Source organism: Hippoglossus hippoglossus, chromosome 13 (genome assembly GCF_009819705.1).
Source record: "Hippoglossus hippoglossus isolate fHipHip1 chromosome 13, fHipHip1.pri, whole genome shotgun sequence".
Lineage (NCBI taxonomy): Eukaryota > Metazoa > Chordata > Actinopteri > Pleuronectiformes > Pleuronectidae > Hippoglossus > Hippoglossus hippoglossus.
Genome location: NC_047163.1, coordinates 14,751,935 through 14,896,113, shown reverse-complemented (window position 1 = coordinate 14,896,113; position 144,179 = coordinate 14,751,935). Strand labels below are relative to the sequence as shown.

At 41.7% G+C, this 144,179-nt stretch overlaps 2 protein-coding genes across 3 annotated transcripts; both read left to right on the top strand.

The window, feature by feature from the left end:
• The first annotated feature begins 32,638 nt into the window (after positions 1-32,638).
• On the top strand, positions 32,639-41,921 carry slitrk3a (SLIT and NTRK-like family, member 3a). 2 transcript variants are annotated; one of them, XM_034604529.1, is made up of 3 exons: positions 32,639-33,808; positions 34,477-34,564; positions 36,026-41,921. In XM_034604529.1, exon 3 carries the CDS (start codon positions 36,084-36,086, stop codon positions 38,793-38,795), a length of 2,712 nt encoding a protein of 903 aa, XP_034460420.1. In that variant the 5' UTR covers positions 32,639-33,808; positions 34,477-34,564; positions 36,026-36,083; the 3' UTR covers positions 38,796-41,921. The 2 variants fall into 2 exon arrangements, with proteins under 2 accessions (XP_034460420.1, XP_034460421.1); XM_034604530.1 differs by lacking the exon at positions 32,639-33,808 and adding an exon at positions 33,827-34,279.
• A 23,538-nt stretch (positions 41,922-65,459) lies between these two features.
• On the top strand, positions 65,460-138,135 carry si (sucrase-isomaltase (alpha-glucosidase)). The gene is made up of 47 exons (XM_034604547.1): positions 65,460-65,584; positions 66,473-66,572; positions 66,696-66,816; positions 68,136-68,245; positions 68,478-68,629; positions 71,888-72,059; positions 72,436-72,535; positions 73,225-73,337; positions 73,448-73,573; positions 76,070-76,201; positions 77,025-77,144; positions 80,076-80,189; positions 80,980-81,064; positions 81,729-81,846; positions 84,148-84,319; positions 85,659-85,775; positions 87,974-88,128; positions 92,387-92,471; positions 96,524-96,580; positions 99,094-99,218; positions 99,828-99,916; positions 100,285-100,334; positions 100,908-101,099; positions 103,774-103,923; positions 104,023-104,229; positions 104,403-104,557; positions 107,518-107,683; positions 110,462-110,558; positions 111,785-111,897; positions 112,257-112,382; positions 114,517-114,645; positions 114,851-114,967; positions 115,099-115,161; positions 115,799-115,915; positions 116,003-116,093; positions 116,199-116,337; positions 117,573-117,706; positions 118,478-118,512; positions 119,144-119,260; positions 124,943-125,091; positions 125,992-126,076; positions 126,265-126,321; positions 127,402-127,526; positions 127,869-127,957; positions 129,652-129,701; positions 134,813-134,983; positions 137,759-138,135. The coding sequence occupies exons 1-47, from the start codon at positions 65,475-65,477 to the stop codon at positions 137,834-137,836; spliced, it is 5,475 nt and encodes a 1,824-aa protein (XP_034460438.1). The 5' UTR covers positions 65,460-65,474; the 3' UTR covers positions 137,837-138,135.
• The last annotated feature ends 6,044 nt before the right edge of the window (positions 138,136-144,179 follow it).

Here is a 144,179-nt window from a genome sequence, read left to right as displayed (position 1 = left end):
CTACGCCCCTTTGGTCTCCTGCATCCGCTCCCACTGCCGCACTGTCCATGGTCTGACATGTCACAGGTCTACCCCCCTCTGAAGGGAACACTGGTTTCTAAGATGGTGCACTTCATTCCCATGCATAACTTACCCTCCGCCAAGGAAATGGCGGAGATGATCCTGTCAAATGTGTTTCATCTCCATGTTTTCCCCAGTGACGTGGTGTCGGATGGTGGTCCCCAGTTTGTATCCAAGTTCTGGAAACCACTGTAAGCCTGTCTTCAGGATATCACCCTCAATCCACACAAACCTTCCTCTACATGTGGAGTCTCATAAGTTGGCCCCTTGTTTTGTGGATCCCTTCCCTATATCTGAAATTATTAGCCCTGTTGCTCTGAGACTCAAGCTCCCCAGGACCATGAGGATCCATCCCACATTTCATGGAGCCGCGTTCAACCGTTCAAGGAGAGTCCTTTGGTCCCTGCCTCCAGACCCCCCCCCAAGAACGTAACCAACTTTGTTCCTACTTTCCTAGTGTTATCCTCTAGTGTACCGTACCTTTTCTGATTCCTGTTCAAGCCTTTGTTCAACCCTTTTTGGAAACTGTTTCCTGTTTTGACTGTTTCTTGTAGTAAACGGCCTTGCCTCTGAACATACCTTTGTCTTAGTCTTGCATATGAGTCCTATACTGCAGAGCCACTCGTAATGAAAAGAAAACAAGGCTGTGGGAGCTGTCCATTCAGCACCACAACCAGATCTGCAATGATAGAGCAGCATTTCATTTCTCACCATTTTGCTGTTCCTCCATTGCCTTTCTGGTATTTGATAGTTCTCCATTGAATCAACACAATTGATAAACTAATTTGTCTTTTGTTTATTTGGTCAAGCTAGTGACACAAAGTCAACAGGATTGGTGTTAATATCTCATTGCCTTCTCTGTTGTGGGGAAAAGTGTGTTTGTTCTGAAGTGGGTTTCTTGGTTTCACCAGCCAAAACCTAAAGCAAAATAGACAGGGAAACAGTCTTTGATGCACCATTTCAGCTGTGGCACTGGTCATTTGCATCTCCTTGGTTATGATGACACACTGCTGCTCTTGAATACACTTAATCTTTATTTGTGTTATGGAAAAATGAAGTTGGAATTTGCATCACTGTCTTGGACTTAGCATTATTTGTGGAGATATATAAAATATTTTTTTTAAAATTAGTAATCTATCAAAAAAAAACATTTGGGAAAGTGTACGAATGTATCATTACATGAGCACTTTTGTGAAGACTTTCTTTATAAAAAAACATTATTATGTGTACTCATGTTACTCCTTTAATCTTTGTATGAGGATACAGTAAGCTACAAAACACCCATAGTGACTCGCATCTCACTTTCTCCTGCAAAAATGTTTGATCAAGGAGTATGTCTCACTTCCCTGTTGAGATGGAACAAATTCACAGTTCAAAAATAAAAAGTCATACTCAATCTCCAGCATGACCGCAGGTTGTTCAGTGCAATGACAGGAGCCAAATAAAATACAAAGAAAGTTATCCCGACTTGTAATGCACAGATACCTGGACAGAAATGCACAAGAAGGGCCACTCCATTACCCAAAATGAAAGTCTAATTAAATCAGATAATGAGATAATCTGGGGAAAACAGGATGAGATGCCTGGTTGAACAAAAGCTGTGGGGAAGCGTGGGGACATTAAAGAGTAATGAAACACCTCATTTTGTGTTGATCTTAATAGTATTGATGGAAAAACAGTAAAAACGTTACTCAGGTGACTTCATAAGATCATCCACACTGTCACAAAAATGTACAACAGTCTAAAAGGTTTTTAAAAATAGTAATCAGACTGAAAAACAGCGGCACAGCGTTGGCAGCTGCTGACCTGATCACAGGAGCCATGAAATACTTGGTCAAGGCCGAAGGCATTTTAGGAAATTTAGATTTACTGGAGTCAGGGATTAAACAACAAATCAGCAACAAAGTTAGTTCTAAATTCAACCAGTCATTAAATCAAACTGAATCAAAGTACTGTTGAGTGACGGTAAAACTAAATCAGCCTCTATCTCCCTCCTGTCCTGTTTCTTTCTGTAATAAAACATTGTCACTTATTTGCGTTTGTGCCTTTGTTTGTGGATATGTTTAAAGAAAACACAATGATACGAGATGAAAGTAACTTTGCAAACTGTCACAAAAACAGGAAATAAAATACAAAAAAAGGAAATTCAAGAAAAGAATTGAATTCAGTTTTCAGCTCTTTTGGATTACATTATAATATCGTAAAACTGCATATATATTCCAAAGAATAACCAGCATATATGTTGACTATCATTTGCATGGGAAGCTTTAACAGTCATCTAAATATACAATAAAGCCATGTGACAGACTTTGCCCCCTAATCAAAGACTTTACACATTTTTGTTGTGGTGATGTATTTACAGAAATAATGGATCCCCCTTCACCCACAGTCACTGGGTGGCAATGGCATTTATAGCAGTGCTGCTGTGAAGGGTCACACTTCGGCTTCCCATCGCCGCTTACGTCAAGAGACTGAGCCGAGTGCGATGGAGAGCGTTACTCCAACAGAGAAATCTAACTGTAGGATTTCCCTGTAAAGCCAGTATGTCCTTGAACCCTCTCATGTGTTGCCGTCTACAGCCCTCCCCCCCCCCCGAGGGAAACATATGGTTCTTTTGAAAAACATGACAGATGCTGATTATCATGTGACACAGCAACCTCCTTCTCTCCCTGTCTCACTTTGTCCTTGTGTCCTTGTACCTGTGTCCGTGCGTGTTTGTGCACTGTGCACAGAGGCGTAGCACGAGATACTCCACAGACACTTGTATATAAATTGTAGTTTATACTAACAGTGTATCAATTTATTAATTTGACATATTTTCAGGGGCATTTTCTCACAAACATTATTGTATTCTGAAGGTTTTTATAGATAGACTTCAGATTTGTTCATTGATTATTCATACACAGTTGTTTTTTTACATTTTATTCATCAAACATGGCAAAAATCTAAATATTTTGTTTTCTAGAAATTCATGCATAATAGTACATGATAATGACAACAGCAAAATATTAATGAAAGTAATCAACTGGGGAGTAATTATTATTACTATAATAATTATTATTATAAGTAGTAGCAGTAGTTCTTGTTGTTGTTCTAGTAGTAGTAGTAGTAGTAGTAGTAGTAGTAGTAGTGCATTGGTTTATCTATTTGACCTTATTCACCTTTAGTTGTTCCTTCATTACATGTCCACTGAGACAGCCTGGTAGAGTCCTTGCACAAAATAATTCTATCAGTGCCTGTCTGTGGTGGGTGGATTTGAATGTGTGTATGTGTGCAATTAATTTGTAAAATTATAGACAAATGTTATGAGGTTGATGTTCCTTCGCACACACAAGCACTTGGACACACAGACACACACCCTAAGATGCACAAACAGTCAGAGTCACACTGCCGCCCAACACTTATAATAAATCCACTTTCAGTGGAACCACAAATGGAAATTTTTAGAGGCGATCAGCATTTTGCTGCCTGGCTGAAATAAATAAGGAAGTCCATAAATAGTCATGCAGTTCCATCTGAAAGGGTAATTGTTAAGTAATGGTATGCGTTGCGAGCACCACTTTGCTTCTTACCAGAAGAAAGGGGCTGAAGATGGGTTGTGTGTGTGTGCAGGGAGGGTGTAATGTGTTACAGAGTACAGACAGAGCAGCACTTTTAATGGTAACTACAGGAAAATGGAGGACAGGCAGACAGATGCAGTACATTCATGGCTGCATTAATAAATACTTATGAAGAGGACTGAGGGACAGAGAGCATAAAAGCCTCCAACTATTGACTTGCTCTGTACAACATAGTAATAAAAGGACAGATGGGTTTGGTCGGAGGGGAAAGAGGAAGGTTTACAGAACCAAGGACGATGGCCGTTGTGGAGTGAGGAGTGGAAGTGGGCTTCAGGACTGACACACTTTTTTCGTCCGTAGAGAGTCATACAGAGACAGTCCAGGATTGGACACTGTAAATATGATGACGCTCCAAAGGGAAAGTCATTTCCTGTTGTGTTTGTGAAGCAATATAAATGTCAAATTAATTTATTAGCCCAACCTCCTATTCTGCTGCTCTCAGCTCTTTTCAAACTGGCTGAACTTTGCTATTAAGGTCCGGTCCCACCAGCCGAAATTGGCACACCGAAACTGACCCCGGTGACTTTGCAGAATAGGGAGGTGCAAGAAGCTTGCTTGGGACTAATCACAAGGCCAGTTGGTGAACTGCTTACATACTAGCAAGCCAGGAAAATACTACCTTCAATAAAGGTTAATTTATGCTGCCTTTATGTACAAAACGAGATATGTCCTTTTCGAATGATGTAACCTTCACTGACAACATTCTTCCTTGCATCCGTCATGCTGTCAGGGTTGTTAAGCAATACATCAACTAGAGGGCAGCGCAGAGTCGAGTGTCTGACAATAACGAACAAGGCGACAGTGGAAGAAGTTGTAATAATGTACCTCTGAAGAAAGAGAAGGGTCTGACGTGGGGAGAGGCCCAACACAACTATCGATGCCTTATGCCCCTTAAGGGACAATGAGGATGGACGGACCATAACCCCCCAACCAACCAACCAACCAACTAACTAACTACTGAGGAAAACGTAGCTATTTCCTTCCTGAAAGTAACATCATGCCTGTAGTTTCTTACCAACTTTTGAAATTTCACTTGAGATATAGGCTACTACTCTGTTTGGTCTATGTTGTCCGTATCCCTAAGCTTTAAAAAAACACTCACAGGTAGGGACAAAATGAACGCAGAGTACAGATAGAAAGCAGCTTCCCTTTTCCATATACGTATCTAACGTTGAGCATAAATGGGCCTTTTGTCTCTGCGCCGCGTTTCTGTTTTCTCTCTACTGTGTGTGTGTGTGTGTGTACTTCCTCCTGGCATTTTGTATGCAAGACAAGTAACAGGAAGCAAATACACGTTAATCTCCTGTCTGTCTTAAGGCCCAATGTGAATATAAGAGAGTTTTAATGTCGAGAAAAGGAAGCGCAAAGGCCCATTTCACAGATAATCAGATCTCAAATCATTGACACACTCAGAGGACATGAAAATACGGCAGTAGGATAATCCTAGGAGACTAGATCTTTTCATCAGCAGTTATAGTCTCCCCCCCCCCGTCTCTTTTTCCTTCTCATACACATTTAAGAAAAATAATTTCACCCTTCTCCTACAATTGTTGCTCAAACTAATTATCATGATCTTAGAACATTCAGTCTCTTGTTATCGATAAAGCCATTGAAGACCAGCCAATCTCTGTTTCCTTTATTATTTCAAAATAAAACCATCCTCCCTTTTCTTTAAATGTGTTCATCCTGACTCATTTAAGACTTCACCAGACTTTGTCCATCCTGCCCTCCCTTTATATTCCTTTGCCTCTTTTCCTGCATTGTCATTTCTATTTTTTTCTTTATGTCCCTCTCCCCTTTGATTTCTGTGCATGTGACTCATTCACGGACACGTACGTCCTGCTGTCAGCAGTTCTCTGGGTACATAAAGAAGCACACGTGGATACCAAAACAAATACTCCTGCGTAAGCACTGACATCCATATGATGAGTTCTGACTCTTAACATCCCCCATGAGCCTCTATGCACAATGCTTACATACACACTGTATCCACCCACAGATGATTAAGGGAATGCTAGCTGAAACACAGCTTTGGCATAAATGTATAACCCTGTGTACAATAAATGGACAACAGCAAACACACTGTTTGAAAGGCCTCAGGCAAATGATTTGTTGTTTTCTATACAAATCAAATCTTTATTCATGTTTCAGAATTGTTATGTTGAACCGTAGCTCCCTACTTTTTTATCTACAAACTGAGTCTGCCTTTCATTTGTTTTGTGCTGTTGTAAGTACTGTCATTAGGGCCCGAGCACCGAACGGTGGGAGGCCCTATTGAAATTTTAAGGATTATTATTATTATTATTATTCTCTGCCAAATGAATTGGCTTTTTGAGGGCTTTAATTTAATTTTGTATTTGTATCTGTCACTTGAGTACACCAAGTACCTTTGTAATATTTGGTGCCAATAAGTCTTGCAATTCAAATTCCTCTGACAACCGAGCGTATACTGCAGGTCAGTTTCTCCGCTGCCCATACCTAAAAAGTAAAACCGCCATAGCACTAAAATGTGCAAATTGAAACTTGACAATAAAATAGTTCACAACTTGAAGACATCTTTCATTCATAAAATAAGGTAAACACTTGAAAGTTCAGTGTGTAAGATTTAAGTAAAAAGGATCTATTGACATAAATTTAATGTAAAATAATCCTAGAGATGTTTTCACTAGTGTGTCTCATCTAAATTGTACAAATTGTTGTTTTATTTACCCCAAAATGGGCTTTTTAAAATGTATATTTTATATATAATATAATTTACATCAGGAGCGGGTCCTCTCTACGGAGGCCACCATTTTTGTTACAGTAGCCCAGACTGGACAAACTAAACACCTTTTGAGTTTTTATGACAACTGGAGGTTTACCACAGGTTCTGTTTCAGGTGAGGGGTATCCTTTGAGGTGAGGGGTATTCAGCTGCAACATACAACTTCACCACTAGAAGTCACTAAATTATACACACTGAACCTTTAATGTAATACTTTGTGACCACTTCGCTCAATCAGTTGCTGTCAAGATTTTGCAGAATTTCAACAATTGTTGAGCAACAGAACAAACCCTCAGAGCACTCTGAATGCAATTTTTTTTTTAGCAGCACATATAAAGTGACAGAATAATATCGCTCTGACAAATAAGGAATATGCAGCAAAAAATATCTGCTTGTGACATAAGTGATCAACATGAGAAACAATGCATAAACATCTTTAGGTCGGAGAACAGAAGTGGGGGTCTTAAAACCTAAGAGGAGTAAATCTTTGGCTGCATCATGTGATTGAGCAGGTAGAGACATCAACATGTTGATCACGCGTGGGTTTGACATGTCATGTCACGGTCTGTTAGCCAAACATGACAAACAAACAGAAAGAGATAGTTGGTTGCTTTGATGCTTTGGAGGAAAATTACAATTTGATTATCTGCCGTCAGTGTGATGACATACAGACGTGTGTGAGATGCCTTTGCCATTTTTCACAACAAAGACAATTCATGTTGACAACAAGAAACCTTTCATCTGCAAACATGCTTCCTTGTAGGTCTAAAAGTCCTTCAGCCTTGAGATGCTGAAACCTATTTGGTCCTCGCTCAACAGAAAATCTCTATCTGGAATTCTTAAAAGTTAAAACAGAATTAGGGCTCATTTGTGGCATTGCATTTCTCCCTGCATGTTTGTACAAGTTTTCCTTTATGATTAATCCATACCAAAAGATATGAGTTTTATTCTGTTCATGTAATACGAATTTCATGAGTATAATTAAAAGAACATCAGCATGCTAGTGCTACTCCTCTATTATTTATGTATGGCAGGGGTGTCAAACTCAATCACAGAGAGGGCCAAAATTAAAAACTGGGACTACATCGCGGGCCAAACAGGGTCAACATTTATTAAACAGGATGGACAGGATATTGGATAAAGTGCAAAAATAAAACATATTTAGGTAGGCTACATTCTTCTTTTATGTACATGTGCCAGAGCCAGATGTTTGGCATCTTTTCTTGGCTGCCAGTTCATTAATGTTTGGGGTTAGGTTCTGTGCTGTGGAAACACTCAAGATGGAGTGAAGGTGTGCATCAGTGAGACGACTCCTGTGTGGGGTTTTTGTTCATCTTCATCGCAGAGGAAAGCGGCTCACACAGTGTTGTGCCAGTTCACACTTCAAATGAACTAGTTCACATTCATTTGTTCCATTTTGTACTGGGATGATTTAGGTGACCAACTTTACGATCATGTGTTTAGTTATTAATCAAGTGTGTTGGATCATGTCTGCGTGTCGCTCCTCTCATTTTAACTCGGAGTCTGTGCAGCCTCTGTGCAAACTCAGGAGCGAATCAAACAAACTTCATGTGCTGATCAGGTCCTGATAACTAGTGATGAGTGTGTATTAGTTCAAGTGAGAGCAGGTCAGAGTGGAGGAGGACACCGAAACTCCAGCTCGGTACAAACCAAATGCAGCTTCTGCTCTGATCACTGAGTTAAGATTAGTCATTTAACGTACAATTCCTCAAGGTCACTGACAAAAGCCTATTGCTATGTATATACAGACACATACAGTACATATATCCACACAGATGTGGATGCACACACTCACCTGCGTGCAAACACTCACACAGTGTTGTTGAATAAAACTGATCCAGCTTGAAACACAATCACATGGAGCAAATCTTCTCCTGAAATGCCCTTTAAAGCAGCGATAAAGCACCAGAAAAGGGATTAAAGTCCATCAGTGACATAAGCTTAAAACCCCATTCCAACAGGTTTCACATTTTAGTAGCCCACTGAATGTAATGTGTCATAAATTATTACATAAATCAATACACTTTTAGAATTTTTTTTACAGAGACAAAAAAAAAAAAATCAATAACAACACCTCTAGATTCAGTAACAGCCCTGGAATAAATCAGGAGGGAAAAAAATTTAAAAAACATGATGCACATTGTGATACAACAGGTGATGATCTCATTTACCAACCAAACAGGTCATTGTTACCAGAGATTATATTTGGCAGATATATTGAGCCTCAAAATAACTGACAAGGTCGTTGTAGTTTCAATAAAATGTCTGAAAGTTAATAAAAACTGCCCTGGGAGAAATTTTGTTAAAGTTTGCTCGGCTTAAACACACACACACACACACACACACACACACACACAGAAAACTTTTGCACGTTTCATTTTATTGTTGGCACATCATTTGCAAGGATATCTCGTCAGCTTGACCTTACATGCCTCTGCAATCTCAAACAAACGCACACATCCTGAGCTCTGTGCTACACGAACACAGCTTCATGACGGCAGACTCGTATGTTCCCATCATCTCGGCAAAGTGACGTCAACACCCACGACAGGATTAAGAGGTGCTGTAGCAAAGCAGCAAAGACATGGCCTATATTCATTCATCTGTAAACACAGATATGGCATATTTACGGTAGTAGTATCTATTCTGTGTCTGTGAATACATCCGTTTGTATGAACAGAAGCATGCAGTGCTGAAACGGTATTGATGTGATCATGAACGTGTGCATTCATTTGGATCAACGGATATTTGTTTGTGTGCCCACACATTGATTCATATGCGTGTCCTGTGACTGAACCAGTAAAATGACTTTACTAGGCTGTTGGAAATATATTGTGACCTTCTTTCCTGTAATGAAATATTTCAGAAATGTATAAACCAACAAGCTTTTTCGAAAAAAACAAAAAAACATCTCTCCTTCTGTCGGTGCGAGTTGACCATAAGATCAGTGATGTGTAACTGTGACTGTAAGCCCTTATCTTTGTTTACTTCACCCTGTGAGATTGATCCATATCAATCCCTCCCACACCCAATGATCCCGGCATCCTGCAACAGATATCGACTGAAGGATTGCGAGCCGTTGTGCTATTACAGTGAGATGCTGCAGAGGCTGTGCGGCTCCAGACGCAGCGCTGAATCGGGGAAGCTGGATTTACCTAGGAAATCTGATTTGAACCTCGCTTGACCTCGATTTTGATGGTGTTTTTTGCCATGTTGAGCTGATGATGTGGAAACTACATCTGTGTCACGGTGGGTGTTAAGTCAGATTTGTGTGGTTGCTCATGTCTAAATCCAGCCTAGAGCTGTTATGGGCTTCTTACTCTGGTCACCACAGTGTCCAATTATCCTGCCAGCACTAATACTGCCACAGTGAGGAGTACAGTGCGGGCAAAGCATGGGTTAGTGACACAATATTAGGCACAAATAGTCAGAACTAAGACATTGTAATAAAACAGCCATGCCATAAATCCTACGTTCATAAAGGTTACAATGTTCAGAAAGGATGTAGTGTTAAACTCTGTCTCCGAATGATTTTAAGAGATTCAGGTTTATTCAGGCTTTTCCTAACGTTTTCCTACTGTATTTAGACATGCATAAAAAAAGTCAGAGGTGATACACAAAGTGATAAACACCGTCAACATTTGGTTCACAGTTCAGTTTGGGCGAGGACTGGCAGAATGAGGTGACGCAGGTTCAAGAAAAGAAATAACTATGAGGGAAGGTGAAAATCCTGCCATGACTCAAGACCAGGACGGACACTGCTGACTCAAGGGAGGCCAAGGAGAAGGACTCTCTGGAACAACTTTACCTACTTGTAATGTGCACGAGGACGGAAATAGTCTGAAAGGTCAAAACTGCAGCAGAACTTATAATATACAGAGCAGCTTCATTGTGAGACACCAATGCGTCACTGTGTTGCTGAAAGGAATGTTGACCTCTTCCCTCTCAAAGGAGACCAGCAGAGGAATCCTGGACCGTTATGTGGCTGAGGATTTAGTCAGAAATGTTCCAGATAAACTGTCAAAGATCATTATTAAATAACAGCACACTCCCTGTATGGTGGAGCAATGCTGTGGTAGAGGTGTGGTTAGGTTTAACCACAAAATGACTTGGTCAAACAATTTAGGTCAAACTTATAAAACGATTATGGTCAAAAGAAACAACATCGACTTCTGGTTTGAAAAGTGAAACAAAGAGCAGCCCTCCATGCTTACGTCCAATGTTTTCTTGACCCCTCCATCCACCCGATCCATTCTCTCTATAGCAACAACACCTGACCTCCTCTACTCCTGTCATGTCACTCGAACATGTCTTTCTGGGACATTTGCTGAAAAGACCATGACACATTGCTTGAAACGAGGGGTGGTGCTTGAACAAACGACTTATGGGGTCAGGACAGCCTCAGCATCAGACTCATTCAAGTCACAAGGAGTCAGAACAAATTCAATCAACGTTGAACTGATAACATTAGCTGTGTGTTAACAGAAAAACAAAACTGACCGCAGCTTTAACTTGGAAGGGGCCGAAGTAGATGGCGTGATTAAGATCAAGAAGGTTATTCCTACCTTGCAGACAGCAAGATGCTTATAAAGGAGACATATTATACTTTTTCAGGTTTTCTCTTTCCTCTAGTGTTTTGTTTGTTTGTTTTTGTGTGTGTATGTAAAAGGTCTGTAGAGTAAAAAAAAAAGTCCTGAGCTCCTCTCTACCACAGGAAACACTGCTCCTGACGCTCCTCAAACGCCTCGTCAGTAGTCCACTGAACATTTGCATTATGTAAATGAGGGCAATTGTGATGTGTCAAAAAATTACATTTTTAAGGAGACATATTTTGCTCTTTTCTCTTTTACCGTGTGCTATATATATGTTTTTATAGAAAAAGTCTGGAACCAAGCCAGGTAGAGCAAGATTAAAGGCACATATCTACTCTTATTGGAAGCAACTGCCCAATCACAATCAAGTGGGCCAGCTGGCCAATCAGATAACACTGGGCTTTTTACGGGACTTAAAGAGACAGGAGCTAAATCCAAGCTTTCAGACAGAGGTTGTAAAGAGGAGCTGCAGCAATGGGCAGGACGAGGAAAGTGATGAGTTATCTGATCATTAGAGCATGTTAACCTTTTCAAGTTACAACCTCGATTAAAGTTATGCACCTGAATATGAGCACAATGTGTGACCTTTAAACATTTTACAGAAATGTAGTCAGGATATTTTGTCTGCAATTTTGCCACCATGTGTGCAATACCTCAACCTGCTGTTTCACACGGGTCTAAAGAGAGAATCAATGTACCACTGGGCCAGAAAACCGAGGATGCCCTACTTGGTTGGCAGAGAGAGGCCGGCCTGTGAATGAACACCAGATCTGTTTCGATCAGTCACCGCGGAGCCTTGTTGATGCAACATCAGCACCAGAACTGTGCAGCTTTCTATCGATTAAGTGTAATTCAATATGGCGCCAACTATTTTCATTTTCATCCTACTGTCATTTTAGGTATTGTAGAGAGATGATGTGGGTGTGGTAAGAGGGTTTTAGAGGCAGTGATTAATCAGGCTGACACTGTGAACAAATACAGGGGGAAGAAGTGTGTGGGAACAGTTGCTATGTTCAGGTGTTTTTTCTCCAGTATCCTCACAAACACACATTTAAGCTCTTAGCGACCCGGATTATTGCTGTCCCACCTTAGTCACAAAGACCCACACACACACACACACCCGCACTCACCCCGCTAAAGTTAAACACTCACAGGTTTAATCTCCTGCAGGATGATTTCACACACTGATTGTTTGCTTTTGTTCCGTCTTTCATTCGCTTGCATCACTTCCTCACTCTACATCTGGTCACTCTGTCACTCGCTCACTGAAAAACATCAACTGTGTTTCTTCAAGTTCCAACCAGGCAAAGACCAATTCTTCGGACATACACACGTTTGTACTTCTATCTTAGTGAGGACACCCATTGACATAATGCATTCCCTAGCCCCTGAGCCATCCAAACTAAACACCAGACCTTTACCCTAACTCTAACCCTAACTTTAACCTTATTCTAACCCTAACCCTAAAACCAAGCCCAAACCCTCAAAAAGCCCATTGAAAAAGTGCTGACAGGTCAAAATGTCCTCCCATTCCAAAAATGTCCTCCCTCTGAAGGGTCTATGCTTTAAGTGGGCATCACAATGATATAAGTACAGGAACACACACACAAACACACACATTTGCTTCTCCCATTCCATCCAATGGTTGTCTCTCTGCAGTCACAGCCTCCACACAAGGCTCACACACACACACACATATGAGGTGTTGTTTTCTTAGTGACAAGGCCAAGAAGTAATAAAAGCATTACTTGTAGACTCAAATGACTCAACGCTCAAATGACTCGACATGGATCTTTGTACAGTGGTAGTAGGGGAGACGAGCTGTAGATGAGTTATATTTCAGTTGTTTCCTTTGAATTAAGAGCAGCAAGGTCCCTTCAGGAAATGGTGGAGCCCAACTGATGAGGATTTTGCCGGGTTGGACAACGTCAGTGCTGATATTACATAGTAAAATAATTCTATTACCGTTACATAGGCCAATAGGTATTTTTCTTACAAAAAATTGCAATGATTCCTTAATGTCATTCTTAAACCTTTATGACCTCTGATGCTTGATAGTTTACACTTTAATAATAAACACAAATACAACAAAATAAGTAGAACTTATAGAATAAAAAATCTAAGCAATCTATATTTTTATATAAACTTATTATATAATAAAAAAACATAATACAATGATGGATACATATATTTCTTTACAGAAAATGTAAACATAAATGCAAATCCTTTATGCAGTGTAAATGTAATTGGTAATATTGTATTGATCATTGTTAACATCTAAACAAATAAATAGTCATAATAATTACAAAATAAAATGTGTGTTGGACAAACAATGCAGATGACATTTCCATTTCAGGGTCTAAAAGAGGTTTAAAGCAACCCATCTCTCAATATGAAGTTTTCACTCAGCTTTATATCATAGTTTCTTTCAATGTATGTCCTAAATGTATGGGGTAGTACAATAAATAATTAAATGTACATGGCTTTACCCAATGATATTGGTTTAACAGTTGCCATCTGATACTACTACTACTACTTCTACTATTACTTTTGCTTCATTTTGGGTTTTGCAGGGGGTGCTATGTACGGTCATGTACTGGTTCTTTTTTTACCTTTTGAAAACAGTTCTCCAGCTAAGATTGTTTTTTTGCTGCAGGCAGAGCCCAGCAGTATGAGTCAGGCTGTTGATTTATTTGTACAACCTCTTTTTTCATCTCTCTAACAATAGCAACCATTTCACGTGACCTCAGTTGTTCTTCTGCCTCCCTCTTGTCTCTTTCTTGTTTTTGACTGTTCACTGAAGGATAATCATGTAAATGACTCTTAGCTTTCATCTGGAGTCACTTCCCCCCCGGGGGAGGATCACAGGAACCACGATGACTCAACTCTATACCAGCTCAGGTGTAAGTGAGGCTAACCCGCTGTTGTTTTAGCTTTAGTTGAAGTGTGTACACTGTGCATTCATTCATGTCTCAAGCTAGCACCCAGTGTCGTCAGGCACATGCATTGAATGCATTCATGCAGAAACAGTTTCTTTCACATGGTCTCACATGTAGTAAATCCTTTTCTTTCTACTTTTCTTTTTCCTTGTATATGAATACATTTTCTTGCCGAAAAACTGCTTTGTCATTTATGTCATGACCCACGCTGAATATAACTCCACTGTGTTGTTAAATGAGTTGTGACCTGCCTCACAATCATTTTCTTTATCTCTCATTATTTCTCTCACCGGCTCATCCCACCCTGCTGTGAGTCCGTATGCTCAGGTTGGCTGGTCGACTATAAAGACTTTTTCAAAAGGTTTGTCATGATATATCAGTGATTGTATACTCACGCACACTCACGCACACGCACACACACACACACACACACACACACAGTCAAACTGTCCCGACAGAAATAATGAGATCGAATTGAATAGCAAATGGGCGCAGACAGAGAGATGCAGTCGAGCGTAGAGAAACACTGGATAGATTTTTGGTTGATAGATATTCAACCTGCAGAAGTGGACTTACTCTGCTCCAGCCTCCAATTCTCATCAAACACCACACGTCCTTGAACTCGTCATTCACTCCAACTCACTTAAATCTTTTTTTCCTATCTTCTGTGAACTGTGAATGCGTCAACATGGGCACAACTGAAAACTCAAGTTGACCCCATCCGCAGGAATCTGAATTACTGCTAACTAGCCAAATACAGAGCTAACCACTGTAACTAAGGCAACTACTGATAACTAGTAAATATTATTTAGAATGTGTGTTTTAAGCCTGCTCTACATGATGAAAGATATCGAAAAGCTGTGTAGTATGAAAAAGCTTCTCCTGGAAATGTACTTTTGACAGTGGAGCCGGCTGCCCAGATGTGGGAGAGAATCAAACAATGTTGTCTTTCAAAAGAAACCGAAAGCCGGGCATGCATCAGGTAAACAAAAAAAATCAATTACTTGCAGGATTAAATGTAGTAATTTCTTAAAATGTCAATACACACTGCAACATTTAGGGTGGATATAAAAAAGAGAAGTTACAGCAATGATTTCATGGAATGGTAACTATACACAAACCCGGTCTGAGCTGATGGTCTGTTCATACTCTAACCACTTTTGGTGTCAGTCACACTGACGGACAAATTGGCATTCTCCTCAACAGAGAACCCGTCCCAGCGCCTGTATGAATCAGTATGCACAGGGTAGGAGGCTGTCGACAGGGAACACTCAGACCAGCCCTGCTTTGGGAGTGGGTGTGTATATGTGACTATTAGGCAAAGCTGCTTATTTTAGAGAAACAATGGGAAGAGCCAGAAATCACAGCCGGTGTTGTTGACTGTATCTGAATAGAATTTGCATTACCTGTGCCCGATGATGGATGACTGGTTGGATGGTTGGTTGGTCGGGATGATTTTTGGTTGGTTTGTGTGTGTGTGTCAGCAGGATTATGTAAAAACTGATACGCACAAAACTCAGTGGATTGATGGCACATGGGCCAAGAAAGAACTCATTAAAAACCTATTAAATTTTGACATGGATTCAGTCAAAGGTGGGAGCAGAGGTGGATTCCAGGATTTTTCGCACTTTCTTTAGCACTGTGAGATAGTTCTCTTTGTGACATTTCTCAGGGATTCACTCATTGGACCGATGCCTATATGTGTGCAACTTGGTGCAGCTTGATTGAATTTAAGGGGACTTCTGGGGCCTTGGCGGTCTGTTTGAACTACCTTTTTTATTCAGGGTAATCTATGTTTCCCCAATTTAGTGATGGGAGAACATTTTGAGGTGCACAATAATGGTGAAGAGGATAGTCCTATAATCAGAGGCTCAGCAGATCAATCCCCGGCTCCTCCTGTCTGCATTTCAAAGGAGCAAGATGCTGGACCCCAAATGGTGGATCTGATGATGGATGTACCGAAAGTGTATAAACGATAGACAAAGCGCCTCTTAAGAAGTGTTGTGTGAATGTGTTCATGAAGAGATGAATGTGATTTGTACAGAAAAGCACTTTGAGAGGTGGTAAGACTAGAAAGGTGCTTTATATAAATATATACATATAAAAGAACACACTCCATTTACCAATTTTAGAATTAAGAATCTCCTCAGTAAAGCCATAAACATCTGCTATATCAAATTGACAATAAAAACTAATTGAAGACTTCACAAATACATATTATCATCCACACCTCATCCATCCAGTATCCAAGATTAGTTCCTATCAAATCCTCACATTAATTGTGTTCACTTATGAATCCTCACACCTATGATGTTCATCAATGTTGCTGTTTTGTTCCGACGCACTATGTTAATCAATAAAAAAAAGCAACAAAAGCCAGCTGAAGAGCAGCAGACAGTTTATTAAACACCGCGCACATAATCAGTAATGTACTGTAATGCATTAAACACTGTTCTCTGGCGTCAGCACTAAACCTGGATAGTTATGTTCATTAGTGTGTTCTGTGCAATTGTGTCCAGGGAGATTATGCTGGCTGGGTCTGCTAATATAAGATGACACCCACACTCCCAAGATTCACACATTACTGCATGAGTCATATTGTCCTCACTATTTCAGGCTCAGCAGTGTATGTGTGTGTGTGTGTGTGGCAGAGGTTGCATGTTGCGATATTTTTCTCCTACTCATTCTTAGACAGCACTTATATTCTGGTGTTTAGGACTGTGCACAGTAGATTCCACCAGCATAATACGATTTTGAGAAAAATAAAATTCTAACGCCTGGCTGCGTCTGTACTGATGATGCTTTCAGATGCCAGTATACAGTATAATGCAGTACAGCATTATCCAGCAGCAGCAGTGGTAACACTGCTTGTATAGCATCTCAACAATCATACCCAGAGGATGTAGCAATAATCCACAGAATCGAAAGTCTTGGATTTTACAGATTCCCACAGCACTTGAACAAACCACAGCCCAACAATCAGCATGTCAGATAAGCACAGGCAGCAGTTTGTAGCTGGTGTTTTAACTCAAGTGGGATATTGCATGTAAAAACACTGTTATAAAAGATAGATACAAGAAGAGGAAACAGTGAATTCACCATTCTTAACACGCAGAGCAGGGGAAGGCAAAGTGCTAAATATTTTAAGAGCCATATTTTCACTTATGCTTTAATGAAAATGCCTCTGCAGCCGGCTGCACTAACTGCTGTGTAAATGTTGGCACTTAGTATTTGCACATATCTGAAACAAAGATGAAATAAGTACCTGTATCCTTGATTTTTTTTAACTGCTTTCCCCAGTCACTTTGTTTTGTCACTGTGTGTATGCTATCCACACATTGAATGCTAACATGCACACACACACACACACACACACACACACACACACGCACACACACGCACACGCAAACACGCGCACAAACACAAATTAATTTCAGTCATTCGTTCTTTTAAGCTCTTTTTAAACTGTGCAAGTGAAAGCTTATATGTACACTGTTTGAGCTCAAGATTGGTTCTTGACATTTTGAGTTGATTGACATAAAGTAAAACCATGAAAGAGAGTAAGAATATATAATAAAGAGACATTCACTCAAACTTTAAAGGTAAAGAGCAGAGGGAGGCAAAATGTGGAAGAGGTAAGGCACTAAGTTGTTCAGTTGTACAGGTGCAATGTAAAGTGTTTACGGGAAAAGAAAAACAGATTGACTCAATGGGGGCAATTACTCTAAAAGTGCTGATGTTTTCTGCTTTTCCTCCCAAAACGATGCTTAATTTTCATATTCATCTATGAGAATCTGTGTCTTTTGTGTGAGTGTGCGTCTGCGAGTGAGAAGCAGCGAGTTAGAGCCGGCAGGTGACACCGTGACGAGAGGAGCATGAAGAAGCTGCTCGGCCAATCACCGCCGGAAACAGGAAAAGGTTTGTGAGCTAACTTCCTCTCTCATGTTTTCCTGCCATCTCGCTTAAACTTTATCAGCCCATTATAGTGAGTGTCAGTCATGTGACTCAAAAGAAAACTATCATTTTAAAACACGTTCTACTGCTACTGAGCAAACTACCCACCCCTGTACTTGCACTAATGAATCTCGCTGTGCATGCGCTCCCTTCCTTTGACGAGTCAGCCAAGCTATCGCCCTCTTTACTTAGCTAGCCAGAGTTGCATCCATCTGCCAGTTGGTCGGTAGGTATGTGATTCAGTCATCTACTCTGTAGTCAATCTGCCTGTCTGTCTCTTTGGCCCGTACAGAACTGCAACAAAGCAGATAGAACACTATAATCCACACTATCTACTGGCAAAGTGGTGGGGCTCAAATTGCCATTTACTTTCGTAGTCCCTAGAGATTGGGTTCTAAGTCTTGTGTTCAAGAGTGCAAAAGCTGGAGGAGTGCTTGGAATGGAAAACCAATTACTGGCTCTCATGACTGTAGAATGTAGGGACACAAATGTTGCCACGGATTCCTCAGGCCAAATGATTCAAGGCACTGATTAGTGTTTCTGTATCATCTTCTGTCTGTCTCAGGTGCTTGGCTTGCTTCACCCTACCTGGTCAACACCACCACTGCAGAGATTCGTGATGCAACTCCTTTAAAATTTCAGGAGAAATTCAGTTTATATTTAATGTCACACTACTGTGAACTAAAACAAAATCTGATGGGCGGCATACTTCACAGCCACCTAATCTAAGAGATTGAGGATTACACAGGGATTGTGTGTGCCCCAAAAGTCCCATTCTCAGCATCATGAATCACACAAAGTTTATAAAGTACACTTTTGTCCAGATTTCTCAACTCAGCCTTGATATAGGCATTTCTGACACCTTCAGCTCATTGCAGGTGATTAATTGTATCTTCAGTTTGCAAATCAAAAACATTTTTTATTAGGACACATATCTTACAGCATAGTAGACAAGAGCTGTGCACTCTTACTCCAAATATGACGAGTTGACTTTAGAAAAAAACAATAATATCCTCACCCAAATGATGTAAGCAATAATTCATTCTTCGTTTCACAAAGAGAAATATGAATCCACAGAAGGTTTTGGGAATATTATAATATATTGAAAGATCAAGCATTATTTAGAAAGTGATTTGTTATGTTTTTGAATAAGTCCACTAATACTCAATACAGATTTTGTGAAATCCACAATATGTGTAAACTGTAAATACTCAGTGTACAATAAGGAATACAGATGTGCTGAATTGTACAACAGTCTATAAAAGAGTCAAAGTTGTGTGGAGACAAGAAAAACAGGAAGAGAATGCGGAAAAAATAGGGAAAGAAAACAAAGCAAGAACGGGAGGTTGGTGAGAGAGGGGACTTGGCACCGGATGACATGAGGTTGTGATTCTGGGCACTGCCCAGACACTCACTATGTGTGGGAGCAGTGAGGGTGAGGTTTGCCCTAAGGATGGGCCCCAAGGTGGGCTGGGGTCAGCGCTCTCATATCACACTGGATGAGAAAGTCTACTTCCTGCCAGTGTATCAGGCGAACTAGACTGTGACAAAGAATGGAAACGAGGTGACAGTGATGGTTTGAGATGAGGATAAAACAGAAAAAATTGTATTGTTACCGATTTTACTACTATATATAATAAATTAAAAAGCCTCTAATAATAAATGTGTCAAACCTCTGTGCTTATTAGGCCTTATGTCAGTGATGCAGAAGACATTTCCATCCATTGTAGATTAAAGGTGTAGATGCACTTCTTTGTGACTACTTTGTTTACTTTGAAAATGGTGTGCGTCTCCTTGGAGTGTTTTCTTTTCCTAACACACGCAGCACAACGATTCAGCCACATCACTGATCTTTAAATGTGAAACTGAAACCCTAACCCTGCTACAAATCGGGATCTTCTGCAAAATCTATTCCAAAGTTGGGTCTTTAAGCCACCCGATATGTTTGCTACAAAAAAACATCCCAGCCACGTCAATACTTTCCATAATTCATTGCTTTCCCACTAGTATTGATCGCACCACCAAGCTCCTAACTAGGGAGCTGTTTAAAAAATCTTTAATGTGTTCTCCTGCTTAACTTTCATGTGTAAACGCTAATTTGTCTGACATGATTACACACGCATCGGTATCAGCTGTCGAAAATCATTAGAGCCCCTGAGGAGGCCCTAACCAGTAAACACAAACTGAGAAATCTTCAAAGAAAACTGAAGAACTGAGATTTGAGATTTTTTGAAAGCTGCTAAAATAAATGCCCCATAAAAATTATGATTATAACAAGAATAATACTAAACTGGTTCACACAGCCTCTCCTCATATTTGCTGCCAAATCCTGTTTATATTCTATCACAGCAAAAAGCACTCTTACACATGCTTATAGCAAGGTGCATATAGCAAGGTGCTTTATGATTGGTCCATTTTGTCATTCATCAGGACAGTGCATGCATACATGTACACTTAAAATATCTGTGCAGTGCAGCAATATGTCGTATAAGTTCATACAACAACACACGGGTGTTTCCACACAGACACACATTACTGTTTAAACACCGACACCCATATGCCCTTGCGTGTCACTTTAAGTGCTTAATCTCTTCGGTGCTGAAAGGCAGAGAGTCTTTGTAATTCAATATGCTACAAGAGAGTGACAGTGTAGACATCACAACAACAATCCCAGCAACAGCGGATGTCTTTGATTCCTCATGTTTGACCTTTTTGCTGTTATAAGACAAATTATTGTTATTGCGTCCTTCTTCAACCTTAAAGGCAGAGTGTGTGATTCAAATATAAACCCATGCACGTTTTTTACTGATTTCACCACAAGATAATTGGCTTTTGACAATTCAGTTAAAATGGGTCGAGCAATTTCAATTTTGGTAATACACACACCTCTACTCTAGTCTCTATTGTCTAAGTGTCAGTAAGCTAAAGTGGTATGATTTGGTTCTATTCCCAGCTGCAATTCTCTGTTACCACACATCATTTCCACACACACCAAATTTGTCAGATTAATCAATTACTATTCCCCAACCAAATGTGGTCCATGGACTGCCTCATCACATGAGAGCAAGTCCCACCATTCGGATACAGATGACTGTAGTAGTCTCCTGGCTACTACAGCAGCAGCGGACAGCAGAAAGTTTACACATCTTCCGCCGCAAACTAAAAACCCACCTCTTCCGACTATACCTTGAATAACATTTTTGAAACTAACAATTTAGTAGCACTTAAAATGGCACTTACTTATAGCACTTTGTAGTTTTGCTCTTTTGAAGAAATTGTACTTTCTCTATTCTTGTTGTTCTGGGTTTGTACCCTCATGGTTGAATGCACTTATTGTAAGTCGCTTTGGATAAAAGCGTCAGCTAAATGAAATGTAATGTAATGTAACATCACCTGTACAATGGTTGGTGAGGTGAGAGTCACATAGACTAAGAGCATACCACTGTTCCTTCTCTTTATACACCACCCTACTAATCCCACAGAATGGCATGTGTCATCTGAGGCTTTTCTCTGGTTCTACCGGATCCACGGGCTGGGGGGGGGGGGGGGGGTATTCACACAAAGTGGACATCAGGCCATCGATGTGTCAATGATGCCTCGATAGCCCTTCAACTTCAATGTCCATTGGCCAGATGGTGGGACTGATTGGTGGCAGGGAAGGCCAAAGATGGATACAACAGCTCTCTAGTCTCTGCCCTACATGGTCGTGAATCTTCTAATATCTGCTGGTTTCTAATGGTGTGAATGGGCTTTGCTGCCTTGTCCATGCCCTGGTAATCGTCACCAATAGTGTCCCACCTTATATGATAAATTACTCAGGAAGTGACTGCCCTACCAAATCAGCCTCTACTTTACAATGTAGTTTCTACTTTCTATGGAGCCGCGGTATCGAGGTCACTCAAACAATGTCAACTGATGATTTACCCTATGTTATTAACATCAACTATTAGCAAAAACCAGTTCAACCATAACTTACTGGAATAGTGAACACATTAACAAACATCAGGGTGATAAAAACTACATCAAATGACAGAAACCATCTTTGAGAAAAAAAAATGTGTCACGTCAATTATCTCTGTAAAGACTGAATCATCCTTGTCAATCAACATGTGAATAGACTTCTGGTCAACTACTCCTCTTCAGACTAATGGGCTTCGGGGCTAATATCGGCTGCTGGAAGATGTCTCCAACTTGATTTCCAGAACTTGCATATTGCAGCTTTAAGTGTTCCATTAATGTGACAGTTATGTATGAGTAATCCGGATTGAAGGGTGACACAAGAGGCAGATTATCTCTGACAGTCAAATGAAGGATAACGTCTGTGCCTATTTTCTAGCCATTACCACTTTGTTTATTCATGCACTCAACCACAACCATGTTAAACCGTGACGGAAAATACATATAAATGCCACCTCGTGAGACCTCAAGGAAAAAAAAAATAAAAATGTTTTTCTGTTGTGCTGCATCTCATTTGCTTATCACTGCTAATGCTGCTGGTAAACATTGCACCATGTGTTCATGGGCCCCTCTTTCAGCACATCTCGGTCAAGCATTGCAAAACTGGCCAAAAAGCCCAGAGCTACCCTTGCCACATAGAGGTCAAAGAGTTGACCCAGTTCTCCCTGTATCTGGGGTGCCATCCTTCAGTCAAAAACTGGGATGCGGGGGAAAACATGTCAGAGAGAGACAGAAAGGGAGAAAAACAATGCCACTGCCTGAAATGTTCACATGACACCAGGGGCAAACACGTTCCCTAAAAAAAAAGAGATGTGGTGGAGGAATAAAAATACACTGTTGTTGATATAAGCACACCATATATATAAGATATAGATTTTATATGCATATGTATATTTAAACTTTGTAATATGAAAACTCATACTAATAACCCCAATCAATTCCATATCCAGCACAGAATACGTTAATCTAGCAGAATTTTGAATTTATACAGTATTCTGGTTGTTTATTGTCCCTATGATCATAAAAACACATTGGTCTAAAAATAGCATATGACTCACTTCATCTCCTTGTGACTCTAATAATGAACAGCAGAGTTTGTACCTGCAGCACAGTGGCCAAGCAGAATGGTCAGAAAGAAACCCTGAAAATCTGTCCGTGCTCTTAACAGTGCAAAGAACCAAACGTTAAAGTGACGGAGACATTGTTGGATATATCCACTTTCTAACCACAAAAATGAAATATGTTATTGTGGCATTATTTGGAAATGTGTGTTTCCCCAGAGTTTGTGATTCTGGGGAAAGACTTGAAAACAAATACTCACTGCTCCTTCAATAATTCCACCCCCTTGCATTCAAGCATGCGTATTCCCAAATAGTTTGAATAAGCCACCACAAACATCAGCATTATCTGTTGTCAAAATACAACCTCTATATTCACACAAACTACACGTTCAACGACCAGAATTAGCCGCGACAGTGAGGGTGTGACTCGAAGAATGGGACAGTCAGACACTGATGTACCATGGCTGCTGCAATGAGAATGGATGCTGCTTGCTGGGAGGACGTTGTGTACTGGTTTGCAGTCGCCGCAGCACAATGTGGAGGTTCCTCCCGGTGGTCTAGACACGTAGAGATGGCTCACAAATGTTTTTTTCCACATCTTCTTTCGGGTTAGCTGGGGTCCAGGCCACTTTTGTGAATGAATTATACTATCTCATTTGAGATGTAACAGGCAACATGTTTTCCAGAGTTCTCCGTCTTGGTCCCACTGCCCCTTTACCCCCCACACCTTCAAAAAAAAGTGTAATGCATTAATATAACCAGGTGATAACAACCAGGTGGCCTCCATCTGAACTTCAGTGGCTGTCATGGTGTGACATATCTGAAAGGGGTCTGTAATATCTTTTGTGTGTCATGTGTTTTAAATACCCTCGACATTTATTTGGTTTATGATTTTCATAGCTGTCAGAGCTTACAACTCTATCAGTAACGCCTCTCTAGCTTGGTTAAAGTGAGAAAAACTGGCCAAAACCCAGAGCTAATCTTGTCACCGAGATGTCAGGGTGATGACCCAGTTCTCCCCGTTTCTGGGTTCGTTCTCTCCGTCAAAGACTGGGATGCAGGAGGGGAAACGCGTCAGAGCAAAAACAATGGGCAATGTCACTGCCTTGCGTTATTTTGTGACACCAATAATCTGATTACTCTGTGTAAATGTGTCGCCAAATAAGGTGAAAAAAGAGAATTACAAGCTTAGTCCCTGATTTCATGACACCCTAAAATGGCTGCTGGAGCTCTGATTCGTCTGGATTTAGGCCAGTTTAATCCATAATTATACAGGGACCACCAAAGTACTTGCAAACTACAGCTTAGAGGCTGTCGCACCACCAGCCTACAATATCCCCTCTCCTGTGAGTGTCACATGGTATTACATTTCATGCAGTTTTACTTGATGCGCAGAGGCAAGAAACCACAACTGCCTTGAGATTTACATTCAACTTTTGAGATTTACATTCAACTTTTAGGCATTCAGTATCTGACACTTGACGCTGTCTCTTTACAGCTGCTGTTCTTCATTGCTGGTGTATTAAAGCGGTCTGCAGGCACCTGAGTGTCCACTTAAGACTGTAGAACCTATTTTACACCAAATTTAATGAGGTGGAAACACATGTTTTTAAATGCAGGTGAACTGGTTAAAAAACAGGTGATTGCCTTCTTACCTATTTCCAGTAGAGAAGATAAACCTTGTTTTTTTCCCCCCTAGCAGGTGAGTCATGTTGGACATCACGAACATGCTGGAAACTGAGAAGCTGTCTTGCCAGTGTTGCATTTTGCACGATTCAAAGAAAGAAAAAAAGAAAAAACACACTGTTGCACACCGTTGCCAAGATGTACAAAACAATAAGTACACAAACGTTAATGAATATTTAAGTGCCAACACCCTGAAGTTCAATGTGGGTCATAACGTTCCACAGGAAACGTGCAGCTTCACCATTTAGCCAAAATACAGAGGAAGACATCTGCGTGTTCAACCAGCTGGAGCTGTAAAAAACCCAAGTCTACTTCTGACTCATTTGACCAGGGAGTGAATGCAGCTTGTATTCGATCCAATTGCAAACAAAGGCAAGATGTTAGTGCGTCTGTGGAAAAAAGGGGCTTAACTGCAACTGAAGGATTTCAACTTAGAAGTACATGAAGAGTAGTCTTGAATCTTTTTGGGGGTTTTAGTGTTACCTGCTTTGCCTTCTGTCAGATGCAGATGCAGAACTCTAGGGAAAGGTGCTCAAGGCTAATTTAAATGAATGAAAGAGGGAAGACGAGAGAAAGATTAAGTCAAAACATTAGCTCCTGTGAATTCCAATGCCAACTCCCGTGAGGTTCCATCAAGATTTTGCCCTCATTTCTTTTTGTCTTTCCCTTGATTGTCTCAAATCCCTCTGCTTTCTTTTCATAGACCAGAGCTGAGTTGGTATCCTACATTGATGAGGTGGGTCTGCATTTACGCTTACAAGGCAGAATTTTAAACCATTGGTCTCTTCCTCCCTTGCTGTGTATGTGCATGTGTGATTTCACTCCGTCCTTACTAGACCTCACTCCATCACTCCGTTTCTCCTTTTACCATTGTAATTTACCCCCAAAAAACTCATTGAGGCAGCAACTAATGTTCTCTCTCTCTCTCTCTTTAGCTCTCCAGGGAGAGCAGTGTGAGAATTAGGTCCCTCAGCAGACATGTTGTGGGTATTTTTGCTCCGACAGTTTGGGGCTACAGTATCAGAGAGAGGGATAGTAAACGGGATGCTGAGCTTGGAGAGAGAGGGAGGGAGGGAGGGAGGGAGGGGGGGGAGGAGGAGAAGAGAGAGAGAGAGAGAGAGAGAGAGAGAGAGAGAGAGAGAGAGAGACTTTTGGCGAGGACATTATCTGGCCACAGGCTCCAAAACTCACTCAGCATGTCTGGTCCAAGATACACAAAACATGCTTGAACAGTGCAAACACATATGCATTCTCACAAACACACACACACACACACATGGAAGAATCATCTGATTGGGGTTGAAGGTTTGAGCAAGATGTTCTGATTCGGCTCATGAGGTTTTTATACAAACTTTCAAGAGAGATATTACGTAGTATATGTAAATGCTTAACATTATTTAAGAAAACATTCTGTAAAACAATATTCATTATACATTGTACCCCAAGGTATTGTGAATATTGGCGTAGTTCCTAGTATATTATGCAAACTAAAAAGGCACAGTTTAAGTCACATTGGTAAATGGCTTGCACTGTAGAATCGCACCATTCCGCACAACCTATGTTCCAAACCGCACAACCTATGTGTGATAAGTACACGTGAAGGAGGTCGTGTCTCCTTCATGTGTCAATACTGACATTCTCAGTGAACTTCTGTCATCAGATCATCTTCAAACGTGACAGTTGATCGATCGTTTCAATTGAAGTATGATTAGTATTTGTGACATGATCACACAAACCTTGCTGAAATTTAGGTTATACAGAATTCCAGCAGATAGGAAATGTATATTTTTTTAGGAAGCCTATTCATGTTTTCACACTTCACAATCAGAATTAGTGTAGTATTTATACAGTCTTTTCTTAAGACCTTTCTTATGTGAAAATGTATAAAAAAACATTTACCTAAGGACGATATTAGTGAACGATGCCTATTATAGTTTTATGATGAGAATCTCAATGATTTAGTCTGAAGTCAAAACAGAGACACTATGAGGATGTGTCCTTAAAGTGCAATGTTCTCATGACACGATGATTCTCATACTGACTTTTCTGCCTCAATGTCAGATTGTGTGCGTGCGCGTGTGCGTGTGTGCGCGCGTGTGTGTTTGCTTCCTGAACTTCATCCGCACTGTCGGGCCAATCACTCAGACGTGACCAAATTAAAGAGGTGCTCGCACACACAGAGAGTTCATAAACGTAGGAAAAGATTCACCAACACATTCCCAAGTTTGACATTTTACTCGTTCCGTTGTCCAGCGACTAATCCTGGGAGAATCTGCTTCTACAATAGAGAGTTTTAATACTTGGGTTTATATCGAAAGACTCACATGGGCTTAGTTTAATTTCCACAAAGAGATTTTCTGTAGACTTCAATGGAAAAAGAAATCACAAGTGCTTATAAAAGAGAGAGCATTGTTCAAATTGAAGACAAACATGAACGTTTCTTCTCAGGGAATCATTTCAGTTCTTTTTTCCCCAGCTGCTGGATTCTTAACACCAAAGCCAGGCTAGATACTCTCTGTGGAAACACACTGGAAGTTTAAGGCTGGGCCCTGTACTACAAAGAAAATGTACAAAGTGAACGTGGCCGCAGATTCCACATTTTCCCACAATTGTTCTTTCAAAAAGGAAGTTGATTTTGGACAGATCCACTAAAAAAAGATGATATACAGCTAGATGCCAAAGTAAACACATTATTCTTGGTTGGTCCTTCTCCTCCTGAGGTTAAACATGATTATTAGGTTATGGAATATTTTCATTCAAGCAGCCAAGGAGATTTATGAAACTACTGTTTTGAGTGTAAGCAATTGCCCATTCCTATTAGAATGTTTTCTTCCCACAATCTTCATCCTTATGGTTGAATCAATCTTGTCTTTGTGGACTATACGACCATTATAACCAGCATAAAGGAACTCTGTGAGAGAGGCAGTCACACTGACGAGCACATAGATAGGTAGGAATGTCACAGCAGAGACAGACGGACATGAAAGCAGGCAGACAGTCAGCCAAATAGGCCGGCCATCAGGTAGAGAGATCGGTAGACAGGCAGTCCGTTCGGCAGGCGGCCAGACGGGGATGTAAATGGACAGCGAGGAAAGGCGGAGCGGCATTCAGACGTAGCGACTCCCAAGCATTCAGGCAGGCTGACAAGTGAAGAGAGACGGATAGATGGACAGACAGACAGATAGATAGACGGGAAATTATTTGACTGTGCCTTCCGCCATCCCTCGTGGTCAACAAAAGGACTTTAGGCAGGTGGCACGACATATGTCACTGAAAGCCCTGACGACAAGCAGAGACGGGGTAATGGAAAGTTTTGAAAGGTGACAGCTAAAAAGGGGAAAGTTTTGAATGGACGCCGAACTTTTTTAATCTCTAACTTCCAGAACATTGTTGCGTTTCATCAGCGAGTTAAACTCAAACAACATGCGACTATAGGCCCGACCTGTAATTTATATGGTAAAAGATTGGGCCGTTTAATCGAAGGGATGTTCCATTCTCCTGGTCAATCTGTTCAAGTGTTAAGTGCGGCCGTTAAAGGTCACCCAACACTAAAATGTAACTATGCTCATAATGAGCCAACGACCTATGGGTTAGTTTTCTTTTTGTTGTTTTTTTACAACAGGACAATCTTCAGTTATGAACATTGAGCTCCCTACAGGAAGATACAATACTGTCTGTTACTTTCTGACAAATAATGTGAAAAATCCTGTTTATGATGAATGAGATAGTTGTGGTTTAAGGCTTGTGCACATCCAGCATAACGGTGACTGCTTTTAGAACAGCTCTGGTTCTGGAAGATTTTCCATTCATTTTCTCCATTGACTTCAAGAAATCTGTATAAAAAAAGAGTTTTAAGATTGGAACCAGGCCGATCATTAGAAAACAGATAAAAAGGCAAAGGGAAATAATTATATTAAGATTAAAACAACTACACATCCCATGAACCATTGCGAATGATCCCTTTCCAACAACTTTCAGTGCTTCTTCTCAAATGTAACCTTATTGTTAATATAGTGTTACAATTTATTGAAGTTTGTGTTGTGCATGTATTTGTATAGCATTACATATGGTATTAACCCAATATGGTAATGCTGAACAATCTGATCACAACTAATATGATTATTGCACCAATCAGAGATGTTGCTACTACACCTGAGGATTGTGGGTAGTGTAGTACTTCTCCTTCACATGGCAAATAAGTTTTTTTTTAAAAACCCAAATGATATCATACAAACCTGTGGCATCTATAGGAGCATATAACCTTGTTCATCTATCTCAAAGCCGTAAGTCTACCTTGGACGTTTACAATATTATTGCTGAAAATGAATGGGATCTTGACTTCTGTTCCCGTGCTGTTGAGCTCTCTAACCGACCTCCCCCTGCTGTATGGTGACATCGCCTGCCTCTTTTCATTTCAGGGTGTAGCTGTGGTGGAGCTGTATTGACGGCCATTTCCTCCCTCGTCAGCTGCTGTGCTATTTGCTGTCCATGATGACAGAGTTGTCACTGATGTCCCTTCATCAAGCAGCGGTGACCTTAAAATGTCACTGATGACTGAGTTGACTGTAACGCCCGTTGTCATTTCCAGACATCTCAGTCAAACATTGCGAGTGTGCTTTTGTTGGGCCTTTTTATCTTTCTTTTTCACATCACTCTCACGATCAAGTGACACATTTGAACATCTGGCCCTGGAGTGGGGAGGGGATTCCTATGTTTTGGCCTATTATTATTCCCCTCAATCCTTTTGTTTGAGCTTTATCTCACTTTAATGGAACGTCTCATTAAATTTGGCAGGTCCTTCAGTCTAAATGAAAACAAAACAGATTGCTTATACGGTGATTATTTTCTGAACTCACCCATATGATCTTGCACCACTATCAGCTATCATCTTTCCAGTTCTCTCCAAAGAGAGGGATATGCCAATTACAAAAACAATCTATATACTGTGAGCTTTTTCTGATCTGCTCGGCTAATGATACGACAACTACAACCACTTGGTTATGGCTGGGAGACGATTGGGGTCATGGCCCAAATAAACTATTGATTGTCGATAGGATATGGGATGCATGATTATATATTTGTTATTTTAACCATTAATGGTTGTGTTTGTATTGAGGGCACTGGGAGGTTGCAATCAACTAGATACACCTCACACCACCCTCGCCTTTCAACCATGTAGGACCTCCGATGGCCTTAAGGTGATATAAAGGCCAGTGCTTTGTTTGTCTCTTCTGCGCTACTGTAGAAACATGGTGGTCTTCACAGAATAGAAATTGCTCCAGCTATAGATCATAGACCGTATATTACGAAGGACAATGCATATCCACTTCCTCCCACAATCCAGAAATCAAGCCAAAACATATCGAATATAAACGCTGCTATAATGTGAATTTGGCTCAAGTGTCTGTGTGGTAGCGATTGGGGGATGGAGCCGTGGTATCAAGGGCCGGCTGATTTACATTCTTGACCAATCATGAGTCAATCTAAGCTGTCAATCATATCATTCCACATTGTTATAGCATCAAATAACTAATTAAAACAAAACTTACTGGGAAAATAACACTTGAACATACTTAGGTGTAATAAGAACTATCTAAAATGAATTTATTTGATGTATTTGATTTTTTAGTTTGGTCCATGTCCCATTAACTAGCATTGAGGGGGCGGGACTTATGACATATACTGCAGCTGGCCACCAGGTGGTGATAGAGACATTTTTGGATTAACTTTTCTGGAGCTGACATGTCACCCATGTTTATATGAAGTTTATGATGTAGATTTAAAGGTGTCATTCTAATCAAACAAAGACCCAATTAGTCATACTTTCATTAGTGGTTCTACGCTAATGAAAACATCTGCATTAGTATTGAACTCCACATACTGGACCTTCAATTATTCAATAAAGTTTGTGCTTCAAGACCTTGTACAACTAATTTTATCAATGATGCAATCAAGCTCATCATGACTGTGTTTTTCTTATACCAATACTTTCCTTCTTTTCAGTCTTGTGACCATGATGCTTGTCAAATCCAATGTCCAACTTTTGTTGTCGCACTCTTAAGTGCAAAGTCCAACTCCTGATCCTGTTAGCTCTGGATTATAATCCTTGGGTTCCCATTGCTTCATTGTGACACCCGCCCTTCCTTGTCCTGCTAGTTGAATGAAGGGCTTTGTAGTGGCCTTGTGTCAGTCTGTCTGACGTTAGCTGACAGGCTGAAGGAGTGAATGACGGCTTTTCATAAAGACGAATGGCAGCTTTACAGACCACTCGCGACACCCCAACACTCATCTCTAACCTCCCATTTACTGCTGGTTTGTGTCTGGGCATATGCAGCATGCTTGTGTGCATGGAAGTGTACGGGCTATGGATTATTATATGTATTTATATTGTATATTATAAACTATTAACTAATCTGTAACTATGGTTTTTTTTTTATTGCAAGACATGATCTGGGACACATGCATTGTCAGTGATAATGCACTGAAATACATTTTAAATATTAATGGAAAGGTCTGGTGCCCACAATAAAGCAGCATGTAGGACGGCAGCAGCAGGACAGATTCATTTCTCCCCTATATGCTGAGATGAAGAGAGCCTCCCCTGAGCCCATCATATAGCCCATCAATCGGGACTCAATAGGCAGTTAGAAACTGGATAAAAGTAGTTAGCTGCCTAACACTTCAGCAGGAACATTTGATATATAATCCGAAACACCAGTAGATGCTGTGTGTGTCCCTTGTAACAGTTTAGGTACCTGTGGGTGGAAGTGAGGAGCGTGGAAAACGGTGACAGGCAAAGATTCACGGATACACTGTAGCTGGAGGTTCCATAATGCTCCCTGTTTATTGCTAACATAGAAGCACGGTTGTCCGACCACTACTCGATCATACATGAACCAGAGGCGGTCACCTAAACAGTCACTCCTGAGTTGGGGGTGACAAGAAGACTTCAGTTTTGTATTCTTGGATAGCGGGGCACCTCCCAACCAACTCAAAGAATACAATGCGCGGTCTGATGGCGTTGTGTCTCTCGTATCTAGGCAACACAGAAGGTCTTAAAGGTACATTTTACAATTTCGACTTTTACACCCTACATGAAGAGTTATCATTATTATTAACGGTTTCTGGTCTCTCTCTCTTCCCATTCCTCTTTTCCACCCAACCCCAACCAGTGGCCACCCACACTCTTGTTCTATTTCTCCCTGTGTATGAGGGAGTTTTTCTGTCTCTCCACAGTCGCCAAAGTGTTTGCTTTTTGTGGGAACTGTTGGGGGTCTCAACCTCACTATGTAAAGAAAATGCATGTTGTGATTTATCGCTATATGGAATTGAATTGTAAAATAGTACTCAGGGCCAGCCGTATGCCACCAAACTTATGAATCTATGTAAACAGGATTAAACAGGATTTTAGTTACCTGTAATTAGTTTTGGCTGAAACCTAATGCAGCTATTCCTTTCCACAACACACATTTTACTATCCTCTTAATACATTTGCTCTGACTGTGAATTCAAACCGCACATGTGCTAACACATGTAGGCTATTCCAGGTGCCTATATATATATATATACATATATATCTTGGCTTCATGATAATGATGGCACATAGTGGCAACCTTTCAGGTTATGTGCGTTATAATGAAGGGACACTGTGGGGAGGTGTCAACTTTCCACTGCAATCAGCCCCCCTCTTTGCACGAGCTGCATGAGCAGTAAAAACCGTGATGGTGTCTCTCAGCCGCCCGTGAGCTCCGGCTGCATGGGCTCGCTGCTCATCACAACACGGGCTTGTGTTGCCCGCTGGAGGCGAGGCGGGGGAAGACAGGAAGGGAGAGATGAAGCGCTCCTATATATTCACCTCTCTCTCTCTCTCTCTCTCTCTCTCTCTCTCTCTCTCTCTCTCTCTCTCTCTCTCTCTCTCTCTCTCTCTCTCTCTCTCTCTCTCTCTGCTTTAGATAGTCGCGGCCACCCTCTTCGTCTCCCCGGCAGAGACACAGAAAGACAGAGAGAGAGGTTCTATTGGCAAGAGTGGGGGGGGTGCCAACTCCACATTTTGCTTGGTGCGTAATTTACGCACAATAAAGAGATTGGGTATCATTATTGGATCCGACCTCAATCTAAAAATAAGAGACAAAAAAGGATTATCATAGAGAGAGAGAGAGAGAGAGAGAGAGAGAGAGAGAGAGAGAGAGAGAGAGAGTCCTGACTGTCATCCACAGGTTTGAAAAAGTGTCACCCGCTAGGCGCGCTCCCTGCATGACTCCCCATTTATTTATTTACCCCCCTGCCCCCCCCCCCCCCCCCCCCGGACGCGCGCCCCCTCTGCGAAAGCCGGAGCGCTCCTCACTCTCTCGTCTCCTCACTTCGCTTCCTCTCCTCTTCTCGACAGCATCCACAACTATAGCTGCAACCGTCCCCATCACTCTTTTTTCCTCCCCCCTCCTCTCTCTCTCTCTCTCTCTCTCTCTCTCTCTCTCTCTCTCTCTCTCTGCCAGATCTCTGTCCTCTGCGGCTCTCACCCCTTCGCCCTCCCCACACCCAGCCACCACCACCACCACCACCTCCACCTCTCCAGCTCAGTCCCTCACTCCTCTGACGCACGCCAGGGAAACGGACCCGAAGAAAGAGAGGAGGGAAGAAAAAAAAAAACACATCAGCAGCTGACTGCAACCGGCCGATATGATCCAGAGACTGCACCGGACAGAGACGCGGTCCTGAAGCCGAGAGGAGAACACTCTCACCCGGCCACAGTGCTGCTGAGCGCTCGCCCGGGAGGAGGCGGCGGCAGAGTCGCAGGAGAAGGAGAAGCAAAAGGAGGAGGAGGAGAGGGGAGGAAGAGGAAGCGGACGGGCAGAAGTCAAGGACTTGCATTTTAAGCAAACTGCAAAGAGAGAGGGAAAAAAAACGAGGAGACGAGAGAGAAGAGGAGAGAGTCAGAGCTCATCCGAGAGCGAGAGTGGGGGGAGATCGCATTCCTATCACGTCTTCATTTCTCCCCTCTCCTCTTTTTTTTTGCTTCGGAGAGGGAGGGAGAGAGAGAGGGAAGGAGGGAGGGAGAGAGAGAAAGAAAGAACGAGCAAGAGAAGAGAGAGATCTAACAAGATTCAAACTAGTGGTCTTTTCCCCCCGATGCTTTCCAATTGCAGAAGGAGACTGAGGTGAGTGGCTGTCAGTGAGTGAGTCTTATGGGAAATCTTATGCAGATGGATGCATAAGTGTGTGTGTGTGTGTGTGTGTGTGTGTGTGTGTTTATTGGTGTCTGCATTGCCATGGACTTCCAAAAAGGACGACAAGCTCTCTGCACATATCGAGGACAGCAGACCGCAGGGTTCCAGTCGACTGATCAATACTCGTTTTTTTTTTTTTTTTACCCACCGCGTTCCTGCCAATGTCACGACGAAAGGCTGCTGCATTATGCTTGGCATGTATTTCAACAGCCGCTCCGCTCTGCGCTATGTTGGCAGCGAGGTTATTTTAAGGGTAGATTTCAGCAGGATTCTCCACCGCGTCGGCTCCATCAGGGGCTCGATACCCATCATCCTAACTTACTTTAATACAGATTCAAGGTGAGGTGTTTTAATGGGTCGTTTTGCGAATCCCAATGACGACGAGCAGCACTTTTAATTCATGTGAGTGCAGAGCTGTGGAGAAATCTCCCCCCCCAGTTTTCGGTTTTGAATCCGAGGCTCATTCACATGCGCATCTCTCCCTCTCCTCGGTGCCCTGCACTCTCTCCATTTCTCTTTCCACCTCTCCCTCTCTCCGTTCCCTCCCTGTGTGTTTCTGTCTATAAGTCACCCTCAACCTCTCCTTCTCTTCCTCACAGCCCGGCATCGGACGGTGAGCGGGACGCACCGGGCAACCACAGGACACACCACAGGAGGAGATGTGAAGTTGGAATCCCACTAAACTAAGTACGTATATATACAACCAAGGAAGTATGATACGGCACGAGATAACACTAAATGCATTAAATGTTATTACTTTTTTATGATCCCTAACGTGGGAGCGGAATCAATAAATCCTGGAGGATTACGCACCGAGAGGGACGTGAAAACACTGAATTTTGCAGCGAGCGGATCGTCTCTAGGGATCTTTTTTCTTTTTCCTGGTGCGTTTTCCTGTCACGTCTTTTTTGGGGATAACAAAATATTTCCAATTTTCCCTCCTTCTATTTTTCCCTGTCACTGGGTTTTCGTTTTCAGCACCATGGACAGCGGCTCTGCTCCAATACACGGTCCCAGCGCATATTCTCTGGATTTTCAGCTCTGTGTGTGTGTGTGTGTGTGTGTGTGTGTGTGTGTGTGTGTGTGAGCAACAACCAGAACAGATATTGAGCTTGTGTGTGTCTTGTATCCACTTAACACCATGCACTGTTGAAATACGAAACGGAATCTTCAACCATCTTTTTTTTTTATTTTAATTTTTTAACCAAAGCAACATTTTAGAGGATTGTATTATTTTTACTCTGGGTAAAAATAAGTGGGCCCTTCTTAACATTTGATATCTAGGACGACCGGACCTACTCAAAGGCAGCCTCATCACTGAGCTTTGCCCACTGCGTTTTTCTCATGTTTTACTCCTTATTATTGAGATCTTCACACAGCTAAACTCAAACCTTACCTATTCTGTTGCTTTGATTTAATTCATCAGCTCCTAACATTCATAGACTAGTATGTTGAGATTAATTTTAGCGAGATGGAGGCTTAGAAAGTCCCTTAGCAGTCCTCATTTCGTCCCAGTAATAGTAACCAAGCTGACACCTATTCCCTTCCCATCCTCCTCTTGCCTTAGACCATCGATGTCCCTCCTCTACTAGAGGCTGGACTCTCACTTACCGAAAGAGGGATTGGGGTCTCTGTTGCGTGATCAATTCATGACAGGGACTGCGTTTCCTCACCAGTAACCTCATCCACCTGCTGTTGCCTACGTTTATTCATGGCGATAAGCATCTCTGAGGAAATGTATCGGGGCATTACTGGTATATTTCCTGTATAATAAATGGTTCTTCCGCCTTTATAGCCTACAGTAGTGACGGTACATATCTGAGTGTAGAGATTTGTTCCTGTTGCCGGGTATCATATTACCCATCCAAGAGTCCTGGGCTTCTATTTTGTTTGAAATACCCAGAAGCGTTGCAACATCTAAAGCACTCTCCAATGTCATTCTATTATTAATTGGTATTCATTTCAAAGCTTTCATCCATTCAACTGAAACTAATGCACCACTCCTCTCCTCTCTACCTACCTCTCTTACCTAAAACTTGACTTGGTGAGGGAGTGTGTGTGTGTGTGCGTGCCTGTACCTGTGCGTAATCACTAACCCCATTTCCTCCCGCCTTTCCATTCTCTCTCTCGCTCTGTGCTCTATTGCAGTGCTGTGAAGTGGCTCCGTCCCTGGAGCCAAGACTTCATCCCCTTGGTGTCAGCGAGGATGCTGTGGGTTACCTTGCTGAGCACCATAGCCTTAGGATGGACCACCCCGATCCCACTACTAGAGGACTCCGAAGAGATCGACGAGCCCTGCTTCGAGCCCTGCTACTGCGAAGTCAAAGAAGGCATCTTCCACGTCCACTGTGACAGTAAAGGATTTACAAATGTCAGCCAAATCTCGCAGATATGGAGCCGGCCCTTCAAGCTCAACCTGCAGAGAAACTCCATGAGGAAGCTTTACTTTAACAGCTTCCTCCATCTCAACAATGCCATATCCATTAATCTGGGTAATAACGCTTTGCAAGATATCCATGCTGGAGCGTTCAATGGCTTAGGAATACTCAAGCGGCTGTTCCTACATGAAAACAAACTAGAGGTTTTCCGGAATGACACTTTTCTGGGATTGGAGAGTTTAGAATATCTCCAGGCGGACTACAACGTTATCAAAAGGATTGAAAGTGGTGCGTTCCGGCACCTTCACAAGTTGAGAGTGCTGATATTAAATGACAATCACATCCCCGTGCTCCCAAACTATCTTTTCCGGTCCGTATCACTCACACATCTGGACCTAAGAGGAAACAGACTAAAGACATTGCCGTACAAGGGCACACTGGAGTATGTTGGGAGGAGCTTAATGGAAATTCAGCTGGAGGAGAACCCCTGGAACTGTGTGTGTGAGATTGTCCAGTTGAAGACGTGGCTGGAGAGAATCCCTTACACAGCTCTGGTGGGTGAGATTACGTGCGAGTTCCCATTCCACTTACATGGGAAAGACTTACGGGAAATCAAGCGCAGTGAGCTCTGTCCTCTGCTCTCTGATGCAGAGATTGAGGCCAAGCTGGGAATTCCCCGGGTCCCGTTTAGCAATGAGAACACATGGCCTACTAAACCGTCCTCCATGCTCTCCTCTTTTCACAACACAGCATCTTCTGTGGAATATAAGGAACGAGTTCTCAAGCCAACCAAACGACCTCGGCCCACAAAGAACCCTCCAACCCCTCACAGCATATACCCAGGCATCAATCAACCCCCTATTGCTGGCTACCAAACAAGGCCTCCCATCCCCATAATTTGTCCAGCTGGATGTATCTGCAACCTCCACATCAACGACCTGGGGCTAACGGTGAACTGTAAGGAAAAAGGCTTTCACAACATCTCTGAGCTCCTGCCACGGCCCCTAAATGCCAAGAAATTGTATCTCAGTGGGAACCTAATACAGAAAATCTACCGTTCCGATTTCTGGAATTTCTCCAGTTTGGATTTACTGCATTTAGGGAATAATCGCATATCCTATGTCCAAGAGGGGGCATTTATTAACCTGCCAAACTTAAAAAGTCTATATTTGAATGGGAATGACATTGAGAAGCTCACTCCTGGGATGTTTCGGGGGCTTCAGCTGCTCAGGTATCTTTACTTTGAGTATAATGTCATACGTGAGATACAACCTAATTCCTTCTCCCTAATACCGAATCTCCAGCTGGTTTTCCTGAATGACAATCTGCTACGCTCCCTCCCCAATGACGCCTTTGCTGGCACCAACCTTGCACGCCTCAACCTCCGCAAAAACTACTTCCTTTCCCTGCCTGTGCGCGTTCTGGAGCATCTGACATCCATTGTCCAGATTGATCTCCATCAGAACCCATGGGACTGCTCCTGCGATATCATCCCCCTCAAACAGTGGGTGGAAAAGCTCTCCTCTGTAATTGTAGTCGGGGATGTCATTTGCAAGACACCTGAGTTTGCTTTTGGCAAGGACCTGCGATCACTGGAGGTCGAGGTCATCTGTCCTGAGCTTAAATATTCTTCAGGGCCTTCGCCAGCCCTGCCTGGTGGGGATGACCTCACCACAGGCAGCTCGGAAATGGGGGAGGCAGGTGGAAGAGGAGCTGTTCCACTGTCTGTTCTCATCCTCAGCCTACTCATCCTCTTCATATCTGCCGTGTTTGTGGCTGCGGGGCTTTTTGCTTTTGTTCTCCGTCGCAGGAAGAAGCTGCCCTTCCGGAAACGTTCTGAAGTAGATCTGACAGGGCTACAGATGCAGTGCAGGATTTTTGAGGATCCACCGAGGCAGAGTAGTGCCTGTAACACAGGCACACCAGAGAAACCGACACCCAGTATTCATACACACACTCACAGTAGTCATGCACATGCCCATGGTCACGTTTATGATTACATCCCCCACCCGGTGACTCAGATGTGTAACAACCCCATCTACAAGCCTAGAGAGGGGGAGATAACAGAGGAGGACAGAGCACACTTTTCAGAGAAAAAAGACAATGGCAGCAGTTGCAACAGTAACTACAGAACCTTGTTAGAGAAAGAGAGAGAGTGGACCCTGGCCGTCTCCAACTCTCAACTCAACACCATCGTCACAGTCAACCACTCCACGGCTGACATGGCAGGATTTCACGAGAATGGAGGGCTCTGCCCTACAGTGATTGACAGTCAGAGGCCCACGCCGACAGTGGGCTTTGTAGACTGTTTGTATGGGACAGTACCAAAATTAAAGGACATGCACGTGGCGCATGCGCACCCACCAGGCATGCAGTACCCTGATTTGCAGCAGGATGCACGGCTGAAGGAGACATTGCTTTTCACGGCGGGGAAAGGCTGCTACCCCGACCCGTCCCAAAGCGATTACCTCGAGTTAAGGGCCAAACTTCAAACCAAGCCGGATTACCTCGAAGTCTTGGAAAAATCGTACCGATTTTAACATCCCATGGAGAAAAAAATTCAATTTATGAATTCAAACATTCACTTTGCCACCTAAATCACCCAAAACCAATACTGAAAAACAAACATGAAAAAGCAGCATGATATAAAATTAAATATTATACTACAGTTACAACAACATTTCCCCCGAAATCACTTTGGAGGAGAGGCCATTCTCAGATATCTCAATGAAGTGCCTTTTTTTCAGAGTAGCCAGCAATGTCAACAGCCGTTATTTTTATAATATATACATATATATATATCTATATATATATAAATATCTCTTTATGCCCAAGAGAGAACAAGAGAAGAACGAGAGGGGCCCGGGGAACAAAACATACAAAACATCCTAAAATACATCTGTTACTAAAACCCCTTTTTATGGAGTTACCATGATGTGGAAGACACACGGGAGCTGGACGTCTCCCTGATTTGGGGGTTTTCTTTCTGCCTCTTTTACCCCTGACTAGGATGTACAAACACCCGGAGGCCATGCACATGAAGTTTGCAGGAAATGATTGAAAGAGAGAAAAAAAAAAAAAATAAGAATACCTATGTTAAAATGAACTGCAGTTTGCTGCATGCACTCGCTTCACTTCAGGAAGCGAGGGGGGATTTATTCAGAACTATCACATCACATTATGAACTGAGATACTGCAACACATTTACTGTTCAGTGTTCTATTTAATTTTTATATCTTATTAATATGTTATTACTATTAATGAGGACTTCTGTCTATATCAGGGTGCTTCTCGTAACAAGGACGCGCCGACGCACGGATGGTAAAACATTTGTGAATATTATTATAAGACAATGCTCAAGGTTTTATGGATATTTCCATGCACTTTGTTAAGACCCCCCTCTCATTGCTTCTGGATTCCCCATTATCACCCACTAACGGCTTTGTAGGAGGCACTTTTAATGTTTTCTCTCTCACAAAGATTTGAAGAAAAATGTGCATATATTTATTCTGTAATTTCAGTGAAGAATTTAATTGTAAAGGTAATGTTAAATCAATGTATAGTGATTATGCGTCTGGTATAGCCTTCTTAATAAAAACAAACTCTTCAATGAAATGATGAAAGGGTTGATGCCACGGGAACCTGTTTGTGGAGCGCTGCTGAACCATCATGAGATAATACTGAGGAGGAATGGAGGAATAGCTGCTGAACCAATAGAGTGCGAGACAGGAATGTAGTGGAGGGCAATAACATTTAAACTGTTCATTATTATTTTCAGATTAGAACCAAATTAAACAGTACGGGAAGGAAAGGGCGGACAAAGTGTTATTTTTTTTCCCGGAAATTTTTTATTTCCATTTGTAGTTTTTCCTCTAATCGGCACCTGCTGGATATCATGCTGTGCCATGTCTTTTTTTTTACCTGCCACTGCATTGTTGATTCCAGTGGGATGTAATCTAAAAGGTAAAAGATAAAGAAAACGCAATGCCAGAACAAGCCGAATGAATGCGGCTGGTGTTGAAGTGGATGAGAAGAGAGGATATACCAAATCAGTGAGGCGTGCTGCGATTTTCATTACCTAAACGGGTACTACTGATTTAGGCTAATAAACAGTAATTGAGGGGGCGAGTGAAAACGTGATTGGAAGTAGCTCTTGGAATTTGCGCATCTAATTTCTGACTCCCCCCCTAGAAGTGGCAGTGTGGGTTCACTCCACTGGGGGGCGATAAACAGGCGTTCAGATTCATTTTTGGATGCAGGTACAATGTAATGCACAATTTGTTTATTCTTAGAGGTCATCGAGTCTCACATTTAGAATGAAACACTGTCAAAATACCTATATATAAAAACCTACATGTGGGATAAGATGATTTTATTCATTTTGGTGCAGTTTCATCTGTTTCATGGTCATTCTTTTCCCTAACGTTTTTTCAACCACTTATTTAAAAAGAAAAATAGCAGAATAAAGCAGGTTTTTCGAGCTGTATCACCAATTGAAACTTTATTTAAAACAACCTAAACTAAGCAGTGCTCTCATATATTGATATTTCTTATTTTCGTTGAGGCTTGTTAATTACTGACTGATTTTGTGCATTGATATTCCTAGTGGTAGATTCATCATCAACCGTCTCCCTCCACAGCAGCCATCGTTGCTGATCTTTTTGCTGTGGCTCTTTTGATATTTCCCTATCCCAGCCCGATTCTGTTTTGGGACCCCTAAAGATTGAAGCAGCTGGTGAGAAAACATGGTATTACATCATCATCATAGTGCTCTTTCCTTTTCTCTTTACTAAGGTGACAAAATATGATGTGATGTCTATAAAACTGCGATTCTCTATTAAAAGGAGGGTGCTTTTCTGTGTTGTTTTAAAAATGGGAACAATATGCAATTTGCTTTGATTGGTGGTGATCCTCTTTTGAATTTGGGTGTTCTAGTTTTTCACATGTGTCAGCTTACTATGACTGGAAGATATGTAGCAAACCACATACTTCCCTGTTCACTGGGAAGATCCTTAGTCTAGTCCTTTCCAGTACAGATTCATCAACGATCCAGTCTATACGTTTGAAATATGGAATATTTTTACCTTGTGTTGTATTCATGGTTTTATTTTCTCACAATTATTGTTGCTCAAATGAGTCGAGTTCACCTTCACATAAAGCCTTTGTAAGCACGGCAGCATTAAGTCAAGGCTCGTTTGTTTTCAACTCGCAGAATCTTTTCCCAATGCTGTACCCCAACCCACCCCCCCCCCATGTTCTGCTGCCCCACTTCATTTCAATGCTTCTTTTTTCCCCACTTATCACTTTACACACACACACACACACACACACACACACACACACACAAACAAACACGTACACACATAACAACATGGTCAGCATTTTCAGTGTATGCACTCACTTTGATTAAAAACATAATGCATTACTCTGTTAACCCCAACCCTCATCATCCCCCCCCCCAAACTCCCCCAAATGAATAAATAAAATAAAGTTTTGGGATCATTGATGATTTTGCTATAGTCCCGTATCTTGGCAACCTTCAATCCTTTACCCCCCCCCCCCCCCCCCTCTCCGTCAACATAATATTTCACAAATGAGTGCTGGGTTTTGTCCCATTATATCATGCTGAGTGGTTTTATCCCAATAAATCCTCTTGTTATCCCGCACTAATATCTCCAAGTGATTTCCTACTTTGGTGAAATGTTGGACAAAGGCAACCGAAGGGATGGAAGGTTTTTTCGCTGAATGTTTCTCTTGTGATATGAAATGTAAACATGCACTGCTTGTTTGAATGCGACGCCATTATGCCGGTGATTTTTGAATTTCGCCGAGGAGTTAACCTTTCCGTCAACATCCCTCATGAGCTTTGCACACTGTTGAGACTTCAGCATGGTGAATTCCGTGTGCATCTTTCTTTCTTTCTGTCTTTGGCTTTCTCTGTCTCTAAAAATGTTGTTAGTTTATATATATTTTTCCTCCTCCTATTGTCTGCTTGCTGTGTGCCCTTCTCGCTGGGCTGATGCTGAGTTTGCATCCCGACATGAATCTATTCTTTCACTGGGATTTGGCCGGTGTTACATCACTGCTGACACGTAACTCAGTTCAGCTTTCCAAGTCAACTTCAAACAAAATAGGTTCAAGGGCAGATCCCTTGCAGGTGTTGATCGCCTTTGCACTTTTTTTGCAGGTTTTATCTCCATTTTAAATCCTCTTACTTCTACGGAAACGAAATGGCTTGCTTTCACCTGTGTCCTCACCCTTTCATATGTTTAATATCTGAATGAAACTAACATGTTTCAATGAGCTGCGTCACACATCTCCCAGACCTTATTATCATGCTATATCTTGTGCTGGATTGATGGTGGTTGATGGATTGCTTACTGGAACAGATACACTGATCAAACTGCATAAATGGCGATAACACACTGATAATAACTTCCATTGCTATGTAACATCTGAAGTCTTTTTTCCTCTCAAGTTATTAGTTTTGCTCTCTTTGTAGTTGGAGTTAAAATGTGAGAACGCTTTGGCACACTTTCCTCCGGGCGTTTATCTAGAAGTCTCATTAGAACATAATGCAGAATGTAATGCAGTACGTCGCGGTTATTAGTGCACAGACGTAATGACGCATAATTCTATATGAATTGACTGATTTAAACCTTCACCATGACATAGCTGTTTCTAATTGGCCCCTTCAAGAGATATGATATACCATAAGCCTATTAGAAGAGCTTCTGATGGCTCTCGCACTAGCTCAAAATTCACTGTAGCCATTTGCTGTCAATAAATGTAAGTGGGTATATTTTTGTGTGGAGTGGCGCTGGGAACCTGGATGAGACTGTGTGGATTGCAGCTGCACTTTGTCGGTGGCCCCCAGGGATGCAGTTTCGTGTGTGTTGTGTTTGTAAATTTCCCTCCTTTCCTCTGGCATTGTTGCTCGGTGTATTTCTGAGCCGCTGGTTGCTGCTGGGCCGGCATGTGCCTGCGCTGCATAGTAAAAGGGGCTTGTTGTCAGTTGTCAGTGAACCTGTGTGTGTATGCAGGTGAATTCAGGTGTCTGCAGTAGGTGACAGACCAACAGCCATTGTGGTGGCGACACATTTTCAATGTTTTTTCAGTGTTTGTTGATGCGTATTTCAGAGTGTTAATGAGCACAGACATGATTTATAAAGGTGAAAGAGGCTGAATAGCAAATAGAAAAAAAATAATGAATGATCGGCTTGAGAAACTATTGATGGGAGGCAGAGCGCAGACAAGTGGCTTAGGGAAGGGGCAGAGAACATCGTCGGTGGAGGATTATGAAGGATGTGCCACTTAGAGAAAGGAGGGATTTTTATTTATTTTGTTGCTCTTTTGTCCCTGAAAGAAGCTGTAATTGTCCAATTAACCAAATGAAGAGTCCAAAGCACAGAGAGCACGTGATGAATTGACAGAAAGAGGGGTTGTTACCACTTAAATTTTTGCATTATATGCATGTGCGTGTGTGCGTGCACGTGTGCCTTCGTGCGTTATGCTTTCTCTGTTTGGGAAACAGGGAATTATCTCCATTTTGCTGAAAAAGCTGATCTGCCTCTGACCAGGGTGCTGAAGTTGCAGTATACTGCAGGTGCTGCATACAAAAAGGTGCGTTCTACTTTCTGTGCATGCATGTGTGTTTGTGTTGTGGTGGAGATTCGGGAGATGCTGGGGGAGGCTCTTTTGTGTGTGTGTGTGTGTATTTGTATAGGAGCCTATTTGGGTTTTCTGTGATTATGCTGATGTCTCAACTAACTTGTGGTTTTGTTTGTGGCGTCGCAAAGCAATAGGAGTACTTACATGAAAGGAGAGTTTTTCAGCTATATACTTATTGCTTGTGCTATACTGCTTACTGCACCAATGTTCCTGGGCTGAGTTGATAGGGAACGTCAGTGGCAGAGGATCGATTGTCATTTGATGAATTGGCTACACATTCGCATCTATGTTGTCGAAGCAGAAGGTATATTATACAGTCAGGAAGAAGTTAGAGAGCAGAAAGGATACCAGTCCAACACAGCTTCCCTAGTCCTGAAATCATGAGAAAAAAAAATCCTTTAACACATCACTCAACTGTGCTGCAGTGCAGAAGCTCAACTGACCCAGTATGTTGAATGTGAGAGTGAGAGAGAGAGAGAGAGAGAGAAAGAGAGGGAGGCGGAGGGGTAGAGAGGAAAACCGGTGCAGAACCAGCAACTGAGACTGTGTGTGCGAAAGAGTGGGGGTGATTCTCAACCCCTCTGCTGCCGCCTGCGCTGTGAAGCTCTGCATCAGTATTGTTTGCCTAGTGAATTCTGGGTCCCCTGAGAACGCGGCCCCCTCTCGCTTGTCTTGAAAAATACTGCAACTTTGGGAGAAGTTGCGGCCGTTTGTGCTGCTCAGCAGAGTGCTATACAGCCTTAGCTTTCGGTATGCGTAAGAAAGATTAGCAATCTGTGTTGTTATCACTCATTGCAGAGGAAGGGTGGGGGAGAGAACAGGGGGGGGGGCGTAATTTCATAAAATAAAATATGGAGCATAGTGTCCCTGACTGGTGTTCTGAATAGCCTGTCTTTGTCTTTGTTCTGCAGTGTGGGGCTTACTTTGTGCTTCAGAATGGTCTGTAGAGTATTAACTAAAAACTCTTCTTCTTCTTCCAGTGAATTTTCATGCAACTATTACAAATGAAGTAATGTTTGCACAGACGCAACCATCTGCATCCTTTCTTGACTCCTGGTTTCCATATTTATCGCCTTCATTTTATTGCTTTTCATCTTTTCTTTAAACTTCCATCTTTTAAATTCATTATTCTGTCCTTATCGCCACCCCTTCCGCCGCCCATCCATGCATCTCTTATAGTGCTCACACAAACAGCCGAGTGTTGACCTGCTGACCTTGGCGCTTGTCTGTAGGGTTTGCATATTCTCTGACACGAGTTTTAGCTCAGTCACTTCTTCTGTACTTTGCTTCGGCTGACATCGTGCAGCTGTTTTTGCAGCAAGTCTCCAGGGATGAGGCCGTATGCGTGTGTGTGTGTGCGCGTGCTTGTGTTAGCCAGGTGCATTGCTTTTTAGAAACTCCTCCATCGCGTGTACAAGCGACCCGAGAGAATTGGTCAAAGTGGTTGAAATAAGAGTGTGAGGAGGGAGAGAACAAGCAAACTTCCAGTGTTTGTATGGTGATTCTTAGGTATTTGAACCTCTGCTACTCTTTGTTTCAAAGGCATTTGTTGCTGGCAAATAAAACCACAGAATATCATGTTGAAAATCAAGAATTCTGACTGTTTAAGGTTCTTTCCTTATTTTGTTCATTTTAATTTACTGAAGCGTTGAATGCAATGTTCCCTTTTATCATCCAAAATAATGATGAATCCTATAAGATTTTATTTTAGAGGAAATTAAGATAATTTTAAAGAGGACTGGTTTCTCTTTTGTAACTGTGTGTTGTGGTTTGACATTCAGCTGCTCTACTCAGATCATGAATGGCTTTGTGGGCAAAGGCACCTGCTGGTGGCTGGTACATAGCTGATTTTGTTTTAAGTGCATGATGCTTCTTAGGTAAAAGCAGCCTTCAGGGGGCTACTACTGCAGATTCAAGAATGTTCGGGATACGGAGAAGTCTTCAGTAAAACCGAGATCTAGCTGCTGATTTAAAAAACGAAAGAAAGCAGCGTAGCGTGTGTTAAGTTTGTGCCGATAAAACTTGATTCGATTAATGCAGGCTGCGGTGCCAGGACATTATGAATTTGGATGACACTGGAGTTGTGAATGGAAACGAATGAGAGGGAACCAGAGGTGAGTGAGGAAAAGACAAGCAAGAGAGAGCGAAATAAGGGGAAGCGACAGTGAAAGGAGAGGGCTAGCTCTCTCTTTCCGCTTGATCCTAGTTCTCCTTACTCCTTGGCTACTCGGACAGTTTTGTAAGTGGGAGTGTGTGTGTGTGTGTGTGTGTGTGTGTCTGTGTGCATAATATTCTACACTTATGCTTTAAAAATGTACCACAGTCTAAAGTAAAGTACATTTGCATGTGCAATGATTTATTCATATTTTTAGCTGGGTCAACATGATGCAAAGCTGAATTTATGATGTCAAGAGAGGTGTAGGGTCATATTGTACCTTGAGCTGTATACACAAATTAGCCACAACATTAAAATCAGTATTAATGTTTAAAAACATACATTGTCTTTAATGTTGTGGCTGATCAGGGTAAATAGTCTATTTACACACGCTTATTCATATAAATAAATCACACACACACACACTGCTGCAGAAGAAACAACAGAATTTGTAGACAGAGGAGTGCTGACTTGTGTGAGCATAAGCGTGTGTCGCTGGCTCTGGCTGTTCGATCAGCTTGCTGACTTCCATTAGCCCCGAGCTACAGTAATAGCGCGAAGGGAGGACAAGTGGAGAGACTGTGGAGAAAGAGGGAGGGAGGAGTGATTCAGGACATATGGCAAAACACAGGCGACAGCATCAATGAATATTTCTGTTTTTCTTTTCTTCTCGAGGTTTCATTCATATTTATTCTTAGTTGAATTTGTGTTTTCTTTCCAGGAAAGAAACTATCCTAGAATGTTAGGTCCAATCCTAAATTCCCTTTTCTCTTCACATGAGATATTGATCAAACATTGAGATTTTGTGTTGTAGCTTTGCTGTTCATAATAAAAAAATGTGTATTTTTATCTTGTTGCATTTAGTAGCATGACAAATCAAAAAACCACAGGAGGTTGTTTTCACTTTATTTGTCTGTTAGCAAGACTTTATGAAAATTACAGGACCAATTTCGATGAAACTTAGTGGAAGGAGGTTTGGGTCAGGAAAGAATCCCTTCATTTTTGCTGTGGAACTGTGAATCAGAATTTATTTAATCGATGGGTGCACATGCACAATCTGTGTGGACGGCAACACAGTTATGGATAGTAGCACAAGCGGGCAGATGAGCACGCAGCAAATAGCACTGGACACAGCCATACCAATGCAGAAGCTGACCCAAAACGCCAAGTTAGAGATCTTCTATATTTTAAGTTTAAGTGTTAAAAATGTTTTGGTTCATAATGAAACTCTGGCGGAACAAATCAGATAATTAATTGGAAACACTGCTCTGATGTGGGGAGACAGCATTAGCCTTGAAGGAGGTATGCACTCTCAGAGCTTTAATTTACAATACAGTATCTATGCAGTATATGTTGTTAGTTTTGCTTTAAAAAATGACTACAGGGCTGTTTTTTTTAATTTGTGGCTGTCCAACAAGGCTTTGGAAGATACATGTAGATGTGTGTGTGTGTGTGTGTGTGTGTGTGTGTGTGTGTGTGTGTGTGTGTGTGTGTGTGTGTGTGTGTGTCGCCACTCATGGTGTTCGCCCACTGACCTGATGTTAGCCAAACCTTTCTGCTTGGTTAGTGATCGTAATGATGCGTAATATGCTTCTACTTATACCCTGTGTGTGTGTGTGTGTGTGGCTTTGACTGCACGCCTGTGTGTGCATGTGGAGTGTGTGTAATGATGTGGGTCTGTTGTTGTGCTAGTGAGAGTGCCCTGTAACTACTACCACGGCAGAGAGGGAGAGATTTGTGGAGATTTTTTTGCCTAATGAGCAGGGATCACTTGCATTGTTAGCGTTAGCTCAACAATACAGTTAGCTTAATTAAGGCTTGACTGCTTTTAGAGGATCAGCACTCACCCGCGGAGCAGCGGTAGTAAATTTGAGACCTCAACGCATGAGAGGAGAGAGAGATTTCTCTTTTAATTCCCTACTTTTCTGCTTGCTGTGTAATATTCTACAACTCGGCCGAACTCCAGGTCCTCTGGAGTCCACAGGATCTGATAAAAGACAGTGAGAGGGAGCTATATTAAAAATGGTCATGCTTTTACAATCTATTGACAGATAGTAGCAACTGGTGAGCTTTGAATCAACAAAAACAACACGATCGTTCACACAAAAAAACGATACATTTCTCGAATTTTAGATAATTGGATAGTATTTATGTAAAACAATTATGAGATGAGGAATTACTATGTATGTATGAGAAGAGGATAAAGGAAACCGTGCTTAATAAGTCATGTAGGTGGTAGTCAACCGTATGGTGTCAGACTATGATGTGTGTTCAGCTCAAAGACTGCATATAAAGATGGACGACACGTGTCCACTTCCTTAACCTTGTACAAATTAAGCCAAATCATCCTGGTTACTGGTGCTGCCATCTTGCGCTTTTGACGTTACTTGGAGCTAGAGTCTGCGCAGGTGTGACCGTGGTGTAAAACCATGGTCCCGCCGATGCAGGCTTTTGACCAATCATGAGTCGGTCTCAGCTGTCAATCATGGCATTTGACCCCATTTTCTAGCATCAATCAATTTAATTATAAGCAAACTTACCTGAAAGATTCATGTTTAATTCATGAGTTAATAAGACCGACCTTAAATGATGGAAACCATCTTTGGGAAAGGAATATTTAACACGTATTTTGACAGGGGGATTCATGTTTGAGGAGCTGCCATGTTGTCCATCTTTATCGTAGACTGTGTATAAGGTGGTTAGCATCTTAAATAATGCGGCAGACCTCCAAACATACAAGGGATGTTATCCATCCTCCTATGTTTAAAAAAATTAAAAAATAAAGTTAGACAATATGGCTGATCCCAAAAAGTGAGGCCCGGGCATCTTGATCGCCACCTGGTGGCTGTCTGTAATACAGATCATAAAAGTGGTTATTTTTTCAGATAACTTTGGTTTTAATTAATTATTTGATGCCATTAAATTGGCGTGAAACATCGTAATTAAAAGCTGAGACTGATTCCCGATAGGTTAAGCACGTGTATCGACGGCACATCGTACCACGGCTCCATCTCCCCATCGCTACTGCACAGACTCTGGCTCCAAATGCCCAAGATGGCAGCGTAGCAGCTTAACATTCATTTCTAGACAGTGGAGGACGTAGTTTCTTCTCTCTATCCTTCTACCTATACCAACCTAACTATGTCTTTGAAGGTGCATGATTATTTCATTCACGTTCTATTCTCCAAAGCCCAAAACACAACAACTAAGACCATGACTGTTGCCAGAACAATTAAATGAATAAATAATACCATGCAAAGCACAGATCCTTACAAGCAGAAAGAAAACCAAAATTGCAGAGGTGCTAATTTGGCTGTGGAAAAAGTTATTATCGTGTCTGGAATTCTCCGAGCTCTGCCTGCAAGTGTGAACGTAGGAGGAGCACAAGTTTATTTTTGCATAATTCCTATGGTGGTGTAAAACCAGTCTGAACAACAGGGGAAACATTGATGTTGAGTGCTTGTTTTTTGTAATTTTAAGGTTTCGCTGAAGTTGTTTGGTCTACGAGCTGCTGTTGGGTGTGTGTGTTTGTGTCTCTGAACAATGTCTAGAGAGCATTTGGGTTGTGTAGAGAGTCCATAATGCAGCGCTGCGATTCAGGCAGAATGCTGATTTACAGTCGCAGGCAGGACAAAGGCAGCGTGTTTGCTTTAGCTCAGTGCACGGGTGTATGGGTGCTGCTTAAGCAAATCAGCCTGGGTGTGATACATGCCTGCTTCTCTTTTAAACGTATAAAGTATTTTTAGATGTATTCAGCTCAGTGTATATTCCTGTTGTTTCCCTGCAGGTTTATGTGAGCGTTTACAAGTTGACAGGCAAGCTTTTAAGGTATCTGTCCGTGTGTGAGTGTGTGTGTGTGCCTGCATATATAGCCTGTGTATGAGTGAAGCCAAGAACCTTTGGCGAAACAGAACTAGGCTGAGAAGAACAGAGACCCCTGCAGTGTGAATGTGTGTGTATGAGTGTTTTTGCACGAGTGTGAGTTAGAGAGAGAAAGATGGAGGGAGTTCAAGGGAAAGAGCTCAAGAGAGAAAGGGAGAGAGATAGCAAGTCGGATTGCAAAAAAGAGTGTGTGTGTGTGTGTGTGTGTGAGAGAGAGGGAGAGAGAGCGCAAGGGGGGGATTCAGAGCAAGGGAAAGAGAGAGCATGCAAGAAGGAGAGAGCAAGTTGGATGGCGAGATAGAAAAAGTGGAAGAGAAAAAGCCTGTACCCACTTCCCCGTAAGCTGCTGTCACTCTTCTCTCCACTATCTCCTCTTCCACCCTGGTCTCTCTTTTTTTTCTCTCTCTCTCTCTCTCTCCCCTTCTCTCCATCTTGCCTAAAGAGGAGAGGGCAGGATGTGATAAGAAACCAGGGTGGAAGAAGAGGGACAAATGATGAGATGGGTGAGGTGAGGAGAAGAGGAGAAGAGGAGAGGGGATGGGAGATAAAGCGCACATACACTGCAGACAATTAAAACCATGGACAACAGATTAAAGAGCGAGAGGGCGGCAAGAGGAGGAGAGGAGACCGCGAGGTAAAAGGGTGGGAACTATTTTTAAAAGTCTGATGTACGAGCACGCTTAACTGCTTCGACCGAGTAATTTTCTGGGCTCTGCGAATAATTTGGTTTTCGAGGATGACGGAGCAGTGAAGGGAGAGAGAGGGGCAGGTGATGGACAGGAGGAGGGAAAAAAAGGTACGGCTGTAATAGGCCTACTGTACCTTCTCTCAGTGCGGTCTCAGGCAGTCATTTGGTCGGGCACCCACAGGGCAATTTATCACAATTTCCACTGGTCATTACACCAAATTATTTTGTGTTGAAAAAAAAAGAAAAAGACGTCACAGAGGATTTGTACAGAGAGCGATTGCTGCTTCATTTAATTGGGGCATTTAGCATTTTTTGCCAGCATCAGTCCCCTTGACTGCGGAAGGAAATGAGGGCAGACACGGTGGAGACGGAGCGGTTACAGATGGAGCCTCTTGCAGTTGCAAAGAGTAACCCCACCTTTCCCTCCGCCGCTCCATTGATTTGTTGCGTCTTGGAGGCAGCACGGAAGGTGGCGTCCCTCTTTCTGACCCGAGTCTCTCGCTTGCACTCTTCCTCTTTCTCTCCTTCACCCCTTGTCCCTTATCCGTCCCTCCATCTCTTGGAGCAGCGGCCTGCTGATGGATCGTTCGGGTCAGCGGGGTTGACAGGCAGGTTGATGTAAGACACGGAGAGACAGAAAGACACGGCACAGACCCGTGTGTGTGCATGTGTGAGTAAGTGTGTGTGTGTGCGCGCGTGTGTGTGTGAGACAGAGAAAGAAAGACGGAGCAAGGTGGCTCCCCTCATCCTCTCCTTCACCGTCCCTTGTTTTCTGCCCCCATGCCCTCTTCCTTGGCATCTCTAAAATCATGTGTTGATACTCTGACCCCATCCCGTTTCCTCCTTTTGTATCGTGTCACGGTTTTACAGGGGTGTGTGTGAGCAGCAGTAGAATATCGAGGCTGAAGGGAGCAGAAACCACGACCATGAGATTTGCTGATGCGAGCAGAGAAGACATGATGGGGGCCTCGGCTAAGAAAGATTGCAAAAAGGTCATATTCAAACAAATAGTTTGACATTTTGCGAAATTAAACTTACTCTCTCTGTTCCCAGAAATAAATCCCATTTTCTCTTACAGTTTGTCAAGCTAAGAGATAGCTATTATATTGCCAATATAAATCCCCAATTATAATATGCAGTGCCCTTTTCCCTACCATAACCTGATCTGATACCCCTTTACATCCATTTAAATGCTAGTTACCCTAATCACATTATAGAGCCTTATTTTAAAGGATTGTATTCCACATTTAATTTAATCCTAAAGCTCCCTACTTTACACAATTAACCCCTTTGACACATATAAATCCATGCATGAGATGTAAGTGCTGTGGTATCAGCCGTGCACAATTTTACATGTGATTCTAAAGAAAATTTCCGCTGCAGTGATCTGTGGCGTGTGAAACCTGGAGCAGAAAATTATTGATTTCCTCCAGGGACGTTTAAACCCGTTGATTTTCGAAGATGAAATGGCTGTTTAACTTCGCAGAGTGACCCTCGACATCTACAGTCGAGATTTGATTTCATGAGTTTATGTGTGGCCCATCACGTCTGAGCCCATGCTGTCACACAGGAGGAAAATCATCAGTGTGTGTGTAGTATATGCAAATCGATCATCTCGATGAGAGAGGAGATGACAGATGTCTCAAGACAAACATGTACACATACACATAATCCACTTTTCTGGATGAAGAAAGGCTCAAGCATGCATTACAAAACAGAGCCCGGGCATTGAAGTGGTTGGAGGCGACTGACACCGAGGTCGAGGCTGTGGCCAGAAGCTTCAGGTTATCGGCTGCATGCAGAGGGGATGAATAAAATAAACTGTTAGATCACTGACTGAGATAGAAACCTAGGCCAAGTTTGAACTCTAAGGTTTGGGGTTCACACAAAAAAAACTAGATGAACTGTTATGGAACAACAGAGGCTCCATTTACAGGAAAAATAATAATCAGGATCATATCATCAATCGCCCAATGAGGGACAGGATATTGCAACAATTACCATCGAAACCAGACTTGCAAAAACCGCACAACTTGACAGTAAACCATGCAACCCTAACCCGGTGTTGAGATCTGTTCAACAGGTGGCAGTGCAACTTAGGCTAAATACTGTGTGTACATAGGGGGCAGTGTTGAGACTATGGCCCCTAGCTAAGAGAAGCAGTAGTTGTCTATTTCATCGCAAGGACATTATTTGTCATTGCTGGGACAAATCGAACCATCCGAGTCTTTGGTTCCAGGTGTCTCCCTGTTGGTGCTAGTAACGTTAGCAACTGCAGCAGTATTCTCAGAAGGGTCAGTTGATTGAGCGCTTGCACTTTCTTCTCTGGGCCGAGCTGGTGTTTTGGTTGATTTGGGAAAGCAACTGCGTCCATAAATGTTTTCATCAAGTCAATAAATCTTCTTTCAAGTCAGTGGTGGTGAGCTGAAGAGACACATAACCCTTTTCTTCGTTGCTTGTGCGCGAGTGCATATGCGCGCTACCAAAGAATTGGACCAGGACCAAATATTTTACGAAAATAATCACATTGTCTATCCTTCATTTTTACTATTATAGAGTCATAGTCAATAAATTAGTAGTTCCGTGTTATGAAAATAACTTTTGATAGTATCTTGGCTTGCATTTTTGGCTATGACTACTATGGGGCTCAATGAGCAACCTGAACCTACACACAAATTGTGGCTAGGAATAAAGGCTCTTGAGAAAAAACGGGTTAGGGTTATTTATTCATTTAATTTAGGGAAAAATATTTTCCGCTTGGAATTTCTGTCTTAATGAGAAGAAAAACGTAAAAATGACATAACTACTCAGATCCTCTGACTTATAGCTCTCTTTGTCAAGGTCAGTTCAGAGAGCTATATTATCATAGTTTGAAGATCAGACACTATTAATACATACAGATAAAAATGCTTTTACGTACAGTATGTTAAACAGCCTTTACAGGATTTTTTGTTCTAATGTACTCTCTCACAGTTCTCATTTTATTCTGCATGCCTGCACATCTGCATGTATGTGAGCATGATATGATTGTCAAACCTGTAGTCAAGGACTGGGTGGTGTGAAGGTAATGAACTGTAAACAGACTCCCTGTGCAGTCACTCAGTCATGAAATGCACACACCTTTGTCGGCACCTGAGTAACGGGTATAAAGGATCACAAAGAACTGAAATGGGATGTTAACTGTGTGTGTGTGTGTGTGAGAGAGAGAGAGAGAGAGAGAGAGAGAGAGAGAGAGAGAGAGAGAGAGAGAGAGAGAGAGAGAGAGATTTCCGATTTTACACACTTCAGCCAAGGTAAATTATTGGATGTCTTGTCAGAGAAAGTTTTTTTTTCCAATTATCTATATCTAAAATCGAACGTTACAGACGACCTCATTCATATTCAAATATGATTATTTATTGGCAACTTTCCAATTCCTTTTAAATTCACTTCTACTGAAGTCATTCATCACTACGTTTTCCCCCTATTTTCTGGAGTTTCACCTCTGGCCTCTCATTCATGTCCTGTCAAATAAATTGAAATGTAGCAGAGGCTGTCTTCTCTTAGTGATTAACTCCATGCTGTAGCAGTGACAGCATTATTGTTTGTTTGTCATTTTGAGAGTTAGATGGACTACAGAAACAGAAAAGGTGTTGAATGTAAGGGGGCGGCAGGGGGGGGCTGTATGCATATGTGTGTGTGTGTGTGTGTGTACACATGTTGTGGGTCTTTTAAAGATTAGATTGGTCTTGTGAGACCTGATTGAACCACTCCCCTGGATTGAACAAGACATCAGTAAAGCCTGACATGGTGGACAAGGGCTACTGCTGAGCTCGCACTGCTTTATTTATCACCCCAAAGTGTGTGTGTGTGTGTGTGTGTGTGTTTGTGTTCACATATTTGGGGCTCTCACACGACTGCTTGTGGTTGACTTTGTGAACTCATGTGAGTGTCAGAGTGAGAGAGGTGGGAGAAAGTTGAAAGTATGATTATGAGTGTGTCCGCACACATGTACCAAACAGATGCAGCTCTGGACCTTTTACATGATATTCATACCACAAGGACAGTGATAAATTTGGGATCAGAATTTAGATGTAGTGTGTGTGTTTATTTGCCTTAGTGTGTGTGTGTGTGTGTCTGTGTCTTCGTATTTATAACACAAGGACAGTGATGGGGAGACAAGCTGCATACTAATGAAGTGAAGTCGAAGAGAGGGCCTCTGTGTTGGCAGGCAGAGCCACACAGCAACAACCAGTCATTCACCTAATTTAGGACACACACATCACACATTTCACTCAAAAATCTTTGATAAATTTGGATCGAGAAACTGCGCCACAAAAAACCCGTCTTCAGCTGCAGTGCCGTGCCGTACGCAGTTTGACTTTCACCAGAGACTAATAGGTTTTTCTAATTATCGTTACTCTCATATAGAAATAGAGATATGCCATAACTCTCCATGGCCTATGAATCAGCAGAGAGGTCATTAGAGATGGAGGGAGGAAGGAGGAGAAAAGAGTCGAATGAAGGGAGGATAATGGATTGAGGGAGCAGAGAGAGAAAGTGAGAGGGAGGACGGAAGAGATCAATACAGTCTGTACTGTACTTTGAGAGCTGAGAATCTGCATATCATGAGCAGGGAGACGGAGGAGTGTAGGTGTGGAGACAACAAAAGTACATCCTGTAAGTTTTCACTCTTTCTCCTTCATGGAGAGCAGATGAGAGGAGAAGGGGAGATGACAAAGACGAGGAGTCGCTTTTCTTTTCTGTGAAAAGGGAGACGCACGCGACAAGGGCGTCTCTGAGGATTCTCAGTCACGCAGGTCATGGTTATCCAAGAAGAGTTTAGTCGAGGGCAAACAAGGACATTTCTCAATGAAAGATAATGGGAGATAATACAGCGAGTGGAGCCGAGAAAGAAAGGGAACGAGAGTCACGCAGCGGGAGGAGTGAGAGTGACAGACCGAAGGGGGATTTGCAGTCTTTCTTGAAGATAAGCACACTGTTTTCTTTCTATCCCGCTAACCCCTCACAGTCACAGCGGCGCCATGTGCAAGCGTGCGTGCGCACACGCACAAAACGTGCACGGCCAAATAAGCGACGCCGTTCTATTGCAGCAAGCTCTTGGCGCCTGACAAAAGTTCACCCGCTCAGAGTTGCCATGGCAACGGGGAGATTCGTTGTTGCTACCCGTACAGCCCGACTTCCAACCTGATGAGGGAAAGAGGAGGGGGAGAGAAAAAGAAGAAGAGATAAAACAGCTAATTGATTTTTAAATGAGGATGTTAATTTGATTAGAAAACTGAGAAGATTGGTATTTCATGGTACAAAAATCCCACGTTTATTTGTTTAGTGTTTTTTTAATTACTGTTTGACCGAGATGTTGTTATTTTACATCATCAAGAAGGCTGATCTCATTATTATTTATTTGTGTTTGTCAGAGGCATTTATTATTCATTAGGCTCTGCTGTGATGCAGCAGAGATCACATCATTGAAATCTATTACCAATTCATAATGATTTTAAATTATAGTCAGTAATATAGTTTAGCATCCAAAATTAAGTATAGATAAACACAATGCCACATAGAGAATAATAGATATAACCTGCACAGCCACATTCTGATACAAAAAGGCTGCAAAAGTTTGTTTCTATAGTTTCATTTGCATTGATGCATTTAGAATTTAAGTCAAATATTAACAAAATGGGTCATAAACTAAATTTGTTTTATGATGTGTGTGTTTTGGTCTTTTTTAACTACACTAATGATACTGGAAAGAGATCATGCTAAGAAACATTTGCATATCTTCTATGTCAAGAGGAGAAAAAGATTAGTGTAGTTTCTGTGAGCTGCATAATAACAGAAATACTCCAATCCGCCACAACATTTAGGTTTTTGCTGCTGAAGCTGATCAGTGTAGTTTTATTTGCTGTTTGACATCTTAAATTCATTTGAATCATAAACACACAGTGTAGCCAACATTTAGATATAAGAGCAAAAAAGATTTCCTCACAAGGAAAAAGTCACAGGCCTCAAATTGTTCACACCAACTAATTTTCTAGGAAAACAGGAAAACAATAGCTAGATATCACCAGTGTTGTGCAAGTTCACACCTCTCATGAACTAGTTCAAAGTTCAGTTCATACAAGTAAACATGAATAGTTCACGTTCATAGTTCACCATTTAAATTCTGAACTAGTTCATAGTTCAGTTCATTTCATAGTTTTAAGGTGGAAAGTGAGAATGAAAGACTTAACTTGTTTTTTAAAGAAAACTTTATCCATCACTACCCCTTGCCTTAAACTCTACTTCATGTGTATCAATTCCTAAAAGAAATGTTTTTTTTAATTTTTTTTAATTATTGCTAATTTTGCCTGTTTATTTATTCATACCCTGCACGAGTTTGTCTACCTGTTGCTGGGAAATCATACCCTGAAGGCTGCATACAATGTGGTTTGGGTCATTTGGGGCTGTTGGCAGGGGGTCTTGGTCTTTTTTTGACTTTCAATTACTTGGAGATAACTTTTTAGGCTAGCTGGATGCTTCAGCTCCACATGCCGTTTTAAATTAGATGCGGATGAGGCTGACGTCCGGACTTGCTTTTTCAGCGCAGGACGACACAATTTGCACAGAAAGGTGAGGTTTTTACTGTCGGAATCTTTATCAGACAGTGTGTAAAAATCCCGCAAATAATAATAAGGTGCATCGGATGTAGTCGCTGAGTCTGCGTCTCTGCTTTCACTTGCCATTTTTATATCAGACCGAGAGCTGTTGTCTTGGAATACGTTGCTTGTTTGGACTGCATGTGTGTGCGATGAATCATGGGTAACGTAGTGCGAAGTCGAGTTAGTTGGTTTAGGTTAGGCTACATCGCGGACATTGTACGGGCACTGAGCAACGACATGGTGCAAGCATTCGATTTAGACAGCGTCTCTCCTCAGGAGAAGGAAAACACTCCGTAACGTTTCAGCTAGACCTCAGATAATATGAACGTGTTCACCGTTCAAACTCATTATTTGTCATTAAGTTGCGTTCAGTTCATCGTTCTCATAAAAATGAACGTGTTCAATGAACGCGTTCTTTTGAACTCGTTCATGCACAACACTGGATATCACTGACTAACAATAATGAAGTTAAAGCTGAAAAGTGTTCTAAAGCATTAGTGCCATTTTTCTGTTTTCCACACACGAGTACACAGTTTAACAGATGCAGCTCCTGTAAGACACACACAGAGAACCAGAGAGATTATGTCTCAGCAACTTGTCAAAAGGTTCTTCCAGTTTCTTGATGTTCACATTTTTCTTTTATCTTCTCCTCTTTGAGTTTGCTTGACAACAGAGATGATGTGTGAGTATGTTTGTGTGGGTGTTTTATGGAGCTGCAAAATTTAACAAAACCGTCAAATGACAAGGGGAAAAAAAGATAAAGACAAAGACAAGACATTGTTATGTGCATAAATCTCCATGTAGGAAAAAAAATATATGCAAGATCACATGATGTTGTGTTACATGCGCAGGCCTACAAACATCATTCCAGGGATCAGCTGCACAACAGCACCCCTGGAGGGAACATGGAGGGCAGATGTTTGTAGAGACAGCTGTTAATCTCAGAATCATTCAGTGGTCTTTCCAAATAGTCTTCCCCCCCCACCCCACCCCCTCTTTATCTTGTTAAAAGGTAATTTGTCCTCACCACTGTCGGCAAAGGGCTTGCTCATGGGGCAATATTGGGTCTCTGAGTTCGGTCTAGACCTGGTCTGTAGGAGAGATGCCCTGAGATAACTTCTGCCATGATGGCACTATATAAATAAAATCTAAATTGACTTGGCTAAATGCATGCAAATCAATCATGTTGCATAAAACAAGCCTTGTCCATTAGCGCTCCATTAGTCGGGGCTAATGTTTTCTTCCAGACCTCTGCCAGCAAACTTTACCTTCGCAGAAAAGCCCAACGTCTCCCAAAACCCAAAGTAAACTGTTGTGGTGTCGATGAATGAAAGGCTTTCTGAAGGACTGCAATGTGTGGCACGTTTTAGGGGGGAAAAAACTAGAGAAAGTAAAAGTGAATATACTGATAATGCAATAATCATCTCTGGATGACTTGGAGTTTTGTTTCTGCAGCTTTTATTATTTTATAGCAGGACTATTTTGCTGTAGTTAGCACATTCAATTTAAGATAATCAGCTGTCAAATGATATCGTCTTTTAAATCTCCTATGCAATCTGAGAGAAAGTCAGGGTGTGGAGGGGTGGTGTGGTCGAGCGTTTCTTTTATGTGCATGTACAAGAACAGAGGGTGGGACACACATACACAAACACCATGCTGTTTTCTTCTCAGCACACAGATAGGAGCTAATGAAATATTAATGCTACACAGACCAGCTCAGCAGCAGTAGTAGATTTTGTGATATCAACACATGAAAGGAGAGCAAAAAGTTGCCTTTTCTGCTTCCTGTGTAATATTCTACAACTCCGCTGAACTCCTGGGCCCCCCCCCGATGACGGGCCCCCCCGTCAATGACGGGTTCCATACTATGGCTAAAAGAAAGATAACCTGGGGCAACTTCATGCTTCGACGTCTCTCTGACAGATAGTATCAACTGGTGAGCTTTGTACCGAGCAAGAATAACAACACGAACATCAGACAGTAACAAATTAATAGTGTTTAATCATTACACCCAAACTGGAGCACAGTGCATTTAAACAGGAGTTATCAAGGCTTAACAGCAACCGTTGTTAACCATACTCAGGATATTATGAGACAGTGTGTGTGCATGTGTGTCCATGTGAGTGTTTGTGTGTGTGTGCGTGCGTGTGTGTGTGTGTGTGTCCATGTGAGTTTGTGTGAGTGGGCGTTTATACCTGTCAAAACATGCAGCGTAACAGCAGGGACGGAAAACATCTCCCTGAGGAATGATGAAGCAGAAGCTTGGTGTTTGTGTGTGTGGTTTAAGTTGTGCATATGCGTTCACCTATTTATTCATGCCCTCCTTCCCCCATAGGGGCGCAACATCTGTGCCATGCTTATGGGGAAAGCTGCATAATGGGAACACTTAGATAGGCCACCTGCATATTATGGCTTGTGCAGCCATTGGTATCTCAGAGTGCAACACCACAGCATAACTGCTTGATGACTTTTGTTGCCTATTGAATGACTATATCAACAGAGTGTTGTGCTGTCGTTTCTTGAGCTTGATGTTTGCGAGGCAGAAGGCAAAGATAATAATTTGTCCACCACTAAACTTAATACTGTGGCAGCAGCTTGACTGCACCAGGAATTATCCATCTACCAGCCCAAGCCATATGACAACATAAGCTAGAATGGGTAAATGTTGATGCAATGGGAGACCGACGCGGTTCAATGGGAATCATATACCAATAAAAGCACAAATTAGCACCCCTAATCACATTCTTAAAATGCTGTTATATACACCAGCCCCTGTTTTAGACTTTACATTTAATCAGAGCTTTGAAATTAAGCAGTACACTGCGCTTCGCTGGATTTGCTGGAAGTCCAGCCAACTTGGATCTCAACGACCAAAAGTGAACTGCTGTTTCATTTCCGCTCCAAAGTTGACTTCAGCCGTTTGGAAGCATTCGTTCACAACCTTGGAAGAAGCAGAAGCAACTGGCACTGAAGAAACATCATCATCGGAATCCACTTGTGTAAACTGCATTTTCCTTCAGCTGCCGTGCATTCTGGCTCATGCTGCCGGGAGTGTGTGCGCATGTGAATGTGTTCGTGGAGACGCTCAACTAGAGTGTCGATTCATAACTCTTAAAAATTAAGAGGTTAACCTACAATGACACATTCACCACTGTGGAAGATACCGATTTTCCACACTAAATGACAGTGAGGGATAAAGGTATGACCCTGACAATTTACTCAGCTAAATAAAGAGCTTCGCTTCTTAAAGAGTGATGGAGAGATAGAAATGAAATGTAAAGTGAGTGAGCAGTGAGCAACTCAGTATAAAAACAAACAATCATTAGAGACGTGGAGATATTGTGTTTTGAAAGGTTTTTAGCTGGAACTCTACCCACACACTCTTCTACCAGCTCTGAGCAACACTAACAGGCTTTCATTTTCACATGCAAAAGCCCAGAACACCAGGTCAATTAGTGGCGGGGCTGTCTTGAGTGTTGAGTAGCATGTTTGCATGAACTGTAATTACCCCCCCCCCCCCACCACCACCACCCCCACCCCCACATTAGGCTACTAACAGAAAATAGATGCTTGTTAAGGAGGCGGACCCAGAATTATGGGCAACAACTTGTGAGCCTGTAGATTCCGTGAGAAAGGCTCAATGGGGTATGGTTACATGTGAAGGTACTTGCAGCGTACAGAAAGATGTGGTTATTGTTTCACTTACATTTTGTTTTGCTAAGCAAATGTGTTCATGATAAATAGCAGACTCCTTCAGGGTGCTTTCAAAGACTATTATGGACTTGGCACACGGCTGTTTTTGTACCCAGAATCAACAATGCCCAAGATTGTTACAAGGTCTCTGAACAACAGATCTACTTGTGAACAATTCATTCCTGTCTTTTCATATAAAACAACAATTTATTGAACTGACAGACTAGAATCAGACGGGACATTAAGGGCAACATTCATGTAATATCGCAAAACAGGTTATCGAGCTAATCTGTGCAAAATTACACTAAAGGTAGATTTGAATTGTGCAACGACATTGTTTGCCAACATAAACATCAATCAAAGGCCAAAGGCTCTTTCAGATCCTGGCCCTATCTAACAGTTATCCCTCTATTCATTCATCCATCCTTCCATCGCTTATCCTTTGGGCTGGAGCGAAGCCCAACCGACAAAGGGCTAGAGGCGGGGTACACCTGGGAGAGCTAACCAGTGTATCGCAGGTAAAAAATAGAACACAAATATAGGTGGTTATTCAGATCATTTATTCAGGCACAAGACTTTACAGATGGCCTTAATTTGCCAACTGGAATCACCCTGCAAAGAGCCTGTTGTCCAGGTTGTGCCGGACAACAGCATTAAAACAAGAGTGTTGATTGCAACAGTAATCTTCCAAAGTGAGCATTTATATTCCCATATGGTCAATTATTAATAGGAGTGGCGTTTATAACTGGAGAGAATAATTTGATGTAGAGACACGTAAGGCAGAGAGCCAATGCCATATAAAAATCAGTAAGAACATTTATTATATGGAGACCTTGAGAATGTTTTATTGTGTTTCAAGAAAAGTAATCAAATGCATGAAAGGAGATCCATAGCGGTACATGCGCTCCGACTCTAAACGTTACCAATAAAGAAGACTTTTTAGTCTAGTGGTAGCCTCCTCAAATGAAAAAATAGAATTTATGTAAAAAAAATTATTGTTATTGTTAGATATGTTATTAGGCAATCCAAATGCTGACTCTCTGGAATGGTGTTAAGGCAAAGGCAGACGCATGAACACCACGTATATAAACTTGGTCAGTTGGCAGCTCTCAATGTTGAGTGCCTAGGTTTAAAGTGAATGGATCAATACAGGAGGGTGAATTGCCAATTTCAGTTTTTTCTATTGAAATTGGCTGGTGCTGCATTCTAGAGGGAGAGCACCTGAAATTGGCAGTGGCAGAGTGGAATTGGATTTGCGCGGACAGAAAGACTGAGGAGTGAGCAGAATGATCAGGAATAAAAAAAAACACTTGGACTCCACCATCACATGCACACACACACACATACTACCAGGTGTTTTCATGCTATGGTTACGCGCATTGTATCTTAGCCAAATTCTGAAGTCATTTATGCAAGCCCTCCGACGCCATGTCTTTCACACCAACATGCACCCATTCATTCGGGCTCAGCCAGAGCTCATCTCGGCCTCTTCCATCCTATTTACCATGGAAATCATGCTCCGTGTTGGAAGAAGAGATGATTGCGTCTCTAGGCAGTGAGTAGCTCATTCAGTTGATCCTCTCCATTCTGTTTATTGGGATGACGTGGACTGAAGCCATCACCAAACTACAGAGTGGATTTCCATGGATGGATGGATGGATGGATGGATGGATGTCTGGCCAAAGAAACAGTTCACAAATTCAACCGTGGCTTTGGAGTTCTTTCTAGCCTGACGAGCTTGATTATTTAACAAGTGTAGAGTTTTAAGGATGCACAGCCGGCGGCGCTCGAATGCAAATGATATCGATCTCTTCAGGTTTCATAAAGAGAGGTACCTTCCCTGTAATGACATCCAGTCAGGCCGATTCACGTCTGTACAGTAAAAGACATGTTAGCCTATGTTCACATAAAAACTGATTTCACTAAAATTCAAGCACCTCCAAAGTTCACTAAATCCATCTTTTTTGTATAATAGATACCAAAAGTAACTAAAAAAAAAAAAAAGACAAGATGCTATTTTGTGTGTGGCTATAAGCTATAAACATTTCCCTGGCCCTTTAAGGCTAAGCTATAACAGTAACTGTATCTAGCCTATTGAAACGAGAGTGATATAAATATTCTCACCAAACTCTCGACAAGCGAGTGAATAAATTAATTTCCCGAAAAATGTTAAACTATTCATTTACAAAAGTGCTTTATTGATGAGTGGTGTAGAGCAGATCATCCCAAAGGCTGAGTCGCTTCAGTCTTACACAAAGAATAGTGAGTACATGATTTGCATGTGATCAAACATGTTCAGTGCAAAAGTTCATCAATTATAGAGTGCAGTTCTACAGAAATGAGTCTTTAAGTGACTATTAAGCTTTGATAACAGTGTATTTGTTTTCAATATATAATTATCAGTTTGCTTTCCATGTCTAATATAAACTGTCTAATAAATGCTGTCAGGTCAATGTGTGTGTGTGTGTGTGTGTGTCAGCAATAGAGAAGTGGTGATGTTGTCACAGGGGGATAAAGATTACTTTCGCTGAGTCACAGTTTATAAAACAACAACAATACATAGGAATCATTTGGTAAATTGTAACGATACAAACATACACCCACACACCCACACTGCTTCCATGCATGCCGTGCGCAGTAAAACATGATTGCAGGATTGTAACACGCTGATATGGGGATTTCGGGAAGCCAACAAACTGTGTATGGTTATCTGATATTTTATGGCTTTGGGGTCTACATGCTGAGACTATAAAACACACACACACACACGCTAAGCAGTAAAAGAGTGGTGAGCTTGCTATGACACCAATACATGACCACAATACATCCCGTGCATTATACGGTTGTGTCTCACTTGAACTCAGAGGCACTTTGCCTTGAACTGTGGAGAGAGCAAAGGTAAGACTGCAGCTGCAGACTAGCAAGCTGTTCAACTCGAGAACTCATTCTCTCTTATTACATTTCTATACATAAATTAACATGTCATTTGTTGACCATGCTTTTTTTCAATATAATTTCGAACGACAGATTGATTTTAATAACTACCGTGAAGGGAATACATTTAAAGAAAGCATTCAAATCTTGCATTTCTTGCATGAGATGGACGTTTGTTTTTTCGTGTGTGCAAACATTTGCAGCTTTCAAATGTTGGAATCTATTTTTCATTAATTTGACAGATTGTGACCAAGCTTGTTACGCTGGTCACGTGTCGTTATTTGCCTCTACAGTAAATAATCGGTTGTAAAATGCAATGCAGCCTTGACGAGCATACGTCTATGGAGGGGTTTAAATTATATTTCTTATGAGTTTTCTATTATTTATTTATTCATTCCAACACTGCACTGGTCCATACGTTTTTATGCTAGTCTTAAACATAATTACAGGTGACAAACTGCCTCTTGGGAGAACATTAACTTTTACGGATATGTCTCAAAGCGACCGGTGAAGCTAAGGTATTAAGTAGAAGTTCAAAGGAAATATCAGACAATATTTTAAACTGCTTGTACCCATGGAAACGTGAGCAGAGCAGCCATAAAGTGCCCCAGACTGGTGTTACGAATGTGTCCGTGTGCGTCTGTGTGTGCGTCTTTGTACATATCAGAATGTCTGTGTGTCAGGGGGAGTAAAATGATATGGTCTTATGGGTGGAAGCTATTTTTAGGGACTTAGCTAAGAAGAGAGAGCGAGGCTAAAGGGTTTGTACTGTATGAATCTCTGTGTGTCTCCGTGTGACATTGCATGTTTTCCTGGAGCTTTTCAGTGTTTTTTTATGATGTGCAGCTGATTGCGAAACACACAGGGGGCATGCACAGGTTTGGCTCTGTGTCTCTCTCTCTCTTTGCCCTCGCCTGCTCTTCACAGCGCATTAAACAGGATGGCTATACGCATCTCATTTACCCAAATAGACACACACACACACACACACACTCACACACATTCCCCTTGTTTTTGTCTCCAAAGAGTACATTGGAGTGAAGCCTTATTGCTTGAGTGATTTGATGGGTGCCTCTGCAATAACTACATCTGGCTCGTCAGAGAGTTTTGTCAACTCCTCGTTTCTCTCTTTCAAAATTGTGTTAATTTCCTTCTTTGATTTCTATTTTCTCCAAAGGTTATTGCAAGGAAAATGATGTGTGTCTGTCAGATCTGTTTGTTACATGTGTGGTATTTTGTGCATGTATGTGCGTGTGTTAGGATTGGGGGATATGCAAAAGAAAAAATCTAATCGGCCACCATCAGCTAATTATGGAAGACCTGTGACCACTTGTGAAATGATATTGGTGTGTGTTTGTGTTTGTGCGTGCGTGCGTGCGTGCGTGCGTGCGTGCGTGCGTGCGTCTCCTGCCAATGGGCCTCATTAAGCAGCAGGGTTTGAGACCTTTGAGACCTTGCCTTTAGTAAACTTGGTGTCATTAATGACTGTTAATGATGTTGGCCTTTGTTATCGAGGCATGTGTCTCCATGGTTACGTGTGATTTTTGTTTGTTAGATGGGGAAAAAGCATTTCTCAGGTTTGGAGGTGATCCTCATGGTCATGTTCATACTGATGTCTGTGGCGGCCATCACTCTTATCGTTCTGTTTGCCATCGGAGAACCTGGGAAAAATGGTTGGTGAACACAAATATGCAGATATTGTATATGCAATTTACAATAATGCATGATGTACAGATATACATAATAAAAATAGTCTTCAATTATAGCCAGAATAGCAGATTACACAGACAAATGAATAAACACACACTAGTGCCACGTGGTTTTGCCAGTAATCTGCATGTTCTTATGTGTTATATGGAGAACTGACTAATAGAGATCAGCAGAGAGTTGGAGAGAAGTGCATGTAATGAATTATTAACTCTTTTTCAAGTACAAATGGGCCTGCTGATAAGTTTGTGTTATGTTGTCATGTAGTCCATGTTGTACAAACAGCCTTGCAGATATATGGCCCTAGTTTTTAATGAAAAAAGGGTTATTGCATTTGGGAAACAAAAAGAAGAAGCAGAATTCTTCCACAATTGGCTGGTAACTTTAGTAGTTTTATAGCTGTGTCACAATTCCGCCTACTTAGGCCGCCAACTTCGGAGGACGCGGTCTACCTGGCCCAAGAAGAAGGCGTTCTTCGTGTGCCGTGTAGCCCAGCTAAGGCAAAACCAAAATTAGACAGTCTGGTCTATCGGCGCAATGAATCCTGTGATAGGTTGGGCCAGGAAGGATCGGCCTGTTTAAGCCTGTTTAAGTTTCCCTGGGATGAAATCTGTTTAGTTGGCCCGATTGAAGGAGCCTTTGAAATGGGATAGCCTAGTGGCGCCGCTGTGATTCAATTGGTTTTCAAATTAAACCTCCGAAGGATGCAGCACCTGGATTGAGACACAGCTATTGTCTAAAAGGTTTATGAATACAAAAGCTCATGAACAGACTGAATACTAGTCATTAAAGAACAGGATTTTCACTTAAAATTTCTGCATTAGACCTGGTGTAAACTTTTTTTGTTGTTGTTGCAGAAACCACGACGGAACCATTCGTTCCTCAGTGTCCACATATTTCCCAGGCTGAAAGAGTGGACTGTTTCCCTGATGCAGGAGCCTCAAAGGTATGCACGACTATTATTATGCAATAGCCCATGAACAGAGTGGGAAGCTGGAAATTACCGTCACTAATGGTGCTGTGGATGATGATAATAACAATAATAACAGCAACCGTCCCACTGTAACAGCTGAGATGTGAACAACGTGGATGTTGCTGGGCCCCCCTGGATGACATAAATGTTCCCTGGTGTTTCTTCCCAACCAACCACGGATACACAGCAGAATCAGTGGAGCAGCCGAATCCTTTTGGTAAATCCCCTTTCTCCTCTCCTCTTTCTCTGTCTCGCTACCCTGCTTTCTCACTCATGTGCTCGCTGACCGGTGAAAACATTTGGCATTCAGTTTAGCCTATTTTCTAATTCTATCCACTTCACGTTCCCTCAGTCCGTCCGTCCTCTTCACATCATTTTTCCCTCTTCACTCACTTTGCCTAAGGCATAGTTTTCTGTGAAATTTGACATGGATGGCATATCAGAAAACATGATTGACTTTGCGCCACCCAGACTTTTCCATTTTCTGCTTGATTTCACTGCCCTATGTGAACTTGAATTAGTGCATAAAGGCAAGAAGAGACATTGGACATTTTATATTAAGTCTGAACTACAACATTTGCAGTCACATTAACTATGAAAACGTTTTAAATTGAAATGTTATGCATGTGTTTGGGGCTTGTTTTGTGTGACAACATTGGTTAAATAAAAGAAATGCTAAAAAAAACGAATTTACAGTGGTAGATTGGCTTGATATTATTCAACTAAGATTTGAACCAATACATAAAATACATGAAAGCGTTCCTTCTTTTGTTACAAGTTAAACTGTCTTCAAATATTCTCCATGCATTCTGCCGAGGTGTTGCTCAAGGCTACTATGCAAATGACCAACATTTACCTTAGAGGCAGCGGAGCTGTGTAAGCGAACTGCACCCTTTGATCATACTGGTAAATGAATAACCTGGGAATGTATCTGTGTTTGAATGGATTCCCATTCCAGTTGATCTGTTCTTAAGTTTAGGACTTTTTTATTGTTGCAGTTCACTCATCATAGATATTTGTTGTGATTAACCATTTTATCCTTCTTATCGTATGACGACCAATTGTCTTTTATCACGATGCCTTAAAATGCAAGTTTAGATAGCTTCAAATTTAGCTTAGTTGGCAAAATTGATACACCTACTACTGTCCCAGGATTCCTTTGCACTGACTGTAACAAAAAAACCATTGGGGCATAAAGAGATTAATGTGGAGTATTTTGTACAGCCTCTGCATACGTATAGTCCACTCACACTGGTGTTCTCTGATTGGACCTCTTCTCAGGAATATGTAATGTGTTTTACATAGAAAGGTAAATATTTTACAGAGTTTATCATACCACACACACAGACCTGTCGGCTAATAAACCAGAGAGGTGAGTACTTGTGTTTGTACTGGGATGGTTCGGTCCCGTCGGTCGATCTGTGTAATACTTGACTCAGTTCAGCACAAAGATCCAAGATCACAGGTCTATAGAAGAGTGTTGTTCTTCCTGTGTTGTAACCTTTACCCTCATATCATCATGTGTTTGAATTGCAGTGATGAAAGCCCAGCTGAAGAGAATGGACTCTCCTTCTTTGTTTGGGGATGATATACAAGAGCTGTCATTTCACGCTGAAATGCAGTCAAACAATCGACTCAGATTTAAGGTACATGCCGACAGACACCAACTCTCTCACACAAACACATCTATGTTTTGACATCAGAGGAAATTATGGCTCATCTAGTCAAGTCAAATTAATTTTAATAGCGTTTTTTAAATCAAAGCATCTTTAACGCGACGGCAGCTGAGCAGAAGAGGACAAAAATAGCACAACAAAGTGGGGACACGATCGCAGGGCCACTCTCACGCTGCCTATACGGCTGTTTCCTTTCCCTCAGATCTATGATGCCCACAAGCAGAGGTTCGAGGTCCCGCATGAGCACGTCAGCAGCCTCAAGAGTGAGCCATCCAGCCCAGTCCACCACACGTTGGAGCTCTCACAGAAACCCTTTGGCCTCACTGTGCGAAGGAAGGAGAACAATAAAGTGCTGTGAGTGCTCACTCTGCAGTTTTTCCACATGTTTGTGTTAGATGCAGAGGGAGGCTGTGTGAAAAGGATGGTGTCAGACAGCAAACAATCCGAATCCGTACTGTATTTATTCAAAAATCACATTATATGCAGTGATTTATGCCTATTTAAAATATACAGCTTTTTCTGTTTCTTTACAGAACTTTAGAGGTACATGAGGACATTCCTTCCAAGTAGATGAAACACTAAATTTAGCAGGGTGGTGAATATTATGAAGCTGATACTGCAAGCAAGGCTGACCATCCACCATATGAACTGTGTAGCTGTGCCTCGGTGTCTCATCTGTCAGCGCCCAGGCTTCTCAAGCTCACTGAAGTGAGAATTGACAGTTGTCAATACATTAACATGATTCTATTTTTTTTGTATCTCGTTTGATGCAATTATGTCAGAAATCCTTTAAGGTGGTGTGTGTGTGTAGCAACCATATAATCGCATTCCCGTGCATTATTCCCTCGTAATGATGTGTGACACCTTCCCTGTGTTGCATGTTAGTTCACCACGGCAACAAGTAATTATGTCCATGTCAATCCACGGCACACTTGGTGAGCCCTTGGTGACATTATGGAGATCAATCACTCCTCAGAGCCCACGCTGCTCCGCTGTTCAGGATAAGGATCATTTACAGCGTACGACAAATGTTCCTGCAAATTTCACTTTAATCGAGAGGACTCCTGTTTCTTCTCGAGGAAGTTGGAAGCCAGAGCTCTTTACAAAGAAAAATTGAACTGAGACGTATTTATTATTCAGACAAACTCGAACCCTGCATTCTGATCCTGTGATTTCAGTTTTGTCTGTACAGCAAAGAGTTAAATATCCACATTACATTGAACTTAGTTAGAGAATCATTGCTGTGTCACATGAAAACCTTTGGCTAGTCTCCCTGATTTACATCACTCACCGGTGCATGAAGTGCGATTGTTTTCTTTTTCAAAACTGCACGACCTTCAACCAGAAGCAGTGAGATTGCCCTGAAGATTAGCTGGAGATTATAGGCTGTCTAGAAATAAGAGAGGTCACTTGTTATGTGAATGGCCATTATCACTCTTAGTCGTGTATATTTTATCAAGATTTTAAAAAAAATCCTGTGAGTCGATATCGATAATCATCATAACAAATTTCTCATTCTTATTTCTTTTAAATTTAAAGACTGATTTCTGCTCCTCAGTGAAGGTTGTGATTTTAAACTCCCTTCTTCTTTAAGAGCACAGAATGACTCAATACACACTTAATATAGAGCAAAACTTTTACAAATCTAAAGTAGATAAATTGCATTTTATTCCTCCTCACTGTGCTTCTACATTGTAGAAGTGTTAAATCAAGATATATTGGAAATTTGTTATATTGTTTTTATGAAACCTATATTGCAATATTGTTTTATTGCCCAGTCCAAAAGTAAAATCTTATCTGCATTATACTGTACACACCATGACTTCAAATAAAGTTTAGTGCCATAATCTCACAAAGGCTGAATTACAAAGAACCTCACAACATCAGATTAAATGTAAACATGTAAAGTGTTAATTTATTCATAAGCAGAAAATCCCAGCATTGATCTTGTAGAAGGACGACAAATCCACTATTTATCGATACATTTGTGCTGCACATGCTTCAGCAGCTGTTTGGTTTTTATCAAGAGCAATAGTTCATTCACTCTTTTAAGGTTTGATAACCATCTTTATAATGTGTTATTCCCATAAGAAGAGTATAACCACTACAACATAAAGTACTCTGATAACAAGGTTTATATTCTTTATCAGCACAATAAATACTGCAATGGATATTTATTTATCAATTCCACCAAAGTTTTATTGATGGAGGGATCAGACATCTGCTCTTTGACCTGTAGGCCAGTCTGTCAGCCCTGTCTGCTCGTACTGAGAAACAGACACGATAACAGTGTTAAAGGGATAGTTCCACAAAAAATGAAAATGAACTCATTATGGCTCAATCCCATATTACCCCTTCTGCCTGCCCCTTAGCCCTTCCCCTCCTTTTTTGCGCATTAGCATGTAGTGGTAGTGTGTCCGAATTATTGTTGGGATGGAGGGGTAGGGGCAAGTGTTAGAGCTGTACAGCCCTCGAAACGGAGATTTTTCAGACCCACACTTCAAACCGAGGGCTACGAAAATTGCCCAGAATGCCTTGCGAATCATCGGCAAGATGGGAGACCCACAAATGTAGGATTTTCTCCATTAGTAAGGATTTTAAAATTACGATAATGATTGTAATATCTTAGTTTAACATCGTTTCAATGTATTATGGTCATTTTCACAATAACCTAAAAAAAGAAATGACATCGTTATTGCATGATAATCTCGTATTTTGATATATATCCCCCCCCTCTTTGAAGGTACATGATGCCCTTGATTTAACAAGCGTATAGCAGCGAGGCTACTGAACTTAACTGCTCCTCTAAAAACAAAGCATCCAGGCAGGGTTGCCTACAGACCCCTGCTAGCAGCCTGAAGCAGTGTGCTTTTGATTTATATGTGAAATAATGCAGGGCATCCAAGCTTTTCAATTTGCATTGGATGAATGGAAAATATCATCGATTCACCTGCATTAGAAAATATGTTATTAGGATATTATAGGTTTGTCACTTTAGTAACTGCAAGCAATAGCATTGGTTTATTTAAGATCTCAACAATGTTATTACAATGGCATCCCCGGCAAAGCGACAACTACTGATGACATAATAGCCTCTTGAAGTGCTGTCCCAATTCGTAGGGGAAGATTTCAACCACTAACCCTTGTGTCTCCATTTCAAGGGGCAAGATAACCCTCGAAGGGTAGGGGTAGGGAGAATGGGTGAAAATGGGATTGGGCCATTATCTACTCACCACTATGCCGATGGAGGGATGGGTGAAATGTTTGAGTCCACAAAACACTTTCAGAGTTTCAGGGGTAAAATGTGTTGCTGCCAAATCCAATACAATTGAAGTAACTGGCGACCCTTTCTTCAAACAGCAGGAAGCAGCCAGGCTAAGCATTTCAAATACCAGTGTATGTTTTGTTTTGAAGGCGAGAGAAATGCTACCCAGAGGGCTTATCAGTGCTTGATGGCATGGTCTGTCTCCTCTCCCTTTTTTATTTTCTTAAAATTTGAGTGTCTGTCCACCTCTCACCCCCCTCTTCACCTCTTTGCTCCATCTCATCAGTCCATCGTTTGCTTCCTAGTGGTGGTAACCTGTTCTTTTTTAATGTATTTTATGTATTCAGGTTTGACACTACGATGGCTCCTCTGGTGTTTGCAGACCAGTACCTACAACTGTCTGCTAAGCTTCCATCCCATAATATTTACGGCCTGGGAGAGCATGTGCACCAAAAGTATCGCCATGACACAAACTGGAAAACCTGGCCCATCTTCAGTAGAGACGCTTTCCCTAATGGGGTGAGGAGTCCTGTTCACTATCAATTTTCAATGTTATTGATTCATGAAGACAAGCGTGTGCATTCACATTTATGTCATAAAGACAGAGTATTTGTACCTCTACATGTGCTATAATGCAACTGATTGTGTGTGTGTGTGTGTGTGTGTGTGTGTGTGTGTGTGTGTGTGTGTGTGTGTGTGTGTAAGTGGCATGTTTACATGAGGTCCCTACATGTGTTTTCTCCTTCCCAAAGGGTTTATAATTGAATGTCTTGTAAGCTGATTAGGCAGCGAAGTCACCCCCTCAGCTTCAATACATCTCCCACTTCTCCCTCGTCTGACTCGCACTTCTTTCCCTTTATCCCTTCATCCCTCCATCTCTCCACCTTCCCTGCAGGGAACACATAACCTCTATGGACACTATCCCTTTTTCCTCTGTCTGGAAGATGAGAGCGGAAAGTCATTCGGGGTCTTCCTTATGAACAGCAATGCTATGGGTAAAGAAACACACACACACACACACATTCAAGTGCACATGCGGATCAATAGACATATACAATCGCATGCAATGTGTGCAAGCACAAAAACAATTTTGATGTCCTTGAGAGGTGCAGCTACTTAAAAGCACATTGGGGAAAGGTGGCAGTAACATGTGGGCATTAAAAAGAAGAATGCACGGAAATTTATAGTATAATACACGTAAGCACATATAGATTCACAGGCCTGCAAATCATTGGGGGGAAAAAAAACCAATTGAAAATGGTTCAAGGGTTTTCAGTTAGGTGCCTCTCTTGTAACACAAATGGATCTGCTGTTGCCTCAATCAAAACATTGTGCTGACACATCAAAGAGAATATTGCAAGGCTGCTTTACTTTATGAAGGAGATGACTGAAAGCAATGGGAATGCCTGCTGACATGTTTCTCTTGCTCATGTCTATAGTCTCCCCATACAAAAGCCCTTTTTACCTCTGATGGATTATCTTGACTGATAGGAAGGTGTGTTGATTGAAGTGGGGGTCCAGAAGTCCTCTGGAGGATGAAAAAGATGAGAAAACTTCTCAAAGTAGAGGTTTTGATGGTTAACAACTTTATGAGGGGGCATTTGAGGGTTGTTTTCTTTGTAAAGTATAGTCAGAATCAAGTTCGTAGCATCCATACCTTTGGTGTGTGGTTTTCTTTGTTCAGAGGTGACCTTGCAGCCCACTCCAGCTGTGACCTACAGGACGATTGGAGGAATCCTTGACTTTTACATTCTCTTTGGGGACACACCAGAACAAGTGGTGCAGGAGTTCCTTGAGGTGAGAAATTATTGTTTTCATCAAAAAAGGGGAAAAAACATGTGGCGCAAGTCTGCAGTTTGTCGTCTTGGAATAGTAGATGCATCAATATGTCCAATCATGCTCTCCAGCTCATCGGCAGGCCCGTCATTCCTCCCTACTGGTCACTGGGTTTCCAGCTTTCTCGGTGGGACTACGGCAGCCTGAGTGAGGTCAAGAAAACTGTGGAGAGGAACCGCGCCGTGAGCCTCCCATATGTAAGCTCCAGTCTGCATACTTGTCTTTCTTTAGCTTAGTTTATTTTCTTGGCTGTTTGCACGAAGTATGTCTGGCAATCTGTGCCCCCATTTAAAACTGCTATCAAGACTATTGCTTTCCTTTTCCTCACACTCTTTGGAGAAAAGGTGGAACCATGTTCACATACTTTATCTGTTTTATATTACAATATTATGCTTTATATTTTATGAATTCCAGGTGTACATGCCCTGACACGTATGGTACTTTCACACTCTATTTTTTTTGCCAACATTGAGTGTAAAAATTCTTGTCACATTTTGTTTTCACTGGGTTTAGCATCTCAACAAATGTTAAATAAAAATCATACCTCAGTTAGATATGAGTATTGTTGACATTTCAACAGTACTGCTACTCTTGCCGATACTGCAGTATACATTTATCCATTCTTTTTGTAAATATTGAAAAGAAATGTTTTTTACAGTCATGTTGGGGCTGCAGGCAAACTACAGCACAAATACTGTCAAAAAAGTCCTTCATTCATTTTTATTTTTTAAATCAATATTTTTACTTGATGTAAATCTTTCTCTCTGACTCTCACTCACTCTCTGACTCTCACTCACTGACTCTCACTCTCTGACTCTCACTCACTGACTCTCACACACACACACACACACACACACACACACACACACACACACACACACACACACACACACACACACACACACACACACACACACACACACACACACACACACACACACACACACACACACACACACACACACACACACACACACGATAAAGAGAGCTGCTCCCTTTCCTTGAACACAGGCTCTGAAAGAGAAATCTTTTTTTTAACTCTCCTGTGGCAAGAAAATCTATTTTCCTGAATTGAGAGCAGAACTGATAATGTCTGAGCTTCTCGATATTACAGTAATAATACCAGGTTTTCGTAGCCATCCTTCGACTCATTGCAAGACCTGCAGGTTCTCCAGTCATACAGCCTTGCCAGAGACCACATTAGAAGCACAAGATCATTCTTCTCAATCAGTTACAGTCTATGAAATGAAAACATGTGGCTTTCTCCATATTATATCAATAATTTCGGTGCCATGCAAATTGCAACAAATAGAGGGAAGTTGGAGGAAAGCAATACTTCAATATTCACTACTGTGAGGTTCCAGAAGAAAGAGCCTTAACCACTACACTATCTGTGAAGACGTGATATGAAGGTCGAAGCAGGAGTTCAACAGGCAGCCAGAGTGATAGGGATGCCCTTTAGCTTAGAGGGGGTAATCCAGCTTTCTGTCAAATAATGGGGAGTCTGCTGGGCTCTATAGGTTCAGTTCCAGGACCACTATTTTTCAAGCGTCACTGAATGTTAGCGCTGATCAAAGATCAATCGACTGAGTTCCTTTCATTATATCATTCATCCTGATCTGAATGTTAAAACTACTCCAACACTTGAGAAATACCAGTTCTGGTTGACATTTTCTTGGGATTGGACTGCTCATCTCCGTCTGGGCCTGTTGACAGTAACTGTAAGAATCGTCTCGTGCCCAGAGCTCTGGTGTTTAATATACTTTATTCCTTAATTACTAAGCGAAACTCCTAAACCTAATCTTTATATGTCACCATAAAACCGTTAACTGTATCACAGTCCACTATGACCGCGCCAATTAACGACTGTTTGAACTCTGACTTATCTAAAGATCAAATACAAACAAATGTCCTACCCATCTCAATAGTTTCCTCTGATAATCTCCAATCTCTCTTTCATATCCAAAGACATTAGGAGGCAGCCGCTTCCTCTCCTGCTTTACTCAGGGACATATTTGATAACCATTAGATAGACCACAGAGGGCATTATCACATTCCCTCTAATATGTCTGCAACTGATTACCATTAGAGGAAGGAGCTGGCAGAGCCTTCCAAATCCTCTCTTCTATCGACATGTAGGAGATTTTGGCAGACCGTCAGACAGAGAGCAAGCATGAAGTCACACCCTGGCAAATAACAGAAGAATGTGTTAACATCCCCATTGTCATTCCAAGGTTTAGCAGCACATTAGCCATTATACTGTGTTAGGAGGATGTGTTCAAGTCATACTGCAGATGCTACAATTTTGAGAGGTTATTTGAAAGAAAGCAAAGAAGCAGAAGCATCCGTGTTGCAGATTTAAGAGTCACATTGAATTGTATTTCCCTCATGCATGATGCAATTGTGATTATAGGGGAAGGAAGTCATGCTAGCATTATACCATCTCCATTTATGTTTTGAATATCAAATGACATAACCTATTTAAAGTAAAGTTAAGTGTAATAAATTAAGAACATAATGAATACAAAATATAACAGTGTTTTCCAAAAATGGTATGAAAACGCAAGACTGGGTTATAGTTACTAAGGAATATTTTATTTTGAATGTTTTATTTTCCTAAATTGCATGATATTAATAAGTATAACATGCACTTGTGCTCCCCATACAGACAATGTGTTCTTATCACCATGCAGGACATTCAGTACACTGACATAGACTACATGGAGGATAAGAAAGATTTCACCTACGACAAAGTCAAGTTCAGTGAGCTACCTCAGTTTGCTGACTACCTCCATCAGAAGGGGCAGAGATACATCCTCATCCTGGTAAGAAAAGCCTTTTTATCTGAAACATCTAACTTCTATGCCTCCGATGATAACAAATTGTTGGTAGTGAACTTTGTATCTCAGGGTGTGGTTAATAGATCACATTACAGGACAGATGATTGTGATGATAGGCAAATGATTGTGACGATGGGTTGATATATCAATCCATCTTTCCATCCGTCTTCTGCCATTTATCTGGTATCAGTCGTGTTGTGGTGGGAGCAGGTAGTCCAGATCTTCCTCCAGTACTTCCAGTATGTTCTGGGTCTATACTCGTGGGTCTCCTACCAGTTGGATCTGCCCACAAAACCTCCAGTGGAGGGGGCCATGCAAGGGGTGGCAACTCTACTTCCCAAGGCGATAACAGTTACAATAAGATGGCATCTCTGTCTCAACGTGAAGGAAGCAATTCATTGTTTTCTGACAGAGAACTATGGCCTCACACTTGGAGGTGCTGACCCATCCAGGCTGCTTTACACTCAGTTGCAAATCATCAAAAGTAGCAACAAGATTTTTAGGCTGTCCAAACTGGATGCACAAGCTGGCAGCGCTTTGAGATCCTGACCCTGAAGAAGTACAAAACAGGAGTGGCCAATGCCGGCAGAGGCCAACATTTGATATGTATTCCAGCTATAATCAAGTTTCAGAGCTTTTTATTCAGCTACACTAACTTATTGAATATATTATTACAACAATGTCAACTGTTATGAAGACAGTCATGCTATGTAGTTTGCAATCAATGCAGTAAATTACAGTTCATCAACAGTTTACCGTTCATTGAGTTTCTGTTCTCTCATATTAACACATGTGACTTTGTACCCAGGATCCTGCGGTTGCTACCAGTAAGCTAGCAGGGAATGCTCCATACGGCTCCTATGACCGTGGGACAGAGAAGAACGCTTGGGTAACTGAATCAGATGGGAAAACTCCTATGCTTGGTGAGGTGAGTTGAATTCGGGTACAAGACAATGACGCGCGTGCAGATAAAATGAGTGGGCCTGTAATGAAGTTCTTATATGAATTTAAGCAAATACACAACACAAATACACACAATATAAAGATCAAACTCAACATTGACTCTGAAAAAAAGAATCAGTGCTTGGCGACGACATTATGGTAAGGACAGGTGAGAGAAATCACTGAGGTTGTTTGCAATTTCACTTTTATGTAGTTTTTAAACAAAGCCATAGTTCTTGGAGGAATTAGATTTTCCCAACACCCATGGTTTCTTAATCATTCGTGAGATTTCTCAACCGGATGTATATTTATTTCATAAATTTGCAACCCTAACCCTTTGGACTCAATATAATCAAAAACAAAGGGATGTAAAATACTGATACTACTTTCTGGTTTTTACCTAAAAGATCTCGGCGTCAATTTGGTTACAAAGACATGCCAACCCAAATGTGCATAGGGCATTGAGAAAATATCATTATGTACACTGCAGGTTTACACAGTAGAATCAGTCATTAAATATGGGGAAAAATGGATGTTACTCATTTACTTAGTGACATTAAAGATTCAATGGGGTCAAATTCATCCTAAACGTAATAGGATGGTTAAATCAGTTGAGGTAGCTAGAGTTTTTTCCGAACATGAAAAAGTTGAATTGAGCAACATCACAATGTTGGTGAGGCAAAGATTCCTGTTGAATCTACGTAGAACCTTGTTGATTTTATGACTCATAGAAATCCAACTGCGCTGACGTTCTGCCACATGCTGTGCCGTTGAGTGTTAGGGCCTTTACATTCGAGAATTCGTCATGCAATACGACTGTAAAATAGATGCACATGAATGTGTGTCCCAATCAAACCATAATATTCTCCCTATAGAAGTTCGACCCAGATGACGGGTTTAAAAAGCTCTCCCCTGCAGAGAGCTGAAACCAGGGGGGTTAAAGTTTGTTGCTCCCGCGCTTTTATAGTGTTGCTTTTGATTACACACACGATTAGGTCCAGTCCCCTCTGTTAATCGCTTTTTCATGCTGTTTATAACAGGTCAAACATATGCATTGATTCCACGTTGGTGTTTAATCTTAAAATGTTCTGCATCAGTGCATCAGTGCATCAGTGTGTGTGTGTGTGTCTACATGCAAGAGGTGGAGAGAGCAAGTCTGTCTGAGTGTGCATCTCTGTATTTCCATTCCTCTAAATGAGAAGCTAGTCTTGGTTTGTGCTTTATGTTGCCACGTGTGATTATAATTGATTATTTTCCACCTGCCCCCCCCTAACCATATTAAATCTATGTGTACCTGTTTTGAAAACATGAGGGTCTTTGCAAAATGACCTTTGCGGTAGCCCTGCCAGTGATAAAGGAGATGCAGCGGCATGGCTGATATTTATTCTGCTTTTAAGACGGCTAATTGGTTGCAAAGATAAGGATAAAAGCCTTTTCTGTTCCCCATATGTTTCAGCATACAAGTGAAATCATAGCAAGGACCTCACTCGCACAGATCTGTTCTGAGCACCGAGGCAAAACTGGATGGGAGTAAACAGAGCAGCTTGGAGTAAAAAAAACATATAAATACGTAAAAGGAGTTTGCAGGTTTAAAGGTAGGCATGACAAGACAGAAACAAGGCAGAGAAAAAGGCAGATGCAGGCAGACAGACAGACACAAATAATAGATTAGAGGGAAATGCACAGGGAGACAGACTGGCTGTCTTTCTGAGCGGATTGGAGAGTGACAGGCTGGTACACAGGAAGTCAGTGGGAGAGAGACACACGAGAGACAAAAAGACAGATTATCAAGTAAAAACTAAAATAGGGACAGACAGGATACTTTGAAGAACAGGCAGAGGGGCAGATAGGGACAAGTTGGAGAAGGGAGACGGACAGGTAATGACATAGATATGAGGACTAACAGAGAGACAAGCATAAAAACAGCCAAATGGACATAAAGATATAGGGTGAAAATGTTTGTTCAAAGTGTTTACTGGGCTGTCAGTATTGGTAAGCAGCTGGAGAGGTTAAAAAAGTAAAATGTGCGGTATACTATCAATAATCCGTGACCTTGGAGTTCTGACCACCTGCCAAAAACATCTGCCCATAAATCTGTGTGCAAGTGTGTGTAAATATGTGTGTGCACACGTGAGCGTATATGAGCATGATTCATGTCTTTACCTCAAGCTGGGTTGTAAAGTTACTGGCGGTGGAAGTAAAGGTAAAAGATAGCTACAGTGGAGCAACCTTGAGACTTAATATGTACTGCGCTCGAAAGGCGCATTCACAAATGTGAGTGCGTGCACACACACACACACACACACACACACACACACACACACACATCTATAGAAAATATCTGCTTTTCTCCATGGATTAATCATTTTTCTCAATACATGTCATTAAGGACGACTTCTAACACAGTCACGTCTAGAGATTTCTATTGCATTATCGATTTCTCCTCTCCTCTGTTCTCTTACTCAACTCATCTGTCTCTCTATCCCCTTTCTCCTTTGCCATCTCTGTCTCTCACACACGCGCGCGCACACGCACGCACACGCACACACACACACCCCCTCCCTCCCTTCATCTCTCTTCTGTCCTCTTTTCTTTGTCATTTCCACAACTCTAAGCGGTTTCTCTGACATTTCTCGCTACGCCTACGCCATCTTAGCTGATCATGCCCCATCATGCTGTTTCACATGTAAAGTATCGTGTAGGCTAGCTTCTTGTCTACACAAGGACAAGCTGTGTCGGATGCTTTTAAATAGACTTTTTAACGACATCCACTTGGCCAAAACAAAACCTAAAGCGAGTGCCTGTCAGTGAAGAAGCTCTCGCAGTGATGCCAAACTAATGAGCTCAGAGTTTTATACCGGAAACTGTTTAAAAAGTGCTTGTAAACACGCAGCATCTCATTGTCTCTGCCTTTCAGGTGTGGCCAGGAGAGACAGTGTTCCCAGACTACACCAGCCAAAACTGCATAGACTGGTGGGTTGATGAGTACGAGCGATTCTCCAGGGAGATCAAACACGATGCCCTCTGGATTGTAAGTCAATTTTCCACATGCTAACCATAAATTCAGAAACTGACGTTGTTCTGCAGCCAGCTGCATTCGCACAAGGGGTGGCAGACTTGAATTTTGTCCGTGGCAATTACGTCACTGTGGTTTGAACAGTGAGCTCATACACAAAAACAGGCTGGAATTTATTTTATACTGTTAATGATTTCTCAGCTGTAAGTATGGATTGGGCTCACTCATTACTCTGGCTGTTTACTGCAGTCAGCACAATTCCCCATCTCACTTCAAAAACCTCAGTCAGCCCAGGTCATTTTACCAACATGAGTCAAATCACCTGTATGAAATGTTTGATGTCAATATGTCTCCTTTTCAGGATTTTAGTGGAATAATTTTGACTTCACAACACAAGTGGCCTCTCATGAAAAATTGTAATTAGACATGAAACAGTGAGCATTTTGTATCATGACTATAATGAACAAAGTTATCACGTTTATCAGTATAATAATAACTGCGATTTTGTTAAATGTGCCAAAAATAGCTAAACTTAAAAAACATAATATTCCACCATATAACATCATATCAACTGTGCAACATTGACATTGAAAATGGAGGCCTTTAGATTGTAAACCAACTGACTTCAGGTTCAACAATTTACTGAACTTCACAAAAATAGAAATAATGATGTCATATAGTTACACTGGTATATCCACTGGTTACACCGGTAAATCTTTTCTACTCTGGCTCTGAATTTTACCAATGTATAAACCGGTAACCATTTTATACCTCATGGTGATTATTAGAAATTTCTAACTTGCAGGACATGAATGAGGTGGCCAATTTCAAGAAAGGATCGACCAAGGGCTGTGCCGATAACAAACTCAACTATCCTCCCTACACTCCAAGTAAGACACGTTATTTTCATGTTCTGAGTCGTAGTGATGCTCAATCTGTGCTGCTTGTAAACAGTTTAAGTTGCTGCAATAAGGCGTTTCTATTGTGAATGCTTTGTCTTTGCAGTATTTTCACTTTGACCTTACAACACAGTTATCAATCAACAGTTAGGCCATAGTGCTAAGGTTACTGAAATACAAGGAGATAGATATTGCCACGGTCCTGCTGCTCGTAGCCCAAATGCTGAGCACAAGTGGATGAATTAGCCACAACGGCTCATAAAGTAAGTTTAGGTCCAGAGGAAAACTCATCTATAGTAGTGGGTCCCTGGTGAAGAATTTCGAAAATGAAAATTCTGCCACGTCTTTTATTCGGACTGTGTCTCAGACAGGACGATCCTAACTGGAAAAGGCATGGTCCCCTGCCGCCATCATTTTACTGCATCATTTTACATCATTTTAGTCATCCTCTTCTCCCATTGCTCTCTCTCTGTCCCTCATTTCCTTATTGTCCCTACTTCCTATTGCAGTATATATATCAACTTCTCTCTCCTTCTCTCCGTCTCTCCCCTTGCTGTCCTTCCCTCAACTGCATCCTTTATTTTGCATTCACTCCATACCTCCCCTCACCTCACCCTGTTTCTTTGCCTCATTCATCTTTTCTCTCACCCCCCAGGGATTCTGGATGAGGTGATGTACAGTAAGACTCTCTGTATGGATGCCAAACAGGCCTGGGGGAACCACTATGATGTCCACAGTCTGTATGGCTACTCTATGGTGCTGGCGACCGAGAAGTGAGTGCATTCCCAATCGATGATAGAAGTAGTTTGGCCGGCTTGTGCAAGAGTATAGAGGCCAACTTGCTGCCACCGCTTCAGAGAAATGGGGCACTGGCAAAACCCAAATTGCAAAGTGTGATGTGAAAACACAAACGCTTTAGAATCAAGTGTTGTTAGAGTCAGAGGTCCTGGGAACAGAATTATGCAGCTGACATGCAGAAGATCTGTAGGTTCAGTGCAGCGTGATGAATTATACCAGCTGCTAAATCATAGCTTGTGACTCTTGCAGACCATTTGCAACTTGGATCCTGTGTGATAAGTGAGGAAATATGTGTTAATGAGCCTGACTCCCAGGGTGAGAGAATGGATTTCTCATTTGGGTCTGGCGTTGAAACAGTATAAAGGTCCCATTACTTACACAAACCTGCACAGGGGCATTAGTATAACTAGAGGATGTAATCATAAGAATATTGGCAATCATCACACACACACACACACACACACACACACACACACACACACACACACACACACACACACACACACACACACACACACACACACACACACACACACACACACACACACACCCTGTATCGTACTGGACTATCCTGACCTGATCCTCCCCACTCCCCCACTGGCTTGAGTTCACATTGCACTTACAGAATAAACCCCAGCACTAATCACAAGTCATCATGGTTTTTCTACCACTGTAAGGTGCAACACAAACCAGCCTCAACTGAATATAATACCGTGTGCATTGTGCATGCAGGTGACACACCAGTTTTTGTCCAATATATTCAAGTTATGTTAATGGTTGTAAACACCATTAAATAGATACATGCTCCATAAAGTTTCCCTTGCCTCTGGAACTGTGTTTACGTACCATGATGGTGAAGAGGGAGGAGGAATTTGATCTTTGGTTGAAATTCAGATGAGTAACTAGGTGGAAACCCATACACCCCACTTAAATGATACAGAGCTATAAACTGCAGTCTTATGGAGGATTTATATAGTTTCCAAACTATCAGCCATATATATTCCACACAACTCTAAAGTTGGCAATAGTTGCAAATGTAATTCGCACTAATGCTGATGGTATGGGAAAGTGCATCCATTTGGAAGCAGCACACACCTTCACTAATGGGTGGTGCCAGGGGTAAGACTAATGAATGGTCAAAGTATTGATAACATTCAACTTTCCCAATAGGTTACACATCTCATGTCAGGAGGGGCTGCTTTGCTTCCCCTGCACCCGCTTACTGGGTTATCCTGCATATATTTTGTGCTGATTCATTGCTGCCGTGAGCTTATAAATGTACCTCTGATGTAAAAAAGTAAATAAATAAATCATTGAATTTGAATAAAATGCAAGTGTAACTCTTCAGATGGTAACCTTTACCTGTTTGTACTCTCGGCATAGCATAGTACCTAGTAAAGAAAAGTTTCTTTCACAGTGATATTATGACAGTGCTTTCAGTATTTCGAAATGAGTGACATCTCCAAAAGGTTGTCATGACAATGGGCTCCAACGCATCCCAACGATATCCTTGGATGTGTATAAGCAGAAACGTCAACATTCATATTTGGCTTTTATGATGTGACAAAAAAATGTGTGTGCTTTCTGCTGGTACCACTTCGGCAATAAAGTTATTGTTTGATCCTTCCCAAAGTCTAATGAATATGTGTTACTGGATCCCGACTCTTAGTTGTAAAAAAAAAAAAAAAAAAAACATACACTGACTACAAAATAAAAGCAGCTTGTATTATTTATTGGATGTACAGAGGGACAATATTACCTGTGACAGACACATCTAAATGTATGCACAAAGGAAAACATAACACTTGCATAAATGGTTTCACGCACACAGGCAGAGGCATATACTTGCATTGGTGACAATATCAGCCGTGTGAAGTGGACTTGCTGACTCATTCCTTTGCCATTAAACCAAGCCCTTTCGTCTCCTTTCTCTCTGTCCACTAATTGAAATGTATTATTGGCAGGAGACACATTTTGTAAACATCATCAGGGTTTTGTATTGTCATGGAAATCAATGCTGCATCAATTTCCCTCATCAAACACAATACTGTACAATGGGGGAAGGAAAAGCACTACCAGCTCTGGCTGTGTCCCCATCTCATCTCATATCTCTTCATCTGGCTCCACTCTGTGAGCATGTTTGTGCTTGTGTGTTTGATATACGTCTCTCCCTTGTGCCATTTAAATATCTCGCCTTCGCTCCCGAGGTCCTTTTTTATCTTAATGACCTCTTTCTCTCTCCATCGCTCCTCGCCGCTCCCCTCTCCCTCCCACAGAGCTCTGCAGAGAGTGTTCGGGGGAAACCGTACCCTGATGTTGACCCGCTCCTCCTTCCCAGGTGTGGGAAAATATTCGGGTCACTGGCTGGGGGACAATGCCGCCAACTGGAACGACATAAAATGGGCCATCCCCGGCATGCTCGAGTTCGGGCTCTTTGGTGTTCCCTATGTGAGTAGCAAGCCATCACAGAAGGGGGCGGATACTGTTCATGTTCAGCTTAAATACAGAGAAAAGAAGTAAAGATACTTTATTTTACATGGTTGCCATGGCAGGGCTTATTATTGGGACAGTTTTTCACATGAGCCACAGATTCAAACATCACATCATAACATTCAGTGTTAACATTTCCCTTTAGAACTATTTTGGAGCCTGTGTATTTGTAGAGTAAAGTTCTGTTTGTTGGTTTTTGGTGTAACCTTCTTAAATTGACACTGTAACAGCACATATGCAGTTATGTCTTCTTTTTTTTTTTTTTTTCTGTTTTAATTTGGTTTTTTTTTTAAACTGACACGTGAAAGCTTCATAAATTTTGGTTAATTTTTAGCAAATACCCATTGGCGTTGGTACTTTATACTTTCATACAGTATGAAGAGAGAAATTTAAGACCTCATCATTCAAAGAGATCTTAACATGCACTTCTGGCATTCACAAGTTTCTCCCTTTTGCCTCTTTAAATAGGATTCAGCCACTAATTGAGATCCATGTTCAGGCGCAAGCATAAAGACTGAGGGGCAGGCAAGAGAACGACATCCATTAATACATCTGGAAGAACAAGACCATGTTAAAACACACACACACACACACACACACTAGAAAATGCACTGCAAATTGTACATGTATATGAGTAGAGCACAGAGCGCAAACAGTGCACAGGAAACAACAGGGAGGGGGTCAAACAGATGCAATCCTCCGGCTGTGCACGTCAGATGGTCTCATAGATGTCAAACTGATTTTAGGCACAGACACACACACCCACACACAAAGAAAGGGAGAAAGCAGGAGAAATGGGATTTGGATCGATCCCCTCCCATTGAGTGTGTTGTAGAATGTGGCCGGTCGTAAACAATAGAAAGCAAGCAGTCTCCAAGGAGCGGCCTTTGACTGGAATCTCTTTCTTGGACTCTGCTGTGCAATTAATGTAAATAAAGATCACTGCCCACATCTACTGGCTGCCTTGAACAAATTGATAAGACATCAAAAAAAAGACATTTTGAAAGTAAAATATGCAAGATCATGTCAGTGGCACTATTTTTTACTGCTGGATAGGCTATTTATTGACCCAACACAATCAGTTGTTTGTTCTCTTTCTGACATTTGGAATATAGAGCTACCGTGGTCTATATTCATAACACAATCTCAGACTAGAACCCAACAACATCCCCTTTTCTCTATCTGAAACGGAATGCCAAGCATATGATTCCAACACATTTGAAACAACATTTCAGACCCAGGCAGAAATGTACTGTTGTGGCTGAATGTCAAGCTGTCGTCCCTGAACGTGTTTCAGATTGGAGCCGACATCTGCGGATTCTTTGACAACTCCAGTGAAGAGTTGTGCCGTCGCTGGATGCAGGTGGGAGCCTTCTATCCCTTCAGTCGGAACCACAACGCTCAGGGCTATAAGGTACCGTGGAGGCATTTTCTTTTGTCATTTTCATATTACACTGTCAGTTTTAGATTTATGTATCAAATGGCCATTGTTTGGTCTAAAGTGCTGCAGGGTGTACCCTTTATTTCATAACACTGTATAGGTGTTATGACTCCCAGTGTTTAAAAATAGAAACTTCTTTCAGTATCCATGGAGATTGTCATCACACCAGCACTGGCAGAGTTGTATTATAAAATAGGAGCAGCAGGACATCTGATTCGGGGTTTAACACTGGGGATGTTCACTGCGGAAAATCATTATAGGAGTAGCTGCTGTGGGTATTGGAACATTTGAGCCTGGAGTAAAACGCAGCTAAGAAGCTCAGTGCCAGACTGATACTCATCGAAGAGGGTGAAATTTTACACTTTAGTAAAACGATAATGTCAATGTTAAATTATGTCGAATTACCACAGTATGATGTGCCATATGGCTTCAGACCCTTAACAAACCTTTGAATTGGCACTGTTATCTCTTCTGCACTCGCCACCTCTTCAACTCCAACTGTGGCTCTGGTTGCATGTGTAGCATCAGACTATTTGACTGTGGAGCTGCTCATCTTACATACGTGATACCAAGTGATATTTATGCTGAACTGTTTAGTTTTTGTTTATTTAAATGTATGTTTTACTTCTAATGCTAAAAGAGAAAAAGGCTTCAAAGTAGGACCAACCGATGAATCTAACGCTTTCCCTAATAACTACTGGAACAAACAGGAGGTGCTGGAATGTAGAAATCATTTCAAATCCAACAGAGTCAATCTTTGTCATCATCTCATTAAAAATTTGCATCTGGGGCAACATCCAATATTTTGGGGCTTCCGGAGTAGACTGCGTATATCCAGGCCAAAACTCTCGTCTCCCATTAGCCGTTCACTGTTTAAAGTCGGGCCACTTGAAAGTTTCTCCACACAAAACACAAACACTAGGTCCAGACGACATTTTTGCTAATCTCTATTAAACAGCCAACTGCTAATGAATGCAGATACATTTTTAAAAAACGATAGCCGATGGATTTCATTCAATTTGTTCCAGCTTTTTTCTCTCCACATGGACCAACCAAAGCCCGCTCAAATGTGATTGGTCACAAACATGTAGAATATGTTTATGACCAATCACATTTGAGCGGCACAGTAGTTTACAGAACCAGAGTAAGAAAATACTACACAGTTTATGAATGTAATGTCACCTAAAACCCCACAAACGTATGTACTTTGAAATGTCCTCAAGGAGGGTGACTTCCCTAGCTTTGGTCAGGCATGCAAAGGTTTTCAGCTCAAATCCATTCCTTGCACTTTTATTTTATATTTAACCACAACAAAAAAGTGTCATCCAACCCAATACAATCCAACATACAGTATAATCACTTTTACCACAGCCACATGCACATTTCTCAGGCAACGTTCTTCATGTGACATTTCTATGCGCATTACTGATGAAAAATAGCACAGCATTGAGGTTGTGGGGGGGATTAGAATGAAATGGTGGTGGGGTGGGGGCTTTAGTTGCTGGAGAACAGGGACATGATGATGATGATGATGAATTTGAAGTATGATTTCCACTAAACGAGACAGCTAATGTGTGACCTTTGCTTTGCCCTAATCACGGCTCTCGTCACACAGCCATACAGGCCAGTCCAAACACACACCCACACACACACACACACGAAATCACACAGAGTTCTCATCACACTCCCAGAGGGGCCGAGGGCATAAATGATTAGCCAGATGAGAGGAACACGGCCTGTTAGCAGCTAATCACCCTTTCACTCTGCACTATCCACTGTCTGTCCCTTTCTCACACATTTTTCCTCCTTCATTTCTTTTTCTCAACTTTTCCTTTGCACGTTTTCTTTACAAAATCTGCCAAATTAGTTCTGTGTTAAAGTTTATTTGGATTGCAATCATTATAAATAAAAGGTCAATATCCACTTATTCAGTATGAATACATTTACAATGTTTTAAAAATAAAATTCCTCCAGCTTCCCATCCTCTCGTTTCAAGTCCATCTTTCCATTTACCACAATATCTCTTCCTTCCCACTCACTCTCTCCTTCACCCTCCAATCTGCCTCTTTTTCTTTCCCCCTGTGAATGAAAGACAAATCTTTATTTTTTTCTCCCCCTCCTTCCCTCTCATTTATCAATGCCATCTCTTTAATCCATCTTTCTGTCTCCAGCCCCAGGATCCAGCTGTGTTTGGCAATGGTTCAGTGCTGGTGGAGAGCTCCAAACATTACCTGAGGATACGTTACACACTCCTGCCTTACCTCTACACGCTCTTCTACAAAGCCCACACCACAGGAGAGACTGTTGTACGTCCTGTCATGCACGAGTAAGTCACTCAAAAATATAACAAGTACACTGTCAGACCCAAAATGAGGTTGTACAGCCTGATTTAGCAGAAATACTAGAGAGGAGGATTCTGCTGAGAGATCTGATCTCTCTTTAGCAAAGCACATGTATGAGCATCAACCTTAGTGAAATCAACAATGTTAAGTATCACCTAGGAGGAGGGTGAGGTGGTGCAGCACACAGTATTGGTATGAGCGTAATGTGCAGTGTAGCAGTGAAAAGTGTGAGGTCATAACATCCACTTGCATTAATATGACTGGACATTAGTCGCTGCCCAGCTGTGAATTAGCCAATCGCGATAAAACATATTGTAAACAGGTGTTGCTAACGTCAGTGCTCTGCTCGAACATTCAGGGCGCTAACACACTTACCTTGTTGGGTCCGGACCTTTGGACTTTTCAGTTTAGTCCAAACCAAAAGTGAAAGGTGCCTTGGACTGCGGTCAGGACCGATGGACCAAAATTCAATCCGACCAAAAGAGGCGGTCTCAGTACAGATCAAACTGAACCATGGTTCAGACCATTTGCAGTATGAACATTTTTGGATAGTTCCGATTTTCAGACTAATTGCAGGAAGTTGAGAGAGCATCAAGCAACAGAAGAAGAAAAAGAAATGAAGCAGCTTAGAAACTGTTTGTAGTCATTGCCTCTGCTGATGTAGTTTGTTCTATGAGGACGTTCATTTTGCTGGTAGTTAAACCATTAATTACAATGGCAACAAATTAACTAAGTGAACTGGCTTGAAGATTTTCTTCATTGAAACTGAAATAATACTTTTTTCTTTATTCCATTTATTCAAAATGGTTTGCAAACACAAGAGCCTAGACAAACGCCCATCTACGTACCTGTCAGATGTAGCCAATGTCGGTGATGATGACAGGACGTATGCATTTCATACAAAAGTCTTTATTGCGCTCCCTAAATTTTTATATGAAATCAAAACAAATATAATATAATATACTGTATAAAAGACATGAACCTTGGTTCGGACCATGGTCTGGACTTTCAGGTGTGAATCGGCCTCAGTCACACAAACTCACTTCACCCTTCACAGTAATACAGAGTTGGTGGAAAAGACTCAAAGTCTCTCAAAGAATCCGAGCGGTGGCGAGGATCCTGCTGGGAGAGAGAGAGCTAATCCTCCAAAACAAAAACATATTGCTCGCTGCTCAATAAGATTTAGCAGGGAGTGCTTTAGACAACAAGCATGTTGCAATTTCCCCTGAATAATAGCGAAACCCTTTTCATCTGAGAGGAGCTCATCCCTCACACGAACATGCTGCAGCATACTAACAGCAGCTTGAAACAAGGGGAATGTTCTGTGAAGCGTATTACGTGTTGCATTTCTCTTTTAAACGCTTTGCAAAACCCTTCTTATTTGTGAAGTAGCGAAGACAGTGCACATCACATGCACATTTGCGTCACTCACTGCTCATTATATAGTCTTCTGTAGTGCTATCTGAATAATTAGTTAGGACGACAGACCCACTGGAACCCACAATACACCGCGAAAAGAAGTTTACATCCAATAGTCACTAGCAGCGCAAAACATACCGTCATGCTTTGAATAAATTCAAGAAAAATGGAATGAGGAGCGAGTACTGTATGATGATAAAATAAAATTGCGCCATGTCTGAATAAAAAGAAATGAATTGAAAGCTTCAGATGTGACTAAACAGAAGGCAGCGGCAAATAGAAAAGTCTTGATTAAAAGGAACTGAAAGTTGTAGCAGACACTAAATATATTCTATTTATTCATGTGGGAAAACTCACTCAGTGGAATATGTACTGACCGATGTTGATATGGCAAATCTTGAATGTGCGGCGACAACGCAGTACTTACTGGCGTGGTGTTTTTCACTTTGCCTATGAGGTCACTATATTGTCCTCTACATAGAAGTCCCTTTCCGGGAGTGAATGAATAAGTGATTTCAGACCCAACCCACTGGGGAAATAGTCTACAACAGAGGGCACTTTAAGACAGACCACGGTCCAGATCAGGAGGTCAGATATAAGACAAAGAGAAAGGTAGAGAAAGAAGCTGTTCAGTTCTCAAGATGTGTACAAACTGTTTGAGACTGCTATGGGAAAATGAAGTTTACCCTTTTACTTACTTACTTATTATTTATAATAGCGGTGTCATACATATTTAATATTATATTATTATTTAATACAATTTTAATAGGTGTTCTCTTAAATGGATTTATGTTTGTTTTTGAATGCACCAAAGAGGAGCAGCGCTTGCGAAGGCGTTCTGATTATGATTCCATTCATATTCCCTCCAGTTCAATGTGAACACTGACAATCAATATAGTTACATTTTACCGCATTATACTTTGATTTTGTCAGTTGTTGACTGACGCAAACATTGAACATCTAATATTTCAACAAACATATTGCACTGAATCAAACAATAGTTACACAGTATGATATTCTGGAGAAATTCTCTCTTATCTGGACTACGTGGAGAAACGCATGTAGGTTCCATGCAAGCCAGGCCTCCTCCACTCTCTTCTTACCACTTTGGCAATGAGCAGGAGTTAGAGTGGTATATATATATATCACATTACAGCAACAAATATGAAACAAAGTTTGAGGTAAGTTTTTTAAAGTAAGGCATGCACATGAGGTATTTACAGCATGCAACGAAAACAACAAATAACCAACAGGGTAAAATATGCCCAAAACCAATCCAGCACATACTGGACTTAGCAGCAGCAACAAGGCAGCAGGCAGATCAGTGCACACACACACACACACACACACACACACACACACACACACACACACACACACACACACACACACACACACACACACACACACACACACACACACACACACACACACACACAAAGATAGAAAACACACATCTCCATTGAATGCACACAGATTCAAGAGCAAAGCAAAGAGAGCACCCAGCAGTTCAGCATCACATGCAGGCAGCAGCCATGAGCATCCATCGCATGTTAAACCAGAGACAACACAGCAGCCAAGTTCAACCAGAGAAACCACCACGCAGCGCTGAGCCAAAGCAAACACACGTGTTGTCAGCAGCCATGAAAGTCAACACAAGCAGCAGGGACCCACCTTAGACCCGGGGATCATGGCGAGTGGGACCCGGTGAGCGAGGCCCCCCTGACAGGTCGGTCCCGTCGGCAAACACCGCAGAGCTCCGGGGTTGTGTCCTGACATGTGAGGAGGAGAACCCCCCCATCATTCACTCCGTCATCCGGAGGGTCCACGACGAGACGCGCACGTGTCAATTCTCACATGTCGCGTTTGTTGACAGCGCCGGCAGCTGTCAAAGTTGTAATGTCCGCGTTTTACACCTGCGTTGATATGATTGGTTCTTACTAGCCACAGGGACGCGCAATCACCGTGAAGCATGTTGAACGCGTGGGATGCCGAACAGCCAATGAGAGCGCGACTTCAGGGCACCTGTCTGAGTTGAGACTGCATTTAATTTTGTATTCCATGTATTCATGGAATTTCTTTAAGATGTTGCCAAATGATAAGTTTTAGAGAATTATGTTGCAATTTAACAAGAAAAAAGTCTCAAGAATAAAGTTGCAATTTAACATAAAAAATGTCTGAATATTATGCAAATAAAGTTTTTTAGAAAAGTATTTTAGAAACCTATACTAAAGTATGATTTAACAAGACACTGCATGATACTTAATTTTAATGTAGGGAACAGGCTGATCTGATCCCCCCCCTCTAACAGCCCATAATTATGACTTTATTCTCGTAAACTTAAAATTATTTTCTCTTAATATTTCAACTTTATTCTCGTTAATTCTCAAATTTAACTTGTAACATTGACTTAAATGTCGTAATTTTAAGACTTTATTCTCTCGAAGTCACAACTTTTACTCGTACTTTTATTACTTTGAATTTGTAATATCACAGCTTTAGTTCTGGCCCTAAAACTAAAGGGAAAAAAGGCTTTTGTAAATGTCTGAATTGACTGTGCTGACTTTAAGAGCATCCTGTCATCCAAATTATAGGCTATGAGCTTTATTGAACACTTAAGAGAGACACATTTTATTAATCAAATGAATTTATCCAAAGAATATATATGTTATGACTAAATGAGCGATGATGAAGGGTGTAATTGCCCCAAAGGCTGTCAGAGAACAGTTGTAAAGTGTACTGACATGGATTTACTGACTGAGCGAAGCAGGACACGATGGCTTCACACAATAATTCTAAATCATGATTATTGTCATTCCCAAGGTTCTACTCTGACAGCGCCACCTGGACCGTGGACCGGCAGTTCCTCTGGGGAAAACACCTGCTCATCACACCTGTACTGGACCCGGTCAGTCACAACACAAACCAAGAAAACTGTGCACACACACTTACACTAGTACAGGCTGTGGTTGTATAATGACATGCTTGGAACGTAGCCAAACACATTGAATCATGTATTATATAAAGTCCATATAGAAACTTATATGTAGAACATACAGTCATGTGTTTTGCAGATGATGCAGAAGAGATACGCACACACTCAGTCACACACACACATACACACACACCCTGACCTCCACTGGGAAAACATGACATGAGATATTCTTTGTTGCCCTCCCCTCCTCTCGTCCCTCTTTCTTCTCTCTTTCATATCCTCCCTCTTTTCTCTCAGCTCTAATGAGAGCACTGACCTCATTACTTGCAGATTAGAAGTGTAGATAGAAGTGTGTATGTGTGTGTGTGTGTGTTTGAGAATGTTTGTCTGAGTATGTGCGTCTATGCATGCTCCTGCGTGAATGTGTTAAAAACGTGCGTGCCTGTAACGTGCATGTGCAGCGATCGCGGTCATGTCAAAGTGGCCTGATTAATAAGCAATTTAGCACGGCCTCTCGTGAATTACAGAATAGTGGAATGCGAGTTGGATTGATAGCGGGGCTGGGGATTAAGTAACTTCAGTAAGTGTGCTGGTGGAAAAGTTTCTAATTGAAGAAGAGTGGGGACTGTGCCTGTAGCACATGAGGGTTTGAGACGTCCAGAGGGTCGGCGAGAGGATGGGGCCATAAGGTGATTTTGCAGGGTGTTATATTTTTCTGAATTAAAAAAGACAAACAGGACAAATGCAAAGGGCAGTAAAGATTGCACCTAATATGGGTCCTGTCCAGGCTGGAGCACAGTGGGTGTGTTAAAGGCTGGTATCAGTTATGACCAATTGCTTATTTTCTTTCTCTGTAAAAAAGCAATGTCCCCTGTATCAAAGTGTCCTGACAATTGAATACAGTGAAATGTCTGCAAAGGAATTGCATCTCAGAGGAGGAAAGCTATGACCTTGCTTGTGATGGTGCAGAAATGCCATGAATGAATTGAGAGTTGGTTTAATTTGCTTAGGAATTAGATCGAACATACTATGTTGCACCGCTGCTCTCTAAGCTCCTTGGCTGATGCCCTCAGTCCTACAGTTCTTAAATAATCAATCATGGCACACTGTGACAGCTCTATGTTTCATTCAGGCCACGATCACATGTAGAAATAAGAAACGCAAGCTATTTTCCCCTTTATGCTTGAAGGAGTTGAGATTTAAAATCAGCCAACGCATCATCCACGGAGAGCCTTGTCGGCTTTCATGTTACATTCGCCTGCGTGTCCAGATTTTCAGGTCAAACCAAATCTAAGCAGAACACCAAAGATGCACCATGCTGCTTGATCAGTATTGACAAAACCCCATACTGATCTTCCACTCCTATTTCTGAACATACTAATGTTTGTGGCAGGCAGAAAATAGCAAAAAGGTAAGAGTTAGCAAGCAAATAAAACTCTAACTGACAAAAATACCACTTTAATAGTGTAGTATAACCAATACAGTCACAGCTGGGGCATGGTTACCCATTGATACTAATGATGTTACACTTAAAGGCTCATTTATGTGTCCTTTACGTACAAAAAGTGTAACATCTGTTTTAAACCATGGAGCCGTCAATGCCCACATACTTCCTTTACGTTATGCAATACAACCAATAGAGGGCAGTGAAGAGTTGAACGTTTCTGACAACCGGAATCATATAGTTTCTTCCCATCTCAAGTCTCTGCTCAAAAGTTCTCGAGTCTCCTCCCTTGTGGCCGTTGTCAGTATCCTTAAGCTCTCAGAAGACGTGCACGAATACAGATGAATTGAACACAGAGTACGTGTGGAAGGCTCCGACCTTTTCCGTATCTGACGTTGAGCAAAAATGGGCATTTAGGTTCACACTTTAACCTGCCTAAAAAGACATTATAAATTGTATTCATGTCCAACGAAGATAACTGTCAATTCTAGTATTACCTTCTCTTACTGTTTATGTTAGAGCTTTTTTCCCAGGTTGTATAAAAATAACTCAACTCAAATTATTAAACATGGTATTTTTTTGATATAGTAAACTTTCATCTGCTATACGATTGTAAATAACAGTCCAGGGAGGCCCAATGAGTTTAGCTAAGAGGCCTTTTGAACCTGAACTACCACAACTGATCTGATGCGGCTGAATATTCATCTTTTTGCGGTGACAGGCTGCTGCTGAGCTGCGGTGATGGGTATTTGCACCAGGGTAGAGGGCAGGCGCTGAGAACAGAGTGCCTACTGTCTGTTCCAGATGCAACAGGCCACAAGAAGAGATAGTGTCACTAACTGGAGAAGGGTCACAGGCTGATCTTAAACATCGTGTCACATCCTACCATCTCTTTCCTTTTTCATCATCCTCATCTCTCTGTGTCTCTGTTCATTTATCGCTCTGTCCGTCTTGCCTCTGCCTTTCTCTAATGATGCTCTCTCTCTCTCTCTCTCCATCTCTCCATCAGTCGATTCCTTCACCTTGATCTCCGTGATGAACCGGGGAGATCTCCTGCTCTCTCTCTGTTTCTCTCTCTCTCTCGCTCCCTGTCATCCCCTCTGGTCTTCATCCCTGCTTCCACTCTTCCTCCTCTTGCCCATTACTCCCCTTTCTTTTTCAGCTTTCATCAGATGTTGGCTCCCTTATCTCATCTGCATTCTCTTAATCAGCCGCTGTCAAATCACCCTTGTGATCCCATTTCATTTCATCCCGTCTCTCTCCCTTTCGCCCTCTCCCCGTCTCCGCGCCTGTCTCGGCCTCTCTCATCTGTCTCAGCAACCATCTGATCATTCTGCCAGTGTGGATCTTTGGCCCACCTGATCAAACCTTACCTCGTGGCTAGCTGGGCTTCTGCGCTCTCAATGAGGATACGGGCCTCACGCCTTGTCCCTCTCAATCACAGTTAGCAGCCATGCTAAAGTCCCCAGTCCCTCCCCATTAGTCAGCGGGGTGAGTGATAGGCGCCACGAGCAAATCAGACACCAGAAAACGAGGTATCGGGGAGCATCCATTTCCCCAGGCTGTCATCCCACAGGCTGTGCAGCGGTTGTGACAGGTGATCTGCCTAAAAACTGTAAATGTGCGTCCTAAAGACAAAGTTAGGTCATTTAATTTAGTCATTTATCATAGCAGTGCGTCTTGATCATATTTTTTATTGTTTGACATATACTTAGCTCATATTTGCCTCTGTTTAATTATCTTTTCATCCCTATTCTCTTTCCCTGCTTGTTTTGCCTTGTCTTCCTGTCACCTCTCCGTCTTCCTCCTTGAGGCCTCAGAAGGCCACAGAATAGGACGTGCGGCTGAGGAGAGACAGATAGGAAGGCAGATGTTGGTGTCATAGGTGCTTTTGACGGACAGCCTCGGCCTACACAGCTGACATAGTGTGTTTTACTCTTTTGCTTTCTATTATTTTTAGGAGGACCCGTAGCTGGTTCTCTCCTTAACTGGGTTCCCTGTGTTTATCTCCATCTCTCCCGCTGTTCTGCCCTGTCAGAGAGAGCAGGGAAGTGACAACGCTATCAAAGGCTCGCCGCTCATCTATTGATTGCGCCTGTCTGTCCTCCACCTTAAGCCATCAAAGCCCGTCACCTATCAGTCGTCGCTCCATGCTGTCTCTTCCATCATCTGTTGCATCACAGCACTGTCGACCGAAATGTCACAAGGGCATTGAGGAAACTTTATATCAGATGATAGGCAGTTTTAAAATAACTTTTCTTGATATGAACGTCTTATCTTCCACCTATTTCTTATTAAGCTGCAGTGACTTATAGCTGCCAGACATATCTGTGTTTCCTCTGTGGTGTATTGTGGCTTCTCTCCTCATGTTCAGACTCATAAGATTAAAGTGTCTGCGTCGGTACAGTGAGCTAAAGCAGGTGCTGCCGAGTGCAAGCACAAATCAAACACAGGCTCGCTCCTGCACAAATCACAAAGCTGACACCTTTTGATGTTTGCTCCACAAATCAGAGGAATACAGTATGTGGCTGTGTCTAATGTCAAAAACAAATGTTTACAACGTTGTTCTTGTTTTCTGCAGGGCGTGGACAAGGTGCGGGCTTATGTACCAGATGCTGTGTGGTACGACTATGAGACGGTAAGAATATTTTAAACATAAATTAATTGATAACATCAATGTACAGTGATAAACAAAAATGGTTGCACCGGGACTTATCAGCATTGTGTTCCATTAACACACACACAAAGAGCATGTATCACATGAAAGTCTTTGCCTGGAGTTCTTTGAGACTGAGAGACAAGAGCGATAAGGCAGAGCGAGAGAGAGGACAGATATAGAGTAAAAGAGGGGACAGGGAAGAGAGGGGAGAGACAATCTCCCTGACACAGAGATAAAAGAGGTGTTGAGTTCCTTTGGGACCTTATTTGGGCGTCACAGTGGTGATGTAAAGCACCCAGTGATCAGATGAGCGATTAGATTGGTTGTCTCGCCACCGGCCCCTTGTCCCGCATGGTCCCCTGTGATTATCTGGGTAGGAGGATGGAAGGGTTGGAGGGAGTATTGATGCAGTGAAAATGACCATGAAAAACAAGTTACTGAGCAGGAAAAAAATAATGGAAAAACAAAGGCATGAAGGAATGAAAACAGATGCGATAGAGGTTGAGGCAAGAGAAAGTAGGGAAAAGACGGACAGTACCCAAGATGGAGGAGAGAGGAAAAGCGGAGAGGAGATGAAATGATGGGGGTGAAAGTTACTGTACATAGACGAGTGGGAAGATGGGAAGTTTGGCCAGAAGGAAAAAGGAGAAGAACAGAAGACCTCCTTAGGGCAGACAATGAGGGGGTGATAAGATCTGAAATTGCTTATAGACGCTTCGCTAACTCCAGCCCACACAGACGCCCATACTCCACTGTAGTGCAGGAAACAGTGCACGCACACACACACACGAAAGGAAAATGGGCAAAAAAAAGAATTAGAACACCACACCGAGGATAACAGGAGGTAGAGAGGGAAGTAGGTAGAAGGAGAATGAGAGGAGATAGAGAGGAGTGAGTTTTAAATTATTTTAGGCCAGTCGGAGGATTCAGTCCTCACGGGATCGGAAATTAACTGTGCTCTGTGGGGGCCTTCAGAGAACCGAGTGGAAGGGACACAGAGAAAAAGAGGCAGAGCAAGAAAGAAAGGAGGGGAGACATTTGTCTGCTCCTCTTGAATAAATAGTTCAAACTGCATATTATATTGCATATAATGTATATATAATATCATAAAGCAAAATTCCTCAAGTGACAGTCATTGATGTTGTGTCCTGTGGTACAATGTTCATGCACAGACCTAAAATAATGTACCCAAAATGTAAAGGTCACAGTTCTTAAAGACTTTTTATTTTTTATTTTATGAATTTTTTCCAATTTGATAAGTAGCTGAGAAAGATACTAACAAGTTAAGTCTGGTACAGACAAAAATAAAGTTCAAATTCTTATCCTCGTGCTTTATTTATTCAGGGACTGTCATAAAGCAAAGCTCACACTCACATGGCTGCCCTTTCAAATAAACCAAATCAAGCCATACTTCAAAAAGTGTTGAATGTAAAGTGTAAAGATCAGAATTGTTACATTTAAATATAGCTCAAACACAAGAGATATGACTTACAAAATATATAAGAAGACACAATGTCAGTACATGTTGGTATAAAAGTAGCATTTATTATGTAAACCACTGCTTCAACTATTCTAGGGTAAATAAAATGTATAATTTAAGGGATGCCTGAGGATTTTTTGCACATACGAAGAGCATCATATGCACCTTTTCCCCAATTTAATATTCATATATTTGAATGTAGTAATACATATTTGTGAGGTAGTAGAGTTCCCCATATCCCTGCGTCTTAAAAGTGAAGATAAATGGAACAGTAGCTCAGCGTTATGAATTAAAAGACGACAGTGTTGTTCCCTTCACATGGTGAGTGATGTCCAGCCTACCCTCCCACACAGGATGCGATGATGGGTTCTAAAACTGTCACCCGTCATAAATCTTACAGCTGTGAGAGACGGCACCGAGTGACATGAGGGTGTGGGCAGCCGCGTAAATTTCATCTGCATAGTCGAGCGCTGATAAAAACGTTGCCCGTACCATCTGCATTCGACCAATAAAAGAGATGAACTGCTTCTTTCTCTAAATAGAAACTTTCAAATTTCATTTTAAGCTTCTCAGTTCCATCTAACCATGGACCCATTTTTTACTTTGAGCGTCTGATATTGTACTAATTAGTTGATAAGCTAAAACAATGAAACCTAATTTAACAACTTAGGCAATCAGATTCAAATATTTGCTAATCAGGGGGGAAACGAAAGCCATCATTAACATCTAGGTTTACCATCCATAGGCTGGAACTCTCGCATTAGCATAGTATCCTATGTCCAGTGTGTTTGATTAGCAGGTTTGCAGACTTAGACTTATAACATATTCATAATCGCAGTCACTGTTCAGACCCATAGCTAATAATTTTCAAAGTCAGGCTTGTGCAACTTTATGACCACTGCCCTTTTTCTTAAGGGGGTGTGTTACAGATTGTTTTTGCCCACAGAGATTCATACAGAGAATTTTTGGTGTGTGTAGATGAATTAATATGCGTATATATCCTACCCATCAGATGGAACGATTGGCAGACCGTAAAATGCAAGTCGATATGTATCTGCCAGGTGACAAGCTTGGTTTACACATCAGAGGTGGTGCGGTCCTCCCCACACAGGAACCTGCTGTCACCACCACAGACAGGTATATATACACACACACACACACACACACACACACACACACACACACACACACACAGACACTCAGACATAATGCATTCCCTAGCCCCTTAACCTAACTTAAACCATCACAACTCAATCCCCGATGCTGCCTTCACACCAAACACTAAGCAAATGTTTGGCTGCAGGATCATTTGTATTTACTTGTGGTGCTTGCGCAAAGAAAGCAAGTAAGCATTTTTTTCGAGTTCAAATATTTCAACTTCAGCAAAGTTTGCATCTATTTGCGTCTTTACACTGATATTGTATGTAATCTCATTGCACGAAAATTGTGTTTCCCATTTGGTGCGAACATCCCATAACCATAATCTTTACCCGAACCTAAACCTTGCTCTAAACCAAACCCTTAAAGCAAGTCTTTACCCTCAAACAGCTCTTGGTCTAGGCCCAAAATGGTCCCCACAAAGAATCCATACAAGTACACACACAGTTATCCATACGATATGTTCAAAAGATTTCAATGAGCTTTACCAAACAGTAATAACGGGAAAAAAGTGTCTTCTTTGATATTGTGTCATTCACATGCACCTGTTTGCACAGATTAGTAGCCATTTGATTCATATAATTGTAGTCGGCGAAACCCCATGGGCTTGATCGTTGCTCTTGATGACAACAACAAGGCAGCTGGGGAGCTATTCTGGGATGATGGAGATTCCCGAGGTATTGTTGCCTTTTCTCATTTCAGCCGGTTTGTGTGTGTGTGTGTGTGTGTGTGTGTGTGTGTGTGTGTGTGTGTGTGTGTGTGTGTGTGTGTGTGTGTGTGTGTGTGTGCGTGTGTGTGTGTGTGTGAGACAGGATCATCTGCATCTTGTTATTACCGCTCATTGCAGGTGTTCTTTTATGAGCATCAAATGGAAGCACTTACCTCGTCAAACGCGAAGAATCAAATGAGTCATTGTGGCTGTTAAAACATCATCAGTCAGCTCACGCACTTCAATAAACGAAGGGCAGACACTCTGCTTCTGTGTGACTGTATTTCGGGAGTCAAACCAAACATTTACATCTGCTCTTCTTCTTTTTATTTACAGAAACAGTCAAAACAGGAAACCACATCCACTACACGTTCTCCGTTGACTACGTAAGTTTCCCCCTCACATGCCTGCACACCATCATTCAAATCCAGCCCACATATTCCTTCTGATCTGAACTTGAGTTCAAAGTTCAAAGCCACCAGAGACTTTCGACTTTCCCACTCCGGAACACCAAGCATTATTGATCCATGTTATACTGGTGTAGCTTTGTTGGATCAGGAACCCTATGTTCCCACATCACACAGCACTGAGGATTCCCTTGCATGTTTAATGTATGCCGGTGATGTTCTTCCTGTACGTTAGCATTACACTGGGGGTGGAAGGGTTTACAGACAGGAAATGTATTGGACCAGATGTTGGACTGATGGGCATGAGTTTGGGGAGCTCATAAGCTGGTTGCTTCAATTGTATTCTGTAGCCACGAGTGATGTAAGCTGGGACTGCTAAATACACCGGAATAGACTCTTTTTTATCAATCTATCCCTCTGTACATTTAAAACATCCGTAAATAAAGGAAATGTGCTGCAGAACACAAACCAAGGCATAATAATGATAGAAATATCAATCGAAGAAGATGCACTTCAAATTATTCCTATAACTTTGTGTCCTCTACCTTTTAGGGAGTTTTGACAATGAAGGTGACCAAGGCTGGCTACAAGGACCCAAACAACCTTAAGTTTGAGAATATTACTGTCCTTGGGGTGCCTACTCCTCCTTTGAACGTCACTGTGACTCTCATTGGCACTGGATCACGTGGCCGATCTACCAGGGTGTTGCCCAACACCAACATACAGTACGATGGTGTCAAGAAGGTAAACTCACACATGCTCGGAGACATGGCCATGCACAAATGTAAAGTTTACACATTAACCATTAATTCTTTCTTTCCCCTTTTCAAGACAGAAAAGTCTTGTGGCGGCGGAAATGTTTACATTGTTGTTACATCAGTTTTTTTTGGCAGTAATATGACTTTTTATTATTACATTACGACTTTATTCTCAGAATATTATGACTTTTCTTACAGTTAATTACAACTTTATTCTCGTAACATTAGGATTTCTTTTATCTTTAAATTACGACTTTATTTTCATTAAATTACTTTTTCTTTTGTAAAATTACTTTATCTTGTACACCAACCACTTAAATTATGTCATTATTCGTGAGACCTCGGATATTTTTTTCCTTTAAATGGCCCTGATACTCCGTTGTAGGAAGTGTGTAGGCATATGACAGGTAATATTTCTTAAAGCAGTGCTAATGTTTTTTTAATGTTAAAAATGTATTATGCATTACTTTGTGTAAGGATTTTATTGAAGAACCTCTTGTGAAGTCCAGATTCTACTGTTTCCCTCCTCAGCTAAACAAATCATGTTCAGCATCTTTCAGTTTATTATTTGGGTCTCTTACAACTTTGTTTCCAGCAGCAGCATCAGGCAGCTCATTTCAGATAAGAACCTCTAAAAGACCGACCATACACTCATGACCTGCACCGGTGGACTGGCATAGTTAGTAAACACAATGGAGTTTTTAGCTGCTAGCGGATAAATATGTTTTCCTCGGGAGTTGATGGAGACCCGACCAAGGCTAGTAAGAGAATGAGCATTATACTTTGATTCATCAAATCTAGTTTCCATTTTGTCTGAAAAACCTTGCTGGTCAAATGCAGGGTGGATGAGTTCTGCGGTGGCTATACCCTTGTAGACTTTTGCCATTTATTTCAATAGGACCAGGGATAAAAACATTCTTGTACATCTCAAGGTTAGCCTCTAAGTATAAGGAATGATAACAATTTACATTGGGTGAGGATCGTGAGAGCAAGAATGACAAATAGCAATGTCATTACGGTACATGCTCAGGGTTATGAACAAAAAGCGAGAGTCTATGAAGTGTCAAGAGGTGCAATTAAATAATACTATAGAGGTGTGCTTTGTGTGTGTTTGTGTGTGTACAATTGTGAGGAAACCTGTGTATGTGTCTGTAGTTGTGCTTGTTTGATCCTCAAGGTCTCTCTAGTCAGACACACAAACCTGCATTTATCAAATGACTCTCAGCGGTAATCATTTCTTGGGGGTGAAGGGTAAATGTGCTGTTAAACCTAAACTCTGCCTTGTCATTTCCATCCGTCTTTATATGCCTTCTCGGTCTGGGCCTTGAATATAGCTCACAGCCGCCAAACATCATTAGCTCGATATACACTCAAACAGAACAATACTTTACAATGCATGGGTCACATTGGCTGCCTGTGCTTTATTTCATTTTTGTTTTACTTGATAGCATAATGTTTTATTACAAATAAGTTCCTTCCTGCAGTGCATGTAAAAAAAAAAACCCCTTTACAGTCCTCATGCCATCTTTCTATTACTTCCTTTATTTTATCTTCTTCCTCATCTGTGGCGGATCTAGCATTCATACTAAATCAGGGGCCATAAAGGGGCCACAATTTACACAGAGGGGCCGATTGTATGTCTAACATCCGTGCACCATTCCTGATTCAGTAAGTTGCTCATTTGAGTCATTCCTAGTTTACTGTTAGCTCTATAGCTTTGAGCAAAGCCACATTGTTTAATATATTTTGAAAATATTTCCTTGTGCAAGCCCATTGTGTAATTAACATAAACATTCTTGACAACAAATTGTCATATTTAACATAATTTGTATTAATTGATTACTTAAAAAATACTAAAAAATATATATATGATTGACAGGGCACTTGAGCGGCCAATCAGATGTCAGCTTGGGCCAGTGCCCCCCCTGGATCCGCCCCTGTTTCTCCGCTTCCTGTTCCTTCCCTCTTTTCACTGCCTTTGAATTTCGTGTCTTTCTTTTGAAATAAACGTTTTCTGCTCTTGTGTGTCCTGCATGATGCATTTTTACACAAGAGAACTGTTGAACCGATTGAAAAAAAGACAAGCTGGATATCCTCTCACCAGGGTGTATTGTATTGTGTATGGCTGGACATCTAAATGACCAGTTATATAACTGTTAGCTTAACCCTTTAGCTTGACCTTGTGCTGATCAAACTTGACTGTAGTCACAATAACAAACACATACAGGGACGCACACACAAACGTCAGTGCTGTGGTTATAAAAGCTCTAGCAACTGCTGGAATAAACAGACCCTTCTGTTCCTGCCTCCGTGTATTCTTCATGCAAATCTCCTTCAACAACACCAGCTGAGGATGCATCGGATGGTGACTGTAGTGACTGGTGCTTCCATCCCGAGTGAAAGGGGCTCCTCAGGATATGTTGTGAGAATGACTCATAACTCACAGCAAAGGCTGTGGAAACAGCAAGGGAAATTAACAACTGTGGCTTTATTGATAGCCCACGCAACGTCAAACACACATTCACAAGCAAGCATGTGCTTACTTGAGGTTGTTCGCTCCCAGACAGCTTGAGAGGAAAGCTACCACGGTGGCATCCCCGGATTAATAATAACTGCAGCCTGTTCTCTTCTTCTTCCTGTATGCTTTCTCACATACACAGGTTCTGTTCCTGACCGGCCTCTCCCTGACCCTGGGGGAGACCCACCTGGTGCAGTGGGAACTGGAAACAGTGGAGACCCCGCGCTTTGACTGCTATCCAGAGGAGAATGCAGATGAGGCCAAGTGCAAGAACAGAGCCTGCATCTGGGCGGTGAGAAGTGACTCTAATATTGTCCCAACACTAAGTGTGTATAAAACCTGTTTTATACATTCTGATAATGCCTACGCTTTCCTTTCTTTCCTCTCTCAGCCAAGCAGCATTGCAGGTCTTCCATGGTGCTTCTATCCAAAAGACTTTGGTTACACTGTTGACAGAGTGGAAGAAACCAACTCGGGCATGACACTTGGCATCACTCGCAACAAGAAGTACGGGAGCAGCGGTCGCCCCCAGTCACCGGACGTAGACACTCTCCGTGTTGAGATCCGTTACCACAGCAGTGACATGCTGCAGTTCAAGGTGTGCATGTGTTTGTTTGTGCACCAGTAGTTTTGCATCCTCTTACATAGCAGTGTTTGTGTCTCTCTGTGTCTTTCCCTTGTGTTTCTTATCTTCAGTGAACCCATCCCTCTTGCTCCACATAAGCACACAGATAAATTCTCTGACACCCTAAATTCGCCTTCTTTGTCCAGATCTGGGACCCAGCCATGGATCGTTATGAGGTTCCAGTGCCGCTGTCGGTTCCTGCTGCCCCTGAGACTGATGAGAGCAAGAGGCTTTACAAAGTCATTGTAATTGACAACCCATTCAGCATCCAGGTCATAAGGAAAACTACTGGGACCAAGATGTGAGTAGTTCAATTGTTTCAAGAGGGATTGCATTGTTGTTTTGTGTTCTAGATCTTTCATCCACCAGGTTTGAATTGATTGTTGTTTCTTGTCATTTGGATGAAATATAACAGGGATAAAAAAAAATTATATATATATATATATATATAATATTGTATTTTATAGCACATATCAGAAAAAATATACAAAGTGTTACAATGAAGTCAACAACATTTAAAATGACACAATTCCCCAAAACTATATGCGTAAAATAGCATTATCCTTTTTTTCCGAGCAGGATTCAAAGATGGCAAAGTTTTACCTATTACCTTTTTCATCAAAAAACATTACAGAAGATGTTTGGTGCCAGTCCAGGAAATCAATTCAAAATTTAAAATAACAATCTTAAAATGTATTCTGAACTTTATTAGCAGCCAGTGAAGTGCAGATAAAACTGGAGGGATGCGTTCAAATCCCCTTGTATCGGTAATAAGTAAGTCTGGTAACTGCAGATGATGTAGTGTGCTCCTGCTGAGACATGAGAACGGGCGCTACAGTAGTGTAAATGTGAAGAGAAAAGGGTTTTAATGACTGTAATAAAATCTTGATGAGAAGAGAAATATCCTTTATTTTAGAAATGGGTGTAAGCTGCATAAAGCCAGGATGGAAAACAATCTCAACCTGAGCATCAAATCAAAGTTCATAATCAAATAAAACACAGAAAGCCAAAACTATAAAGAATATGGTATCTAGAACTGAGAAGACCAAACAAGAGAATGTCTGTTTTATCTGTGTTTCATTGAAGCAAATTCTCTGACACACAGCTGTGGACGCACAGGCCTCGAGGGAAGCTAGAACACTGGGTTGGGAGGATATGAGTTGAACATACAGCGGCGTATCATCTGCATAATAATGAAATTGGATGCTTATGGATGACATGACCTAAGGGGGCATAAAGGTAGAAAATTATAACAAATAACAGTTTGGTGTGTGTGTGGTCCACCATATATATATATATATATATATATATATATATTATACTGCAGTTTGATCTAAAAGAACCAGAATTGAGAAGTCACCAGCATTCGTAGTGTAGAGTAGGTTGACCTTAAATAAGGCAGTTCCTGTACTGTGGAGAGCTCTGAAACCAACTTTGTGTGTAGTCTGTTGTTCAAGTGAACAAGTAGCTGTGAGATCAGTTTTTCAAAAGGGATAAAAACAAGTGGTTTTTTTTAAGTGGCTGGACTAAGGTATGTTTAAAGCAGGAGTCAACAAACCCAGAGACCATGAAGTGAAGTTAGTTTCATTATTCAGTTATTTCTTGGTGGTTTTATGTTCTGTTCCCACCAAACCCAAAGCAAGTTTTTGCTGACCAGTGTTCAATTTAATGATCTGCAAGCTGGGGTCTGTGCCAGGATCTGTCTCCAGTGTTGTTTGGCTTTTGCAACATCGGGTCAAATTTTTGCTGAAGTTCAAATATTTCAACTTAAGTGGGTAAAGCAAATAACAGGTTTATTTGTGCAGTTAATGTCGCCCAGTGTGAGTGACATGAATGTGCATCTATTTGCGTCTTTGCTTTGACTTTGTAATCTGAATGTCCAAACAATCTGATTCACGTTTGGTGTGAACGCAGCATTTTACAGCTCTTTGGTTGTATTTAAGGTGCGTGTATCCACTAACTCTCTTGTAATTGTGATTATTAATAAAAATAGATTTAGGTAATTGGTGACATAAGTTCAGGACTTTTACGACTTGTTTCTTAATTGACATGAGACTTTACTGAATGAAGGAATGTCTAACAAGTAAATGAATACTTAATGCTAAGTACTATTTAATGCTGCTGTAACCATTAAGGTAAATCATGCATTACGTGCCTAATATAGTTTTGACAAGCACAATACCTTATCATTCCCTTAAAGTGGCCTCTGCTATGGAAGTTTTCTGGAAGTTGGTGAATGGTCTTATGCAGAAAATTTGAATGTAGACTTGATGCATCAAGGAGACCAGAAGGTGAAACAATATACAAACACTAATAGAGTGACATGAGCAATTGTGACCCCCAAGTCTGAAGCTGTCTCCCAAAGCATCCCCATATATCTCCCAAAGCATCCCCATATATCTTCCACAGCATCCCCATATATCTTCCGCTGCTTGCGTCACCCATTCTAACAGCCCATCCATGAATGGCTAGAATTGCTGTCACTCTATGTTACATGGAGGTGTTCGCATCCCATTGGATAGTTAAGGCTAAAGTATGCATTCCTAAATCACATTGTGTCCTTACGTCTTGCCACTGCAAAAAAGTGAAAGTCGGTGAGAGTTGAAGTTGGTGCCTCTCTGTCTGGCGCATCTGAGTTAGATATGAAAGTCCCTAAGCGTAGACAATACAATGTACTGTTGGTTTGTCCTTTATCTTTAACCTGATATTTAGTACTGCTTAAAGATAGAAGGGAGTATCTGTGGAATTAGACAGGCACTAATCTTCCTGCACAGATATAATGTGTAATATACAATATACATGGTCAAAAATTCCTCAACAGCCTCTACATAGTCAACCGCTAGCCAATTAAGGCAATACACATGCTTCAAGCAATACATTGAGACATTGTATCAAAACTTATTTAAACCATTTACAACAAAAAACTTTTTTTCTCTGTGAGATTAAAGCAACAACGATCAGTTAACTCCTACTTTTACGAGGTCAGATATGTTCAGGAAGGTTGCACATCAGCAACTCAACTAGTTTCCTCTTATTCACCAATCATGATCGAAACAGTCGAGCAATGCGGTGTGATTTTGAAGTTAGGGTTGAAATGTAAAAAGTTAGTTAAAGGAATCCCTGCAGTTCCTACGGGTTATTATGCCTATTTGTGTCTAAACATTTTGTGAATAACTGCCTTTGACAATAACCCCCCCCCCCCCACCTCTCTCTTTCTTTCTCTCTCTCCTCATTGATTTGATCCTCTGTCACTTTTCTCAGCTGGGACACGGGTCCAGGTTTTACTTTCTCAGACATGTTCATCCAGATATCTACCCTTCTGTCATCGGAGTATGTCTACGGCTTTGGAGAGACAGAGCATCCCACCTATAGGCACGACCTCAATTATCAAACCTGGGGCATGTTCTCCAAGGACCAACCTCCTGGCGTAAGTACCACACCGAAGCACATAACCTTACACACATACACACACATGAAAAATTAATACAGATTCAGTTATTATTCTACACTTAATGCCAGTTCTGTGCTTTTGATGGCGCAGTGTCTTTAACATCATATTGTCTAGAGACCGCAGAGTTGACTTGAGAACAACCTTCCTGCACAGTGTGTAAACTTCTCTCCCGCTCACGACACTTTGATGTGGTTTTAGAGTGTCATCATGTTTCCCTACCAGCGTCAAGGCAGGACCGGATGCGTTTCCACCTGCATCAGCATATCAAGCCTAATTGCTGAGCTTTGAAGACAGCTCCACAGCGTTCAAACAAATGTTATGGGGCCCTCAGAGAGCAAGGGCATTAGAGTTAGGGGGGGGAAAGTGGGAAAGACATGAAGAGATGAAAATGAGATAAGATTTTTTTTTTAGAGGAGACAGGATGACATGGACTCTGTACTGTATATACACTAACTGGATAAGACAGCACTTTAAATAGGAGTACATGAATCATTTTATATTGGTTTACTGGATAGTGTGGAACTCGTTATGGTCAAATCCTTATTTCCTGTAGTCGTAACACACAGTCCACTTTTTGCGATAGTAACTTGTGTATTAATGTCATATTGTGTAAACTGTTAGCAGCCATTGCCTCTGCTAAATCTGTTGGAGGTTCTTTGCACCAATGTGAAATGACCTGTGCAAATGGCTCTAAACCACCGCCTTGCCAGTCAGTGAAGGTGACTTTAACGTTGCCAGGTTAAAAAAAAAGAACAAAAAGAAAACTTTCAGCGACTCAAATTGGGTAAATTCTACACAAATACGTGTATTTAAATACAGTTCAATAACACAGCTTAAAACCCATGGAAATTAACATTATAGAAAGTCAGTGACTACATTGCAAACTATCTGATTCAACTTTTGTGGTTAAGTTCTGATGTTCAAAATGTGTTCTTGTATCCAATAAGACACGCAATACTGTATAACTGATGGGAATAAAAGACAGTCATTAACTAGGCTGTCTGCCTCGGAGCAAATAGAGGAATGTTATTTTTTTAGAACAGTGACAGATTTGCAGAATCCACATCCTGTTGTATGTAGAAGAGTATCCTAAGTCAGACTAATGCACATCCATGTAAATGTGTTCAGAAGGAGAAGAAAGTCTGAAAGGCCATTGGAAGAGCCTGGAAGAGCTGATGACATTTCTTCCTCATGAGTCAGGCCATCACAACATGTGAAAGCCCCACAGACACATGGAAACATCCAAACAAAAAGGACATAGAAACAAAGCTGCTCCTCAGAGCCATTAAATTACAGTTTAACAACTTCTTATGCACCAACGGGTGCAGGAGAGTGCGTGGAGGCTGATAGAGTATGACATGTCCATGAGTTTTCCTCGCGGAGCGGTGACATATGAAAGTGGCAGGTTTCCCCCGCCACCTTTCTCTCTGTTCCCCATCCACCCGTCTGTCGCGTCCCATCCTCATCCTCATCTGAGCACTGAAGACAATACAGGGACCCACTTAGTAGTTACAGTAGAAACACGTGAAGTCCAAACTCAGTCACTAGCACAAGAAGAAAATATCGTAGTATTGTTATTGGCCCGAGGAAGTCCAGTGTTAACTTTGGTAAGATTTAGACACGTGACATTAGACACAATATTAATAAACTTTTAAAAAACAGGCGACCAGTGCTCTGTAGCAGCAGCGGCGGGGACTCAACGCAAATTAAATCATGTCAATTACGACAACAGCATGTGTACGACAACGACTTCCACAACTGATCCTTCAGTTTGGGGTTCTGCGTACTGAGTCGAGCTTCACTAAACTTTAAATAAACAGGTGAGCAGCTCTTTGTACATCAGCGGTGGTGCAACTTCAGCGTTTTGTGGACTGAGACCAGCAACAGGTTGTTGCTTGCCATCGCTTAATTACTGGAGGTCACTTTTACAGTTTCAGAAAGAAAGCTGCAATCAGCATCACCACTGGCCAAGCAAACAGCCCGTTCCAAACAGGCAGGTTTAGAACGGGCATTGCACTAGTATGCGTAATTACTGAAGCGCATTCATGTTTGTACAAGCCCGAATCAATGCAAACAGTTTTAAACATGCATCTGCAAAAGACAGAGGTATATTCAAATATGATAGAGCGTTACTGATAATGGAAACAAAAGAAACAAAAGACTAAATGAATGCCTTCAGGCACACAAGCAGATTGATTAGACGGGCGTTCTAAACAATAAACCTTTGATAAAACATCAGAAGGAGGCTGTAATCAGTGTTAATAAGTGGCCAAGTTGAGTGTGGTAACCACCAACTACAGTTCTATCTTTCATTTGAATGTTCTGTTTGCTGCATTTAGGACTCTCTGATTTTGTTATGGCACCCGGCAGCAAATCAAATCCCCAAATAACCTCTCTCTCTGTTGACGTCAAACTCAGGCCAGTTTCAATCCTAGTTTAATAGTAAAGTGTGGGCACAAAAAAATACAAACAGATATATATTTCCTTTTATAATATTGCGATTTTTTTCATTCTCATTCTGGGTAAACCATTGAATGTTGACAATGCTTGGAGCAAGCCTATTGTAGCATTGTATGTTGTACAAATAAATGCGATGTGAAGTGCCCTCTCAGATGTAAAGAAAAATGCTCATGAATAAACACATTGGTGCACAGGCCGACATTTGCACAAACCACAAAGCAGGCCAGCGTTTTAACCGACATACATCCCGTCTCTCTTTCCCTGTGATTCTCACTCTCATTCTCTCTGCTGCAGAACAAGATGAACTGCTACGGGGTGCATCCTTTCTATATGGGCCTGGAGACCACCGCCGATGCTCACGGTGTGCTGCTGCTGAACAGCAATGCCATGGGTGAGAGATGAGACGCACAAACACAGGCTCGTGCATATACATGTACACATGCACTGCCGTGCACCATATGAGAAGACAAACATTCCGCTCTCACACACACGTGCACATAATCCCACTGAATTACGTATGCAGTGAGCATTTATGTATTAATGAGTGACGCTGTTTTCCATGTTTAGAGCACATGTCCTTTGACAGGATGTGTCATATAAGGCCAACACAGTGCATTGAGCAATTTCTACTTATCTCCAATTTTGTGTAATGTACTCACATAATGAACACACACACACACACACACACACACACACACACACACACACACACACACACACACACACACACACACACACATACAGCTATATCTATTCATTTCTTAGTGGCCCATTTTGTATAAATGGCTTGAATCTGTCTGTTTGCCTGTTGCCGTCAAGTTTTTCAAGCTGCAGACAAAAGCCCCCGGAACGGCGCTTGATCGGCAGTCGTGAATCTCTCTGCGTGAACTCTTCAACAACCCTGTTGGACTGATCAGATTTCCAACCCGCTGGAAAATCGAGTCAGAGTCAGCAACAACTCTGGCCAACTCCAGCCAATCAGAGCACAGGACGGGGTGAAAGTGGAGAAGGCACATATAGTGTTTTTGTGCCCCCTGATCTTTTACACTGGGCATGACTGTAATCTGAGAAATCATGCACTAAACTGGTCTGAGGGACAGAGTCGGATGGATGGGTTCGGACAGAAAAATGAGGCCCAGGATGCTCACCATTCTTTACAAGATGTCCACTGAAATATTTCACCTCCTCCAGCTTGATGCACCATGTGAGCAGGGCGATACAGAAGGATCACCAGCTTCCCCTTAGTCTCTTCTCGTGTGTGTTCTTTTGATTATAATTACTGTGGGGACCAGTCTGGAATTTCTTCTGATGACCAATGTTGTAGTGTGAGACCCCCTCGCATGAACTCACAATGACCGCAATACTCTTTGTTAAAAACGGTTTAACTCAAACGACGTCATAAAATAAATACCAACTTTTACCAACCTAACCCTAACTTTTCAAAATGATTTTAAATCGAATATTTTCAGAAAGCACTATTTCATAAAGAGGATCATACTGTACCGTATGCTTGCTTCCCCCTTAAATACCGCACTGTAAATGTACAACACATGTTAATACGGACACCTACACTCATATTATTCTTACGGGACATTAATGTATTTCCTTTGTGTCCAGACGTGACTTTCCAGCCGACTCCAGCTCTGACCTACCGAACTGTGGGAGGCATCCTGGACTTCTACATGGTCCTGGGACCTACGCCTGAGATGGTGGTGCAGGAGTACACTGCAGTAAGTCTTCTGGTTTGTTTGTGTGTGCGTGCGTTTGTGTGTGTGTGTGCGTGTGCTTGTGTGTGTTTCTGCTCTAATGTGTCTGTGTGGTGTGTGTGTGTGCATATTTTGTGTCTGGCCGAGGGCTGCTGTTGATGGACTGCAGCAGCTGGGAGTTCCTCGCTTCATTGTGCTCTCTCATTTAGCCAATCTAAACACACACACACACACACACACACACACACACACACACACACATACACACACACACAATCAAACAAACACTTCATGGACACTGTCCTGTTTTCCAGCAAAATAACTTTTTTTGCCAATGTTTTCTGAACTGTTTTAACTTCCTTGTTTGTTTTTCTTCTCAACAGCTGATTGGACGTCCTGTTCTACCTGCCTATTGGTCTCTTGGGTTCCAACTCTGTCGCTATGGTTACAGCAATGACACGGAGATAGCAGATCTCTATAGAGACATGAGGGCGGCAGGTATACCCTATGTAAGTGCTCAGACAAGGATGTTTTCTTACCACTAAGAAGTAACACGTTTTCGTGAATCACTTCTAAACACAGTGTCAACTTTTAAGTAATTTCCTTCTTCAGTGTCAACAGAAAATAATTCTTTGGAAGTGAAGAATCATTCATTTCTTTTTTTTTACATTTATTCATGATAGATATTTTGTAGCCTAAATCTTATAGTAATATATCATTGGTTTTATTTCTGGTAATTCCGCTCGTGCCGGGGACACAGAAAGAAGTAATGCAAATGAACCCACAATTAGGGCAGGGACAATTTCATTTGTCCACCCTACACATGGCGTTCTATTGGTAGGGGCATTTTGACGAACTTGTTGCTCAAAACAATCCAAGAGCAGAGGGGATATCAGAGAGCAGACATTTCTAACGCACACATCGTGACTGCGAGGAGATGAGCTGTGATCGAAGCACGAGCAGGGGCTGTTTAAGTGCGAGCGCAGGGTTTTGAGGGATGCAGTACAAACTCTAAAAGTGAAATCAATAAGTCCTGCACTCAAATTGAAAGACCGTGCTCTTGAAAAAAGATAGCATCAAAAAGAAACTCGTAAAATATCAAATGTACATCTACTCCAAATAAATTCCACTATCCTCACCTGCTTTTGCTGAGAGGCTGATGTCATTCAATCAGTGCCGTGGCTCAAGGAATATTTCCATCGCTCTCATCCAAGCGAATGCAATCTGGTTGCTTCCTCTTGTTCGCTGCACATGCACTCAGTGGAATAGACAGAGCCAAATCCAACACAGTATCTACCAATATTTTCCAATCTGGTTCACTGTATGTGGACAATAACTACATAAGACTAAATTAGATAAAAGTTACCGGGATAAAGCAAAATGGAGGCATTGACTTAATGGAGTACATTGAGTATGTCTCTTTCAACCTAATGAGATGTGACCTCTAATCTCATTTGAAATCCATTCCATTGTAGCTTCCTCCGCCTCTAGACATCTCCGATTTTGTGAGAGAAACAGTAACTCTCTCTGACAGTAACAGTCAGATTTGAATAGCATTTTACAAAGCAGTTTGAATAACAAAGTTTTTAGCTTCAAAAATAAAAAGTAATATTTAATCTGTGAGAGCACTGTGTCTATCCATGACAAGATGTCCGATGTAAAAACAGGAATCCGCTGAATATGCTTCCACAAAGCCGTAACCTGCAAGGAGCTGACGTCAGCCATAAAGAATCCTGCATCATTAACTGGAGTGAAAGAGGCAGAACATGCAGCTACTTACAAAGGCTACACATCAGGTGGCTTTACAGACTGATCTACCTTAAACTGCCGCAGATGAAGTTTTGATCTCACATAAGAGACATAAGAGCCACAAGCAAATGAAAACTCTCACTTTTCTCAAACAGTATCTCATGTGTAACCTGCATATTTTGACAAACTAATCATATTTACATGTATATAAGCAGGAATCTGACAAAATGTGAGATTATGTTTCTTAACTTAGTGACAAGAAAGTTGTTATATGGTGCACACATTTTGTTTTTTGTGCTGCAAACTAAACATTCATGCTGGTTTTAAGATCACATTTATAATCAAATGAATAAAAAATCTACATTTATGAGTGAAATATGAGTCATTACGCCACCCAGTGTTTCAAACCGTTTGGGATTTCTCTACATTATGACATATATATATAATTGAAAAAATTAACACCCTTTAATCAAAGGCCATTCGCCACCAGCGGCCACTCGTGACGGGGAATCTGGACAGCTGTGCTTATTTTCAAATCTCATTTCAGATCAGCTTTTTGGAATTTACAGGTAGAGTCACTTCAGCCAAAACTTAAGGGTAAAATTATACTTTAATATAAATACCAGTGACTCCTTGATTTGTTGATTTATTAAATACACGTTTGTTTCCAGCTCTGTGAAGTTCTGAGATCTGAATATACAGAAAATAGTCATTGTGGGAGTATAGTGACATGTATCATCTAATAACTCACTGTGATTTAGTCATAAGGCACAAAGGCTGGGGTATTATATTGGAAAATATTGCTTCTTTGAAATGAATTCCATGTGTCTTATTCTGGTTATTGTAATAAAACAAAATCAGTCCAACTTGAGTTTTATCTGACATGTCCTGCAGGATGTGCAGTACGCAGACATTGACTACATGGATCGTCAGCTCAACTTTGTCCTGGACCCAGAGTTTAAAAACCTGCCCGCCCTGGTTGACAGCATGAGAGGAGAAGGCATGAGGTTCATCTTCATTCTGGTAATGTTCTTATGTCATAATTTACAGATACAGTCACATGATTGGTGGACTCATTTGGTGAACCATAGTGCTGGTGTAAATATTCTATAGCGATTTTAAATGTCAGATTTTTACAGTATATCTGAAAATATTTAATGTTTAATTGCTGCATTGCTCGACGTCTCCTTTCACTTCACACTCAAGCATTGTGTGTGTTTTACTCCAGGATCCAGCCATCTCAGGCAACGAGACACGTTATTATCCTGCCTTTGAGAGAGGTTTACAAGCGGATGTCTTCATCAAATGGCCCAAAAACATCAGTGGTGATATCGTGTGGGGGAAGGTAAGAGGGAGTGGATGGACAAACTAACAACTGGAAAAACGCATTAGCATGCATTGATAAAGAGAAACTGAGAATGTCACAATCTTTTGCATTATATGTGTGTTGATACGATTCATAATTTTCCTTTGCAGGTCTGGCCAGATTACCCTAATGTCACTGTTGATGAATCTCTGGACTGGGATACACAAGTACAGGTACACTTACATTTTAACTTCATTGACAGATAATATACCCAAGCCTCTGCTTTGGAAAGAATGCCTTAACATACCAACTACCAATAAACTACACATTATCTGTGTCCCAGTTAAGGGGCTGCCTCCTTCAGGGGATGCGGCCTACGCAGCCCACAACAGAGTTGGCCTTTGTGGGCCATATACTCTGTGAAGGCCGTATTTAAATGAGAAGGTCTGGTCTACAGAGGATTTCCAATTAGCGTCACCGGATTGTCCCGTTATTATCGTTGCATTGTTACTTTGAGCAGGTGATAGCTAGCTCATTAGCTTCATCAGTGGTAAGCTAGGAATCCTGGGATAGATTGGCCCGAGTATGATCCACTCGTTGGATCCTTTGTTGCCCGGGAATGGAACGACAAATTTGTCGGCAGTGTTTGAAGGCGCCTTCCAAATGGCACAGCTTAGCCACGCCACTATGACGCAATCGGTTTATACAGCCTCCAAAGGATGATGCCCCTGCATCGAAACACAGCTATTATCTAAAATTGCCCCTCATGCCATAATTAAGGAAATGCAGACATTTAGAATAAATGAGATAATTCAGTTTCCAGCATTTGATTTCCTGATGTTTTAATTGTCATTATCATTTGTTTTCCAGCGCTACAGGTCATACACAGCATTCCCCGACTTCTTCCGCAAAGCAACGGCAACATGGTGGCATCAGGAAATCAAGGATTTCTATGAGGGCACTATGAAGTTTGACGGCATCTGGATTGTAAGTGAAAGAAAGAGAAACTTCAGATGAACTGAGTTCCACTCTCACTCTGCCTGATTTTTTTCTATAATCTGTTCTAATTTGTAGGACATGAATGAACCTTCCAGTTTTGTCCATGGAACAGCTGGAGGGAAGTGTCTCGGTAATCCACTTCTAGAGAACCCCCCGTATATGCCACGTAAGACACACACAGCACTATCCTTTCGAGAATGTTTACATAGTGACCGCATTGTCAGAGGTGTGACTTTAAAGGTGTGTGTGTTTGTGCGTTTCCTTCCAAAAGCCTTGGAGTCTAAACATCTTGGCTTGAACCATAAGACTATTTGCATGAACAGCGAGCAGATTCTCAGTGATGGGAAGAAGGTCAGACACTACGATGTCCACAGCCTGTATGGCTGGTCCCACACCAAGCCTACCTATGAGTAAGCAAATATATATTTATGTTCATATTTGTGCACGTGCCTGTTTTTCCGTGTAAAGATGTGTATTTTTATCAGATTTATATGGTTTTTTTTCACATGTTTATCCATCAGCACAGACTTATTGCTTTCATGTTCAGAGTTTGTAATGCTATTACTCAAAACCCTGTGCTCACACTCAAATAACCCCTGCTTGTGCTTAGGTTTGCTCTGCTTGTGCTCGCATTGGGCGCACACACTCACATTTACTGCTCATCAGCTCTTCTTTTTCTTTTGTGCTTGGATTTTTTTGTGCAACAAGTCTGTCAAAAATCTTTAATTAACTGAATGCCAGGTGAAGTGTTGACAAATGTATCCCGCTCTCGTTACGGGTGCATTATCTTTACTTCCTTAAGAGTTTCGTATGGGAGTGCACGAACATGGTTAATGTTTCACGCTAGCACAGAAGCAGCATCAGCGTGAGGAGAAGAGCTGAAGCTGGAGTAAATGCATATGTGAGCACACGCGCACAATTGGAGAACATGAAGAGCAAATTTAAGCACAAGCAGGGGCTATTTGAGTGCAAGTGCAATAACATACCCCATAATGTTGTTATTCTGTACTTTACCAGGTAAATAAATCCCCCTCATCAAATAAATAATTTCCCTGTAAGAAGACATATTTATTCTTTATTCAAAAATTGTGTTGAGAAAGTATAAGCTCAGTTATTTTTATTGTATTTCTGCTAACAGCAGCAAACAGGATACATATTCGTGTTGCCCAGACAACATTAGAAAAATGCTAATTATTTTAATTATCACAATCCTACATAATCAGCCTACAGATGAAGTGAAGTTGAAGAGAAAACACATTCAGGAAGGAAATGCAGCCACAGGAAATGTGTGGCTGATATCTTCCAGTTATCCACAGAAATATGGTCTCATCAAATCTTTATGGTAATAATCACCAATGTGAAACTTCATTGGTCCTCACAGTGAAATTATCTTCTTACCACAGGGGAGATAGACTGCAGATTTATCTACCGACGAGCCGCAGAATGCTTGGCACCATCGGCCCTTGAGCCCAGTTGGGTTTAGCTCAGGAATGATTTCATTTTAGCACCATGTTGAATTTAACAATCACAATTAATTGGCTAATTTGCTTCTAAAATGAATGTACTTTACTGAAGAGGGAAGGAGACGCTTTTACACGCTGCTTGTTGCCAGTTTGTGAGTTTGAATCTCTGTCTTCCTGTGCAGTGCCCTGCTGAATGTGACAGGCAAAAGAGGCATAGTGGTGACGAGGTCCACTTACCCCTCCAGTGGAAAATGGGCTGGACATTGGCTGGGAGACAATTCTGCCAGCTGGGACCAGCTGTACAAATCCATTATAGGTATATACAGAGATTAACATGTAATAATCTTTCAAAATTTGTTGAAAAAGTTGAAATTTTGTACTTGGGAGCGTGACTTGATAAAGTAAGATGAAGTATTTTTACTGATATTTGATTTTACTTTTACAAGAGAGATTGAGAGACAAGAATAAACGGTATCAACAGTAAAAGTAATGAACAGACAAACACATAAATGTAAAACACATAAACTTGATCCTACTGTTTATGTGATAAAACTGCACACAGAAAAACCTAGACTCAAGAGATTTTACCACAACTTTGAACACACTGAGCATTACTAGGTTTTGAAGTTGAAAATCAATCTGTAACTTATTCCCAGCATTAGGTTCCGAAAAATGAAAAGCTTTATTTGCCTATTCAGTCCGGACTTTGGGAAAAACTAAATAGCAAAATGTCCATTGAACAAATACTATGACCTCCATAATTCCAGTTTGAAAGATTTGCCCAGTTGGTTTTGCAAATGAACACATACCAATGACTGAGGCGATGCACACATAAGGGAGAGCAATTTGGTTAGAACAGAACTTATTCTGAAGTCAAATCCCAGTAAGAGGCTTAGCTTATTTGTAACATCCTGAATGTGCACCTTAAGAGACAAATGGTCATGAATTAAGAACCCTCGCTATTTAAAATGAGATACTCTCTCACTTTGTTCCCCATTTCTCTGACGACTTGGTGCTTTCAAGCTGTCTGACACACTGTAAAGAATCTTTCGTGTGGCATAACTTTCCGTTTTCCTTTGCTCTGCAGGCATGATGGAGTTCAGTCTGTTCGGCATCCCTTATGTAAGTATAATCATCTGATCTTGGATTTGACAAGGCATAATCTTATTGATGTGACCTTGTCCTCTCTAAGTAGATTACGGCTGCTGGAATGATGCTGTTTTGTTTCTCGAGACCCTTTGATCAGAGGACATCTTCAGACACACCGCAAAGTGTGTTTTACAAGCCCCACCCCCCGACCAGGGCCGTGCTTCACCGCCTATACACATTTGTTTTTAATTAAGTAGTCATTGTTGTCCTGGCTCTCGCTGCCTTTGCCTCTTCACCCCTTGTGTCTCTTTGTTGTTATTTCTGTCTCTGTCCTCTTAGATCTGCTCAGAGTGTCTAATAATAAAACTATAATCTGACACCATATCAATCCCTGTATGGAAGAACACATGCATTGCTCACAGCCCGGTCATAGGGTTAGACACACACACACACATATCAACATCCTTTTCTTTGGCGGTGACTTGCTCAAGGGCACTTCAGAAACAAGATGCTTGCGGCGATAGTAGTGTGACCTGTGATCAGACGATGCTCGCTGTAGTCACACCAGCCTTCCTGGTGCTTACATGTTGTTACTTTCTACCCATCACACACGCGCACGCAGACACGCACAGATCCACTCAGACTGTCCATCAATCTCTTTCAGACTGGGGCAGACATATGTGGCTTCTTCAATGCAGCTGACTATGAAATGTGTCTCCGCTGGATGCAGCTGGGGGCCTTCTATCCATATTCACGCAACCACAATGGCAAAGGAAACTGGGTGAGTGACCACGAGAAACATGCTCACAAATAATCAATCAATCAATCAAATTTTACTCAGCACATATTCACAGTTCACAATTTGCCCCATAGGGCTTAACAATGTGGGGAAAAACTACACAAAAAACCCAAAAGATTTTAACACAGAAACGCAGAGTCAGTCCCAAGAGAGGGACCTGTCTCCCAGGTTGGACAAAAGTGAAGTCGATTCTGAATGTAACAGAGCACGTCGACAAAATACCAATATTTACAATCACCATCTAAACAAAAGAAAATGTCTGACAGAGATTAAAGGAGCAGTAATGATAATTGTAATGATCCGGGTATGGTCAGTAATAGTAGTACGTGTGAGTTGGTATGTTGTGTATCGAAGAAATCTAGTTGTTACCATAATCCATGATCAGCTGCCATCACGATCCACGATGTGGAGTCGCCATCTTGGATCTGCAACGAGGAAGAAGTCAAATCAAGATAGGAGATGTGCTCGGCTCTAAACCAATTTAAATCCAGTTTACTACCCAAAAATTAATTTCAGTTTATTTTACACTGATGACCAACTGGTAACCACAAGTTGACTGTTCTGCTTAAAATACATCAACCCCCCCCCAAAACAGAATGAACCTTTAAGGGTATTTCCAATTCCACAAAATTATAAAAAATATACAATGATAACAATGGAGAGTAAATTTAATTCTTTTTTTGTATATGTTAATGCAGTGAAAAGGGTTACACTTTTTATACACAGGTTCAACATATACAGCATGGGGCCTACTTCAGCCTCAAAGTGTAATGGGAAATAAAGCAGCACAGTACAATGGATCTATATGAGCCGGCTCTGCTTTACAACTCCACAAAGGCTGAATCCTTTCAGAAGCTATAAAAGCCACTTTCCCTGACCTTAAATGACTGGTGCTAAATGTGGTCCACATAAATCTACATGAGTTACATAATCATATCCCTGTTCTCTGAAAGTATAAGGACACATGTTCCAAATACAGTAATTAAAAAAAAAACCAAGTTGCTTTCTCTCTCTCTTAATCTGTGTCTGACATATACACACACACACACACACACACACACACACACACACACACACACACACACACACACACACACACACACACACACGCACACGCAACAGACACACACAACAAGATAGACCTATTTGGTGGTGTAGTGTCGGTGGCATTCATTCTAGCGGTGACCTTTAAGAGCGTTGGAACACATCTGAGAAATCCAATAACGCCCGTCCGGAGATCGATCCCACCGGGCGAAATTTCTCTACACTGGAGTCTGCAATAAGAGACAGGACACACTTGTGTGTACGCGTGTTTGTGTGTGCATGTGAGTGTTGGGGAGGGGGTAATGGCATGGAATGGGGATCTAATTGAATTCTCAAGGTGATCTGGGCACCATTGCACACCACCTATCCTCGACGCACGTGTGCGCGCACACACACCATGATTCCAATCATTTAACAATGCCTTGCAAATGGGGGTTTAAACATGGAGAAATTTGACAAGAAAAAAGAGCACATGATGAGAAGGCGGCGCAAAAAATACAGTTTGAGTGGAATTGATAAAGTCAGGGAAACAAAGTTAAAGGGGCAGAGAGAGAACTGGTGCAAGAGCGGGACATACAGGTGTTTATACCAAACAGGAAAAGAAGAACAGAAGAATGTAGAGGATGAATACTGACAAGTAGCAGAGATAAAGGAATGAGGGGGACGAGAGAAGTTCAGAAGCTGTGAGATAGAGAAGGAGGAAAATGATGCAGTGATGAAACTGGTGGGTTTAAGGGTGGTGATGAGGATGCGAGAGCTGGGGCAAGGCTGAATAAACAATTCACCAATTTTGAAACATCAGGGTTCAAGTCAAATTAAAAGTGGTGAAAGGATTAAAAACACTAAAAGAAGAGCAGAGAAAAGGGAATCACTGTCAGTTAAGGACGTGGTCTGCTGTGTGTTTTTTTCTTTACTTTCAGTCAGCCATATCAAATCCACAATCATCAGACAGTTAGCGACTGTATCCTCCAGTCTGCTTAACAAGGCGTTTGACAACAAAGTATTAACACCACAGACCAGACTGGAGGGTACACAAGGTCAGAGACGGCAGAGAGAGAGAGAGAGAGGGGCGAGCTTTTGCAGAGTCATTCCCAGAGCTCCGTCACGCCTAGCGTCTCTCTGCCCTCAGACAACTTTCAATGTTGACCTCGAGATAATTTCACTGCGCCAGCAATATACTGCAGTGTCCACAGTCGTATGGGAACAATGCAAAATTAATTAAACAAGATGTATTCTCCGCCGAGCCCGCTCCAGCGGCGTAGTCATATTCCAGTCATGTATATTATTATTATTCACCCAAAGGGACGTATTATTGTTCCTCTAAATATATTTTCTGATGTGAGGCTCTGCAATGCAAAACAGAAAGTCTGAGGTTTATGAGACGGGCCCAGGGAGCAGATCTCAGACAGATAAATGAAGAGAAAGACCAAGTGGAGGAGAGAAAAGATGAGGTGGGCTGACACAGGGAGATATCGTCTTTTTTTTCTCTTCCTCGAAGCTGTGCGCGTAAGAACGTGCACGCACGCATACATTTATGCCTCCAATCAGTGTGTGTCACAAGGCCTTTTGCCACAATAAATGTGGCCATAAATTAGGCGGATTCATGAGATGGATTCTCTGTCTGCTCCTTGCTCCTCTGCACTCCCTGCTCACATCTCTTCATCAACTCCTCCACTGGGTTTCCACAGATGAAAAGTCTACCTTGAGGGGCCCGACAGACAGTGGGACAACTGTCAAGCAATTCACGATTTGTGAGACTGACTGAATGTTAAAAAGTTGGAGGGGGGGGGAAAACGGGGAGAATTTCTTGTTATTAGGTTTTTTCTTATTGGCTGATTAACAATTCATCCTCATATTTGTCCTTAAAATTGCTTGCTTTTTCGGTTCAAATCGCTAAAATCCAAAGATATTTTATTCCTAAAGGCATAACACAAAAACAATTTCTTAGTTTTTTAAGGCAAAGAGGCCAAACTAACTTTGAAAGACAAATGGTTAACATGTGTGAGAGGGGTACTGGTCCACGTCCATGTATGAACATCCAACTTTATACATACCTGGGTAGGTCACTGCTATTGAATACTTGGTGAGGATATGATATTTGAGCCTTGATCAGGTACCATGCAACATCTTTTACAGTACTTGCACTAACACCAGTAAGTCTGCACAGCATTTTCTGTAGTAATTATATTGTTTGGTACAACATAATATAATTAAATAGCCATGCAGTTAACTTTACTATGATCATCAGTCAACATACTGTATCAGTGGTCATCCCCACATTTATTTGCAAGATGTAATCTCTAAAATGTCCAAATCCTTACCTCTATTCCTATCTTAAACTTTCTGGTTATTGTGAAAGACTTGGACACACAACCACAGCCATGCATCATGCTTAATCCTGTGTGATATGAACTGTATAAGACCCGTTGAACCCTGCAGCGACAGATAGAGACAGACAAAAAAGGGAAAAAGAGGGATGTCTTAATAAATTACTTTAACCACCTAGAGGGGCACTTAGTAGAGTGCATACCTCCGCCAAGGCCCAACAGTCCCCTGCGAGAAACCTTATTTAAATTCACTCCATCCAGATTTTTATTTGAATCTGCACCAAATCACACACACTCATGAATATCGGTCCCGGTAAAGATGTCACCAAAATGTTGCGGGTTCTGTCCTGACCCATACTGCATCTTTCCTCTAAGTTTCCTCCTAATTCGTTCACTGGTTTTTGCGCAATCATGCTAACTAGCAAACCAAATCACCTAAACAAATGCACAACAGCTCTTTGGCAACGGTAACAATTAAAACCCAACTTGAGTCAGAAGCTTAAAGCATCAACCGGATACCTTGTCTGGACTAATCCAGTTCAGGCTGGGAAGCAGAACTCAAGTGTCGATGTTTATATTCACATTAATATGCATTAGTACCTGTTTATCTCCAAGTCATTTCATTGGTCTCTTGCTCTTTACTACACACACAACTTGTGTGATGAGTACTTACCCCTGAACACTTCCAATTGTGAGGCATGAGCGTGCACAAGGAGTGTGTCTGGAAAGGGAAGCAGGTGTTAGAACTCCTGGGTTTCCACATAATTACAATCCTCTGAATACACTCAGAAAATTACACGATAATCTGGCAAACTCCTTAGGTCATAAGATAATAGAGATGTTCTGAATTCAATCATAAGCTGTTAGGCCTGTACTTAGTAACCACCGGGCTACGGTCAATAATTATTATCAAATCTGAAGGTACACACCTGGACACACACGCACGCACGCACACACACACGCACGCACGCACCCACACACGGTATCATAAGGAGGAGCATATGGTGATAACATGGTCCGGCTGAAAATCTTCATGATCCTCTGTGTGTGTGTGACCAGACCCTGATTTTTGTTCTTACTGCAGCTCCAGAAAAACGGAGCTAAAACATTTAAATCTTCCTGTAGTCTCAAAATGACAGTACACTGTGTCCCTCCTCTCCTGTCCTTGTCTCTTAAGGGGGGAGTCACACTTGTTGCCAATTAAAATCAGGTAAATGTCAGCACAGCGTGAAGCAGTGGAGGCACGGGCATCATTTAGAAGTGCGAACAGACCATTTGATTATTTCTGGCATGTGCCACAAACCAAACAGGGCTGCCGTCAGTCTCCTCTAGTGCCTGAAGTTATTCATTCTCAGCGTCGTTGTCAAATACAAATGAGGAACAGTCAACGCTGCAAACAGGATGACAGGATTTGAGAAATGCAGGTGCGTGTGGATGTGCATTTATTTCACAGATGAATCTAAACGTAATACAGACTCTGCATATAGACCTGCTTGTGTGCGAGCATCTGCACCTGTAACTGGGAGAAATAAATAGCCGGAGCAAATCCAGTTCGTCAGCTGACAGATCTGTACGCCAGCTGAACCCCTCCCAGGCACTTCGCAACTCGCCTCAACCCCAGCACCTCCTTTTCATCCTGAATCTGACCTCATCAATGTCACGATGCCTGTTCTTCTGTTCATGGAAGGGTGCTAAGGTGTGCTCTCCCTACCATACGTCTATTTTATACCACAATCGGCCAGTATATACGTGGGTCATTTAAATGAGGGTAAACCCGCTAAAAAGGTGAAGACTTCTTTCCCATTGTCAGTAGAGGAGTTTCAGTTCGCTCTTGTGTTGACTCGTGTGTCACGTTTCCATCACTGCAGATCGGAAGCCAAAGCCGATTAAAACCCATTTCTACTTTGACCTGGGAGTGAATCCTGACTGGGTTCATTTACATTGCAGACAAAAGCCAGATATTGGAAGGTGTCGGTGGGTTATTTAAGGCGTTCCACATATGCAGGTGAAAGGGCAGGGAACAAAGCCGTACCGCCAAATATAACATATTCATTATTAAGATCAAATGACCCTTTGATGAATGTGATAAAGGTCTTCCTGAAAGGTTAAAGTGACTTTGCTACTGCTGTTGTGTTTCGATTGGATTTTGGAAAGTTTAGCAGCAGTTTAACTCTCAGTCTTGTTGGCATCATTGTAAATGCAGGACCCTGAAGACCCTGAACACAGATATCAATCATTTTCTTTCCAATCGTTTTGGTATAACCTGTCCTTTTTTAAATTGATTTTCTCTCAGAGACAAGACCCTGTTGCCTGGAACTCCACCTTTGCTGAGGCGTCCCGGGACGTCCTGAACATCCGTTACACCCTCCTGCCCTACCTGTACACACTGATGTACGAGGCTCATACCAAAGGAAGTACAGTAATCAGACCTCTCCTGCATGAGTAATCACACACACACACACACACACACACACACACACACACACACACACACACACACCCACGCACGGGCCCGATCTTTTCTGCTGACGTCATGGCTCTTACATTACAAGTAAAGACTTAATGAAGTCATTTCGGTATTAACAGCATGAATCTTTTATCCTGATTGCTGGCAAGACCACCTGATTTTATACTACATTATTTCTTATCAGTATGCAGAATGTCCCATGTGGTGGTTGCTGGACTGAAACCAATTTAAGGAAAGCTTTCATTTTAGTGCCTCAACACGTTTCCAGCACCGCTCCGTTTTAATGCCGAGCTCGTTTTCAACTAGTTACAATATGTAACCATCAAAGCCTCCCTTACAAGCTACAGGTGTTAGAATATGTGGGAGAAAATAATTGCCCACTGTCTATGCATCCATGTTCTTTTTAGTGAGGTTAGAAAAGCTGTTTTGCAACATCTGCCCATTTGAAGAACATGACAAGGTCCGAAAATTACAAGGGTTTCAACCACTTGAGCAACTGCCATTAAGACGCCCTTGAGCAAGGCACTTTGATTCAAATGTAACCATGTATTTAGACGACTCGGTATTAGAAGCTCCCAGATGTGGACGTGTGAAACTGTAGAAAAAAATAACACACGCGCACATGCGCACGCACACACACACACACACACACACACACCATATTTATCTATTATAAGAAACTCTTGTAAAGTCACAGATGGTGTTTAAGGAGCTGGCAGGGTAAGTCTGGCAGCGTTATTTAGCTTGCATAGTCAAATCATCGAATCCTGAATGAGTACTTCAACAGTCATCTGGCCTGAGGAGACGTGAGGGAGCATTGGAAATATAAATATTTTTTCCGTCTGCTTAAATGATTCTGTGTTTTTGCGTCACAGGTTTGTGAACGATAGAGCTACATGGGACATCCACAAGCAGTTCCTCTGGGGACCTGCTCTGCTGATCACCCCTGTACTCGACCAGGTACACACACACACACACACACACACACACACACACACACACACACAGACATACAACGTGCTTTAGTTTTCCCCCCGCAGTATTTAAGATATCACAAATGTAGCTTATCAATCATTTCAGGGGTAGCTGTCAGTCTACTGCTCCGGGCCTGTATTTCTCTTTTGGTTAACTGATTTTGTGATTGACAGGGAGCCAGGAGCGTGGATGGCTATGTTCCCGACGCACGCTGGTATGACTTCCACTCGGTAAGTTTATGTCCACAACAACCAGGAAACAATTATGCTGCTTTCAGATATGCACTGAACGCTGGATATTCTCCTGACATTCCCCTGAAGGGCTGCACATGAGAACGCAAATGTCTGAGTGAGATTTTCCGATATTTCTCGGGTCAGCCTTCTAGTAAGAACGCTGGGGAATGTCTGAATGAGCTCGTGTGAGAATAGACCAAGAGATCTTCTGGAGGATTCACTGCTAACAAGCGTGTTTTGATGAGGTTTCTAACGCGACCGAAAAATTGAGTACAAAAAGCTGTGCCACACACGTAGAAGACACAGAGGAAGATGGGGACATTCTCCAGAGTTCATGTCTGAAAACGGCTTTAGAGTGAAAAAACTAACAATACATTAGCTGGCACTGAAGCAACATTAGAGGAAGAGCTCAGCGCATCTGACTGGCTTCTTAGTGCCTGCATAATGTCCCATCCTAAGGTATGAGAGTCCATCTGTGCACCTCGTCTTGTGATGTGCATTCAAAGCAGTGCAAGTATGAGGTGCTTTATGTCTAAACAAAAAACAAATATATGTAGAACAAGACACCAAAAAAAACCCAGAGACATTAAAACTACAACAAAAAACCCAAATGACAGACGTCTCTGACAACATCATTAAGGAGATTTTTGCTCAACAACTGCAGAAGGCGCCTTCATTACAAAAGCAAACATCCAATCACTCAGTCTCTTTCTAGCTGGGGGACTCCCCCATCTGTTAGGCAGCATTATGAAGCCAAACAAAACTCAAGGAACAATATATTGAATGGAGGCCCGGGATGGTGGAGAGGAGTGGTTACTCGTTCCCTGAGCATACACACAGGCTGTCAGACGAAATGACCAAGGACAAAGAGGAATTAAGAAGTTTGCAAAGACGTCCTATAGAAATAAATTGCAGGAAGGTTTCAGAGGAAGCCTTTGTAGACATATTTCCACTGTGCGCCTCGCTCACAAATGGCAATTTCCCACTAAGGAATGAATGAAGAAAATGACTCAAAGTTTAACTACCTGTAGTATTTCTTGTATTTTAACAGTGTGTATTTATTGCTGCATTTGTCAGGCTAAATATGTTGGAGTGCGCGGCAAGATGGTTCCTATGAACACGCCCATGGACCGCATTAACCTTCATATCAGAGGAGGCTATGTCATACCCTGGCAGAAAGCAGAGAACAACACATTTTACAGGTAAGTGCTCACAAATCTACATGTTAACATCCTGTGTGTCTATTGTGTCTTTTCTGTCTTTTAGTGCGTCTCTCTACCTGTGCAGAAAGGCAGGGTGGGCAGGCGGGGAGGCAATGTGCACTGCTGCTATACTTGATTGGATAGATTGTGGTCATCTCTGGTTGTTAGTGTGTTGTTCAGGTTAAAAAGAAGAGACAGTTAGGGGGGGGGATGTTCCAGCAGCAGTGAGATCAGGTGGATCCCCTCAGCACAAATGTTAATGTTTATGTCCTCAGCAGAAGCGAGGCGGCATTAATAAATGTCCTTCAGTGTTAAAACCCTCTTTACCTCCTTCTTTCTCAGTCGGAAGAATCCTCTTGGACTGATAGTTGCCCTGAGCGACAGCGGAACTGCTCAAGGATCGTTCTTCTGGGATGATGGAGAAGGAATAGGTAAGTGAAAGGTCACCCTTTAACACACACACACACACACACACACACACACACACACACACACACACACACACACACACACACACACAAACACACGCACATCGGGCAGCTAATTTATTTGACTTGTGCAGCTTTTGTTCTATACCTGCCTGTTTGGAACGGGCTGCTGAGCCTGTGGTAATACTGGTTGCAGCTTTCTTTCTGAAACTGAAAACACGACCTGTAACAACCGGCTGCTGATATTGATATTTAATATTGAATGTATCACATTTCCAAATTGCACCAAATTCCACACTGCACTTCGTTGAGCGTTAAGTGTGAAGATGACGAGATGAACGGTTCTTGAGATATGCAAGCCACATACAGACAGACGGATATTTCTGGAATATAGATAGATGATGTATCTGTGACACATGTAAAGCGTCCTTGGGTCTCTTGAAAGGCGCTTTATAAATTCAAGTTATTATTATTATTAATGTTGATAAGTCAGAGCTGGTTATTGGAAGACATCGGTCAGAATTTGCATTAACTTTGTTATAGATGCAATTTTGAAAATGGGGAAATGAGGATCAGGATGAATGTCTGCAATATCCCACTATGTGGCACACTCATGTACAGTATGAGAGAGCACGATTTTACTGAATATGAATTTTCTCTTTGATATTCTCAGATTGACACAGTCAACTATAAAGTAGTGTGTCTATACTTCCTCATCCTCTCTCTCTTTCACACACACACAAACACACACACACACACACACACACACACACACACACACACACACACACACACACACACGCACACATTAATATACGAACAGAACCAGCCTCCAAAGTGCTCCGGTGAGCAGATGCACTCCTCTGAGAAAGGTGTGTTTGTGTTGGGACAAAGAAAGAGGGAGCAAAGATAGAGAGGGACCGAGGGATGACAGAGAAAGGGAGTGACAGAAACTATTACAGTAATTCTGCGTCGCCGCCTGGAGATACGCTCTCCATCACTCCTCTTTTATCTGCTCCCTCGCTCCTCACTTCAGCATCTCGCCGTCTGTCGGCGGTGCAGCTGCTCCGTGTCTTTCTTGTTCGCTCTGCCTCTCGCTGTAGCGCCTGCTTACCTGTATTATCAGCTCTTTTTTTTTTCTGCATTTCTGATTTTCACTTCAGAGGGTGAGCTGCTCACTCGGCTGTCAATCACGCAGACTCATTTGTGCGCTGGCCACGCATTCACTCAGCCAGTCTGATGTTCACCCATTCATAGACTTATTAATTATTCATTCTTTTATGTGGTGAAGTAGTGTAGCTGGTCAATTATTTACCTCAGCGACATCCCTAATTACGAGCCTCATTTAATCAAGCACTAATAAGTTGACGAAATACTTTGTGATGAGTCACTGTGTAGTGTATAAATAAAATATATTTCTCGTCTTATTTGGTCATGCATGCACTCAGTGTTCTGTTTACACAGTAAAGCATCCTTTCACCACATAACTTAGTCTTTGACCCACGTCATCGGGTGACCACTTAGTTATATACCCGCTTCCCACTGAACTCGGGCCTTTGGTCAACATGAATTGTCTCATCCTGTCTCTCGCTCTCTCTCTCCCTCCGTCATTCATTCAAGTCGCGGCACCTATTTTCTCTGCCCCTTCCATTTCTTCCTCATTATGTAATTCACTCCGATTTTCTCTCTCTCCTCAGACACGGTTGAGAGAGGACAATATCTGCTGACCTCCTTCGCAGCGGAATCGGTGAGTTCAGGGGGCCAACTACATGTCATGTCTCCCCCCCCTTCATTATTGTTATTAATGCAGCAGAACTGGGAGAATAAGGCCGGGCTTTTACCATGAAACAGGGCTGTGGTAGGCAGATGTCAAAGGCTAACCACTGGAAACCATTAGCACATGATTTCTCTCTAACTTTGGGGTGGTGGTTTGGATTTGAGCTTTTATGAACTACACACACAGATTGCAGGAGCTTTTTTTTTTTTACGTGTGTACTACAATTTTATTCACTTGGTCTCATTGCTTTTGATGTACAATTTAGTCGTCCTGTGCAATTCATGGTGACATAAGTGACTGTGGGGTGGATACATCAAGACCCCGTTCAGACCTGGTGTTAACATCTGTCCTGAGTCATCTGATCCCAAGTGGTGACGCTAAGTACACGCACCAAAATGCTTCATAGCTGCGTGCATTCATTCATTCAGTCCCTCCTGAGTCCTGTCTCTCTCATTTCCCCTCACTGGCACAGACACACACCCCGACACACTCATCTGGGTAAAAACAACAATCATTTCCTCTTCACAAACACAAATGATGTTCTGATCATTTGCATTTAAAGCGGGAAAGTGAAATCCAAGTGGCCACAGGAGACAGATGCAGGACACATTGTAATACCAGGTGTGAAGGGATGATCTTATTGCTGTGATCTGATCTGTCACGATGGAGGTTAATACCAGGTCTGAACACGGCCTGTGTTTGTAAGGCCTCTGTGCCATCACCATGCCGACACCCCTGATGAAGCCACAGTTTCATTTTCTCCAAGTGATTCTGTTGTGCACACACCTGGGTCCTGTACTACGGAGCGGGCTCAACATAACCCTGATATCTTTCTGTTGTCTGGCTGAAATTAACCTAACAAACACCGTCAGGCTAAGCGGTCACACGAAGCTGGTTAGCAACTAGTTAAGAAAACCTTTCCTACTCTAGATATGAGCGTGTGCACATCAAAGGGGCGGTGTTTACTGCATATGACCAATCACATGACATGGAAAAGTTAACTGGCAGCACAGTCGCCTATTTAACAAACAAGGAGCAAACTGTTATATTAAAAAATACAAGGAGAACAAACACATCAGCCAGAGTAAAATAAATAAATGCAGGAAGGACAGCTGGGAAAAAGTCACGGATTGTGTGAACGTGTAAGTTACGGAGCCCCCCCCCCGGTGACATTTGGTAAAAAAGATATATTACGTGGCTACGACATAATAACACGCGGGAAGGAGACAAATAACTCGGGGCCGCGAGATATGAATCTGTTCTTTACTAACAAGACCTGTCGAACTGGAGTGAAGAGGCCTCTTGGATAAGATGAAACGTTTCACTTAATCACATGATGTCGCCTCTATAATGAGATTTAGTTTAACACACTCTGTCTGCACTGGCTCTGAATGAGGCCACACTTTGATGGAAACGTGAGTATTACTAATCAATAAAAAACATGGACCTATTTCTGCACGACAGGGCGCACGGAGCATGACTGTGCGCACTTGGTGTTATGGTGACAGGATGCGCCTGTTGCATCTGGAGACTAGGAGGGATTGGGATGTACTGGGTGTGTGAGCGGTGGGGATCCACTTAACAAACCAGACATTAAACTTCCCTTATCCTTCCCCTTAAAGGGATAGTTCACCCACAAATGAAAATTCTGTCATTATCTACTCACCTCTACGCCGATGAAGTGTTTGAGTCCACAAAACACTTCTGGAGTCTCAGGTGAAAACTTTGTTAAAGCAGAATCCGATACAATTGAAGTCAATGGTGAGTCCTTCTTCAGACGTAATTAAACAACAGAAAAAACACAACATGCCTCCATACTGCTCGAGTGGTGTCATCCAAGTGTCTGCAAGCCCCGACATTCATATTCGAATTACACTGTGTTCTAAGCCTAAAAGTCCATCGGAAGAGGCTAAGCTAGCGGACGTTAGCACATCAGTCAGTCCATGAATACACCATGTAGGAAGATATCAGCGAACTTTTAGGCTTAAAACAGGATGTAAATGACGCCGTTTCGAGTCGGCTATGAATGTCGGGGCTTTTTCTGTTGTTTTATTACGTCTGAAGAAGGACTCACCATTGACTTCAATTGGATTGTGTAAATGTGGATTCGGCTGCAACAAAGTTTACCCCTGAAACTCCAGAAGTGTGTCCTGGACTGAAACTCTTCACCCACCCCTCCATTGGCATAGTGGTGAGGAGATAATGAGTGAAGTATAATTTTTCAGTGAACTTTCCCTTTAAGGAGAGTGCAAACCGCACAACAGTTAAGTGTCACTTTGGTGAGGGACGACTGCACGAGTCTCAAAGAGAGAGCAGGAGGAGGATGGGGGCTGTCACAAGGTAAATCTGTAAACTATCTCTCCCCCATTCCAAATAAATATTACATTTCATAGGATAAACCTACTTAAAGGGAAGGATACAAGTATAAAACTATGTCTTGTTATCCTGCAATGCAGACAGTCAGTGGTACTGTGAGCACATTGCTCCTACTTAAAGATACTCATCTGAGTAGGTAACAGGATTTGCTGGGCCTCTGAAGCCCCCTGCCCTCCTCGGAGACCCTCTAACAATCCACACCGAGCTCCACAGGATCCTCTAAGAACGGTGACGTCATGTTTCAAAGGAATTGATTGGTCAGTGGGCGGGGATATCATACAGGTTGAGATATTATCTCCAACAAAGCCGTTCAGCATAAGTTACCGTGGTGATTTTCCCCCGACAAGAAGTGAACGAGCTTTGAAGGACTGAAAAACCTGAAGTGAACCTGAAGTTGCCCTGATCACTGCGAATCCCGCTTCGCAGTACAGGCTCCTGCTTAGTATTTACATGGCTCAGAGCGGACATGCTGCCTGGCACAGAGGTGGTTGGAGTGGAGCAGCTGTGGTTGTGTTCATGCAGATCACATTGTGTTCTTGGTGGTTTTCCCCCCAAATTGCTCTCACATCTCTATCGGCTCATATAATCTCTTATCGCAAACACAAGCACAAAGAGAGGTTTTGTGGCCTCAGTTGGCAAAACACGAATGGTGCCTCCAAAACTACATGTTGCACATGCCTCATTCATCAAGTGAAGATTTAAATGTGGATAAAACTACCATGGCAAATACCAAACCAATAAGCAGTGTGATTATATCGAGCAGTGTTACCTTTAGAAAGATACCAATATTCTCCATATAGACCCTGTAGTTGCAAAGATATAGTATGTCAAAATTTGGACATGCCATTTTCGAGTAGGGGGCAGATTTTCAGGGTTTAACAAGGTATTTTGACAAATAATGTAATACATAGATGTTCCCCTTAGTCCCTGCCCTTAGAGATAGAATGTCTGAAGTTATCATTCAGTATTAACAAGCGTATTCACTCCATCTACAACCTCTAATTTGACACCTACCCTATTTATAAGGGCTCAGACACCTTACCTTCATATATCAGCATTTAATTAATTAAGACATGGGAAGGAGGGTTGAACAAAATAGAAGCTCTAAAGTGCAAACAAGGTTTGTATATTTTTGAGTTGGTCTGTCTGAGCCATGAAAATGGTTTGAAAAGGGCTCAGTATTCTGCTGCTGCTCAGAGGATCTCTGATGAGACAGTAATGAGCCAAAAGAATATCATTGTACATCGCATTGTGAATCCCAAGCAATAGCATCAACCCCACCGACCTTGCTACATTTCATGAGAATCCACGACCTCACCAACACATTTAAAAAGGTTTTAAAGGGGAAAAAATGGGAAATCTTACAAACAAAGGCACAAATGTGACATTGACGCTGGACATGCACAGACGTACTGACAGTTAGAAGTTAGAAGTGCTGCAAAACCCTTACGGCCAAGTTCAGGGAGAGGAGAATGTTTTCCAGGCCACAGTTTGATCACATTTTGATTCAGACATGACAGAAACGGCCTAATCGCTGGGACTAATGGGACCAACCTAGCCCCATTTGCTTCCCGAGCCAGACAAGGGCACACAATCACACACAGGCACACGGTAATGAGCGTGGGTTTAATCACAAACATACACGCGCACACATACATTGTATGCACACATCTACAGTATACATGTACACACGTACAGCGACCATAGCCAAACATCTGTGGCTGTCCTCTGCCTACCATCAGGCTCATTCCAAAGCAATTTCACGCAGCGATAAAACAGGCACACTGTCTGACAGCCAAAGGGGGAGAGGGAGAGAGAAAGAGAGCATGAGTGTGTGTGACTTTGAGTTCTAATGTGCTTTTGTGTGTGTGTGTGTGTGTGTGTGTGTGTGTGTGTGTGTGTGTGTGTGTGTGTGTGTGTGTGTGTGTGTACAAGCAGATGTGGGAAGATGAGGATAAGTTGGGCAATGAGGCCACTGCTGCCTGGCAGATTAGCAGATCGTATGCCATTTTGGATGACTATCTGAATGTAGATGTGTGTGTATGTGTGTGTGTGTGTGTGTGTGGGTGTGTGTGTGTGTGTGTGTGCTCCTTTAGTTTCATACGAGTTTTGTTCCTTCGAAGTGAGGCAATTTACAAAGTGAGATTAGTTTTGTCTCTCTGATTCAAAGGGGCTGTCACTTCTGTTAAGTGATAATCCATGTGTTTGTTTGTGTGTGTGTGCGTCAAAGCATGTGTCTTAATCCACAGTGTAAACATGGTAAGAGCACAGATTTCAAACTGCCAAAACAATCAAGAGCTCCATGCAGAAGATAACATCTACTAAAAGCGAGTCATAGAGAAAAAAATTATATCACAGTGGATATAAAACTAATGACATGGAGAAAGATACTCAAATGTTAAATCTTACTCTGTGAAGAGATGAAGCGTGGAATAAAACTGGATACAGAGAGGTGGAAGTCCATGGCTCAGCTCACCACAGCCCATTTTCAGCAAATTACACTGACAACGCTAAGTTCAGGATTTATGATCTGCCTGTGACACAAATCAGAAGCTGTCTTCACTACTATAAAGTAAATATATGCATGGGATGAAAAATGTTTAAGTAGATATTAATCAAATCACTTTTGTATTACGTTTAATCTATTTTTATTCATTTTCTTTGCCTCTTTGTTCCGTCTTCCTATTTTCCAACACTTCTTCCAGAGCAAGTTGACGAGTGAGGTCGTCCACAATAACACGGCCCCTGCTGAGCAGTTGATCCTGGGCGTGGTGAAGGTTTGGGGCGCCGGCAGCGTCAAGATCGCATCAGCCAACTTAACAGACGCAGGCGGAACACAGCATCAGCTGACCCCCCAGCACAACCTCGACTCTCAGGTCAGCTGCGTTTTGTTTAGTTGCCATAGTAACTTTATTTAAGATGTGATTAATTCTATTAAATTAGAAGTTACAATTTCTAAATCACAAGCTGAATCAATTATAACTAAATATTCCTCTACGTTTTTAAATTGGCTTAGAATAACACGGTCTTAATTCAATCTGCCTTTGTGCACTAGCTTCTCTGAGATAAACACAAATCATCAAGTACAGGAAAAGGTCTTTGACCGCAAAAGCTTTTCACAGAGGTTGAAATGCTGGTTTCTGGAAAATGAGTGATATCCTCGTGCACATAGTTGTTGACAGAAACTGACTTATAATGTGTAAAAGATCCTATTTTCTTCTTTGGTTATGTTTTATTCAATTTACCAATAAAGTAACCACATCATACCAATGCTGTGAATCAGAAAACGTGAATAGAGCCAAAAAATGTCTCCAGCTTTCAAGCATTTGCTTGAAAATCAACATTTTTATTTTGTAACACTTTGTTTTGCAGTGTTATTAACTGGTTGTTAATAATCTAAATGCTAGATAGAGGTATCTGCTATGGGAAAATAGGAAACTTCGATATTAATCAAACGATATGAACCGATGTGTACGGTGACTCAACACAATACCATTTAAAAAAACACACATGGAGAAAATATTTTCATCAATTTGACAACACAAAGAGAAAACGAGAAAGAAAAGAGCAAACACTCACAACTCAAAGCAAGTGTTGCCACTTTCAGTTGTGTTGTAAGTAGTATTTGATTTTGTAGAGAGTATTTGGTTGTATTGTGAGTATTTGATTGTAGTGTGATAAAGATGTAGTGTTAAAGAAGTTCAAATGTGTTTTCTAATGTTGCAATGCATTGAACTCTGAGGGCCATCATTAATATGTATACAATGTGCAATACATTACATATTATTTAGCTGATGCTTTTATCCAAAGCAACTTACAATAAGTACAGATAATGCACATATGCTGTAGCATCCCACATACAGATTGCTGCTCCAATAACCTCAAAACAAAGATATGAATCACCGTCTAACATGCATACAATCAGTGCCATCGAATGTAGCGGGTTTGTGCAGTAGTATCATAGCTGAGTGAGCCTCCTTTATCGTTGCATGAACTCATTTCATAAACACACCCCCAGCTTCAGAGTCGATTGAGCATTTCCCTGCCAGTCAAAACCTGTCACTACAAATTTTTTTTAAAAAGCAGCACTCAGGTTCACAACCCGGCCCCTGCTGTGCTGCACTTTGTCATCTAATAGCTGTAATCAACTCTGCAATCCCCCTGACACTGTTGTTTCGTGATGAGCACAGAGCCGGAGACATGACTCCGGGAGCGTGATTTTTAGAGCCGCTCGTGTAAAATGATTGTCATTTCCTCTTCCTCCCTCCATCATTTGCTCCAGTGGTTGAACCGAAAAGAAAAGTGACAGAAAATCATGGGGGGGGGGGGCATTGTGTACTCAAACCTAAGCCACACGCACTGTTACACTACGTGCCCCGTGATGATTCACGCGTCCGAAATGCCTTACAGTATCATAGGTACTGTAATTGTTCGTGGCCGTGTTTAAAATATTGAGCACCGTGATATTGTCGACTCTTTACATTAAATTAATTTCACTCTAGTATCTCTGTGTAAATCTCCTCTCCGGTGCTGTGCAGGGAGATCAGTGTAAACTGTAAGGTTAAGCTGGAGCTCAGGATACCTCAGAGCGGAGTTAATGTTCATCATAACAGGGCTTGAGCTGCGGTCATCCTCTCCCATCAAGGCAAGGTTGCAGAGACAGAAGTTGAAATATGCACATATAGGAGTAATGAGGAAAATGTTGTGATCACAAGAAGAGACGTATCAGCTTTTTACAATGAAACACATCGTTTTTGAGGTGGCGGATGGGCGATGCGGACGGTGACTCCTCCCAGAGTGTGAAACAGAAGAAAGAGGGAAGACAATGCCAGGTTTAAAAGGATTGCATGTGTTCCCTCTTCTCATTTGGCCTTTGATAAAATGTTCCTGTCAAGGTTGTGTACTGTACTCAGAGCACTTATCAAGAGCATGAAAATGATAGGCCCAGCAGCTCCATAAATAACCACAGGTGAACGAAGCCCAGAAGTCTTAGATTTATACTGTTCTTGGAGGAGACAGACAGGGCGAGTCAAGACGAGAGGCCAAGAATTGCAGATGAGCAAAGTCAAAACGACGGAGGGATTTTGAATGTGTGTGTGTGTGTGAGAGAGAGAGAGTGTGTGTGTGTATGTGTGTGTGTGATGGTGATGCATGGATGAGTCGAGAATAATGAAAAGACAGGCTAGGAGGGGAGGACGGACAAAAGTGGTGGAGGGTGAGAGAATACACCACAGAAAAACAGATGGAGAGGAAGAGAGAGGTGAAAGGGAGAATGAAAGATGGGCAGGGGGGAAGGAATAAGGGCAGAGAGAGAGAGAGGGATGAGGATGAGACAGACCGCGCGGAGTAATAAGTGGTTTTTCAGCTCGAGACAATCCACTCATCTACAGGTCGGTGGGGAATCACACCTCTCTGCAGCCTGAATGACACGAGAAAGTTCAATATGTAGGATAACACACGTGTTAAAAAACTGAAACCTTACACTCCTTCATCCATGGTCAAAAACATAATTTTTTATATTTATGTATTTGATGTTTTATTTGTTTTATCTATGTTTTGTATTGGGTTTTTTCGGACCTGATCAATCATTCAAGCAATTTTTTGGGGGAAATTACGAACAGTTTAACACATTTCTCATCTTGTTTCTACAGGAGCTGATTATAGATGTCACTTCCAAGGCCATTCCTGTGGACCAGCCTTTCACCATAACGTGGTCGACCAGCATCTGATCAACAGCCCAGTCCCTTAGTTTCACTAGGAAACTATTAATATATCTGTGAATAGTGATAGTTATATTGTAAAGAAATGCAATGTCTCCGGAATGTGAATGATCCTAAATGGGCTCCTTGATTTAATGATGAAACTGTTGTTTTTTTCCTTCTTCTTTTTTACATAACTGTGTCTTTAAACATGAAATAACATCACACTGGTTTTAACACAGGTACATAACATTTTTTAAATTTACAAAATATACCTTCAACATCATCAGTGCAAAACCTCAAATGAATAAAGTGCTTGATATTGAAAAGAATAAAATGTTATTCTTGTTGTCTTTGATGAGATGTGGTCTCAGTCTGGATCAAAGTGAACCACATCAGATCAATTGCAGGAAGTCGTAGTAGAGACAGCGTTAAACAACAGAAGAAGAAAATGAAGCAGCTCACAGGATTGTTTGCAGCCTTCACCTCCAGTGATATGATATTTGAACGATGATGACCTTTTTTTGCTGGTAGTTAAACCGTTCTGATATTTCAGCGAAATTAAACGAAATTAACAGAGTGAATTCAAATGGAAAGTCAAATTTTTTACTATGATTTTCCTTAAAAAAAAACAAATTGATGCACGCCCGCCTACAAACAAATCAATGTAAAGTACAGGTAGACGCAGCCACGTAGGCAATTATGACAAGACGTACTATATCATACAAAAAGGCCCTGCTCCCTAAATTACAGTGTGAAACCAAAACTAACTTGATCCAATGTATTAAATGTAATAAAGACATAAACTTGGTCCGTACCATTTCAGGCATGAAGATACCCTCAGTTAGTGGGTTTTTGTGTGTAAAGCCCATTTCCTCCTTATTTCTGTCCTTGTGGCCCGTAAAACATGAGTGTATTTTCTTTTTTAAATAATAATTTCCATTCATCACCCTTCTGTTGAATCTCAGATTTATTTTATAATGCTCGTTTTATCTAACGAGCACAGACGTGATGCATTTTACCTGCACACATGTAGCTTCTGTTTCATTTAATTAACAGGTGGAAATATTGTGTCTAACTTGACTTATTGTCACATAATCTATTTAATAGTGGATTGGAAAAAAAAACCCATTCACCTAATTAGTGTCCACAGCACTTTACCTGCAGAGTGAGTAATTTTCAGAAATTGTTCTGGCCCTTACTTTACTCCACAGGCTTATCAGTAGGCAACAAACAGCGAACAGATGTTCATAACAAAATAGAAAAAGCTGTCAGGACTAATGACTAGTAGAGAGAAACACATGAATCACCTCTGCACTCGACAACTGGAAATGCTTTCATTCCAGACTTGCATGATGCTGTGATGCAGCATTGTGGAACACAGCAACGATGACAATGGCTTAACGGGAAGTGCCATTTAGCTCTGTTTAGTTGTATTGCAATTTAACTGTGTGTTTTGCCTCCACTGCTGCAGATAGGCAAGTATCAGTACATGTGTGGTCCTGTGTGGGTGTGCCAGGGACCCGACGCTAATAATAGCCCTCACCTGCGGCGAGCTGTCTACCTGTGCTTTGTCTCATCCCATTACGTCCCCGTATAGTGATACATTCATTCATTATTCAACCCGCAGTAAATGTAATGATATCAATTTAGCCGTGGGCACTTCAAATTGATTTCCACCTTAATCGCCACTTCATTGTAGGGAAGACAAGGGGGAGGAGGGGGGGCGGGGGGGGTTACTACTGACTGGTGGGTGTGGGTGTGTTTCTGTGCCTGTGTCCACGGAAAGTTCAATCTCGGAGCCCATCAGCTATCGTGAGATAACCAATTAGTCTCTGGGGGCAACTGCCAAACTTTTTGGCTGTCGGTGTAGACAGTGGATAATCTGGACTCCATCTTCTGTTTACAGTAAATGGTGAATGGTTTGTATATATAAAGTGCTTTTCTAGTCTGGATGACCAACCAAAGTGCTTTTACATTCCAGTTTTTTTTGCCATTCACCCACACACATTCATACAGTGCATCTATGGGCAGCTCTTCTTCTATTAGAAGGGACATTTTGGGTTCAGTGTCTTGCCCGATGACTCCCAATTGGTTGAACGAGCTCCCCATTGACATCAGGACAGAAGGAAGTCTACACATCCTCCGCCCCAGACTAAAAACACATCCGATGATGATGTCTAACAACCATCGTCAACTCTGATGTTTAAAAAAAAAAAAAGGAAAGAAAGTTAGTTGCACTTATATATTCCACTTACATGTAGCACTTGTAGTTTGGCTTTTTTGAAGCTAATGTACTTACATGATTCTTGCTGTTCTGGGTTTGTACCCTCATGGTTGAATGAACTTATTGTAAGTGGCTTTGGATAAAAGCGTCAGCTAAATGATATGTAAAGTAAGGTAATGTAAAGTAATTATGCGACCACTGAACGAGAAGAGAAGACTGGAGGGATGGAACCTAAACATTTCTCCACTGGAGTGTTCTGAATTTATATGTCATTTTATTTTTTCTGTCAGAATATGTTTGTAATCCTATTTTGACAGAAAACACCACGGGGCAATCAAACCTGGTTTTCTTTGTGGACATCAAGAAACAATCACATCTATTTATGCTAATATGTGTTTAAGTGACTCAAAATACCCAAACGTTTCTTTTTTTTCTGTCTTGCATGAATTTGTAAATTGCTTAAGTTGCACGAAACATTTCATGGTTGTATACGGTGTGAGCCTCACAAGCTTTCAGACTTCCTCTATGTTGTGTATACAAAGCTTCGGTTCTTTTCACACAGTGAAATTGTGCTGCCCGACAGCTTTTTCCCCAAACCAAAATCTCACTTAAATCTTATTATCCATAGATCAATGTGCTCTTTCTCTGACTTTTTGAGAGAGAACCCAGACAGCGTGCTTTTAAATGAGTGGCAATAACAATGCGTCTTTGTTATTGAGGTGACAGACGGATACAAGTGTGTCACAGATGAAGTAGGAAACAAAGATAAAACAACATGAGAGAGGGAAAACACTTTGACAACATCAAAGACTGTCAGCCGTGATGTGTGTGTGTGTGTGTGTGTGTGTGTGTGTGTGTGTGTGTGTGTGTGTGTGTGTGTGTGTGTGTGTGTGTGTGTGTGTGTGTATACACAATTGATTTATTTTCGTGTTCACAGGTTGGCAAAATTAAAATCACCTTTAACTGCTTACATTATTGATCATTGGATGCTAATCGGCTCTGTGCATGTGTGTGCAGGCTTATATAACAGTCAGAGCACATCTATATGCGAGCTGCATACATTCGGTTATCCAATATTCTTATTTTAAAACGTGTCTTGAAAAGTCAGGTTGCACCATCAACTTAAGTCAAAGAGGAAAAAACGATATGAATATGAATTCTGAAACTCAAAAAACCTCATATATACCTCACAACTGCAGTAGCCTAATACAGTTAAGTACGACAGAGTATTAGGGTCATTTAAAGGGGGGGGGGGGACTAACCTGAGATTTGAGAATCAGTAGTATAACTTGGATATATTAGACAATAAGATTGGTAATCAAGATTTTGGATCCAGATGTATTGGAACTCTGGAGAGTGCAGGTTCTCTATGCAGGTTATTTATTCTCTTTCTAACTGAATTATAATATTATTCTCATAATATTGTGACACAATACTCGTCAATATACTCAGTCGTTGGTCAGATATAAATCCTGCGTGAGTCCTTGTCTACTTGTGTGCACATTAACACACTTCTTCACACACACACACACTTTTTCTCTCATCCTGTCATTTCCATTTCCCGTCACAGCTTCTGTGTCGACAGCCCAATAGCACCCTACCTGACCAAAATCCTCGCAGCCAGTCTCACCACTTGAAATGCACACCCACACTCACTAACACACGCATGCATACCCACAGCGCCAAAAAACTCACCTGTTTGTCATGAGCCATTTCATGTGTCTGACACCCTGCTCCAGCTTTGCAATTTTCCTTTCACCTTCAGTAATCTGCCACTCACTTAAGGCAGTTATGCACAGCAGCAAGTCATACATATCTACCCACCATGCTAATTAGTGTGTCTGCTCTGCATTAAAGGAGCATTAGTGCTCCCTGACCTAGACCGAGAGCACAAAGGAAACCTTTTCCCCCAAATCCTAAAGTGATATAGGAAAAAGAAATGAGAGGAAACCTCCACAGAGACAATTCAAAGTGAAATCTTTTCTCCACTGAAAGCTGGGGGGGGGGGGTTTGCAACAGGAACCACTGACATAAAAAAAACATTCCTCTTTAGAGAAATCTTCCTTAAGATTTTTGCATTGTGTATCCCTCGGCTGATTTATATTTGCTTTATGTAATCACATTCTTTCATTTATCCTTATTTGTCACTGTGCCCTTGGAGTAAACAGGACTATCTCGCCTTTCCTTCCTCCAAAATAAAACACAGATCTCTGGCTGAAATGTCCCAGATGGTGGCAGAAGTTGGTTTATTTTAGTTTCCCTCTCTTTCCACTCCACTGCTTGCTCTGACATGAGATATGTCACACTGGTAATACTAATATCTAACATGAGCTGCCTGCTCGAAGGCTGTGATAGTATTATAGACCGATCAACCGCAACATTACAACCAATGACAGGTGAAGCGAGAAACATTGCTTATCTTGTGACAACGGCACCTGTCAAGGGGTGGGATATATTATCAAGCAAGTGAAGAGTCAGTTGTTGAAATAGTCGCGTTGAAAGAAGAACATCTTCAAAACTAAATGGCAAGATGTGTGTAGTACAAGTTGCCAGGTCACCATTTGCCCGAGAAAGGACAAGTAGTGATCTAGCTACAGAGTCATGTGCAACTGAGCCGTGTTGATGCCTGTAGGGTACGACGCCTGGCCTGTCTGGTCCACTCCTACTGAGGAGCACAGACTATTTCGGGCTGGGATAGAATGCTGGCAGAACACACAGTGATCAATTGAGAATCAGAACTGGACCATTGAGCAACGTAAGTAGGTGGCTTGGTGTGATGAATCACATTTGCTTTTGTGTCATGTGAACTGCAGGGTGTGTGTACTTTGTGCCCATGGGGAGGAATCGGCACCAGGATGCACTGCTGAATGAAGGCATACAAGTTGAGGCAAGCTGTGACCCAATTCAGGGGCCATATTCTTCGGAGGGTGCATTTGTGGGATGATGGTCGCACAGCAGTCCACCTAGGCGTCCCATTTCAAAGGCTCTGTCAAATGTGGCCTACAATTACATCTGTCCATTCCTGATCCGAGACGGATCCAATTGGTGGATCCTTCTCCGACGAACCGAGCCCAGGATTCATTGCGTAGGGGTGACAAAGCTAACTAGCTACAAATGAGGATGGCTGAGTTCGGTAAGTACAGCGGCTCAAAGTACATAACGATGCAATGGTAAGGGCGAGAAAAGCTGGTGGCGCATAGGAACACCTCCACAGACCAGACTGTCTCATTTTGGTTCAGCAAACAAACGAGGCCCCTGAAATTGGGATACAGCTTCAGTGTGATGCTTTGGATAATGTTCAGCTGGGAAATAATGGGTCCTGGCATTCATGTGGATGTTTCATTCACACTAACTACCTTCCCAAAACGTGGTTGCAACAGCATTTCCTGATGGCAGTGGCCACTTTCAGCAGGGCTAGCCAAACTGTTCAGGAATGGTTTGAAGAACCGGACAAAGAGTTCAGGGTATTGCATTCGCCATGAATTTTCTCAGATATTAATATGATCCAGCATCTCTACGATGTGCTGGAAAAACAAATCTGTTACATGGAGGCCCCCGTAAAGGACCTGCTATCAACATCCTCCAGGACATGTCTTGACAGATCAAAGCTAAAACAGGGGGGGGGGGGGGGGGGGACCTACGCAAAATTAGGGAGGTGGTTTTAATGGTGTGGCTGATCAGTGTTCATTAATTGTTGACATTTATAGCCCAGCTCCACACTGATAACATGATCGACGGTACAATCTGAGAGCATCACACATTCTTAATTAAAAGCATGACAGTGAACCATCACAGGGGACCTTTTACGACAAAGGGGAGTTACAGAGGTGTGACTGTGGCGCGGATAACAACTGGTTTTCATTTGGTTCATCCTCAAAGGGCAAAAGAAAAAGGACGTGAATTTGCAGAGAGCACTAGACAACCATTTCATTTTAGAGTGAATGGCTTTAATTAATGAATGCCATTAAAACACATCTGTCAACACTCGCGCTACGCCTTCAGGTGGCACAGCAATCATAACTGGGACAATCACCATCATCATCATGGTCGCCATTATCATCATTCTCAAAATGTCTCATTTGAGAACAGAAACATGGCTTTTCCTCAAATGACTCATAAGAAACAAGCAAGGGAAAAAGAAAAGCT

Bases quoted from the DNA above. Each gene is read 5' to 3' on its own strand.
- slitrk3a (XM_034604529.1), top strand. From the start codon at position 36,084: ATGCTGTGGGTTACCTTGCTGAGCACCATAGCCTTAGGATGGACCACC.
- si (XM_034604547.1), top strand. From the start codon at position 65,475: ATGGGGAAAAAGCATTTCTCAGGTTTGGAGGTGATCCTCATGGTCATG. The intron at 99,917-100,284 runs GTATTGTTGCCT...TTTTATTTACAG, and splicing joins GGATGATGGAGATTCCCGAG to AAACAGTCAAAACAGGAAAC. The intron at 129,702-134,812 runs GTGAGTTCAGGG...CACTTCTTCCAG, and splicing joins CCTCCTTCGCAGCGGAATCG to AGCAAGTTGACGAGTGAGGT.